Genomic DNA, 113,647 nt, shown 5'->3' on the forward strand with positions numbered 1-113,647 from the left:
TACAAAAAATGTTGGGATGAGTTCAACCGTCGTTTTATTAAAATGGTCGATATATGTGTTATTTCCTCTGACGTTTTGCAACAAACGTTGGGAATATGGATTGATAAGTTCAAACATACCAAAATTACGTGCTAAATATTCCGACGTTTTAATAAAAGACCACTTTATTGAAATAAAGCACATATATGTTTAATTTGAATAACTCATGTAATATTCTGCTCCATCTCAACATATATATGTTTGCTCTCGCTGTCGTTCTCATCCTCATTTTCATTCTCGCTAACGTTCTCTGGCACGTTCTCGCTCACGTTCTCGTTCTCGCTCACCTTCCCAATTAATGCATGCACGCTCGCTGTGTCTGTTTGCCTTTCCATGAATGATTTTATGCTATATGTCACTGTTTGCCTTCCTCATACATCCAATAAATGTATTAGTTAATGTTCACCTAACAACAATCAATTAATCTAATTTTCATATCCATATATTTCCCAATCCTATATTACGTACACAACTATCAACTCTCTTCTATTCTCCACTCATTTGATTCTTCCGCACATTACACCATCAATGTCTTACGAGGTTACTTCTAAAAATAGAATGTCGGAATCACAAGGGAAAAACCCATATGAAGATCCAACGAGGGCTGAGTTGGAAGATGAGACGAAACAACATTGCAAGAACAGTCACTTGTTGTACTCAACGCAACATCACTTGCAAGTGAAAGATAGTCGAATTAAGTATTTGGAAAATCTTGTAAAGGAAATCAAGGAACGAGCATACCGATGCAAGGAGGAGAAACGGGAACTACAAGATATAGTTGTAGTATTAGAATCACGTTTGAGGAAAATGGGGGCATTGTCACCGTGTCGTAGATTTAATTAACTTTATATATATTTCTTATGCAATAAAGTACAACTTATTTCTTTCTTTCACACATGTTGACAAATGACTAATGGATTTCAAACCGAAAAATCATTATGCGTTTACTGAACATTCAAACACGATTGTATAAATATAATGAAACGAATCGTCTTTAAAAAACCAAAAGAAATAACTACAATGAGAGTCATGCCTTGTCTCTCGATCTACGTCGCCATCGCTCCAGTTCTAACTATAGTTCTCGCTCTTGCTCTCTAATCTCTCATTCTCGCTCTCACTCTTTGTTCTCTCGCTCTTGCTCTCTAATCTCTCGCTCTCGCGCTTATCCTCATCCACATGTCCACGATTACTTCAATGCAAAACGAAATAAATGCACTTCGAAAACATCGTTAGCAATTACACTGATTTAATGTTCACTAACCGACTTCACTGGATATTAAGTACCACTTCGTCTTATATATATCACAGATTTTATTATTTGTAATATATATCTTCTTTCATCTTTTTCTACTATTTGCTATAAGAGTACCAACCAATGGAGTGAGAGTACACATCGAGTGTTTGGAAGAGGGAAGTCCACATCGAGATCAAACGTGGGTTGAGTTACAGGAGAAGAGAAGCCATCGAAAGACAAGGAGTATGTACATCGAACTAGAACATACATGTCACACATTCGAAAGGATAGCGAGCAAAGCACATGCACGAACAGATAGGTTGGAGGAAGAGAACAAACAATTCCAAGATAGAGTGGTAATATTGGAAACTCGTTTGCGTGCTCAGGAGGAATTGTAGCCATAGCTATATGTTTACTTTTCCAACCACAATATTGTTATATTTGATATATTTGATATATTTTGTCCGCACTCTCTTTCCACATTCATATTGTTGTCCTAGGCCATCAAATTACATTTACATTCCATTTTAACTCTTTCTTGAGTCCAGTTGAATAGCTTTCATTACTTCTCTTTTCTAATTTATAATAAGGCTAAAAACAATAAAGAATAAATGGAAAGGGAATTTAAAAACAATAAAGAACAAATGGAAAGGGAATTAGTGTAGAGTAAAGATGTACCGCATTTTTCCACTAAAAATAAAAATATAAAAACGTACACATGTTCTCGCTCTCGTTCTCATTCTGGCTCCAACTCTAACTCTAACTCTCGCTCTCTCCGTCGCTCCATCTCTAACTCTACCACTCTTCCTCGCTCTAGCTCCCCCGCTCCCGCTCTCGCTCTCGCTCTCGCAGTCGCACTTGCTTACTATCTCCTCTCCGTCAAGCTTCCTCTCTGACTACGTGTCTGCTCATGCCGAAACCTAAGACCTCATTGTCGTCCTACACGGTAGATTGCTCAAGATACAAGGAAGAGGAAGTATTTGAATAGCAGTAAAGAACTTAACATGAAACCATACTCATAACATAATTTATTAACATATAACACATGAGAAGTCTAGAAATGATTATTGTAATTAAAGTAAACAAAAGTATTTATTACAGATACCGACAATTGAACACTTGTGAACCAGGCTAATACCATGAAAAACAAAAAGGGACGACGAATCAAATGTACATCTCGAAACCCAACAAGGGAGAAGATGATGGTACACCGACAAGATGGGGGGATATGAGACAGAGAGGCCGAAGACGATGTAAGAGAGAGAATATGAAAAACGAAATTTCAAATGAAAAAACGAGGGAAAAATAATTTGAATATTTTGTATAGTGGGTAGTAGTGGAGGGGCAGGGGAGTAATTTGACATTGAAGGTGATGTCAGCAAATGTTTAGAAAACACAAGTTTTGGGAGTGATGACATATTTCATAGTGGACCGTTCAAAAGGACTACTCAGCCCAAAAACGCATACCAGCCTTTGAGTCTTAGGAGAAAGCAACACAATGAAGGGTTTATATCTCACCATTGAAGCAAAAACTTATAACCTCTTTGTTGGAAACATATGTCAATTATCGCTGAATTGTGCTTCTTTTGACCTGATGGATGGCCTTTATATAGGCTTCCTATATAACTATGTTGCTATAATATTTTAGGCACTAACCAACTTGGAGATAGGATTTGGATCCGAGATACAACGTCAGAAGCTCTGACAAATGCTCACATTCAAGAGATCTACATACAAGTATGGTGCTAAGTCCAATACACTTTGATGCTTAAGTCAGGCAATGCGTTACATTGAGCGTAACAAAGAATAATGTTGTGCAAAACCTACCTCACACCCCAAGAGTCTCTTCGAGTTGGCTTGAGTGGACTAGCTCGATTAGGTCGAATTGAGTCGGGTGGTCTAACTTGATCAGCTTGACCCAGGCAATTCGACTCACGTCGCTTCTTTAGCATCACTTCTAGTGAACTTAGTACATTTTACCCATGACGATGACTCCACTCTTGGAGTGGTAGGTGGTAAAACAAGCAACTTACTCCCCGTGAACTTAGTACATTTTACCCATGACGATGACTCCACTCTTGGAGTGGTAGGTAGTAAAACAAGCAACTTACTCCCGAAGAGTAATTGTTTTGTTGAGTTGGAAAATACTCCAAACTCATATTTTCCAACTCATAGGAGTTCTTTTTTTTTAGGGTCAACGCCTCGAGCAAAAGGATGCACTTGCCTGGGACCCTTGCCCATGATTGTCTTTGATTGTCTTCTCCTTTCTAGGCTGCATTTTCGACTCGAAAATTTGCCTATAAGGCATTTCCTGCCTTCTTTCAACTCCCAATGGGTGTTGCACACTGCTCGATTGTTATATGTTGTGACACGAGTTTATGGGTTAGGATGAGATCACGACTCGGGAATTCATGTCTCTCCACATTTGAAGCACAATTTCGAAGGAGAATTCTTCCATTATCTTAGCTCGAGAAAAAAACTACTTATAAAATGGGTTTTGTCGGTCAAAGAGTGGAAAGACCATTGGTTCTTTGTCAATGGTCATTGGCTAACTAAAGACGCTAATGGCAAAGTGTTCCCGATTCCAACCAAGTTTAGGGAACTAGGTGGTTATTCTTTCCCTTAATCTATCGAAACCACTTCCTCTCTTATTTACCATTTTTTTCTTCTTTTTTGTCTCAGCGGAGCCAAATCCCAAGCATTCTTCAGCGCCCATAATGTTCTATAACTCAATTTGCATTCTCCCAACCAAAGACCAATTCGAGCTGACCATCGTGACTGAAAACAACCTACTCGTGCATGGACATCTAAACAACCCCACATGTTTGCCCTTGATCGAGAGCAGCTTTGGGTTATCAAAACGAATCCCACTACAATCGAGAACCTATCTGTGTTGTCCCTACTCGATGAGTCAACTAGTTGTTTGACATTAACACGTTCATTTTAATACTCTTATAGCTCTCCAATAGCTTACTTGCGAAAGCACTAATGCCTCTGTAACCAAACACCTCCAAGTGTCACTCTTCATGGGTTGAGTCAAGGTAGAGGCAAAAGCATGCCCGCAAATACGCTAATGGGCATCTATAGGAGGAGTATTCGAAAGAAGACTTTGACATCAAGTGGCCAGTTTCCCACCATCATCGCGAGCACAACACATACAGATTCCTGGATTCGTTCTGGTAGCCTAAAGCCGCTCACGATCAAGGGCAAACATGTAAGGTCAAGAAGACATATATGGACAAAGAATAAAAAGCAACATGCGAGTAAGATCTCAAATCTAGCAGGAGACCACCCGAGCCTGCGACGCCAGGGCGACCGAGCCAAGCAAAGCCCTCAGGCTGGAGCAACTGAGCCAACCACTCACGCCTGAGGGCTAAGGCGACCAAGCCAATCTCTCAAGCCCGCAAGCTGACCCCCCAAGCCCATAGGTCAAGACATCTAAACCAGACCCTCATATTTAGGTGACACGATAGAACGAAAATCTCATATTGAGTTGCATAGGTCCGCAGCCAACCTCTATGGCCTACCCACACGGTGGCCTACCCACACGGTGCTGTGGCATCGTGTATCAACCAATTTAAATGAAAACATTATTTTATCATTTTTTTATTATAAGTGAGAATGATAAAAATAATGCTTTTATTTAATATTTCTTTAAGAAACTAGAACAAAAAAAAAATACTAGATTTTGTTGTTACCCAAAATTTATACAGAGTTTTGAGAATTTTTCTTAAAAATGAACAACGAGAAAGGAACATTTACTAAATGATTAAATTCCTCAAAAATTGGAACAAAGTGAGGCACGATCTTTCCTAATTGAGTAACTATGGTTAGTAGTTCATTTGTATCGATTACAACGAATAAAAGTGGCATACCAAAATATGGGGATGGACATATCACATATCAGTCATCTTTCAATCTCCTCAACATCTTGGAAGCCCATCGTTTGACTTGTCGCTTCAATGAGTAACCAACAACCACCCCAGCAACAAAGCAGAAAGCACAGAGCTTTGAGCAAGTCCACATTGATACTACTTGCCTGCTCTCATACCAATCACACACATCATATAAGAAGGCTGCAACTTTTACACTTGCAATTCAATGCAGAGAAAAAGAATGAATTGCACAAGTTCCTAAATAAATTGAAGTTCGATCCTTTTTTTTTCTTTTTTGACAAAAACCATGTTTCATAAGCAAAAGAGAGGACACACACCAAAAAAGGAAGGGAAAAAAATACTTGCAGGCACCCATTACAATCGTTAAAGAATTGAAAATAAAGGATGAGTTTTAAAAAAATGATAGGCAAAGATGCAAAATGAAGCATATTTTTCATTATCATGGGCAATGTTTAGGCAGCCTCAAAGCTTTTTCTCTAGAAGAAGCAAGGCATAAGCCTCAATTTAAATAAATAAAAATTATGCAAATCATAAAAATGTACAATCAAGTATAAATAAACTGTAAACATCAAAAGAAAAAAATAATAAAGTCATGCCCATAGTTGTCACCTTTTTTAAATGAAGATTTTAGAATGTCATTCTTAACACAATCATCATAACTCAAAGACACAGAAGGAGAATATCTAGAACAAATCCTATTCAAGGTTGTTGTTCTTAACATAATTATTATTATCACTAATAGGATAGGATTTTTTTTTATATCCAAAAGTGTTTGGGGCAGCTTACGCGCACCTCAACTAATCTCATAGGATACCTCGACTAATATCACTAATAGGATAGGATTTGACTTATTCTTTAAAGTTTTTCTAAGCCAAGGTGATAAAAGTAGTAATAGGTAAAATTACTATAACATATAATGTATTGACATTACATAGATAAGGAAATTTTTATATTCTAGAAGGGAGAGAGCAAATTGATATTATCCTTCTAATCGTTACATGGACATAAAGACTTTGAGCCATAGTGCATTCTCAGTGTAAAAGTTTCTTCTCTAAGAGGCTTCTTATGGTCCAAAGAAGGCATAAGAATCGAGGCTAAAGGTTTAAATCTCACCTCGAGGCTGCCTCTCATGGTCAAAAGAAGGCATAAGTATCAAGGCCAAAAGTTTGAATCTCACAAAAAGCCTTTCAAAACATTGAGTCACAGAAAATTTGCTCGGCCCTACAACATTTGGTGGTCACCATGAGGTTAAACTTTTTCATTTGTGTAAACGACTACTAGATCAACTCTGCTAGTTTTCTAAAATGAAGCATTTGAGCCACACTCCAAACTTACTACTCAGATATGACCCGTGTACGTCCTCGAAGATTGTCAAATTCCCATCTAACTACATATTCTAAATAATTTCAAAGAACCCAACGGCAAGCATCACGTAATACTGAAGCATTATTTGTAAATATGAAATAAAAACTTTGAATTAGAAAAATCAATGCAGAGTGAAATGAACAGAAAGAAGTTGCATTTTCGAGGCCGTTATAGAATCGAAAACTATAAAACTGTAAAGGTTTGGTAGCAACAAAGTGAATCCAGTCGGCGATTCCGGCGGCGGCGAGGCGAGAGAGAAAGGAGAAAGTACCTGGGTGGTGTAGTAAGCAAGAGAGGAGACCGATGGGAAGAAGATAGGGCCGAGGCGACTCCTTCTCCTCCATTGCTCAAAGTCGAAGCTTCCACTGAAGAAGGAGAAGCACCTGATTTCATTTGCTCACTGCCGGCTTTGATTTAGGGTTCTACGCTTACGCTTCAACTTCAACTTCAGCCTCAGCCCCTCCCCTCCCCACAGATAAAAAAATTATTTTATCATTATTTTAATATCAATTTACAAACTTACCCCTCAGTTAAACTACCCTTCAAGACGGGGATTTCCTCTTCAACCTTTTTTTTTTTGTTGCGCGCGTTTGTGTTTTTTAATTTATCGTTTCTCGTTTCTTATTTCTAATTTAGTTTTTAAAGTTTTTGTTTTTTATTTCCAAGATAAATCCACGTTGAAATTACTACTTTAGATGATAGGGAGAAATAAATATTATCTGAAGAACAGCAATGAATCAAATAATTCAAATGATAAATAAGAGCTAGAAGGCAATCTAGTTAAAGGAGTAGTTCGGATTGCAATTAAAATATCAAAACTAATTAAGCCAATGAACAGGATCAAATTAGATCAACTAGGCAACATCAACAACTCAACACTCAATCAATTATAAAACTCATCTGCTAATGCTTGTTCATTTTTGTCATTGACTTGATGATGGAATGCATGGTTACTCAGCTCATGTATCCAATTATGTAATATCAATTGATTTAAGTAAATCAAACATCGTTAAATCAAACACAGCTCAATGGTAATTGACATACATCTCTGACCAAAAAGTCATGAATTTGAAACCCCACCACCACATATTGTACCAAAAAAAAGAGTAAGATCAAACGTCTAAATTATTTCCATTTGCTATTTGCTATTAAGTTAAGAAAAAGATGATAAATTGGTCTTGAAAAATGGCCATATATGATGGCCGAATTAGTATTTCCGAAAATTATGGGAATGGTAGAATTATATATTACCCCACCCACATTTGATGTCTAGATTTATATGGTATGACATCGCCTCCTTTCTCTATTTTACCTATCCAGATTTTCAACAGAAATCACGTGATCCCTAAAATCTCTACATAGTCAAACCGCTAAAATCTCTACCTATTTTGAACTCCCTTGTAACTATTTTGAAATCATCATTTTGGTTTCATTGTTTGAGAATTTAAATCAAACAACGCAAGAATAGTATACAATCACTCGTAACCACGATTTTACATGATGGAAACTGGGAGGAGCATGACAATTATCAAAGGTTCAGGATTTGACACATTTCAATTCGATTTGATTTTGTCCTACAACAACTCATTGCATGCATCTCTAGAGATCTTCATTTTCCAAAATGAAAGAAAATTATGCGCCTTTCCTTGTTCAAAAATGGTGCGAGCAAGTCAATCATTATGAGGCTATCAGTAGACAGGGACGTCGCGTGAGTCATATCACTTTTGTTTGATGTCATAGGTAGCGACTGCTGCTAGTTGTTGATACTGACCCTGTATATAACACCATCTATGGGGGCAGCGGAAGTACGAAGGTCACTCATAACGTAGTTTACCTCAGGGGAAGAAATTCATAGACTCTATTAATTTTGACTGTGCTCCATCTAATTTCCCGTTGGAAGAATTATGTTTTTCAAAATAAGGAAAAATTGAAGAAGACTCTTTATGCGATTGCATTAAAAGAGATTTTCAGTTTAAAACCGTCAAACTCAACCAGAAACAGCTGATTGTAATATACATCGAAGAAACATGCAAGTGGTATATACACTCCTCTCAATATAGGGACAGTAGATTATGGATTGTTTATCAAAACACACTTGTTCGATTGATGTCATTCGTAATGACCATAGGCAAGCGACAATAACAATGATAGGTGAATGTGCGAAGATACTGTTTAAGCATGAACAACGGGAGACATTGTAGTCCACGTGACATAATTGATTACGTTCGGAAGAAGCATGACATAAATATTAGTTATGACAAGGTTCGGAGAGGAATGGAGAAGCCTTTAAAAGGGGGTCACCTAAACATTCATACACTTTCATCCCATCTTTTGCAACCAGATTGATCGAGAAAAATCTAAGTATTGTGTGTCTCTCTACTTATGCTGTATTTATTCTATCTATACGCGTATTTACACTATATATGTCTGCAGGGATGTACACAACGCACGAGATTGATGGCAAAGCTACAAGAAAATGAAATTGGGGAAGAAGAAGTCGATTCGTAAGCTACACCTCCATAATTTTAATTGTCACGGTATTAATTATCGTGTCTCCTAATGTAGCTACACATCCATAATTTTAAAAATAATATTTGATTTTTCAATCTTTTTTTTACTCATTTTCAACTTTTATGCATTGATTTTATGTTTTGTAAGGTCATTTTTCATATTCTTCTGCATCTTAATTCTTTTTTATTTCAAACTATTCATTTAACATATTTTATTTCTAAAATTTTGACTCACTATTTTATTTCTAAAATTAAAGTGTAGCAAAGATTTATTTCAAGAGTATTTTTACCATAAAATTTAAGGGGTAACGGTAGGATAATTTTACTTATTTTGATAGGATGATATATTTGTCCACATTAAATTCCAACATTGAACTATAACTCTGTGTTAGCCATTTATATTGGATTCTTTAAACCATTTTTCTATTTAAATAGTCACTCCTCTAATTGCCTTTCAAAATTTTCATAAATAAAAAATCAAATTGAATTTTTGGTTCTAGAAAAAAATAATCCAACCCAAACCGAAATATTTTTCAACCCTAACCCAAATCGAAATCTTTTTCAACCCAACCAAGATTGGTTGGGTTGTTTGAGTCACTGAGTTTAATACCCCTAGGATAGAAGCCTCGACAATGATCTTGACGGAGAAAAATAAAAATATATAGTAAATATATAAATTATAAAAACTAGTAAAAGTAAAAGGAAAAAAGAAAGGTTTCTTAGAAAGGACGAGGGAGGGGTAATAAAGTAATTTGGGGTAGTGGCCGAGGAAGTGAAAAGTGAAGAGCGAGGGAGAGAAGAAGCGAGCATTTGGATCTTGGGAAAGGAAAAGGAAATCAGAGATTAGAGTTTGGCGATGGCGAACAAGGCGCTGGGATCGACGGGAGAGTTCTTCAGGAGGAGAGACGAGTGGAGGAAGCATCCGATGCTGATAAAGCAGTTCCGGCACGCGACTCCTGGCCTCGGCATCGCCCTCGTCGCTTTCGGCATCTACCTCGTCGGCGAGCAAGTCTACAATCGCATCCATTCTCCCTCTTCCTCTCACCACCACCACCACGCCGACGCATCCTCCGCCTCCGCCACCCACTGACTGCACTATCATCTCTACAGGTCAACTTTGCCTTATAAATTTCCATGCGTTTGTGTGTGTGCTTTCCAATTATTCTGCAGAAATCTATGGCATTTTGTTTCCATTTAATCTTTCCATGCTATATATCCGTCTTTCGTATTTACTCCTAAATTAGATGATAAACAATCAATTTTCACTGATTAGCTTTGATGGTCATGTTGGTGTTTTCTGGGAAGGAATGAAAGCTATTCTTAATTTTTGGTGGGCTCAATCTGATATCTAATGTAAACCAACCGTGTGGCAATTGCTTCAACTCTGTCAATTTTATTATTTATGTTTTCCTCATATCTTCGTTGTTAACCAAAAATAGAGCTTGGTGCTTGTGTCTATGTAGCTGCCCATTCGGTAACGTTCCCAATCTTGTTTCTCGTTTCCAATTTCTTAAGAAATCTAAGCATTTTGCAACTAACTATGTTTCTTGTTTCTATTTTTTCGGGAACATTTTCAAAATTGTATAGAAATTTTGGAAACAACCAAAACAAGATTCTCTTATCTTATCTTGCTTCCATTTCTAATTTGTTACAAAACATAAATAAAAAGAATGTATGGATGTTGGGGTCATGCAATTCATTTTTTATTGGAAATGAAGAAACAACAACGTTAACAAAACGAGTCCTCAATTGCTATGATGTCATGAAAACTGCCATTTTACTGTTTTGGAGTTTTGTACGAAGGAATTGGTTATCTATTGTGTACATTTGTTAAACCACCTTAAAAGGATGGAACTCAGGAAGAGCTATCTAGAGTACCAATTTGAAATTTTTGTTACTTTGCAGTGCGAGAAACTCCCACTGATGATCAGGAGAATGGTCTTTTGATGCTTTACTTCTACTGAAAAATTCATCTAGTAGAATTAGAATGTAGATAATATCTTTAAATGTAGGCATTTATATTTTCTCTGCCATCGAACAACAAAGTCATAGATCGAAAAGAAGTCATATGGCCAACAATACTTGTGTCTGGAGCTGGAAGGGGGGATCACTGGCGTATCTATCAGATAACATATTGCACTTATTTTTATTGGATATTGTCAACTGGGTATAGATTTATATGACAATGTGCAACTTTACCCTGATGTTCTACTCTAAACATGCTTCCTCTTCACTCTTAATATGTTTGGAATGTTGTATTCTGTGCAACTTATGTGACTAGAAGCTAATCTTGATTATTGCAGATGCATTCCTGCTGCTGTCTAAGTTTGGAGATTTATAGCACTCATTCCCTTTTACCTTTTTATGTGCAATAAAAGGAAAACTTTCGCTGGACAAAGCGCTTGAAGCTTGTAAATGTACTTGATGAGGTTGGAACTGAAATTTCCATCAGAACTAAAATGTTGAATTTTATAATTTAGTGGTTCTAGCAATGCATTTTGCTCACAGTTAGCGATAAGATTTTATTTCATTCCATTTTATTTTAATTATCATTGCTCCTACTTCCTATAATGATCTTTTATCAGATATGTTTCTGTTAGCTAGTGTCTAGCAAAATGATGAAACATAGTTGGAAAATCTAGCTGCTTGAGGTAGTCTTGTATGCTTAACCTCCAGGAAGCTTATTGGTGCTTAGTTGAAACATTGTTGGATAATCTAGACCCCGTTTGACAACCATTTCGTTTTTGGTTTTCTGTTTTTAAAAATTAAGTAGGTGTTCCTTTGTTTTGTTATCCACTTTTTAAAAATGGTCTGATAACTTTTTAAAAATGGTTTTAAAATCTAATAGTTTTTAAAAGCTTGTTTTGGTTTTAAAATCTAATAGTTTTTAAAAGCTTGTTTTGGTTTTTGAAATTGGGCTAAGAGTTCAAATGTGGTTTTAAGGAATTTGAAAAAACGTACAAAAAAAAATAAAAAAAACAGTGAGAAATCAAGGGTAATTTTTAAAAACAGAAAACCATGAACCAAAGTGGTTATCGAATGAGGCCTAGTTATTTGAAATCAGGAAGGTTATTGGGGATAAATTATAGTGTCATTTGCTTCAGACTTTAAGGCCTATTTCCCTCTGTATTTGAACCCGTGAACTTTCTCACTCTTGAACTGGCTTTTAAATGTTCAAGAACTCCCTTAGCTTTGGGAAAAAATGCTGTTGTTCAGGAAACATAGTTATCTAGCTACCAACAAATTACCAGCTGCCTATACTTGAACCGTGGCGGTTGCGGGGGAGTTTGTAGCAAATTGTGCTTCCTTCCTTGGCCACCGTGTCTTTCACGATTTTTTTTCCCTTTTACTTGATAGGTATATAGGTATATGGACTAGATGAAATCAGCTTAGAGGGGTGAAGAAGTTGATTTTGTGTTTTTGGTTATTTCTGAGTTTCTTATAATTTGTCTTTTTTCTCCCTTTATTTATTTAAGCCTTCACTTACTCTTGACTTGTTCAAAGTTGAAATTCTGTATTTAATTCTGATTCTAGAGAAAATCTCATTGGTTTATGTTAATCATATCTTGACCAGGTTGTGGGTGTTCTCTCGTTCCTCTTTTTGTGACTTTATGCCAATTAGGAAGAGTTAATAAACTCCCTTTTGAATCATCAAAATCTTTTCCTACAAGTATCTTGAATTTGTTTCTATTGATTCATGGACACCGATAATGTCATCCTCATGTAATAGATTGTACGTTAGTTTTGTTGACATATAAAACACGAATATGATGCCCTAAAACCTTTATTAATAATTGGAAACATGAGTTGATACAAAATTATAGGTAGTTTAGTCCTAGAACTTTAACGAGTGTCTAATACTAGATTCTTGAACTTTTAATTATCTAACAAGTCTTTGCTTTTAAATCCATTAGTTTAATATTTACGTGGCGTGCTGATAGTATCATTTACGGATTATGTGTATGTGACATGTCAAATTTTACTTTTCATGTGGGATAAATTGCAATCGGGTTCAAGATTGGGGCAGGTTTAAATCTACATCATAGTTCTTTTTCGAAAGATTAAATTGCTGAGAAACAAAGGGTTCTACACTCATTTTTATTGCAAAATACCATACAACAATAATATCACAAAAGTGAACAAAGTAAAAGTTTCAAGTCCTATCAACCACACAGCACTAGACAAGCCATTAGTTCACTTTCGTTTCTGCCCCACTAATGTCCATACTTGGTTGCTTGGTGAAGTTGCTGCGAGCGGCATCTCGGGCTCGGGTGCCGCGGCTGCGGAGGTGGTGGCAGCGCCGAAAGCCTCTGGTCAGCAGCGACCCGAACACGGCTCCCCCCACAAATATAAACACTGAGTTCATTTTCTGATGTATAATTTTCTGTGAATTCTCCCAAAGACACCGATGGAAGCGGCTTCTTATACAGTAAGACAGTGGGGGCTGGCTGCTAATGAGATACCGTGGCGCCCAAGCTTTGTGGTGATAGACTTGTTTTGCTTCTTCCCCAAGTATTCAAACTCTAACTCTATGCGGGGTCTAACGACGACCTTTTTTTTTTGTCCTATTCTTCTTTTTCTAATCCATACCGACAAAAAATAAAAAAGAATTATTTACTTTTTCTTTTCCTTTTTCGAAAAATTATAAAAATCACACTCTCAAATTTTCAATTTGATTAACCACTTTCAAAGCTTAGAAAAGAGGTGTAATTAATCCCTTAAATATTGCAAAATATGTACAAACCAAATACTATTACTATTGAAATAAATAATACATACCGGTGTGGTGCTTTACTGTTAAGCATAACGAAAGTTAATTAGAACTTTTGTAGTGTACACAGTATATGAGACTTCTCCTTCTATTTATAAAGGAGTAAACCTAAAGATCTTTTAGATATCCTTCTATTCCAATTTTGAATTCCTGAGATCCAGAAGAAACAAGTTGAAGGGCACAGGCCCATTTGTGATGAGCTCACCCCAGGGACTTGGGCCATAAGACTTGACTCATGGGATTCCGCCCATGGCCTCGACCTATAGCTAGGCCCATGAGTTGACCCATGGGGCTCGACCCTTGGACCATACCTAGGCCTAAGGGCCTTGGTTTGATTTGGGCTAACCTGAAGCTAGGAGTCCAATGGTTAGCCTCTTCGAGCTAAGCCTTAATATATAGTGATCTGGAAGGGCTCGCTTCAACCTTAGCTACAGATTTCTTTATAGCTTGTTTGTCGGTAGGACTTTATCTTACCCATGTGGCCACCACTCTCAAACTAGAGTTCGTGAGCTTGACCTCTCTCTATATATACAATATATAAATTCAAAACACACGACCCCCACTTTGGAAATTCTAATTCACTGCTCTACGCTTGTCGTGAAAGTTGACTTGACTCATACATGAATTTCATTCAGTTGGGGGCTTGGCCCTTGACCCAAAAGAAGTTTAGCCATGACCCAAATAAAAGGGCTCGACCCAAGAGTTGACAGGTCAAACTGCGTGATTTGACCCGTCCAACCAGGCATATGGGCACAATTAATTTAGGGTTTTAATTTTGGGGCAACTGCAGAAATGGCCAAATTTAATAACATGTTTTAAAAAATGGCCAAGCTTTATGAGATATTGAAATAATGGCTAAATGATTTTTTCTTAAAAAATACTGAGAAAATGTTTTGAGAAATATACCCCTGTAACCAATTAGGTATATTATATACATAATTTTTGGAATTTAAGATTTTACGAATTTGAAAGTAGATTTTAAAAAAAATTTGATAAGGCTGTGTTGAGGTAGATTTTGAAATTTACCCATCTAAAATAGAAGATTTCCAAATAAGAGAGTAAATATAATTAGGGAATCAACTTACCTTTATTTGATTTTTAACAAATTAGGTTTGGTCCCAATCATCCCTTTCTTTCACGCGCTCTTCATGTTACCGCCCCCAATCATCCATTTCTTTCACGTGCCCTTCACGCTGCCGCCCCCATCCATATCCGTCGCTCTCTTTGCTTCCCACTTTGCCGTCGCGTCGCCCAACCCGCCGTCGCGTTGCCCAACCCTCCTGCCACCACACCATACCATCCCAACCTAGATCTGGTCGTTCCATCGCCGTGTCTTTCCTTCTGACACAAATCCGACCCTCTTTGCTACTGCACCATCTGTACTGGCCAAGATCCGGGCGTCCTGCTACACATTGCACTGTCCAAACCAAATTCGGTCGTCCCGCCATAGACCATAACCGGTCACCGTTGCCCACTTCGACTATTCGAGGAAGGTAAAATCTTTGTTCTGATTTTGCGTAGAAAACTTAGTTTATAAAAATATTTTTTGTCTTCCTAAATTTCAGGTGTATTTTAAAAAATATATAAATGTGAGACCTACCACATGAGCGTTTTGTTAATAACCAAATTTGAGGAGTATATCTGTTTAACTCCAACAAACTTACGATAAAACTTAGAGGAGGAATATCATGACGATTGAGTGAACGACTAAAGGCTGCTGGAATATAGGGCGTCGAAGAGAAACATGCACAATCACCCTAGACAGTGAATAAGGCTCTCACGGCTAAAGTGTTCAAGGGTCACCTAGAGATTCTAGGTCTACAAGACATGTATCATTTAGTCTAGGGCAAGTGGAAGATGTCATTGGGTATGTTGTATGTCTTAGTTTATTGTAATCCTTATGTAAACATTAGGTACAAGTAGGAGATTGTTGGGTTTAGTGTCCTGAGCTCGTGAGTTTATAATTTGTAAATATTTTATTTATTAATAATAAAAGTTATTTATTATTTCTTTGCATTATTCGTATTCCAATAAACTAAGATCCAATGTTATTTAATGTAACTAGAACAGTATATATTTGATATACGATATATATTTAATATACAGTATATATTTGATATACAATATATATACAGTATATATTCGATATATAAGTGAATAATGTTCTAGTAATAACCTAAATGGTCTATAGTACATGGATAATGTTGGGTACTTTATCTTGGTAACACCATGGATAAGGCCCGCTTTGTTAATAGTTACAAAGAACTTTATCCAAGTCGTTCATGTAGAGACATGTGAGTGGGGGTATCCTATACAATGAGTTTGTATAAGACCGGACCATGAAATAATTAATCATTGGCTCTAACACCGTTAGTCAATAGATTGTTATCTTATAAGATGACCATGTAACTCGATCTTAATCCTGAGAGAGTTATATATTCCTGCCTATAAGGGATTGTCCTTTGATTTGTATGGGTGAGAGTGACCCAGCTTGCCAACTCAATAATTCTACTATTTTGGGGACGAGACCGAGTGGGGAGCTGGAAATATAACTATGCAAGATGGAATTCACTCCTTCTCAAATTTAGGAAAGTAGATGAGTGTTCCCTTACATGTTGACTCTGGGACTTGAATAAGAGGCCTCATCCTCTCACTGGCCTGAGAGAAACTTCCGGTTATTGGTCGGACTATAACTGGGTTGTTCATTAGAGGAGCAGTGATATTTAAGGAGCAATATGTAACTCAAAGGTAAAACAGTAATTTGACCCAACTAGAGTTACAAGCACTCGTGAAGGATTGACTTGCCATTAATGGTCGTACATCCATGGACACGAAAGTATTCTGCAGTGAGAAGAGTGTAGTTACGGGTCTTTAGTAGAATGACCCGCATTAACGAATGTTGATTAATTCGGTTAATGAGTTTGACTGATTAATCTCGCATCGTCAGAGCTTCTGATCTGTAGGTCCATTAAGTCCCCTTGCTAATTCAGAACGGGTAAAACGAGGATCAAGAATTATGAAATAATTTGAAATGTTCAAATTATATAAGAGAATGTGATAAGAAAACAATAGCCAATTGGATCTAAGAACCTTTATGGTTATGCAAACCCCTAGATCACAAATGCTAAAACCCCCAAATCGAGATGATGTCAACCCAAGGAAGAAGTTGGAACAAATTTACCTTGATGATCAATATCAAGAGTAAAAAAACTTGTTTCTAAACTCAAGATTCGAACCACTCCACAAGATAGCTTGATTAAGGCTTCTTGAATGATTCTAGCATGCAAATCTAACACTCAAGAATTGCAAAGAAAAACAAGTTCTAGGCTTTTGAAGCTAAATAACAACTTTCATTCAACATCAAAAATCTCTCTCAAAGGAAACAAACTAGGCTATTTATAGACTCCGAAACAACTCTAAAAGTAACCTAAAGGCATTTGAAAGGTTGTAACTCCAAATTACATGATGGCCATAACATCCACTAGCTAAAATGTAACTTAAAACACATAAATGAAATGTTTAAAACTGAAAATATAATAAAAAGAGGTTTAAATCCGAGAATTGAAGTCTTGGTCACCCTTCAAAGTCTTTCTAACCTCCCAATTCTAAATGAAGCTTCACTTGAAGTAGTTTGAAGTGTAGTTTCATTAATTGATGGATGACTTGCAATAAATGAAGCTTGAGATGCACTTAAGTTCATTTAATGCAACTTAAGTTTATTTAATGCAACTTAAGTTCATTTAATGCAACTTGAGTTCCTTGAATTGAACTTGGCTTTATTGAATGCAACTTGAGTTAAACTCCACTTCAACTTCAGCTCCTTTAAATGAACTTAGAGTTCATTTAATGCAACGCCTCCCTTAAGCTCTACTTGGAAGATATTGACTTGAAAAGTTCCATCTCTCTCTTGATCATCCCTAGCCGAGCTCACCAAGTATTGAACATGAGAAAGTAAAGCTTGTTGTAGCTTCTTGGCTCTTGATCTCGTTATGGGTCCTTGAGGCATAACAATGGTGCTTCCTTGGTTCACATCAGAATGTATATAATGTATATTGATACAATATATAAATATATGTTAATTTTGGATAAAGATTCAAAATTAATACTATGTATTATGAGAGAAAAATCCCTATTTTAGAAGTCCTAACATTTTATTGATGCTTATTGCCTTTTATTTTTAGAGTGGGGGCTAATATTATCGATGGGAAAATCCATATTTTCTACATAGGAATTAAAAAAAAGAAGATATCTTGATGGTCTTGGGATTTCCCCTAGATTTAGGAGAAGATATCTTATATTAGCTATCTCGACCATAAAACACTTTCAAAACCTACTTGCATAAATATAATTAGGGTTTGTTTCTTTTTATCCTTCTATGACTTTATTGCAATTTTGCCCACTAAAGAGAATCCCATTTAGGGTTTGTTCTAATATGGGAGATCTTTTCCAATTATATGCTCTATTTTCTGAATTTTTTTCTTATTTTTTTGGTGCTAAGCTATGAATTTTAGAAGTTCTATTTTGCATTTATTTTTACAACTAATATTTATATTTTCTTCTATATGCAGAGATGGCAAATTTTGTAGTTGAAGTGCATCACATTGGTTATTTTATGCATGAGCTGTATATTAAGTACATAAGTGATAAGGTGGATCACTATACAAATTTTAATCCAAATTACTTGTCTTTCTTTGAGGTAATTGGTGTTGTTGAAAAGGTTGGGTACTATATTTATCTAAAATTGTGTGGTAGGGATTCAACAAAAGAAGTGGGTGGTTATTGACTAATAGAATCTGATAAAGATGTCATAGAATTAGCTAGCCTTTTAAGTGATGGAATGACATTTGAGATATATGTAGAACATGAATGTGAGGATGAAGCAATACTCTTAGACAATGATAGTGATGCATTACCTTATATAACTGGTTGTGAATCTGCATTTGAAGATGATGACAATTTGTTTTCTAATATATATATTGATAAGGATTTTTTTTTAGTACAAAATGTGGGGGTGCGGGATCGAACTCACAACCTCATGGTTGGAGATATATGTCAATTACCGCTAAGCTATGCTCGCTTTGGCTTTATATATATTGATAAAGATGTGGGAGGTACTACTTCAAAACCATCAGGAATCATAGGAACAGGTGATAATGTTGAGAATAATGATGCGGAAGTGAAACTGACTCTAGTGAGCTACTCTCATTAAAAGATTCGTCTGATTCTGAAGTTGATGTGAGAACAAAATATCATGTTTATAGAGAAAGAACAGGTGAATTAGGCATGTCATTTAACTCATTGAAAGAGTTCAAGAATGTTATGGATGATTATGCTATTAAAGGAGGATGGCAAATACGATTTGTGAAAAATGATAAGACTAGAGTTAGAGCCAAATGTGTGGATGGTTGTAAATGGTTGGCTTATGTTGCCAAGGTACAAGGAGAAATGACTTGTCAGTTGAATACCTTTTGTTGGTGAACACTCGTATGTAGTAGGTCCTTCAACCATCCACGCTTAACATCTAGCTGGATAAGTAGGCAAATTGTAAATGATGTGAAGGATTAACCAGATATGAGATTGAGAGCCATCCAAGAGAGGGTACAACGTAAGTACATTTCACAAATTAATAAAGTGAAAGTTTTTTGAGCAAAAAAATTGGCTTTAGATATAGTGCATGGATCACACAAAGAGCAAAATAGTTGATTATGAGAGTATTATGAAGAGATACATAGATCCAATCCTGGTAGCAATGCTCTTTTGAACTTGGATGTGCTATAGGAACAAGAAAAGGTTGATGATCAACCAATTGGTAGAATTATAACAATCAATACTTTTCAATGGTTATATATTTGTCTTTATAGATGTCGACGAGGTTTCATTGCTAGTTGTAGGTCATTTATTGGTTTAGATGGTTGTGATTTAAAAGGCCTTCTTAGAGGACAATTACTTGCAGCAATTGAAAGAGATCCTAATGACCAATACTTTTTCTTAGCCTTTGTAGTAGTTGAGGCAGAGACCAAAGACTCGTGGACATGGTTTTTGACTAAATTACTTGTCGATATTGGAAGTCAAGAAGTTACCTTTATATCTTATCAACAAAAGGTAATCTCATTAATTTTTTAAATTACAATTATTTTTAGTTTCTTTACATATTCATGACATGTTTATTTTAATTATATTTCCAGGATTTAGTGCCAACCTTCAATGAATTAATTCCAGAATCATAACATCGCTTTTGTGTGAGACACATCTATAGCAACATGAGAAAGAGGTTTCCTGGAATGCAGTTGAGAAAGCTTTTTTGGCGAGCAGCCAACGCAACTTATAATCAGCAATGGGATGCAAGAAATGAAGAAGGTAGATGAAGGTGCATACAAGTGGGTGTTAGCCTTACCTCGTGAGAAATGGAGTAAGCATGCCTTTAGTTGTGGGTCTAAGTGTGATTATGTGGCTAATAATCTATGCGAGCTATTTAATGCTACTATACTTGAAGCTAGAAACCAATCAATTATATCTTTATGTGAATGGATTATAACTTATCTAATAAGAAGATTTAAAAAAAATAGAAATATGATTGAAAAGTTTGAAGGTGAGGTATGTCCCAAAATTAAAAAGAAGATTGAGGAGGAGAAACTACGTAGTAGGAATTGGTTACCTGTGTGGGCCGGTGACTTGAAATTTCAGGCTAGAAATGGTTGTGACAAGTTCGTTGTAGACCTTGATTCAAGAACTTGTAGTGGTAGGAAATGAGACTTCACTGGGTCGCGTCTCTTATTTACCCAACCAACGGTTCAAACTTGTGGCCAAGTACAAATTTCAATGTTATCAGTCCACCAGATCTTAGAAGAGCTCTCGGTAGGCCAAAGAAATTAAGAAGTAGAGAGCTCGATGAACTAAGAAAATGTAGCATAGTTGGTAGGAGACACTTATCTATGAAATGTAGTAAATGTAAACAATATAGCCACAACAAAAGAAGTTGCAAAGGGCCAATCGATAAAGAAAAACATCCATAGGTTAGTACTACAAATAACTATATATTTGAGTTGTGTTTTTATCCCATAACTGTTATGAACAATATATTTGTTGTAAGTTTATTAATTTTTTTAAAACTTTTTAAATACATTGCAGGAAAGTTCATCTTCTCAAGCAGTTGAAGTGAATAGGCGGTCCAAGTTGCCTATCAAAGTTAGAAGGGCATAAACTTGTAAATGAGATTATGTGGTTGTAAAAGCTATTTATAGATTTCTACCATGATAGTTGTGAAAGTATGAGAAAAAATGTATATATATATATATTTTTTTTGTGATGATACTAAGATTTTGTAAATGAGTACTTTTGTAATGGCAGGTTTGTAATGAAGGTGTGGAAATTTTTTTTGTAATGACAGATGTGAATTTCTTTGTAATGACTTGACTGGATATTTTTATGTGTCTCATTATTTGAACCTTTTAAGTTTTATAAAAGTTTTGGCTCATGCAAAATAAGCTAGTTTTGTAATATCATTCACACCACATTTCAGTTTTAAAAGTCTTGTCGCACAAAAAATAATTTTCATTATTCACTCTCAAAGATTACAAAAACCCTTAAAAGGAAAGTTTGAAATACAATTAAAATGCATACAACAATTTATCCTTCAATTTGACAGCTTTTCAAGTCAACACACAACACTTGAATAATCCATGAGGAATGGAGCTTTCAGTTTCATTGTGGAATCCGACGCAAACAATTTCATATTGCTCACCGTCTATATTTTTACATTTAATTCATAGGAATATACAAAAAAAAATTGAGATTTGGGGGGGGGGGGGGTGTTGTGGAATGCAAGTGGTTAACTTCTGTTTAACCAAACCAATTTGCACAGTTTGATTATTCTGAAGAAGCCCATCTGTGAACAAGCATTCACAAAGAACATAGTGAAGTTATTTCATCAGCAACCTATTGCTTCACATAATCCAGTTTGATATGAGAATCCTGTATTTTGTAGTTCCAGCACCAACTTCCAGTATCCTGCTTATCAATAGCTCAATGAGATCTAACTGAGCTTTAAAACTTGAATAGTTGAAAAATCAAGAATGAGTATGATATTGCGTACTCAATTTCTGAAAAAAGGTGAAATCTAATGCGAAAATTATACCAATTTGTAGTCATCTGGAACTTCAAATACATGATTACCCTGGAGAACACGAGCATGAAAATTCAAAATGTGCTTTGACTTTGAAGAGTATTTCTTTTTGTAACATTTTTTCTAAAAACACCTCTGAAGTAAGCCACAAATTACTTGAAGTACTTTAACTGTCTCGAAAATTTCAAAAATATTTTTATTTGTATAACCAAATAACATGAAAATGTTTTAATTAGTTCAAAACATTATTCACTAATCCAAAAATTATACCAAACACAATCTCAATAAACTAAAAAATTTATAATGTCAACTTCAACCACTATGGTTTATTTTAAATGATCTGATATTCATGTTTGACACTCACTAAGCAGATAGATGGATTATTCAATCTATAGAAATTTCTCTATAAATCTTGTATGAGTTTGAAATCAGGTTATAGTAAACGCCCAGTACCTCCAATAAGTAGTTTTGTCAATCCTACAGTTTATGACAATTGAATATTGTATTCATATAGAACTTAACTCTCAAATAGAGAGTGTTTAACACACTATTCACGGCATTTATGGTGTGAAAATGCGAGGATATCTAGAAATAAATCTAAAAAAAGGGAGAATACATCGAGCGGGACCTAAACTCTTGAAATTTCTAAATCGCTTTGATTTTCATGATTAAATGCTTAATAGTTGTTAGTTTTTGCGGAGCAGATGAATTCAAATTAGGGGGAGAGGTGTGCTGCCAAGTTTCGCGAAGAATATGTTAAGTATGGAAAAGAAGCGCTGGCCAGTAGCCCGTAGCTCGTCTGGATGCTCCAGAGTGCGTAACAGTGTAGTAATTCTTTGAGCTGAAAATGTTACCACGTTCGTACAGCCTCCAAGAGGTGCCTTAATTTTAAAGGACTCGGTATTTAAGGAAAAGGGGGACCAACCACCAGGGATATTCAAACCCCCTTGGAAGTTACCATCTTTTTTTGGGAGAAAAAGAAGACATTCTCTCATTAACAGAGGGGATTTTTATCGAAGAAGGAGCTGAAAGATTCGAGTCATGCCCTTGAGTTACACTGTACACTTAAGGAAGCTTCTTAGTCTCTGCCCTCTCCGTTGATAATGATTTCACCCTTGTTTTTTGTTATTTTCTTTTGCCATTTTAGTATGAACTAACCTTCACCTTTGGGGAGGGGATAGTCCCAGCGCTTGCTGTTTATTCGTTGTTTATCTTGTACAACTTCAATGACTGTTTAATGGAAGTGTGCTTAATTTTTTGTCTCACTACGCTTGTGTGGCCTACTTGTTTAGTGTGTTTTCTTGCTTGAGGTTCGGAAAAGCCCTTGTTGAGTAGCTTAGCTTTCGTTAATTGTATTAGTCCTGTTTAAGACAGGAGGGTGGATACCTAGGGATGGGATTCACCATACAGTGCCTATAAATCGTTTGCCATGTGTATCTTAGTTACGGTGGGAAGCAGACTAAAATATATCTAAGGTATCTTGGGAAAGAGCCATGAGGGTTTGGGTAGTAAGAGTTGAGGTGTTGAGCGGTGGTGTCCTTTCGAACAAAAGAGCAGCGGTAGGGAAATCCACCTCCCCGATTTACTTACCACTCGTTTCTCCAACGTATTTCTCATCTTCTTTGCCGATTGTTTTTGGGAGTGCTGAGAATTCGCAGCAACTGGTTTCTCACTGCTTGTTTAATTTCGATAGCTTTAGAAACTGACTTAATAGACCATTGATTATCTTTCTTTTGGTTTTTTTTTTGGTGATCGAAATTCCCAAATCTGTTTTTTTATTTTGTAATCCATGTGAAGACGACCTTGCTTTTATTCTACAACAAATTATTTAGTGTATACTTGCACTAACTTTCCTTTAGTTGTGAGGAACCGAACAAGAACCAAACCTATAAAACAACACTCATGCCCTCAAATTCAAACTTGTGTAGGGATAATCTATAGAACCAAAACTACACTCTGAACTACAGAAGAGGGCAAAGTAAAAGTACACTATATCATTATAGGGACAGAGTAGGCTGGATACACTCATAGACAGTCATATTGATAATAATCTGATATTGGAAACATAACTTCTATCTAGTAACCTGCCAAAGTAGGCCAAGTGCAGGATGTAGAAGGATGAGATATGGTGCTCTAGAATCAACATATTTGTCCTTACCTTCAACCTGCAATAAGAAAATTAGTTAAACAAGAACAGAAATAGGAGAATATTCAAAATCTAAAGAATAAAAAAAAATAACTCCAGTTCATATAAAAATAGTCAATGACGATTTCAGAGGAGCACCATTACACAAAAATAGAAAATAAAAATTGAGATGAGATGAACCTTAAAAATGAGCGAAGGCATTGATAGAACTGAAAAGATGGAATCGTGTGTGAGAGAGGTAGGAGTCATGGGTGATGATTCAAAGGGATCGAATCCCCAACTGAAGTGGTTGATCGCTTGTGATTCGATTCGATTAGAATTATATGTTACCGGTTTTTAAAATAGAACTGTTTCTATTTAAAACTAGAGGTTAAGTCTCTTGGGGAAGAAAATGACTTACATTTGAAGATCGTTGGCAAAACTTCTTTCCCGAGCATAGATCTTGTGACAGCACGAAGAAATGTTCCCAAACGCACGATTGAACACCACCACTTAGTAACCTTGCTATCCTCTAGCAATAAGAACTTGGATGTGGGATCCTCCTTCTTGGAAAGGAAAATGTACATGAAAAACTTGAGATAGTAAGAGCGAGAGATTTGTCGTACAGGAAAGATCAACAACCAACCTAACACAGAGAAAGCCCCTTTGTTTTAAAGGAATGAAGGAAGAGAGAGTGGGAGTACCTTACCACCTCCCAGTAAAAAATACTGGGAGGTGGTGAATTTGTTAATTTTGTTAATTAACAATTAACATAATTAACAAATATTTATTTATTTATTTATATTTAATTTATTAAATAATTAATTAAATTAAAACTATATTATTTAATTAATAATTTATAAAATCTTAATTAATTAATTAAACATAATTTAATTAAATCACATCTAATTAAATTAATTAATATTTGAATCATATTCAAATATACATATCCCTCATAACCTATAGTATTTAATATGAATCCAATTCACATTAACCTATAGTTTTAATATGAATTCAATTCATATTATTCTCTCATAATATATAGTTTATAATGTATCATCATACATTATATTAACTTGTGTCATACACAATTAACTCAAATTCTCTTTAATTAAATTTGAATAATTCAAATTCCTTCCAAGACTTAATGTTCTTAATTACTCTTTACAAGCTAACAAGGGGACCTAATGGACCTATAGATCAGAAGCTCCAACGTTACGAGATTAATTGGTTAAACTCATTAACCTCGTTAATCAACATAGTTTAATTACGGGTTACTCCTCTAAAAACCCGTAATTGCACCCTTCTCATTATAGAATATTTCTATGTCCACGGATATCGACCATTAACGACAAGTCAATCTTACACGAGTGTTTGTAACCACAGATGGGTCAAATTATCGTTTTACCCCTGTGTTACATTTTGTACCTTAAGTACCGCTGATCCTCTAATGAACAACCCGATTATGGTCCGACCAATAATGGAAAGTCCCTCTCGGGCCAATGAGAGGATGTGGCCCATTGTTTAAGTCCCAAAGTCAGCACTAAAGGGAACACTCATCTATTCCCCTAAAGTCGGGGATGAGTGAATTTCATCTTGTAAAGTTATATTCTCAGCTCCCCACTTGATCTCATCCCCAAAATGGTAGGAATGTTGAGTCGGCAACTCGGGTCACTCTCACCCATACATATTAAAGAACGAGTCCTCACGGGTAGGAGTTCATAACTCACTTAGGATTAAGAATGAGTTGTCTGGTCATCCTATGAAATACAAACTCATTGTATAAGATACCTCATCTCGCATGTCTCCACACGAACGACCTGGATCAGGTCGTCTGTAACATTTACAAAGTGGGTCGTATCCATAGTATTGTCAGGATAAGGTATCCAACTTTATCCATATACTATATAGACCGTTTAAGTTATTTCTAGGACATTATTCACTTGTATATTTAGGGTATATCAAATATATACCCAGTTTATATACTGTCTCGGTTACATGAAAATAACCTTGGATGTTTTTATTGGATTTGGACAATGCAATGCTATAAATTCAACAACAAATTGATTGAATATCAAACCATAACTTTATTGAATAAAAATTTGTTTTTACATAATTACAAACTATGAGTTTACGGCAACACACCCAACAGAACCAACTTGCCAATGGATTTTAATTTGTACCGTTAGTCCTAAAAGGCAGCCACGTCAGCATTCCGTTAAATCTTAACCTAATTTTTAACGGCAATGACTAAATCGTAAACAATTTTAAAGTACATGGACTAAATCGTTACTTTTGGAAGTTCAGGGACCAAATCGTAACTTTAATGAAAGTACAGGGACCAAATGTGTTTTTAACCTAAAAATTTTAACTATTTAATTAATTTTTATATTTTAAAACATTGAAATAAAATGTATGAAATTTTATGTACATCGTACGTGTTTCTTACTAGTCTAAACTATATATAAATGGGGCTATAGAGGAGAATTTTTACCTATGGGTGTGATCAATAATATTGATAACTATTTATATAAAACCATAAAACATATTATTTGTTTAGATAGAGAAGTTAACCTCGAGATGTGACTGTTCGATAAAACAATATGTCTATTATGGTGTGATTACAGAACACTTATAAAATGAAAGAAAACGAAGTTTTGGTCATACAGTGTATTTTTTTCTTTCTCTAAAATGTCTATGAATGTTTTTCTTTTATTAGAGAATTCAAACAGTTTCTCCCTCATTTATTCTTTTTTCTCTTGAAAGAGGATAAGCATTATCCCTTGAGTAAAAGGTGTTTACTACAGTGATGGGCGGTAGTGGCTTCTTCCTCTCGAGAGTTTCGTTGTTCTTTAAACTTTTTTAGTCGATGAAGAGGTAGAGTATAAAATTATATTTTATGTTCGTATATATTTTAATATCTCTCTCTATTTGATCATAGGGATGGCAACAGGCCGAGCCGGGGCCGGGGGCCCATCCCCATCCCTACCCCGTTGGGGATTTCTTCCCCCATCGCCGCCCTCGTCCCTGAAATGTTGGGGACGGGGATGGGGCGGGGATTCCATTAATTTAAATCTAAAATTTATTATAAAAATTACATTTAAAAATTTTAAATCCACATGCAAGATATGTGAATCTCGGGTTTTTGGGCTGAGTAGCCCTTTCCATAGGCCCACTATGAAATATGTCCCCACCCCCAAAACCTATGTTTTCTAAACATTTGCTAACATCATTTTCAATGCAAAATTACTCCCCTGCCCCTCCACTAATTTGGGTATTACAAATAGTTTCACTAGTTTCCCTCATTTTTTTCCTCTATCTCTCCTTTACGCTTGAATTCTCAAACGTCTGTGGTGCTTGTCCTTCGATTAACCCATTCTATCGAAGTTCTTATTGGGCAGTAATTTGTCACAATCGTATATCTCCGGAAAGAAATCAGATTTCATTTCGTGTTTTCTTGCCTCTCCAGGACTTCTTCTCCGACTACCATTCCGTCATTTGATACAGTCTCCAACGACATTTCCTGTCAACACTAGGTGCGTTTTATCAATTCATTTGATGTTTACGATTATTTATAACATTTCGAACTTGTTTTTTGTTTGTGTTTGGTGATTTGTTGGATGTTTGTGATGGATTCTTCCCAAACATGTATGTTCGATGTTTATGTATGTCGATTTTCGGGTTTCCCTGATTTCATCTAGTTAGGGTTTGCGAAAATTGATTACGTATAGTTAATACTGATCAATAAGCATGATTTTCATATGTATATACATGTGTTAGTTCGGATTCGTTAGACTTCATTGTTACACGATGGTTCGAGTGCTTGTTCGTTTTCCACAAAAGTGAAAGCGAATGCATAAGAGAAAGAGAGTGTGAGCGTGGGCGTGGGTGTGAGCGTGAGAGCGTGAGCAAGATATTGAGAGAGAATGAGAGCCTGAGCGAGAACGAGACATTGGGCAAAACCTTGAGCGAGGCCGTGAGCGTGAGCAAATCCTTAAGCGAGAGAATTTACAAAATGTGATTGTCCAGAATTGATGGCTTCCGTCGACCCTTTTATTTTTCTTTCTTCCTTCAACGAACTCTACTGTGATTTGTTGTTTGGTTTTGACACTGAAAGGCTAGTTCCATATTTATTTTTGTTGTAGGACTAAGATAGCTCGTATATTTAAGATTAGCGAGGATGATAGATTTCCGGCCTAAGTTACTAGCTTGTAACACCTCAGCAATGAGAACAAGTATATCAAGCAGAAGTTTACTCCCGAATAGTTGGATATGTTTAGGAAAGGAATGATATTTGCATGATTTGTGAACCTGCACATGATGTTCTGTAGTGCCTCTCGGTCCATTACATTTTGATTATGGAGGTTGCCGACGACCCGACAAATTCAATAAGCTTCAACATTGGGGGTACTGTTGTTACATTCTCGAAGGGGGGTTTCTGGTAATGATTGGATTGTGGCAGCCATCTGGTAGGGTCGTCTAGAAGAAGGTCTAGAAGAAAAGGCTTCGACATCGATACTTCAATGACAAGGTTGACCTAACTCTTGAAGAGTTTGAAAGAATATACAAGGCGACTGTCTTGGACAACGACGAGGGCACTGTGAAGGTCACGTTGGTATACTACACCGAATTTGTGATGATGGACAAGAGTAAGGCAAAGTCCAACATTAATGACGACCTGTTTGAGGACGTTGACGATCTTGACCTCTTCAACCACATGGATTGGGCGACAACTATATGAAACAGGACACTGAATGACCTTCATAGTGCGATTAAAGACAAGGTCACACACTACAAGTTGAAAGCGATGGATAATAGCAAGTTCCAAGTGAAGTACAGTCTAGCGAGTTTTCCTCCCGTATTCCAGGTAAAATACTTGTCATTACTACAACTGTACATTTTACATTAGAAGTCCATATTGTGCGTGAAACTAATATGAGACTGCTTCTTTCCAGGCTTAGGCTTACGAGGTTGGTTGTTATCAACCTGCTTATAGAGTCAAATGCAGAACGGTTGTACCGGAAGGCAAACCATAGCAGACAGAGTTGGTAGGCATGCAAACGCCAGAGGTTGTACATCATCGACTTGTAACGATGGGGCCGGAGGTGGTACCTCATCGACTCACAAGGATGGCGTCGGAGCTAGTACTGCATCGACTCGCAACAATGGCGTCAGACCTACTGGATTGCACGACACGTTAGGTTTTGTCAACAATGTCGAGTTTGATGAGTTGCTACAGTCCTACATGCCAATTGGAGAGGAATGAGCTGTTATTGGGGACAACCAATCAGACGTACCCACTTCAACGATGGTAGAAAACGCTGGACCGACCGTTGAACCCACCATATCAAGCACAGATTGCGCACAGTCCATGCCCGACCGACCTGTCAATAGCCGATCAACCATACACACCAAGATGTCAAAAGCACCTACTTTGTTGAAAACTGATGGCACACATGTTGACGTACATCATTCGATCATCTCGAAAGCTATTCGAGGCGTCTGGACCTTTGTGCTCACAAGTTCGCCGTGTTGGACTTGAACCAGATGGTACGTTTGCATTGCCCCCCTCTCCCACACATTGACCGCACACCTCATTTATGCTATTCTGTATGTAATCTATCCGTGTTCCGCATATCCTAAGTTGGCGGGAAGGAGTATACAAAGAAATTAAGGGTAAGATGCTCTTGATTAAGCTATTGACATGGAACCAAAAGCGGGAACTTATCAACCTTGTGCTCGACCTGAGTGAAACCTTCGTACCTGACATGAGGTTGATTTCGTGTACGGTATACACCACATTGTTGACCGTTGGATTCTCCTGGCGTACGATTTGCACTTGGAGAAATACCGGTGTATGACTCCATCCCGCATCACTTACCGGCAGCGAGCTTTTTTAACATCTTTATCCACTACGTCAAACCATACCGTCGCTTGCGCACTTATGTGGGTTGTTCCAATGTCGGCCAAATCTTCGGATGATCGAGTGGCCTGTACACCACATCACCCAACAGAAGAGGCAAGTGGGCAAGTGGACGGGACGCACTTGAAGGGGAAGTTCAAAAAGGCTTGCTCTTGATTGGGATAGCCATGGACGGCAACTACCAGATTTGTCCAGTAACCTTTGCGATTGTAGACAAGGAGTACGACGCTTCGTGGAAATGGTTCATGGCGAATCTAAAGAACGTGATTGGGGAATCATATGACTTAGTTATAATCTCTTACTATAAAATTAGTATAGTAAATGCGGTTCGCGCGATATTCCCCAAAACGTTTTATGGGATGTGCACGTACCATCTATCGATGAACCTAAGGTCTCGGTTCAAGAATGATACCGTTACGAAGTTGTTTTCGAAGTCAAGTACGTATTCCACAACTCACAGTTCAGGTACTAGTGGGACCAACTTGTTCGGTAAGCAAGTGCTCCTATGGCCAAATACTTACAGGAGATTGGGCTGAACGGTGGGCCCATTGCTACCAGGTTAAATGAAGATACATCAACATGACAACCAACAACGTGGAGACTATGAATTCTATATTGAGAGAAGCCAGGGAATTGCCCGTCACTTTGGTACTTGGGTATATACGGGATATGCTCTAGCGCTGGTTCCACGAAAGGTGAAACTATCCTGAATACGTTGAGATCTTCTTGCACAGTTGTTTTAGAAGTCGCATACATATAAAGTTGAACAAATGGCTGGTGTAGGTTCCATGTTGAAGATGGGCTTTTGAATGGCATAGTAAATTTGAATGCACGTCCCATGCAAGGAATTTAACCCTCTATAAATCTCATGCTCACACGCTATAGCAGCAGCAAGAACGAAGAACATTAATACCCCTAATTGATGCTGGTGGATTCCCTTATTACCTCATACACTGAGCCAATCATGCCCGTCGGCCACATGTACGAATGGAAGCACCCTGATGATTTCGAATCCAGGACCATCCATCCATCGGGTTACGTTCCACGAGTAGGTTGTCGGCGTACCAAAAGAATCTCATTTGTGTTGTGTGTGTTGCCCTACACTCGTAGTTTATAATTATGTAAAAACAAATCTATATTCAATCAACTCATATTCAATCAATTTGTTGTTGAATTTATAACATTGCATTGTCCAAATTTAGTAAATTAAACATCCAAGGTTATTATCATGAAACCGAGACAATATATATTTGATATGCCCTCGATAAAAAACTGAATAATATCTTGAGAATAACCTAAAGGGTTTATAGTTTATGGATAAGGCTGAGTACCTTATCTTGGCAACACTATAGATACGAATACCTTTGTAAATGTTACAAATGACCCAATCCAGGTTGTTCGTATGAAGACATGCGAGTGGGGGTATCCTATACAATGAGTTTGTATAAGACCGAACCGTGAAATAGCTTTTCTTTAGATGTTAGGCTGTTGACTAACAGATTGCTATTTCATAGGATGACCAAGCAACTCATTCTCAATCTTGAGTGAGTTATGGACTCTTGCCCGTGAGGGCTCGTCCTTTGATCTGTATGGGTGAGAGTAGCTTAAGTCGACAACTCAACATTCCTAACATTTTGGGAACGAGACAGAGTGGGAAACTGGAAACATAACTCCGGGACTTGAAGAAGGCGCCCCACCCTCTTATTGGCCCGAGAGGGACTTTCGGTTATTAGTCGGACCATAATCGGATTGTTCATTTGAGGATCAGTGGTATTTAAGGAGTAAGATGTAACTTAGGGGTAAAACGGTAATTTGTCACAGCTTGAGTTACGAGCACTTGTGAAGCATTGACTGGTCATTAATGGTTGTATATTCGTGGACACGAAAATATTATGTAGTGAGAAGAGTGCAACTATGGATCTTTAGTGGAGTGATCCGTAGCTAACAAATGTTGATTAACTCGATTAATGAGTTTGACCAATTAATCTCGTAACGTTGGAGCTTTTGATCTGTAGGTCCATAAGGTTCCCTTACTAGCTCACAACGGGTAAAACAAGAATAAAGAATTATGAAATAATTTGAAATGTTCAAATTATATAAGGGAATATATATATTGTATATTGATACATTATATATAATATATATTAATTTTGGATAAAGATTCAAAATTAATACTATATATTATGAGAGAAATGTTTGAATAGAATTCAAATAATTAATATAAATTAGATTCATATGAAAACTATAGGATAAAAATAATATGCATAAGATTTACATTACAACAATACATTATACGAGAGAAATGTTTTAGAATATGATTCTGTTTTGGTAATAAATAATTAAGTGTTAATTATTTATTTAGTTCGTGTATATATATATATATAGATATATTTATTATTATTATTATTATATTAATTTATTTAATTAAAAACACTCCCATGCAGGGGAGTGGGAACTTGGTTATGACGTAGGGAGTTACCCCACGTCATCCAGGTTTTCTGTTTTGCAATTGTTCTGCAAAAACAGAGACATTTTAACTTCCCCAAGCGTTGCACTTTTCCTTCATCTCTCTCAAAACAAGTTCGAAAGAATTCCCTATGATTTCATATACCGGTGCTTCCACAAGCAGTCCTCCGTACCCAGAGAATAGTCTAGAAGATTTGGTGGTGGTGTTCGTTTGTGATTTCTTGAAGAAAAGTTCTTCAAAAGTGAGTTGTTCTTTTCGCTGTTTTTTTTTTCATTTTTGCATTTGTGGTTTTTGTTCGTAAAAAATTCAAGAATAAGGTCTCCAATTCCACTGCGGTATTAACGTCCCATCAATCAGCTGGCTAGCGAATTTGTATAAACAAGTGCAGTCGGTGTGGGAACACGGGTCACAACAGAATAACATATTCCAACCCAATAACAACCCAGACATGTGATGAAAAGCCAGGGGATAATACCGTAACTGGCGTAAGTTCCACTCAAGAAGACCAAAATCTGGGCTATGGAAACCCAACTGTATAAGTCATTGATGTCTCCATGTGCATTTATTATTTCCATGCAATTCTGATGTAATACAGGAATACATTTATATATGGTACTGCAATATCTCTTGCTCTCGTTCTCGTTCACGGTCAAGTTGTCAGTTGCATTCTCACTTACTCGCACTCACCTTATCATTCTCAGTCTCACTCTAGGTATCGCTCTCGTTCTCATCCAATTGACGAGACAAGTGACTTGATAGTTTCGATCGTTTAATTGCGCCATTTAATTGGGTTTATTGAAGTAGTTTTGAGTCTCATCGTCCCATTAAGCCATACCTACCTATCCATGTACGTAATAAATGGGACCTCCTTTATGTATATATACACCAATACAGTATGCAAGGCTGAACACACGAAATTTATTGGAATAATAGAATGGCGAACAAATTTTACGCCCCAACGACCAATGCATGCAGTTTCAAAGAGGAAATTCTAACTGAGTTGTCGTCCATCAAATCAAGACTTTCTTGAATGCTTGGTGAACTCAATGAATACATCGACCGAAGTATCAGGTTGGACTGCACTAATACCTACTTACAGATTATGTCGGATGAGCTCAAGGTCCATCTCGACGATCTGCAGGAACGACATATGAAGCTACTAGATCGCTGCATGTTGTTGGAAATCCAATTCGCTGTTAGAGGCAAATAGTTGGAAGCGACTAATTCATCATGTCTCCAACCATATATTTTTGGAAAATTTGTAATATGTAATCATCTTCATATATTTTTGTCATCATATCAGCGCTGGCATGCAATGAACTATTACTTCCGTAAAAGTCGTATCTTGCAATATAGATACTTAACTATAGACATAAACTAGTTAAACACCTAAGTAATAAAATGAGCCAAAAAAAAAGCAATGAAAAAAATAAATAATGATAATAATCGTCCTCCCTTTCGCTCTCGATCTCGGTCTCTAATGCGGTCGTCATTACTCATCCATGTCGTATTTCCAACAAAATCACGACTTCTCAGATTCCCAATGCACGTGCAGAACCCAACCGTCACACCCATCTACGCCACTTCCTTTATAATGTTCTGGCATCACAATATAAACAACAACCCATTTAATAATAATCGTCCAGCATCATACAATATGTCGGGAAGGTCGTCTAACGAGGCAACAAGTGCCAAGAATAACCATACATCTTCTTCGGTTGGAGAAAATCAACTTCTTGACTCTACACAAGTTGCACTTCAACGGGCACGTCAGGAAATATAAGAGCTGAAGGGAGAGCTTCGTGTAATGTAGCACGATCTCAAAAACATGAAAAACATATTAAAGGGGATGGAGAGGACGAGAGATTTACTGGAAAGGTTGCTTAACGAAGAGCGCGGCGTCAGACTACGTCTGGAAGAGAGAGTAACGGAGTTGCAGTCACGCGTGTTCGTGTTGGATCACTCTAAATGAATTAATGTACTACACAGGCTTTATTGAAATGAAGAAAGTTTATTTTGAATAATTCATTATATTCTGCTCCATTTCAACACATAGGTTTTCTCGTTGTTGTTCTCATTCTCATTCATGTTTTCGCTCACGTTCTCGCTCATATTTTCGCTCTCGCTCGTCTATCTTCCTCGATGCACTCGCTTTATGTGTCTGTTTGCCTTCCCAATGAATGTATGCATGCTCTATGTGTCTGTTTGCCTTCCTCATGCATTCAATAAATGTAACAGTTAATGTTCATCTAACAACAATCAAGGAATCTAATTTTCATGTCTTTTTCAACCCTATATTACTTATACGCCTATCAACTCTCTTCTATACTCCACTCATTGGATTCTTCTGCGCATTACACTATCAATGTCTTACGAGGTTACTTATGCAAATAGAATGTCAAAATCACAAGGGGAAAGCTCATACAAAGATACAACTAGGGCTAAGTTGGAAGATGATAGAAAACAACATCGCAAGAACAGGCAATTGTTATACTCAGCACAGTCTCACTTGCGAATGAAAGATGGTCGGATTAAGTATTTGGAAAATCTTGTAGAGGAAATTAGGGAACGAGCAGACGGTGCGAGGAAGAGAAGCGGGAACTACAGGATAGAGTTAAAGCATTTCAGTCACGTTTGAGGGAAATGGGGGCACTGTCACCTAGATTTCATTAACTTTATATGTATTTTTCTTGTGTAGTAAAGTACAACTTTCTTTCATACATGTTGACTTTTGGATTTCAAATCCAAAAATCATTATTGCGTTCACTGAACATTCAAACACACTCGTAGAAATATAATGAAACAAATCATTCTTTAACAAACCAAAAGAAATAACAACAATGGGAGGCATGCCTTGGCTCTCGATCTATCTCGCCCTCGTTGTAGCTCACGCTCACGCTCTCGCTCTTGCCTTCTCGCTCTTCCCCATCCACGACCCCACGATTACTTTAGCACATAACCAAATAAATACACTTCGAAAACGTCCCACATAATCACGCCGAATTAATGCTCACCAACCAACTTCAACGAATATTGAGTGACGCTTCGTCTTATATATATCACCGATTTTATCATTTGTAATATATATCTTCCTTCATATTCTACTGTTTGTCGAAAGTACATGTACAAAATATCTTAGGATACGAGTGGAGTGAGAATACCCAGAGGAGGATTTATTAAGGGCCCGGGGGTGAAGTTCATATAATATATCATTAATATATACAGATCAACTAATAAATATCAAAAAATTTATTGTCATAGTGGTCTCTGTGATCCCAAGCCCCTCTAATGGCTCTAATGTGTCTAGTGTTCAAATCGAGCTTCATCCTTTTTCTTTTCTTTTTTTTTATATATTTGTTACCAGATTTTGGCGAAAATTATGTATTTATTACCAAATTTATCTGCAAATCAGATTAAAAAACTAAAAGAATTGGAAAACACACATGATTTTCCAAACAAATATGACAAATTTTAAAAAACGCAAAAATATCTATAAATTAGTAGAATATTTAAACCAATATATATATATATATATATATATATATATATATATATATATATATTACTAGAATAGTTAAACCCTAATTTTAGATGGTGTATTCATCATCTATTCTTTTGAACCTACAAGACATTCTTTTAATTGATACATCATTGTCGTCTTTTTAAACCAATTGTTGTTGGCAATTTCAAGGTCAACCTTTCTTCTTTCAATTTATACGTTGTAGTTACACATATGTAATATGTTTTCTATTTATTATTGTATTGATCCATCTTATTTCTTCTTCAAATCATCAGTTTCGAGATTCTATTGTTTTTATTGATATTATTTTTTAATTTTTATTTTGCAGTCGCCAAACTTAAAGGAAGCTAACTATTTGGAAATTAATTGTCTAAGGTACATTTTCTTAACTTTACATCATATATGATATGGATTTGAGGTTATTTTAAATTTAATAGTTGGTAAAAATTGGGGTTAGAATATAAGATTATCATGTTTCAACTTTTAACTGCCTTTAAACATATAATTATTATCATTATTATTTTATGTTTTTGCTTTTTATTTTATTTTTATTAATGTTCTTGTATATTTAATTAGAAATCTAAATTTAGATATACATAAAAGAAAATCTACTGGGTCATCATCTCCATTGAAGAAAAGTATTAGTAGTTATGATAGAAATTTTACAGAAGTAAATTTAGAAGAATTATCGGTAGATCCTGGTTTAAGAACTAGAATACTTGATTACAATTGTAATATTCAGGACCAAGTTCGTAGAGCATATTTGACAAAAAAAAAAACCTTGCCAGCCTCAAAATCACACTTTTCCATTGAATAAATTTGGGTCACAATCAAAACGGTTTAATCCAGTCTGGTTTACTGAATATTCTAACTGGTTGGAATATAGTATTTCGAAAGATGCTGTCTTTTGTTTATGTTGCTATTTATTCAAGCCACTATTTATTCAAGCCAGAAGTTGGAGAACAATCAGGAGGTGACCATTTTGTTGGGGAAGGATTTTCAAATTGGAAGAAAAAAGAGAAATTACAAACTCATGTTGAAGGACCAAATAGTGCGCATAACCAAGCCTGGTGTAAATGTGAAGCTCTTTTGAAGCAAAAACAACACATCGAAACATTTTTTTAGTAAGATGTCTGACCGAGCAAGAATTGATTATCGAACTCGATTAGGTGCATCAATTGATTGTGCTCACTTTATGTTACAACAAGGGCTTCCATTTCGTGGGCATGATGAAAATTAAGATTCAAAAAATCAAAGGAATTTTCTTGAACTCCTACGGTGGCTATGCAACCACAATAAAGATATTGAAGATGTTGCTTTGAGAAATGCTCCTGCAAATTTGAAACTAATTGCTCCAGAAATACAAAAAGATGTTGGGAATTGTATTGCAGTAGAAATTGTTGATGCAACCATAAGAGATATTACTGATAAGTTCTTTTCAATTTTGATTGATGAGTCAAAGAATATATCTTCGAAAGAGCAAATGTCAATTGCTTGAGATATGTAGACAAAGGACATGTGATTGAACGGTTTGCTGGTATTGTACATGTTACTACTACAAATTCTATGTCGTTTAAGGAAGCTATTGAAGGATTCTTTTCTAAACATGGGTTAAGCATTGCTAGTTTGTGAGGACAAAGATATAATGGAGCAAGCAATCTGCAAGGTGAATTTAATGGATTGAAAGCATTAATTTTGAGAAAAAAATTAATGTGCATTTTGTTGGGTGTGTTGCCCTAAGCTCGTAGTTTGTATTTATGTAGAAACAAATATATATTCAATAAAGTTTTATTCAATAAATTTGTTGTTGAATTCATAGCATTGCATTGTCCAAAATTCAATAAACTAAACATCCAAGGTTATTTTTATGTAACCGGGACAGTATATATACTGGGTATATATTTGATATACTAGGTATATATTTGATATACCCCTGATATACGAGTGGATAATATCCCGTGAATAACCTAAACGTTCTATAGTATATGGATAAGGCTGAGTACCTTATTCTGACAACACTATTGATACGGCACACTCTGTAAATGTTACAGACGACTCGATGCAGGTCGTTCGTGTGGAAATATGCGAGTGGGGGTATCCTATACAATGAGTTTGTATAAGACCGGACTGCGAAAATGTAACGCCATTGACTAACAGATTGCTATTTCATAAGATGACCAGACAACTCATTCTCAATCCTAAGTGAGTTATGGACTTCTGCCCGTGAGAGCTCGTCCTTTGATCTGTATGGGTAAGAGTGGCCCTAGTTACCGACTCAATATTCCTACCATTTTGGGGACGAGACCAAGTGGAGAGCTGGGAACATAACTTCACAAGATGGAATTCACTTCTCCCCGACTTTAGGGGAGTAGATGAGTGTTCTTTTAAATGCTGACTCCGGGACTTGAACAAGGGGCTCCACCCTCTTATTGGGCCGAGAGGGACTTCCGGTTATTGGTCGTACCATAATCGAGTTGTTCATTAGAGGAGCAGTGGTATTTAAGGAGCAAGATGTAACATAGGGTAAAACGGTAATTTGACCAAACTGTGGTTTCGAACACTCGTGAAGGATTGACTTGTCATTAATGGTCGTATATCCGTGGACACGAAAACATTCTGCAGTGAGTAGAGTGCAGCTGCGGGTCTTTAGTGGAATGACCCATAGTTAACGAATGTTAATTAACTCGGTCAATGAGTTTGACCGATTAATCTCGTATCGTTGGAGCTTCTGATCTGTAGGTCCATTAGGTCCACTTGCTAGCTCATAACGGGTAAAACGAGGATCAAGTTTTTGGAAAATTTTGAACTGTTCAAAATTACTCAAAGGATTATATGTATATTGATACATTATAATATATAGTTAATTCTAATTGAAACTATATATTATGAGAGAAATTATTTGAATGAGATTCAAATAAAGTTAATATGAATATGATTCATATTAAAACTATAAGTTAAAAATAATATATATAAGATATACATTACAACTATAGTTTATATGAGAGAAATGCTTTAGAATATGATTCTATTTTGATAATAAATAATTAAGTGTTAATTATTTATATAGTTTATATATATATATTGATTATTATTAATTAATAATATTATTATATTAATAATAAAACACTCCCCTACAAAAATACAAGGGAAGTTACTTATGACGTGGAGAGTTACCCCATATCATATTCTTTTCTCGCTCTTTGCAGTTGGTTCTGCAACACAGAAAAGGTATTCCCAGCATCTCACTCAAGCTCTCACTTTGATCACTCCATCTCATTCCAAACGAATTGTTCCCACAAGCTCGATCTCGGTACCTAGAGGATAGCACGGAAGACCATTTGGTGTTGTTCGGGAGATTAAATCATTGAAGAAGAGTTTTTCAAAGGTAAAAGAAAAGTTATTTCCCCTGTATTTTCGTTATTAGATGTTTGATTTTGTTTTCTAAAAAATTGATGAACAAAGATCCGCTTCCGCTCCGGGGTTCACATCCCATCACATTTTACATTCATTGTTTTTCTCATCAACTCCAATTAGCTTTGGTAGATGTTGGAAAAAATCATGTAGAGATCAGTGGTCTTCTTTTGTTAGTTGCAAATATGGTAAATGTTATTGGGGCATGCATCAGCAAAACGTCGAGATATTTTAAGAGAAAATATAATGTTATAACTCTTGAAGCTTTAGATAATGGTGAGATAAAAGTGAGCGAGGACTAAATCAAGAAACAATGATTAAACAACCAGGAGATACACGATGGGGCTAACATTACAATACTCTAGTAAGCTTTATTGCAATGTTTTCATCAATTGGTGAAATACTCGAGACAATTGTAAAGGATGAGCCAACTTCTGAACAAAAATATGAAGCAAAGGTTCTAATAAATTTGATTTAACACATTTGATTTCATTTTTCATGTGCATCTTATGAAAGGTATATCGGGAATCACAAATAAATTGTCTTAAGCATTGCAGAGAAAATATCAAAATATCGTGAATTCAATGAATTTGGTCAGGATTTGTAAAGAAATATTACAAACAATGAGAGAATCATGTTGCGATTCAATGCTAGATCAAGTTTCTAATTTTTGGGATAAGCATGATATTGAAATGCTTGAGATGGATGTTATGTTTTCGATTCGAGTGAGGAAAAGAAGAAAATCTCAACGAATTACAAATATGCACCATTACATTTTCGAGGCTTTTTACACGGTCATTGATATGCAACTTCAAGAGCTGAACAATCATTTTACCGAAACAAGACAGATCTACTTCTTTGTGTAACATGCATGAATCCGAGAAACTCATTTGCTGCTTTTGAAAGACAAAAACTTATTCATCTCGCCCATTTTTATCCTAGAGATTTTTCAACTACTGATCTTGTTATTCTTGAGGACCAGCTTCAAAATTACATCATTGATATGCGTTCAGATACTATTTTTGTTGATCTAACAAATATTAATGATCTTGCACTAAACATGGTGATGACAGCTAAAGATAAAGTCTATCCATTAGTTTATCAGTTGCTCACATTGGTATTAGTCTTACCAGTTGCAACAGCTATCATGGAAAGAACATTTTCTGCTATGATTATTGAAAAGACTCAGTTGCTTAATCAGATGAAAGATCAGTGGATGAATGATAATCTTATCACATACATTGAGAAAGATTTATTTGATAAGATAGATAATGAAGTTATTATGCAACGATTTCATAATATGAAAACTCGTAGAGGACACTTGTGATGTATTAAATTATAGTTCATTTCATTTATGATTTTTTGAATTACTTTTTTTTTTACTTCAAAGAATTACTTGTTAAATTAATATAAAGCCCCCCGAACAAAATTTCTAGATCCGCCACTGAGAGTACCCATAGCGTATCCAGAAGGGGGAAGTCCACATTGAGATCAAACGTGGGTTGAGTTGCAGGAGGAGAAGAGAAGTCATTGAAAGACAAGGAATATGTACATCGACCTAGAACATACATCATACATTTGAAAGGATGGCGAGCAAGTCACGTGCATGGGCAGACAGGTTGAAGGAAGAGAACAAACAACACCAAGATAGAGCAGCAGCATTGGAGGCTCGTTTGCACGCTTTGGGGGAATTGTCGCCATAGCAATATGTTTCTTTTTCCAACCACAATATTGTTATATTTTATGTATTTTGTCAAATCTACTATCTCCACATTCATATTGTTGCCCTAGCCATCAAATTACATTTCCATTCCTTTCTAACTTTTTAATTAATTCAATCGGAGTCCTGTGTTGACTCCAGTTGAATCTACTTTCATTACTTCTCTTTTCTAATTTATAATAAGGCTAAAAACAATAAAGAACGAAGGGAAAGGGGATTAGTGTGGAGTGTATATGTACAACATTTTCTCACTAAAAATATAGATGTAAAAAAGTACACCTCTAATTCTCAATCTCGTTCTCTCTAGCTCTCGCTCTCGCACTGGCTCTCTCCCTCGCTCTAGTTGCCCTCGCTCTATCTGCCTTCGCTTCTTCCGGCTCTCGTACTCGTACTCGCTTATCGTCTCTTCTCTGTAAGCTTTCTCTCTAAGTACGTGTCTGCTCACGCTGAACCCTAAGACCTCATCATCTTCCTTCGCGATAAAATGCTCAAAATACAAGTGAGTGGAAGTATTGAACAGCAGTGAAGAACTTAATCTCAAACCGGACCCATAACATAATTTATTGAGATATAACACACGAGAACTCCAAAAATGATTATTGAAAGTAAAGTAAACAAGAGTATTTATTACAAATACCGACAATCGAACACTTGTAAATCGGGCTAATACCATGAAAATTAAAAAAGGGACGACGAATCAAACGTACATCTAGAAACCCAGCAAGGGAGAAGATGATGGTACTTCGATAAAATGGGGGGATATGAGACACACAGAGAGAGAAGATGATGGAAGAGAGAGAATAGGAAAAAGATTTTCAAATGAAAAAACGCGACGGAAAAATATTTGAATATTTTGTATAGTGGGTAGTATTGGAGGGGCAAATGAGTAATTTGGCATTGAGGGTGATGTCAGAAAATGTTTAGAAACCATAAGTTTTGAGGGTGAGGACATATTTTATAGTGGGCCTATGGAAAAGGCTACTAGCCCAAAAACCTGTGAATGTAACTAGTCTATATCTATACTATATCTAAAAGGGGCTATGGAGGAGAATCTTTACCTCCCCATTTTGCCCCTAACTTTTTAAGATATACCCAATTTAGCCTTCATCAGGATGTTATTATTTGAATGAGGTGTCTGTTTAGAGAAGCAGTGTGTTAGAGAAGCAGTTTGGTGTGATTGATCAAAATGTATGATTGTTCTTCTTTTACAAACCATTTATAAAAGGAAAGAGTGGAAATTAAAGAACTCATATCTTATTTCTCTCAAAATGTCTACGAAAATCTCTTCTTTTATCAAAGAACTCATACCTTCCAAAAAGAGGAGAATTTTTAGCTTCCCATTTTGCCCCCAACTTTTTAAGATATACCCAATTTACCCTTCATCTACATTATATACTCTTCTACGTACCTCTTCTACGGGATACTATTATTTGAATGAGGTGTTTGTTTAGAGAAGCAGTTCGGTGTGATTGATCAAAAAGTATGACTGTTATTCTTTTACAAACCATTTATAAAAGGAAATGGTGGAAGTTAAAGAACTCATATCTTCGCTCTCCCAAAATGTCTACGAAAATTTTTTCTTTTATATATATGTATAAAAAAACTCATACCTTTCCAAAAATAGTGGAAATTAAAAGTTTTGGTTCTTCGTAAGGGAAACATTGAAGCATGTCAAAACCAAAATTTGCGAATACAAAAATTAATTTTAGTCGATGAAGAAGTAAAGTATAAAAATTGATGTGAATTCTGAGGGTTATGTTTTATAAATTTCTGTGAATTATTGTACTGTTATCATATTATGAGTATTCTTTTTTATAAACTGACATTGAATGATTGTTGTTTTCTCTTAATTATTCCTATAAAATTGTATTTAATATTTGTATTTATCCCACTTGATTGTTGTTTTCATGATCTTTTGGATTTCTTATTTTATGTTTATATATTTTTTTGTCAATTAAAAACAAGTCCTATTGATTTAAATGGAAATATATTCCAACCAATTCTGAAAACATTCAACCCAAAAGATGGTCATTCAGTTTTCATCACTACTTCAACTAAAACAGAAAAATTAAATATTAAAATCTTCAGTCTCTTGAGATGAACAGAAGACCTATTCAAAATTGTAAGAGAAACAATTCTTCAAATCACAAAAAAAAAAAATTATTTATTAATCTTATTGTTCTTTTCATTATCTTAACTAATTTTAGATTTCTAAATTGATGTTAGTTTTGTATATAATCATTTGAGTATCTATTTCCTAAATTGATATAGAGTGGTTACGATTTGCTTTATCTTACTACTTTTAGATTCTTTATTGTATGTTTATATTTTTTTTATTTTGTACGTAGTTTGATCATATTTTGAGTATCTGTTTCCTAAATTGATATGGGGTGGTTGCTATTTGCTTGATCTTAACTACTTTTAGATGCTTTATTGTATGTTTATATTTGTTTATTAATTAACTTGAATTTCTAAACTGATGTGGTTAGTTTTGACAAATAAATTGTACTATGATCAAGTGATTGTTCTTTTACTTTGTATTAAATGTTTATATTTTAATTGGTTTAAAACTAAAAGGCTTGAGTGTTGGCACATTAGTAAGTGGTTTGAGTGTCTATGTTCATGTCACATGTTCAAGTCTTAATTTGCTTTAAAATAATATTTACTTTTTATTTATTTATTATTTTTTTTGCCAAATAATTATTTCAAAAACTTCAATGACGAGAATTGGAACCTTCATGCTATTTGTTTACATCCATTAGTTTGTAAGGGATTCAATGCAGACTTTGATGGGGATCAAATGACTGTTCATGTACCTTTATCTTTGGAGGCTCAAAAGGAGGATCCGGAAAAAATCGATGAAACGGAAGCTGTCTTTTTTGCAGCTTTTGTTGTTGCTGGAACTATGTGGTATGGTTCAGCAACTACCCCAAAATAGGAAACGGTCTCTCCAATGCATAAATGGTTGGGAATTCACGTTTCGATGGATTCAATAAGTTCTTGCCAATAACCACGCCCGCTGAATAGAACGATTTCAAAGTGGACTCCCATTCATTAGATAGAGAAGATCGCCAAGATTTCGTGATCCGCTGCCGAACTTATTCCTTCCAATTCAACAGTATTCTCGAGGTGTCAAAATTTTTCTAATGGTCTTCGTGCCACTCATACCTATTAATTCATATCAATCAAAACACAAAAATATTTTTTTCTTAGACCAAATAAAATAATAAGATAATTTATGATAAAATGTGATATCGTTTTCAAACGGATGTCGTAGGGTGCTAACACCTTCCCTATGCTGAGTCGACTCTCAAACCAAAAATTTTGTTTTCGTAGACCAAGTTTTTTTGAATAGGTGACCAATCACACCTTGTAGATGATTGGTGGCGACTCCAAACCCTTATCTCAAAAGAGACCTTTCAGGGGATGATTTCAGTCGCTCCGCATCACGATGACGTTGCGACAGCTAATTAATATATGAGGAATGATTTGGCAACTAATGAAGGATCGAAATCAGAAGAGTTAATTTATGAAAAATCAATAATTTGGCCATCCAATTTTAAAGTAGACATGTATGAAGGTAAGTTTTATAAATACAAAATATAACTAACATAAAAAGAAATTATTAAATTAAAAATTTATCTATTCTGTTTTAGGAGAAATAAGTCTGGAAATGGAATACTTCCACACAAAACTTACTTTGTTCTATTATGTTATTGAAAAATTTAGACCCATCAAATGGATTGTGCAATGAAACAAGAATGATATGTCTATCATTTGGAAGAAATATTATACGTGCCGAAGTAGCAATTGGAAAACATGTAGGGAAACAAGTCTTCATCCCATGAATTTCATTAAGTCCACGTAATGATGTGAAGGGTATCTATTCAAATTCAAAAGGAATCAATTTCCTATACGATTATGTTTTGCCATGACGATAAACAAAGCACAAGGACAGACAATTCTGAATGTTGGAATATATCTTCCTCAACATGTAATTTCACATGGACAACTTTATGTTGCATTATCAAGAGGAGTATTAATGTCAACAACAAAAGTTCTTATTAAATCACATGAAGATCAAAGTCGTCCCTCTAGACATAAAAAAAAGTTGTTTAGAAAGAGATTCTTCTTTAATTAAGGTTCAATTTATTATATACTGTTTTTTAAAAAACAAATTTAACTTATTGAATTATTATTAAATACATTTCTTCCATTTTATATGGAAATCAAATTATTCACAAAAGATCGACACAATTATCTATCAGGCAACAATCGAAATAATTAAAAAGGATTAGTACATAGATGGTCTATTTAGGAGTCATAATTGCATAAAAGTATTGAAAGGTCTTGAATTTACACTTTTGTCTAAAATAATTCCCAAAATAGATGGTAGCCATAATAAAAATTACTAATATATCCATCTTAATATTAAATTATTAATAAAATATGAAATTGGTAAGTAATTATTAAAATATATCAAATCCCTAAAATTAGGCTAATTCAAATATCCAAAACTGAAATTTCTAAAACCCCACAATTTCGTAACCTCCTTCATCTCCGTCGATATCCTTTCACCGTTGCGACCGTACAGGTTCTTTCTCTCTTGAAGCTTCTCGTCGATGTCAGAAGCTTATCTCCGACGGTTGCTTCTCCTTTCTTTGCAGAAGATTTCACCGGCGGCCTCCATCACATTTCATAGGGCAACATCATCGCTCTTCCTTCGTCTCCGGCGGCTCCGTCGACTCCATTATACGGTAAGTTCAAATTTCATCTCCGGCCTCCATCGCATGAGCAATCCAGTTCATCAGTTTCCCTTATTTTGTATTTTATGCTATATTTAGGTTTCAATTTTGCACAGAATCGAGGTATATAGTTCTTATTGTTTATGCTCAATTTAGGTTTCAATTTTGGACAGAATCTCTTACTCTTTGGTTCTCATTATCTCTTGCTATATGGTTCTATCATTTATAATAGTGTATATTTGAGTATATATAATATATTGATATTGATTAGGAAATATAATATATCTCTAGTTTAAAGTATCTCGATATATACCAGTGAAACAATTCAAAAAATTAGAACCCAAGCATACAGACCACTTTCCATGGAAAAGGTATTAGGATATACAATATATCTCTAGTTTACAGAGGACTTTCAGTATTACATTGGTATATACGAATATATTTTTCTTTATCCGTTTGTTCTGAACAACGTATATGTGAGGATATATATTGTTTAGATAAGGGTATATATTATATCTCAAGTTTTATGTATCTCGATATATATTGATGGCGATTTAAAGTTAAAAATCTATTGGATATATATCTTACTAATTTACATCAATACATACGGATAAATTTTATATCTCAGAAAGTTTAGTCTATGTTATATCGGATATATCGTATCTTCAATATGTTATACTTTATATCACGTCTTATAGAACTTCATATTGGCTTTCAGCTAGGATTGTTTGCCCTAGAATGAGCCTTTACTATTTTACATGTTTTAGGTAAATATATATTAGTTGAATTACGTTAATATGGTCAAGTGCAAAGGGCTACCAAAACAGAAGGAAAGAATAAGAAGTAATAGGTTACTTAACCAATCTTCCAACAAGTCGAAGAAAGACCATTTATATATTAATCTTAGCTTAGAGGTAAGCAATAATTTCATTATATTATTTTCAAGATCTATATAGGTTATAAATACATTGTATGTTTTAAATTGGGTTGCTCTTAGGATAGCACTGAGGAAGACACACAAAAAAAGGATGCTCAGCCATTGAAGCCTACCTTCTACAAAGATTTGTTCGGTAATATGCCACGTTATAAGAAGTACTCGCCAATAATCATTTTACCATAACTAAATGAAAAAGTTAAGACGGAAGTTACTATATGTGATCCTATAGTTGAGTTTCCAAATGAATATGAAGTTGTTGGAACTCAAATTGTTTCTTTTGCGGTAATACATATAGATACTCTTTATATTTAGCACATTTAATAACGATTATATGGATATTAATATGTTATATTCAGGTACGTGCCGATCAACCTCTTATTGAGGAAATAACAGAAGAAGTAATGGTGGATAATGTGGAGGATCAAAGAGAGAAAAGGAAAGAGATAGAGGAATATCATGTATATATTCTTTATATTTAGCAGAATTAATCGCCATTATATGCATATTAATATGTTATCTTCAGGTGCCTGCCGATCAACCTCATATTGAGAAAATAACAGAAGAAGAATTAATACTCAATAATGTGAATCGAAGAGGGAAAAGGAAAGAGAGAGAGGAATCTGAGGTATTAAAACCTTATTATTAGTATAATTTCTTTAACTAGTAGTATAATTTGAATTTGGAATAATGCAGGATGATGATATCTCAATAATTGAAAGGTTGAAAGAATTAAAGAATGGTGTGCCAGGATTTAAGGGGAAGAAGAAACAAGATGATATGACAACCAAAAATGTGATGATGGTAATTTTTTTCTTCTTTTGGTAGAAGTACATTTTTAAGTTAAATTGATTATCTTAATCTTTATTGAATTAGAATGTTAAAAAATCAAGACGTAAAGATAAGAGGAGAAAAGGGAAATATGATAAAGGCAGTTTTATTGGTCAAAACCGGGCAGATGTGTATGGGGTATGTATTATATATCCATGTACTGTATTGTTATTTTTCAATATATCATGTGCATAATTACATTTAGGCTTATATCATGTTCAGGAGGCTCTATTGTTACTTCCGAGGGATAAGTGGTTAAATAGAACCAAACTTCAAATATACTCAAAATTAGAAGTGTTGGAGAATATTAAGGACGTACTTTCAAAAAAACATCTAAGAAAATCTAGAAATACGTGTTTTGGAAGCCTTTTAGATGTAAAGATCAAAAAATATCCACTACAACTAGTTAGCCACATAATTAGGAGAAAATACAGCCCTTGCCTAGGAGATGGAATTAATTTCAACTTTGAGAGCAAAGTGGTTCGTTTTGGATTACAAGAATTTAAGGCTATTACTGGACTTATGTGAGGAACTACTTTCTGTAGACTTCAAAAAACTGAGTGGGAGATTCTTGACTAAATATTTCAACAATTCCTGTGAAGAGGGCAACAATAAGTACCTTGTTTAATTCAATGGATGTGGTGAAGAAGGACAGGGTTAAGATGACACAATTATTTTTGTTGTCAAATTTCTTGTTGGGAAATCAACAAGCAGTCTGAATTGAGGTGGAATATATCAAGCTTCTTGATGACACCGAACAATTTGAGAACTACCCGTGGGGGCGTGTTTGCTATAACTCAACAATTGACTCTATAAAGAAAGCGATTGAAAACCCTGATGCATCGGGTATGTGACTCTCTAGAATACCATGAGCATTGGTTATTTAGGCATACGAATGCATACCATTGCTTTCTTCAGTGGAAACAAAATATGTCAAGCACATATCTACTAAAATACCACTAATGGTAAACTGGGAGGCTACATCACAACCAGAATGGCGGGATATAGCGATTAGAGTTTTCGAGAATGGGGAGGTATTATTTATTTCTTTATTTTCAATAGCGATTAGTTTTATTTTCAATATATATATATATATATATATATATATATATATATGGATTTTTATCGTTTTATTTATATTTTTGTGAAAAAGATTTTTGGTCCCTAAATTTTTAAAATTATTACTTGAAATATTTCATTATTTCAAATAAAATATCTATAATTATTTTCAAGGACAGTAGGTTACTCTATCTGATAGATGTGGTAATTCCCTAATCTTTCGATTTTGATTTTATCAAAAAGAATACCAACCCGAATTTTCCCTGACATCAGTCTTTTTTTATCCAATACTGCACGAAAAAACAAGAGATTTTTTTTTATCTATCTATTTGTTTCAAATCACTGATGGGTTAATCCGAATATGCATTAATTTATGATAATAAAATATAATAAATTCTTTTTTATTACAAAAGTTTATTCAAATAATATTCAGGTAGGAAATTTTCAATCAATTAAATCTTTTAATGATTTCTTATAAGTCCTTGGTACTCGCAGAAGTGTGAAACTGGTGAATCCATTCTATGAAGAAATTTAAAATTGCAGGTTCTTCATTATTCGTAATTAATTATTTCTTAATTTCTATAAACAAAAAATCTCTCTCTATATATATATAGAAAATATCTATATATAGCGAAATCCATATTGCACTCATACAAAAAAATTGTTATTGATCCAATATATACAATAAAATATGGGTTTAAATAAATTGAATTGTTCCTGAGACTTTTCAAAAACTACCCATGTCATAAGAGTATAGATTACTATGGACTAATTAAACCAATGACTATACATGATTCAATAAATGAATCAATTACATACCAGTTCCAAGAAATTAGAGGTTATGGTAAAACTTCGTTTAAAACGATGTGGTAGAAAGCAACGTGCGACTTGAAGGACATGATCTACTGTGGATTCTTACACCCACCATTTTTTATTATATAAGAACGAAGATGCTCTTGACTCGACATCGTTTGTTATGTTCCATTCGAGCTCTCATTTTTTGAGGGTTTTGATGTAAATAGTACATGATGGAGCTCGGGTAGAAAGTATTGATTCATTTATCAAGGGCAGAGATCTAGGGTTAGTGCCAATTAATAAGTTGAAACAACATCGTAAGTATATGTTCGATATAGAAATCGAAAGGATCCAATTCGAGCAAGTTTCAAATTCAAACGTCAAATTTGATCAAAAGTGTATCATGCGAGAATCCATTATTTATATGATTCTTTGATAAAAAGAAATCATAAAAAATGGTATGTTGCTGCCATTTTGAAACGATTAAATATCACCGAAGTAATGTCTAAACCCAATATTCAAGGCAAGGATAAAGGATTCTGGAACAAGAAAAAACCTGGATGACTATATTACTGATATGTTAATTTTAATGCAGTTCGAGTTTGAAAATATGTTCGAAGAAGATGAGAATGCACCGATTACATGTAAAAAAAGAGTTTTGGAGGAAGGTGAACCATCGAATAGGAATTCATTGAGTTTTCGATCGAATGAAAGCTATATAACTCCACTTTTTGAAGAGTTTAAAGAAATGGTGTTAAGTAGCCTCGATAACATGAATTGCAAAATCAATACACTCTTTTCTGAGATTGAGAGTGTTAAACGACTGTTTAACGATAGATTAAATGTTATCAGAAAAAAGGATGGGGATGGTGATGGGAGTGCGGGTGGAAGGGATTGTAACAATGATGGTAATGAGGGCAATGATAAACATGGAGAAAATTTGGAAGAATATCAACCAAAGGATGATTTATCAAAGGAAAGTGCAGTTACAACAAAGAGTGATAATGATGGAGATCATAATAATGTGAGTATCTAAAATTAATGCATCGTATATGTGTAAATTATGCTTAATTTTCATAATTTGTGCAAGACATGTGTAATGCTATTTACTACGTTTTACATTTTGCAAGGAACTCGGAGTTAAAGAAACCGAAGAAGATTTAATACAAGATGAGTTCGTATGCACAACATTTTTAAATGAGGTTGATAGGATAGAAGAGGCTTGCCAAAAAAAGGTTTGCTTGTATTGTTTTGATAGTACTAATCTTGATTAGTGGCTCATTCAACGATACTCTATGTTGCTTTGTTATAATTTGATTCGTGCAGGACAAGGAGAACATCGACCAAAATGATATTAATTCGAAAGGAGACATGTACATCCATGCTGTAAGTATTAGATTTATTATTTCAGGATAACTAATATAATGTTTTGTCCAGCCTGACCCATATATATGGATATAGTTATATCATATTGAGAATTATATGCTGGTATATACCTTTATTCTTTGTCAGTGACTGTTGGGTTGTGGCGTCATTTAACCCAGGTCATGTTAGTATACAAATTCTTTAACTTCTCGTGCTTGTTTGTCATCTGATTCCACTAACTTTGATAAGCCTTATTGCTTGAGCTTTGTTTGTTCTATAGTTTATTCAGCCAAATTTTGCTTTGTCTGTGAGATGTGACATACGATTTTTGATAGTTACATCTAATATATAATTATTGAAGTCTAGGATCAAACTGCTAATGAATTCTCAACAATGTCAACTGTTTCTTTGATACACAAAATGCTTATTAAAATTGAAGTTTGATAAAGCTAAATTCTTAAGCAAGATTGTTGCCGATGTCTGTGGGGAGTGAGCAACTGAAATAATGTATAATCAACATATTAATATAGTTGTACCAAGTAACATCTTAACACTGGTTCTATTGCTGCCACCCAAGGATATTTGACATATGTGAGACTATATTTTGTATGAAACATAAAGTTATATTAATGTGTAGTTGAGAGGAACAAGAAAGAGGGTAATTGAGATATGAATACATTAAAGAAAGATCTTGAAGTTGAACCATTGAGACGAACAAAACGTAGAGTGGTGATGCCTTCTAACTTGTTATCACAACTTTAAGTATCGACTTTATGTAATGGAATTCATTACTCAAATTTTTGTGATAGTTATTATGTACTTTTTGGTTGGATGTATTCAATATGACTCAGAGATTTGATATACTGAAGCTTCTTTTGTGGAGAATACTAAGTTAGTAATCATTTGATAAAATTTAGACACGCTTGAGTGATATATCAATATATACAATGGTTGTACAGGAATATTTCTTATAGTGTTTATATAGGGATATATCTATATGTAGTTGTAAACTTATGAAATTATGAAATTACTTGACTATCAATATCTCCAAGGGTTGTACAGGGATATATCTTATTCTGTTCATATAGGGATATATCAACATGTAGTTGTCAACTTATGAAATTATGAAATTACTTAACTATCAATATCTCCAATGGTTGTACCGGGATATATCTTATAGTGTTCATATAGGGATATATCAACATCTAGTTATCAACTTATGAAATTATGAAATTACTTAACTATTAATGTCTCCAATGGTTGTACCGGGATATATCTTATAGTGTTCATACAGGAATATATCAATATGTATTTGTCAACTTATGAAATTATGAAATTACTTGACTATCAATTTATCCAATGGTTGTACAGGTATATATCTTATAGTGTTTATAAAGGGAAATATCAACATGTAGTTGTTAACTTATGAAATTATGAAATTACTTGACTATCAATATCTCCAATGGTTGTCCAGAGATATATCTTATAGTGTTTATACAGGAATATATCAACATGTAGTTGTCAACTTAAGTACCAGTATATTAAAATGTAATAATATATAAATTGTAGTTTGACATGGAATAGAAATAGCATAGAACTGAATTTAAAAACAGTAATATGAAATTGTTTAAAGTCCAAAAAATACAATAAGCAAGAAAAAACATATAAATCAATGTCTAACTATTGCATAAGGGAAAATTTGCACGACTTCCTGTTGTGACCATATCTTCCACAACGACTGCATTTAACACATTTTTTAAATTTCAATGCTGATGGAATCCTCAACTTCTTTGATCTACCAGCAAGACGTTTCACATTGGGCGGCAATATCTTTATAATCTCCACATTTTCTGGGATATTCCAACTTGACTAATGACCTAATGGGTGTGTACTTCCACTATACGTGGAACGTAAATAGTTGTTCGAATAGTAGGAGCAGACATAACCTTTGTAGGTAAATGCTTGTGAGTCATTACAGCGCATGCATGTGAACAAGATATTTTAACAATATCCTAGTTACGACAAGAACAGCTTCTTTTCTGAAGTATTACCTTAAACTGTCTATGATTAGCAATTACCTGATAAATATCGTTATTGACAGCATAAACCTAAAAGAAATTTGAAAGATAACAAACATCAGTTATTTATTATTTAAGAGTCCAAACATATACATCTACTAAATTAATTAAACAGAAAACATGTACTAATAAATCATGGGTATTAATAAATTTAATGTAATGATGCTTATGAAAACTTACTTGCATTGTACGACCAGTTGAAACTTGTTCTCTTAACTTACTTTCAACACTTTTCGTGAATTTAGTAATTTGAAAATCAGCATCGTTTTTACGCTCATAGAACCACCTATACAACATCATCCGCACGACTTCTAACATGGAAGTAATTGGTAATTCCATTGCATCTTTCATGGCAGTATTTAGACTTTCTGAAATGTTGGTTGTCATAAAATTGTATCTTGACAAAGGAGAATAAGCACATGACCATTTAGAGAAATATATGCCCAACAACTCCTCACGTATGCCTCGTACAATAGAATCTAAAAGGTGCATGTTATGTTCAAAATCCTCAACATTATATATGCTTTGGCACATGAAAAGAATAATTTATCAGAAACTTTCTCCTTGTACTTCAACTTTAAATTCTTGAAGAGATGGTACGCGCATATGCAGTGGCAAGCAGTAGTGAAAACCTTCTCAGCTGATTTTACTATACTCTTGTGCCGATCGGAGACAATTACAAGGTCTTGATGAGCACTTATACATGGTTTTAGCTATTCAAAAAACCAAACCCATGAAGCGTCATTCTCAGAATCAACAACACAAAATGCCAAAGGGAATATCTGATCATTTGCGTCTAAAGTGCAAGCTGATAACAAAGTGTCATCGTACTTATTCTTCATTGAAGTTTCATCAACTAAAATAACATGCCAACAATATTCCCAGCCATCGATCGAAGACGACAAAGCCATAAAAAGGTACTGAAATCTTCCATGATTTTTTACTTTAAAATCGCAAACTAAACCTACAACATTATTGATGGGATGTGAATCTTGGAGCGGAAGCGGAACTTTGTTCGTCAATTTTGAGAAACAAAATCAAAGGTGTGCAAAAATGAAAACACAGGGGAAAAGTTGTTTTACCTTTAGAGAACGTTTCTTCAATGGATTAACCAACGAACACCACCAAAAGACCTTTCGTGCTATCCTCTAGGTACCTGGAATACGCTTGTGCGAGCAATTCGTTTGGAACGTGAGAGAGAAATTGAAGAGAGAGTTTTTTCGTATCAAGAGAAATTATGGGAGCTACTTTTGTTATCCACTGCTCTGTTTTGCAAAACTGCAAAACCCAATAACAAAACCAGTGACGTGGGGAGACCACACGTCGCTTAACTGACCATTCCTCTGAAATTTTGCAGGGGAGTTAAATATTAATTTATATATTAATATTATTAATTAATAATAATAATTAATATATATATATATATATATATATATTTAATTAATCATATTAATTAATAAATAATTATTAATTATTAATCTAATTAATAATTAATTAATATATATAATCAAATAAATAATTAACACTTAATTATTTATTACAATAGATAGAATCATATTCTATAGCATTTCTCTCGTATAACCTATAATCGTAATGTACATCTTATGCACATTATTTTTTAACCTATAGTTTTAATATGAATCATATTTATATTAATTTTATTTGAATCTCATTCAAATAATTTCTCTCATAATATATAGTTTCAATTAGAATTAACTATATATTATAATGTATCATTATACATATAATCCCTTGAGCAATTTGAACATTTCAAATTTTCCAAAAACTTGATCCTTGTTTTACCCGTTATGAGCTAGTAAGGGGACCTAATTGACCTACAGATTAGAAGCTCAAACGATACGAAATTAATCGGTTAAACTCATTTACCGAGTTAATCAACATTCATTAACTACGGGTCACTCCACTAAAGACTCGCAGCTGTACTCTTCTCACTACAGAATATTTTCATGTCCACGGGTATACAACCATTAATGACAAGTCAATCCTTCACGAGTGTTCGTAACTCAAGCTGGGTCAAATTACCGTTTTACCCTGAGTTACATCTTACTCCTTAAATACCACTTCTCCTCTGATAAACAACCATGTTATGGTTCGACCAATAACCGGAAGTCCCTCTCGGGCCAGTGAGAGGGTGGAGCCCCTAAAGTCGGGAGGAGTGAATTCCATCTTGTGAAGTTATGTTCCCAGCTCCCCATTCGGTCTCGTCCCCAAAATGGTAGGAATATTGAGTCGGTAACTCGGGCCACTCTTACCCATACAGATCAAAGGACGAGCTGTCACGGGCAGAAGTTCATAACTCACTTAGGATTGAGAATGAGTTGTCTGGTCATCTTATGAAATAGCAATCTGTTACTCAACGGCGTTACATCTAAAGATTGGCTATTTCGCAGTCCGATTTTATACAAACTCATTGTATAGGATACCCCCACTCATATATTTCCACACGAACGACCAGCATCGAGTCGTCTGGAACATTTACAGAGTGTGCCGTATCCATAGTGTTGCCAGGATAAGGTACTCAGCCTTATCCATATACTATAGAACGTTTGGGTTATTCACGAGACATTATCCACTTGTATATCAGGGGTATATCAAATATATACCTCGTATATTAGGGGTATATCAATTAGATACCAAATATATCAAATATATACTTAATATATATACTGTCCTGGTTACATGATAATAACCTTAGATGTCTAGTTTATTGGATTTTGGACAATGTAATGCTATGAATTCAACAACAAATTTATTGAATAAAACTTTATTGAATATACATTTGTTTTTACATAAATACAAACTAATGAGTAAGACTCTTCAGGAGATCCCCTAATTTCTTTAATTTCAGATTCTCTTGCATGCCATGCTTTTTTATAATTGATACTAATACTGAGTTCTCTACGCACATGGGATATAACATCTTTAACACTAAACAAATCTCTGTCGGACATGTTAATCCTATCCTTAATAAACTCCTTGATAATAGAAAAAATTGCTTGCCTATGATCGTTAAGAACTATCTCAAGAGAACATGTATGTTCTTGTACAAATTTCTTTACTATCCAAATCTCACTTCCTTGGTCCCCAAACTTGAAAGTATGAAAATACCACTGGCAATTGTCCATAAAGCAACGGACAATGAGTACATCACGATTTGATTTGATAATCCTAAATTGAAAGTTATCTTTTATAGCCATAGACCGCAAAGCATCCTGTAAATTTTTCTTTCCACAAAACTTGTCATTCACTTCAATGTGGAAATTCCCCGAAATATTGGCAACATCAATCGAGTGATGAAATTGACCAATTGATGGAACACCATTGTCTATCGAACTTGAAGTATTAATAGGCATGCGATCTAATACATTAGAAAGACAATTTCTATAATCAACGACTAAACTTCAACATTGAACGGCACCATTAAAAATGATGTTGTATAACCAATACACATCCTTCTCATATGATATTTTTATGTCCTTCTTAATAAACTGAGTGGTTCCAATGCAAGAAAAGACATCAGGATAACTTGAACTACCTACTCATCCCAATTGTTCCATTATATCTTTCATCAAATTGGCATATGACATTTATTGATGTATAATTAGTTTTGACACTTTGTAATCCACGTAATTATCTCTGTCGTTCAAAACTCACTATGAAACATGCTCACGGTAATAGAAGTTCAACCTACATGATATTTATAAAAGTACTTTTACTTACGTGGATATAAATTATATACTACTTAACAGACATTTATACATAATGTTAATAGTAGATTTCAAAAGTACAAGTATATTATATACTCATATATGTACTAATCCCTATCTTATAATAACGAAACAACATGAACATAATCTATACCCATATATATGAATAGCTAAACTGTAATTGAAAACAAGATAATAATAGGAAGTGCAGCAATAGGAAGTGTAGTAATAATGTTAAAACTATGATATTAACCTGTAATCATAAGAAATAATAAAACCATGTAATTGCTTATGGCGTGAATGACAGTGGAAAAAACTGAATTCAGGTTTTTGCTTGGCAGTAGCGTGCAAACAGCATACTGTGTTTTTTTTTTGTTTTTAACAAGTGCGAATGTGAGAGGAGTGCAGAAAATTTAGATTACCATTTTGAATCATTGTAGCACCGTGTACCATAGCAGAAATCGAAGAGAAAGTGTTCGTTGCACCGTAGCAGTGAAGGAAGAAGAAAATCGGAAACAATGGGGATGATGAGATTTGAATATTTTTTTAATTAATAATATTCGTAAATAAAGCAAGTAAATCTTTTTTAAGGGATTTGGAGGAGAGAGTTAAGGAATTTGAATTGACAATTAATATGAGGCCCACATTTATTAAGAAATTGTGATATTAATTTATGGAAATAACTATTTTATATTTCAAAAAATCAAAATCCCTTAATAAATGAAAATGCAATAAGTAGGGGTAAATTCGAAATTAAATTAAAATCCTACCTGCAAAAATCTAAAAGTGTAACTTTATAAAAATTTAGACATTTATGTAAATAAATTTCTAAAATAGCCCTCCGAAGATATTTCTCTAATTAAAATATGATATAAATTATAACTTGATGGTACTTTATAATTATTTGGATTTTAATTATATTATTCTTGTAAAATTTCAAACTTTCTACTATTAAAATATATATTCATTTGATATTTTTTTTGCGAATGCATTTTTTATTTACTAAAAAACGATAAATTTCACGTGCATCGCACGTGTTACTCACTAGTAATATAAAATTACTCTATTTTCTTAGGATAATTTTTAAATGAAAATTACATATTTTTTTAGTAAGTATTAAATAAAAAATAAATTAAGTAATAAAAATTCTATATTTTTATAAATATTTTTTTTAGATAAATGAATTTCTTTTAAGTATATATAATATTTTGGTAAATTAATCATTAATACAAAGATTTCTTCTTTTTTTTTTTTTGGTATATCTTATCTTTATCACATACATTAAAATTGATCTAGGTTTTTACACTATATTATTTATTCAAAATTTTTTTTATGGTTTTTTAGTTCAAATATTTGTATGACATCCAACCGTAGCATAGTTCAATTGTTTAAGGTATTTATCCCTAATCAAAAGGTCGTGGCTTCAAATTGCCAGTTTTATAGGTTGTTGTACTAAAAAGAAATATTTTTAATGACATAAAGTTTGTGTTAAAATTACAAAAATATATTTTTGTAAAATATTATTTATGGCACCCTATATAAATTTTCGCAATAAACTTTCAAATTTATCACATTAGAACTTATGTTTATATAAGTCTTGCAATTTCCACCCTCTGCTAACTTCGTACAAATTCACTCACTAATTTAACAACTAGCAACGTAGAAATTTAAAGGTGCGTTTGGTTTGCGATGGATTCAATAGGGGTGAGCATCAGTCGGTCGGGGTTGGTTTGTCGAAAACCGACCTTGGCTGATAGTTTTTTTGACAATCTTTTTGCCGGCCGACTGACTATCGGTGTTCACGGCTTGGGTTATAGAGATTTTTTGAACCAACCCAAATCACGAGTGAAGTTCGTAACCCAACCCAACCCTCATATTTTCGGATTCGTCCGGGTTGGGTTATCGGGTTGGAATTTCGAAGGGAGGGAGATGAGGGACAGGGAGAGACGAGAGACAAGGGAGTTGGACGACAAAGGGGAGGGAAAGAGAGAGGCGGCAGTGTGGAGGCAGAAGAGAAGTTGTGGAGAGGAGTGATTACAGAAATAAACAACAAAACAGAGAAAATAAATCGGACCGAAGGAGAGGGAGACGAAGAATTGGAAAGGTGATTGATAAGAGGGGGAAAAAGGGAGATTAAGGGTTGGGAAAGTGACGAGGGAGAAGAAGTGGGTGGGATGGAGGGATGGTGGGACAGAGGGAAAGGAGACGAGGGGTGGGAGGCCAGATGGGAGGGTGGGACATGGGAGGGAGACGAAGGGGATGGGAGGTGGAGAGGGGATGAAGGGGTGGGGAGGTGGGTGAGGCGGCGGAAAACTCTAAACTATATATATATATATATATATATATATATATATATATATATATAAGTAATTTTTTTAGTTAATGGTGGTTCGGTTCGATTCGGGTTGAACCGATTAAAAAACTCTTCAACCCGATAACCGAACCAAATTTTTGGTTTTACAAAAAAAAAACAACCCAGCCCAACGGTACCGTTGGGTTGGGTTGTTTGGGTTGCTCTAGTCACTGGATTCTTTGAACACCCATACGACCGACCATCGGTTTGGTCGAAAAACTGACAAACACTTAAAAAAAAACCGAAGGTGGGGGAGCCATGGGTTGCGTCTACAAAACGAAGAAGGAAGCAACAGTCGTTGAGTGAGAACACGAATAGATGATAGTCGTTGAGTAGGCTGCACTGCTGGGAAGTGGGAAGAAGAAAAGAAAAGAATGGAGGGGAGAGATGGGAGTGAGAAGAAACAAAAAGAAAAAAGTAGAGAAGAAAGATGAAGAGAATAAACGAATTGAGGGGAGAGAAGAGAGAGAAAATGAGAGTAAGTGGAATAAGAAAGATAAATTATAATATAAAACTAAACAAAAAAAATATAATTAAAAAAAAAGTGTACCTCAAAACAAGCGGTCATTGTTTCAAAGCTGGTGCAGTCCTTGACTGTAGCAGCAGAGCAGACTACATCTTTTTTTTTAGTACGAAAAAGAATAGGTCGGTCGGTCAGCAATCACTTTTCCGACCAAATCGACAATCCATAACTTGGTTTTTCTTTATGTAAAACCGATTCCAACCGAAGTTTTTATCAAACCGACCGACCGATGTCGGTATGGTTGGTTTTGGTTTGTCGGATTGATTTTTCGATCTTCTATGCTCACCCTTAGGATTCAATAAAAAACTGAGTTGTATTTCATGTTTTTTGAATTTTCAAATATGTGTTTGATTGAGGATTTGAAAATTTAATATCAACTTTGAAAATCGGTTAAAATTTGTTTAGTAATAAATTTTTAAACTAGTAGTAGTTACCAATTAAATATTTGATTTGATTTAAAATATTAGGGTAAAGTACTATTGTAGTCCATGAGTTTGAGGATAAATGTTTATTTGGTCCCCGAGTTTCAAAAAGTGATTATTTGGTCCCCAAATTTTAGAAAATGGTTTTAAATGGTCCCTTAGCTTATTCGACTGTTAGTTGACTAACAGAAAAATTATGTGGCGTGATTGAGTTGTCAAATTTTGGATGACGTGGCAATATCAAATAATTTTATGTTATTTGTAACAACCCGTATTTTCTAATACGGTCATTCTGACAAAATGTGGAAGCATAAATAAATAAACACTATATTAAAGGAAAAACTTATTTATTTAATTTGATACTATAACAAAAGATAAAGACAAATCCAACTTTGAAACAAAAACCTATACTATAATAAAACCAAAGAATAACCACCAGAACTAACTAAGTTCTCATAAGCTAAAAAAAACAATGGAAAATACTAAAGATTCCAACTTCTCATGCAGAATGCTATTTCTCAATCACTATCGGAGCAGTCACTTGAACCTTCATCTAAAAACATTTAGAAAACGAAAAAAAATGAGTACAAAAATACTCAGTAAGCAGTTACCATATCAAACATTGAAATTCATTTTTCCTTTCAAAACATTTGTAACAGACATACAATCAAATCCAAACTTTTAAAAATCCTTCTAAAAGATTTAGTACAACTTTCAAACTTTCGAATAAACTAAATCATTCAAACATTCAAAACAATATTTACATTCATTCATACTTTCAAAATTAGAGTAGGAGGTTGCATTATTTTGGTAGCCTACAGAACATATGTGGTTACCCGTCGGTAACACCAATCAATCAGAAGCTTCTATCAGAGTTATTGAATTAATATCGACCAGAATAGAGTTACCGAAATAATATCGACCAGAACAAACAGAACGTTTACTTAAGTGTGAGGCCATGTGAGTGAATAACATACACATGAATCTTCATTCCTAAGGAATGCCAAACCACAAAAGTGTATTCCCACAAATAAGCCAGAATAGAAATCCATCAATTCCAAATTAGGCTACTACCCCAAATAAGCAAAACTTTTCTAAAACAAAAATATGACATATCCAAATAGCCCTATCAAATCAATCAAAATATCTTTCAAATAAATATGTAAAACAAATACATACTTTCAATATGAAATTAGTTCAAAACATTTAAATAATTTCAAACAAACTTTATCATACCAAACATAATTTCAAATATTTTACAAATAACCATGATATCATTTACCAAAATATTTATCAAATCCATAATAAAACTTCAATGTCATAAGCAAGACATCAATTTCAAATCTTCATATCAAATCCAAAATAAATTTTAGTTTTGGAAGGGATATGGGAAGTTACTTACAATACTTTTCAAAGGGATATGGTAAATCACTTACCTCTCTCGAAAATCCTACAAATCTAACTTAACTTCTTTCTTGGGTAGTTGTCAATTTAGATGCATAGAAACAACCAATATCTAAAATCAATCCTTAAATCCTAAAATTCAACCAATTACTAAGGGCCCGTTTGATAACAATTTCGTTTTTGGTTTCTGGTCTTTTAAAAACAGTGTTGTTTGATAACCAATTCAATTTTCTGTTTTTTGTTTTTCAAAAACTATTTTGAAATTCTATGTAAATTTAAAAAAAAAAAAAAGTAGTTTTTAAAAACAAGTTTTTGTTTTTCAAAAACTGATTTTTTCCTTCTAATACTCAACTTTTTTTTTCTTTCTCATATTTATCTCTCTAAAAAAATTATTTCTCACTCTAAAATTTGTTTATTTCTAAGGGTTCGTTTGATAACCATTTCGTTTTTCGTTTTTCGTTTTTCGTTTTTAGTTTTTCAAAAACAGGATCGTTTGATAACCCATTCAATTTTCTGTTTTTTGTTTTTCAAAAGCAATTTTGAAATTGTATGTAAATTTCAAAAACAAAAAAAAATAGTTTTCAAAAACAGGTTTTTGTTTTTCAAAATCTCATTCCTTCTTCTAATACTTAACTTTTTTTTTCTCATATTTATCCATAAAAAAAATATTTTTCACTCTAATTTTTTTTTTATTTCTAAATTTCTCTCTACAAATTGTATTTTTTCTCTTTAAAATTTTCATATTTTAAATATTTATTGTTATTTGTCTCTCTCCAACATTTTCTGTATATTTGTTTTTTTTCTAACGGACCAGTTTCATTTCTCTCTCTAAAAAATTAATATTTTTCATAACTTTTTTATCTCTAAAATTTCATGTTTTATAAATTTTATGTCTCTCGGTAATCTATTTTTTCTTCTAAAAATTATATTTTATTTTCTCGTTCAATTTTCTTTCACTGTAACTTTTATTTATCTTTGTTTTTATTTATTTTATATAAAAATTATATTTTGAATCTTGTTTTTATTTCTAAATTTGTTTCCACTATAATTTTTCTCTTTCTTTATAATTTCTTTTTTTCTCTAACATATCTTTTCCTCTCGACTTTATTTTTTCTCCAAAATTTTTCTCTTTTTGTCTTTAACTTTTCTCAACCTATTTTTTTCAAAATATTTTTATTTATCTCTCTAAAATTTATCTTCCAAAAGATTATTTACATATATATTTTCCTGTTTCCACATGAGAAGACAAAGATTTTACATATATATTTTTCTAAATTTGTTTCAAAATATGCATGTCCCGACCCTGTCCCCGTCCCCAATTCCATTTTTTAAATAATTAATATATATTTATTACACTTTTTTATATTTAAATTCTAAAAATAATTAAAAACAATTATAAAACTGATAATTTTTCTCGAGAACATCTCTCGGATCCAAGAATGAGGTGGAGACGGAGAATAAAAATTTTCACGAGTCCGATAATGGGGGAGAGCATATTCACTCGCAACCACACCATCTCTACTCTACATAAAATTGTCTCTCTCTAATATGTATTTTCAATTTTTTAACTTTTTAAAAATAAAAAATGGTTACCAAACATGTTTGGTTTTTTGTTTTTTAAAAACAATAAACAAAAAATGGTAATCAAACATATATGGTTTTTGTTTTTTAAAAACAGAAAACCAAAAACAAAAAACTAAAATGGTTATCAAACGCCCCTAAATTTCTCTCTACAAACTTTATTTTTCTCTCTAACATTTTCATATTTTGAATATTTATTATTTTTTTGTCTCCCTCCAAAATTTTCAGTATTTTTATTTTTTTATTTTTTTTCTAATAGACCAATTTCGTTTCTCTCTCTGAAAATTTAATATTTTCCCTAACTCTTTTCTCTCTAAAACTTTGTCTTTTATAACTTTTATTTCTCTTCGTAATCTATTTTTTCCTCTGAAAATTATATTTTATTTTCTCATTCAATTTTCTTTCACTGTAACTTTTATTTATCTCTGTATTTATTTATTTTCTCTAAAAATTATATTCAAAATCTTGTTTTTATCTCTAAATTTGTTTCCATTATAATTTTTCTCTTCCTTTATAATTTTTTTTAACATATCTTTTTCTCTCAACTTTACTTTTTTCTCTAAAATTTTTCTTTTTTTGTCTTTAACTTTTCTTTAACTATTTTTTTCTAAATCTTTTTATGTATCTATCTAAAATTTATCTTCCAAAAGTTTATTTACATCTCTCAAAACGTGTATTTTCATGTCTCTACATTTGGGGATGACAAAAATTTCCGCAGGGTCGGGTCCAAAAAATAGGAAATGCATGTCCCGACCCCGTCCCCGTCCCCGTCCCCGATTTCATTTTTTAAATAATTAATATATATTTATTACACTTTTTTTATACTTAAATTCTACAAATAATTAAAAACAATTATAAAACCGATAATTTTTCTCGAGAACATCTCTCGGACCCAAGAACGAGGTGCAGACGGAGACTAAATATTTTCACGACCACGAGAATGGGGGAGAGCATTCGCATCCACATCATTGTCATATTTACTCTACATAAATTGTTTTCTCTCTAGTATGTATTTTCAATTTTCTAACTTTTTAAAAACAAAAAACTTAAAGTGGTTACTAAACATGTAACAACCCGTATTTTCTAATAGGGTCATTCTGACAAAATGCGGAAGCGTAAACAAATAAACACTATATTAACAGAAAAACTTCTTTATTTAATTTGATACTGTGACAAAAGATAAGGACAAGTCCAACTTTGAAACAAAACCTACACTGTAATAAAGCCAAAGAATAACTACAATGACTATCTAAGTTCTCATAAGCTAAAAAACATTGGAAAATACTAAAGATTTCAACTCCTCATGCCAGAACGCTATTCCTAATTCACTATCTGAGCAGTCACTTGAACCTTCATCTGAAAACATTTAATAAACAGAAAAATGAGTACAAAAATACTCAATAAGCAATTTCCATATTAAACATTGAAATTCATTTTTTTCCTTCAAAACATTTGTAACAAAAATACCAATCGATCAAAACTTTCAAAATTCCTTCCAAAACATTTGGTACAACTTTCAAACTTTCAAATAACTAAATCATTCAAACATTCAAAACAATGTTACATTCATTCATACTTTCAAAATCAGAGTGGGAGGTTGCATTATTTGGGTAGCCTACAGAACATATGTGGTTACCCGTCGGTAACACCAATCAATCAAAAGCTTCTATCAGAGTTGTCGAATTAATATCGACCAGAACAGGGATGTCGAAATAATATTGACCAGAACAAACAGAACGATTACTTAAATGTGAGGCCATGTGAGTGAATAACACACACATGAATCTACATTCTCAAGGAATGTCAAACCACAAAAGTGTCTTCCCACAAATAAGTCAGAACAGAAATCCATCAATTCCAAATTAGGCTACTACCCCAAATAAGCAAAACGTTTCTCAAAACAAAAATATGGCATATTTGGATAGCCTTATCAAATTAATCAAAATATCTTTCAAATAAAATGTAAAACAAATACTTACTTTCAATATTAAATTAATTCAAAACATTGAACTTATTTAAAACAAACTTTATCAATCCTCAAAACATGATTTCAAATATTTCACAAATAAATAAAATATCAATTTGAAACCTTTAAATAAATCTAAACAAAACTTTATCAAATCATATAAGAATACTTCAAATACTTTGCAAATAAACATAATATCAATTGCCAAATTAGTTTTCAAATCCATAATAAAACTTTAATTTCATGAATAACCCACCAGTGGTGACATTCTCTACCGGTGGTGGCACACGACTCTAAATCAGAGTGTACTAGGTGATTACAGTACTTGCCGTACTGAGCAACCGTGGAAGAACGGGTAGAAGCAGCAAACGGTGGAGATTAGGAGCTTCTAAAGGATTGGATTGATTGCTCCGCCTTCGACGAGTGCTTGTTTCTGATAAGGATTGGATACGAGGGCGACGCTGATTGAAGAAGGAAGGAACGAGAGCCAACAATGGCGGGTTCAAGACTGAAGAATAGGTGCTGATTTTTTTTAGTGATTTTTTGATTGGGGGAAATTTAATTGCAGTAATTAAGAAGGAAAAAAGAAAGAAACAAGAGGAACGAACAAGTGCATTTTTGAAGGTTTGAATTTGAGGAGGGAAATCAAACAAAATCTTGCTTTGAGTTGTGTGGATTTAAAAGCATGCAATTCCATTTTATATTCACTATCTTTCTTTCACATTTTTTTATTCAAAACAGTAATAGAAGAAAGAGAAGAAGAGAACGTAATTTCTGTCCGGATTTTGGGAAATTGACTAATTTGACATGAAAAAGTTTAGGTTTTGCAGAAATCACCAACTATAAAAAAAAACTCACTCTTTTAACATAAATTCAGTTTTTACTTATTTGCAAACAACGTGGAATTACAATGAAGCCCCTCCGGACCATTACACTCCTCTTTTCTTTTTCCTTTTCTTTTCTTTTTTAGCCTTTCTCTTTTGCCTCAAAATTACGAATATTCTAAGATTACAATCAATTTTCGCGATTTTCCTCAAGACTACCGATTTTCTAAGAGATTTTTGTTGCCATATTTTGTCTACAGTTTTGAATTTTCGAGATAATTTGATTTAATTGATTCACAGATTAATTAAATTATCTTGATCCTGACACTTTTATAAGTAAAGCGATTTATTTTCTTCGATTGATAGTTTCTGTTGAGCGATTTTCCTGCGACTAAAGCGAGCGATTTTTCGGTGGCTGAAGGGATTGCGTGGTCGTCGATTCAGTTTTCTAAGGAGCTCGGGGGAAATGTTTGATTTGAGGATTTTATATGAAACCAGCTCGAGTTCTGTTCAATCCTGTCGAGCTCTGTTCAATTCACGCCCGAGTATGCCCAAGTTCGTTCAATAATTCACGCTCGAGTATGCCCAAGTTCGTTCAATTAACTCCTAAGTAGCCAGAGATCATTTAATTCGCGCCCAAGTTCCGTTCAGTTTATGCCCAAGTTCGTTCAACCGTGGGAGAGCTCGTAGCACCACTACGAGTCTCTGTTGCGAGGGAGTTCGCACGGGGGCTGCAGGTCATCTATCGTTGTCGAATCTCGATCTCATTGCCACTAGGTTGCGTCATTGCCATTGGGTACTAGATTGCCAGAGACACTACGAGATTGCGAGAGGAGAGTGAGATGGAGAGAAAGGGAGGCGGCTGGTATGTTGTTAAGAGAGAGATGAAAACGAAGAGGAACAATTTGAGAAATCCCTTCGAATTTCGCGTACAAATAGGAAATAAGAGGAAAAGAAAGCCCTAAATAGTTACATTTAAAATCAGGGGTATGTTAGGAAATTTATATTCTTTTATTTTTCTTAATTGCACGTGGGAGCAAAACCTAAATTTTTTAAAGGTCAAATGGGTCAATTTCCTATAGATTTTGGAGCAGAGGAGGGGAAAAAGCGGGGGTTAGAAGGAGAAGAAGGAATAGATAAAAAGAAAAGCCTAATTCAAGTGGGTAGGGGTTGACCCGAAATCCGACCCGACTTACCCCCTAAATTAGATAGTAATTTTATATAATTATTATTTTGTAAATTTAAGAAACATGAAATGAGTTTGTAAGCCAAATTTAAGTTTAACCCGTAGAGTGGTGGGAGGCAGTGTTGTTTCATGCGTGGTCCTCGGCAGGAGAGGAGCATAGTGCTGCATTCAAGCTCTCTAGGTCCGACGCCATGGCGGAGACGATTGAATCTAACGCTGAAGTTCCAGTTTCAGACGAAGGGAATACGATTAATGGAGATGAACTGATGCCTGACCTTCCTCACAACCCTACTTCCACTTCCTCTGACTCTGATTCTGATTCTGAGGACGACGAATCCGACCAAAAGCTCCAGCTCCAGCTCCACACTCTTCAATCCGAGCTCTCCACCAACCCCTCCAACTACGACGCTCATGTCCAAGTAATTTTCCTCTTCTTTCTTTAAATGCTTTTTTCTCTCATCAATCATCGTTTCTTCTCCCCATTTCTTCCTTCAGTGTATAAAGCTTTTGAGGAAAATGGGTGACCTTGACAACCTGAGGAAAGCAAGGGAAGCAATGAGTGAGATATTCCCATTGACCCCTCCCATGTGGCAGGAATGGGCCAAGGACGAAGCATCTATCAGTACTACTGGGTAATCTCGTCGGTTAATACCTTTTTAGAATTTGATGTGCCGTTATTTCTCTTTCAGGTGGCGTTTAATTTTCTGCTAATGTTACCCTACTGCTCCCTAATTTTAGTTCATTTTTCAATGCTGTTTTCTTGAGTTGATTTTTTTTCCCCTGTCAATTTCAAACTACTAAACAGGTTCCTGAAACTTTCAACCGGTTTTTTTTGTGAAAATTTTAAGGAAAAACAGAAGGGTTTAAGATTTATGTTAATCCCTTCTTTAACATTGATTCGTTTTGCTCTCTTTTGGCATGTTGCCTTTGCAGGCCAGAGGCTCTTGCTGCAATCGAGAAGCTATACGAGCGAGGGGTGTCTGATTATCTGGTTTGTATTGCCGTGTCATATGGAGATTAACTCTTGGTTTTATGAGGCATGTTTCATGTTAGGCTAAAGAATGTTAGCATACTATTACTGCTAGTCTTAAATCTCTCTCCTTAAATGTATCTGGATGTTGGACAAATAAGTTTAAATTGTACCTTTTGATGATTAGATTGTTGCTTTGGAAATAAAATGATTGGCTTTGAAACATGACCTTTTGCGCGGTTTTATACTCTATTGATCCTGTACAAGTTCAAGGAAAATGGGTTTCTTTGTAATTATCTTCGTTTTATTTTGGATGCAATATTTTGAAGTTGTAGAAGGTGTCATGGTGTTTTCAGATTTTCTTTTGTAGCTCGTGGTCATGTGAGATAGTTTAACTTTTCAATATGTTATGCAGTCGGTTTCTCTTTGGTGTGACTACTTAAATTTTGTTCAAGAATACAATCCATTGGTGCGAGATTGTGCAACTTCTGGAATTAAAAAGGCTAGAGATTTATTTGAACGTGCTCTTACAGCTGCTGGTTTGCATTTTACCGATGCTGAAGAATTATGGGAAGCATATAGAAAATTTGAGAAAGCCGTATATCAATCCATTGATGAAACTGATATTCAGGTCAGAACATCTTTCCTGATTTCTTATGTTTATGGGCATCTTCTATGAGGTCTTATTCATGATGTAACTTTCAGAGCTATACATACATGTCATATGCTACATTTTGTGGAATATACAATGTTAAGATTTGAATTCTCACAATGTAATTTTGGTACTGACTACTGTAAATGTAATTACATAATAGTTGAAATGCATTGAATCATTGATGCTTAAAAATAAGACTTGGAACATCAAAAATTCAATAGACTCGTCAACAACTAGATGAAACTTTTCATTTTTTTTGGATATCTGTGCCAGAGTCTTTGATGCAAGCCCTCCATATTCCATAGGCTTGAGAACTTTGTCCCAACTCACCAAGCTTTGACCCGCCTTGTGGTACCTTTTCAGAGGAAATTTTGCAAGATTCTTTCTAAATCTTTAGCCACCTTGGATGGAATGGAAAGGGTCGACAAGAAGTATATAGAGACGTTTGATAAGGTAGCTTGTATGAGAGTAAGTCTTCCACAAAAGGAATTCTCCCAAGTGCTAAGTTTTTCCTCACCTTTTCCAAAATCGAATCCCAAAGAGAGCAAGTAGATTGCTTCGAGGTAAGTATTGGCCAAGAACCTTTTTTTAAAATTGAACCTTGCTGCCAATAGATCATTTTCAGAATCCTTCATATTCATGCCCATCCATCATGTCTTTTGTAGGTGATGTAAAATCAAAGGCTTCGAGGAAGCTCTTATATCAAATGATGTACTCAACCTTACTACTAGTGGCTTAGGCAACCCTTGTAATAAAAAACACCTCCTAAAAACACACGACAACACTACATACCCAAGGAATCACTTAAGGGGAAGAAGAATGGACTTACCTTGAAGGTCGAAGCTTTGGATAGAGAGAACTTATTCTAGGTTCAAAGTGAAACACTCCACAAGTTTGGAGACCAACCTAAACTTGCATGTTTTAAAGAGATTTGTGCAACTAGCTTAAGATGAGCCAACGCTCACGGTTTTGGGGAGCAAAGAAGATAAGCTCAAATGTTATTTTCATTAATCGATTTTCCAATGCCTTAAATGTTCATGAAGAGGCCTACGCCTATATATAGGCATCTTGTTTTTTCCTAAAATAAAAAGAAAAAGAAACTTGAATAACTAAACGTACACTAAACTAGTTACAAATGGACATAGCTAAGGTACATAACCCTACAATTGGGTCTAAGAGCTATTACATAAATTACCCATGAAGTCCAAAAGAAGGTTGCACTAAGAATTACATGAAAATATTTTTCTAAGACTCAAACCATAAATGCTTCATAAATTGGAGCTCTTCTTCATGTTCCCTTGAAGCTCCTTTCTCCGCTTGTCTCCATCATCATAAAGCTTGAATCTTGATTGTCCACGTGTTGAACTGGAGATTTCCTTCTTCATTGGTTGGTCCTCGTGCCATGATGTCTGTTGCTTGAAGCATATATATATATATATTTTTTTGGATAAGAAACTTTGTATTAGCAAAAGCATAGAAACACAACAAACAGCCTAAGGGCAGGGGGAAGAGGGACCCCCCCCCCCCCCTAAGAACTACAAAAGAAGAGCTCTCCAGTCTTGCATAATTGAAGAGAGGCTATAATTACAAAAGAATTTTTTGCTTGAAATATTAATAATACGCCTGACTTCTTTTGTTAAACTAGTTTTTTTATGTCATAATTTTTTCATTTATCTTAATGAAAGCTCGGTTTTTATAATAAAACAAAAAATTTTGGTATGCACACTCCAACTGGAAAGAGTGAAAACAACCAAGTCAAGGCAAAGGGGCACATCCCTTTTGTTGGTCCTTGTTCTTTAAATACATTAAAACTTTCTTCATATCATCTGTTTCTCATAAAAAAAAAAGAGAAAAAAAAAGAAAAGGCTTTCCTTATATCTTGCCTATCTTTTTCTTTTCTTCCTGCCTATGTCAAGTGAATTGGAGTCTATCACATATTTTCAGCATCATTACTCATGTTTCTTACAATTGAAAATGGTTAAAAGGATGTACGGAGAGAAGCTTATGTATGGTAAGTTTTTGATTTTTTTCATAAATATTTCTCTGTCTTGTGGATGATCAATATAAATAAATTTAACTTGGATAGAAGTTATACACATGTTCAGAGCTGCATATTATTATTCAGGCGAAGGAAAAACAAGTTCAGCTGATTCGAAGCAATTTCCACCGTCAGTTGTCCCTTCCTCTAGCTAATATGAATTCAACACTTGAGGCCTACAAGGCATGGGAGATGGAAGGGGAACATGGATGTGTTCTTGAAGTGAAATCTAATGACTCAGACAGGGTTCCTTCTCAAGTTGCCTCGGCTTACCAAAGAGCACTGGATATGTATAATGCCCGCGTTCAATTGGAAAAACAAATTTCAAGACAGGATACGACAGATACTGAAAGACTGAACCAATATATCGTATGTAGCATTTACATTTTTGACCTACCTGACCCCTTTGGAGTTTAAATCATCATAAAAGCTTCTCCTCGTTGGTTTTAGATAAAAAATTTTTATTTCTATTTTTCTTGCAGATTTACCTGAAATTTGAACAATCTGCTGGAGATCCAGCAAGGGTCCAAGTTCTGTTTGAGCGTGCAGTTGCTGATTTTCCAGTATCAGTTGATCTCTGGCTTGATTACACCCGATACATGGACAAAACTTTGAAGGTTTCTCCTTCTTGTTTCTTATGAATTATGGACATAGTTTTAAGATATAATTATACATGAAGTTGGGTTTTCAGGTGGGCAGTATTGTAAGGAACGTTTACTCCAGGGCTACTAGGAATTGTCCATGGGTAGGTGACCTTTGGGTTAGATATTTGCTTGCTTTGGAACGTGCTCGTGCTTCTGAGGGCGAGATAGCTTCTGTAAGCATCAAGAACTACACCCTTTCTCTGAGCAGTCTTTTTATGTAGAGTTTGTTTTGATTTCATAATTCATTAGACAAGATGACTATTTTACATTTTGTCACAAGCGAATCTGCCCTAATTGTTCTTGGCAAAAATTGCTTTACTTAATGCTGGTGACATAGTTTCTCTGGAGCTCCAAAAGTTTGCCTAGATTTTATTAGAAAAGTAATTGAGAGCAAGGAAACAAATTTGAAATAGAAGTAATCTGAAAGAAATTACTTCCACTAGAAAAGTAACTTAGTCTATTTGCTTTTTGCTTTTTGTTTTGGGCTGAAAAAATTACTTTGTTTTTGTATTTGTCTATTTTCTGTTTGTGTACTGCATAAAAAGTTTTACTTCTTTAAGATTTGAAATCAGAATATTTTTTCTTGATGCATACTCTATACAGGTCTTTGAAAAATCCTTGCAGTGCTCATTCTCAACCTTGGATGAGGTATGTATTATCATTTATCTGGATATATACCTAATTATTCTGGCTGTCCTTATGCAATCTATACTGGTTACTATATAGAAAGTATGCAGTAGCTTAAGACAAAGAGCTTGTAGTTGTAAGAGGATGAAATTATTTCATAATTGTTTGATTTGGATAAGAAAAAAATTGATTGGATAAATAAAATTCAGTACAAAAGCATGCCAACTTATATCATTATTGTTAATTAGTATTCTCAAAAGAGTTATGCACGAGATGAAATTAACAAATGAGAAATAAGATTTTAAATTTTCATTTGAGTTTGATGACATTGCATATTTGACCTTGTTGTAGTACTTGGATTTGTTTCTTACACGAGTTGATGGCTTGAGGCGGAGAATCTCATTTGCGTCTGAGATAGAGGACGTATTGGAATATTCGTTGATTAAAGAGACCTTTCAGGTTTTCTATATGTTTTTTCATATTCTTGGATCTCATCTGCAGTATATACTATTCATTACCGATCTACTTTTATTGAATGTTTCCATCACTCATATCAAGTGTGCTGTTAATATCTTATTATTATTTTATTATTTCTAATAACTGCTGTTAGTATCTTTTCTTTAAAGACTGTCAACATAAAAGGGTAGACGAAATTCTAAGTGGAGCCTTGCTCCAAACGCAATAGGGAATCTCCATTTTAGAATTGGATCTGTTAGAATCCATATAAATGAATTAAATTTACCCAACCCATCAGCTTAAGCTTTTGGGTTGAGTGGTGGTTTGTTCATTCTTAAGTTGGTATCAGAGCTAAAATAAACCCTAATATCCTAAGGGCTTGTAGAAACCCTAGCCGCTGCCATTACTGTTGCTGGAACCCTAGCCACTGTTATTCTCGAACGGTGCATCCTACTTCCGGCATGGTAGGTTACTATTCCGACACTCTAGTTCGCCGTCGCCACCTTCACCATCGGAACCCTAGCCGTCATCTTCAAACGACGCATCCTACTTCCGGTCGGTCCCTTCGTGCGCGGTGTTTCTCATTCGACAGAGCCATAGTTTTTTTTTTTTCGCGATTGTAGTTGGTGCCGAGTCGGAGCTATTGATTCGGAGGTTGCTGCTCGGAACCCATTCAGATCCGCCGCCGTACGAGCCTCCAGCCTTCGGTTTTTGCCGCCGTTTGCCGTTGCGCTCACCGCCGCTATCCTCTGTTCGTCGTGGATTTGCCGTGATAGAAACGCCCCCCCCCTTCGCAGATCTAGTAGTAGAAGCAAATCGGCTTCTGTGTTCGTGGGCCGTTCTTGTTCTATAAACCCTAGACCGGTTCGATTCAGGTGGTTCGTCCGGCTGGGTTTGGTTCGCAGATCTGGTTTGGTTTTGTACCGGTTCGGTTTTTTTCTGGTCCGATTTTGTCCACCCGGTTCGGTTCGGGTTTTTCTGGTTATCCGTCTATATCCTCTCTAATATCATATTGTGGTTTGATTTGATTCAGTTAACTTGTTTTTGCCACCATGGTTGAAGAAATCGTTGAAGTAACTCAAAGTTCCAACCAAAGTCTAGCGGAATATGAGAGTGACCGGGAGAAAGTTCACACTTATAGTGTTGACTCAAATCCATCTATTAAAGAACATCTATCACAACAGCTAGAGACCAATTCATCATCTGGTAATCTTTGTATTTCCTTGGCACAAACAGGTAATTATCCTAGAGCATTTTCTTGTTTTGACTCATCTCCGTGGATCATTGATTCCGGAGCTTCTGACCACATGACTAGTTCTTCTAAAATATTTGAGTCATACTCACCTACATATTGCAATGAAAAAATTAAGGTTGCCGATGGCAGTTTCTCTTATATTGCAGGAAAGGGAACCATTAAATTAACCGAAAATATCACTTTTCAATCGGTTCTTCATGTTCCTAAATTAGCCTGCAATCTTCTATCAGTTAGTAAACTCTTTAAAGATTCTAACTGTCTTGTTACTTTCTATGCATCTCACTGTGTTTTTCAGGATCGGTCCTCGGGGAAGACGTTTGGATGTGCTAGGATGCTGGATGGCCTCTACTACTTTGATGAGCTTTCTGGTAGTAATAAAATAACTCAGTGCTTTAGTAGTAACAGTTTTCTCTCTGTTAAAGAAAAAATTATGCTATGACATTTTAGGTTAGGACATCCTAGTTTCTTCTATCTCAAATATCTATTCCCAGATTTGTTTAAAGGAGTTAATTGTTCTCAATTTCATTGTGAAAACTACATCTTTGCAAAACATCATCGATCCACATATTTGCCAAAACCTTACAAGTCCTCCAAACCGTTTTACTTAATTCATAGCGATGTTTGAGGTCCTTCTAAAGTTCTAACTCATAGTGGTAGACGGTGGTTTGTAACTTTTATTGATGATCATACTCGCTTGTCTTGGGCCTATTTATTGACAAACAAATCTGATGTGAAAGATATTTTCAAATGTTTTTACAATATGATTGAAACCCAATTTCAAACCAAAATTAGTATCTTGCATTCTGACAATGGAACTGAATATTTCAATGAACATTTGAGTGAGTTTTTGAGAAATAAAAGTATTGTTCATCACTCCACTTGTCGAGATACTCCTCAACAAAATGGTATTGCTGAACGAAAAAATAGGCATTTATTGGAGGTTTCTCGGGCTATAATGTTTTCTATGAATGCCCCTAAGTACTTATGGGGGGAAGCTGTTCTTACGGCTACCTACCTAATAAATCGAATGCCTACTAAAGTTTTGAAGTTTAAAACTCCTCTTGATGCTTTGAAAGAATATTTTCCAACAACTCTTTTGAACTCTGATTTACCTCTCAAAGTTTTTGGGTGTACCACTTATGTGCATATTCCTAGTCCTTTTCGGTCAAAATTAGATCATAAAGCTATTAAATGCATTTTCTTGGGCTATGATTCTACGAAAAAAGGGTGTAAATGTTTTGATCCTCAAACAAAAAAACTACATGTGAGTATGGATGTATCATTTTTGGAAAATCAACCGTTTTTTACCCAAAATTATCTTCAGGGGGAGAAACTAAATTTAGAGGATGATAATTTTTGGGATATACCTGTTCCTCTTCCTAATGTTTTAAGTCCCAACTTTACTAGTCATAGTCCTGTCTTTACGAGTCCTTCAATGCCAAGTGTAGAAAATTCTGATTCAGGGGGAGAATTACTACGAAATGATCAAATTGGTCCAAATCTTGAGTTTAAGTTTTATACTAGAAGAAGACTCAATCAAACGAATGAGGACCAGATAGCTGACTCATCACAGACCCAATCTGAAACTCCGAGGGATAATTCTGAAACTCCAGGTAATCAATCTTCCATTCTTGTCACTCCAAATATTGAAAATGTCACACCGGTTGTTTATGATCTTGATGTTCCTATGGCCTTAAGAAAAGGAACTCGAACTTGCACCAAATATCCCATTGAAAACTATATCTCCTATGAAAAACTATCAAGTAGTCATAAAGCCTTTACGTCTAGGATAACTAACTTGTTTATTCCAAGAAACATACAAGAAGCCCTAAATGATCCAAATTGGAAAGTAGCTGTTATTGAGGAGATGAATGCTCTAAGACATAATTGTACATGGGAGATCGTAGATTTGCCAAGAGATAAGAAAACTGTGGGGTGTAAATAGGTTTTTACAATCAAGTGTAATGCTGATGGTAGTGTTGAAAGGTATAAAGCTAGACTAGTTGCTAAGGGATTTACTCAAACCTATGGGATTGACTATCAGTAAACTTTTGCTCCTGTTGCTAAAATCAACTCCATTAGGATACTTTTATCTCTAGCTGCAAATTTAGATTGGTCTCTTCACCAACTCGATGTAAAAAATGCTTTTCTGAATGGAGATCTTGAAGAAGAAGTGTTTATGAGTTTACCACCAGGTTTTGAAGCTAATCTTGGAAAGGATAAAGTATGTCGGTTAAAGAAATCTCTGTATGGACTCAAACAATCTCCAAGAGCATGGTTTGAACGATTTGGTAAAGTAGTCATGAGCTATGGATTCCTTCAGAGTCAAGCTGATCATACGATCTTTTACAAACGTTCTGAAAGCAATAAAACTGCAATTTTGATTGTCTATGTAGATGACATTGTGCTTACAGGTGATGATGAAGTAGAACTGGCTACTTTAAAGAAAAGACTCGCAAGTGAATTTCAAATCAAGGACCTAGGAACGTTAAAGTACTTCCTAGGAATGGAGTTTGCAAGATCTAAGAAAGGTATCTTTGTTAACCAAAGAAAATATATTCTTGATTTACTTGGAGAAACAGGTTTGCTTGGATGCAAGGTAGCTGAGACCCCTATTGAACCTAATTTGAAACTGGAAGCTACAAGAGAAGAAGTAAAGGATAAGGAACGATATCAAGTCTTGTGGGAAGACTCATCTACTTGTCTCACACACGTCCAGATATTACCTTTGCAGTAAGCATGGTAAGTCAATTTATGCACTCACCAGGATCAGTTCACTTTAAAGCTGCCTATAGAATTTTAAGATATCTGAAAGGAACTCCAAGAAAAGGTATATTGTTCAAAAAACACAACCATTTGCAGGTTGAAGTTTATACCGATGCTGATTGGGCAGGAAGTATGACAGATAGAAGATCTACTTCTGGTTATTGTTCATTTGTTGGAGGTAACTTAGTAACTTGGCGAAGTAAGAAACAAAATGTAGTGGTCAGAAGCAGTGCTGAAGCAGAATTTAGGGCCCTAGCCCATGGTATTTGTGAAGGGATATGGATAAAAAGGTTACTTGAAGAATTGAGAGTATTTCAGAAAGCACCCATAAAAGTTCATTGCGACAACAAGGCTGCCATCTCCATAGCCCACGATCCAGTTCAACATGATAGGACTAAGCATATTGAAATTGACAAACATTTCATAAAAGAAAAAGTTGATACCGGCGTGATATGTATCCCTTACCTCCCAACAATGGAGCAGACTGTCGATGTGTTGACAAAAGGACTACCGAAAGTACAATTTGACAAGATGGTTGACAAGCTGGCAATGGAAGATATCTTTCAACCAGCTTGTGGGGGAGTGTTGGTTTATTATTTGTAAATATTAGTTGTAAATTAGTTGCCAATATTAATTATTATTATATCTTTATTTCCATTTATGTTTGAGCCTATCTTCTATATAAGAAGGCCATGTATTTCTTATTATCAAAAAAAAAAAAATTGGAATACAAATATTTTTTATTCCATCAAAATCAAGTTGGTATCAGAGCGGGAGGTCCTATGTTCGAACCTCTGCATTGGCATTTCCTCCCCATTTATTATGATTTCCACTTGTTGGGTCTTGATGTTGTTTTCCAAGCCCACAAGTGAGAGGGAGTGTTAGAATCCATATAAATGAATTCAATTTACCCAACCCATCAGCTTAAGCTTTTGGGTTGAGTGGCGGTTTGTTCATTCTTAAGAGGATTAGAGTAGGGGATGAAGGAAAAATTTCTCCCAGTGTTTCTAGGGGACGGTTTCCCCACCCCATTCCCAACCGTCCTCAATTTTGAGTTTTTAAATATTTAAAAATATATATTTATGGACATTTTCTATTAAATTATTAATAAAAATATAAAATATTTGGGACCGATGTAAATAGCAAAGGGCTTAGAGGGAATGAGTTCAAACCATGGTGGCCATCTACCTAGGATTTAATATCCTACGAGTTACCTTGTCAACCTAACGTAGTAGGGTCAGGCGGTTGACCCGTGATTAGTCGAGGTGCGCGCAAGCTGGCCCGGACACACGGATTTTAGAAAAAAAAATTAGGGTTTCTTTCCCCCTATTGTAATTTTTCATATCATCAATGAAATATTTGTTTCTCATTAAAAAAAAATTAAATTATTTTTTTTTGTATGAAAAGTTGTTTTTTGTTCAAAAGAAATTATTTTTTTTACAAGATATGAACTTCTCTCAGTTAAAAAAGAAACAATCTCTCAAAGGGAGAGAATAAGAAAACAGAGTAAAGAAAAAATAATCTAGCTAAACAAGAACGATAATAGGCATAAAATCATCGTCAAGGAGAAATATCAGCCAAGGACGGCCACGATAGAAACCAAAAAGCTTTAAAAAAAAAGCTTCAAAAACAAATCCTGGAGCACCATAGGACTTCAAAACCTACATGGGCGAAGAAGAAACCGAAGAAGGAAAAAACAAACCTCAAAAGCATCCTTCAATTCCTTCAAGTAATCTTTAAGAATCTGAATCCTCTTCTCCACATAAGAGAGAATCTTTTCTTCACGAATGATGGCTAAGTATTCATTTAGAAAGGCGATATAATAGTCATCCAAATGGGATGGATTTCAAATTTAATTATTTAAATTAGTAAATTATATATATACCCTTATTTCATATAAAAATGTATAATTTTAATGCATTTATTGATATTTAATACTTTTTTTTTTTGAACAAAGATACGACTTCTCATTGAAATAATGAAAAGATAATACAAGTGTTCAAGGATACAAACTCCCAAAAGAGTGAAAAAAGAAAAATGTAAATATCAAAATTACAACGAATTAATAAAACCTCCCCAATTAGCATAAATCATAGAAGGAGAGTGATGCATATAAGAGTCGACAAGAGAACACCAAAGTGAAGGTAAACTTAGATGAATAGAAACTTTCGTCGTAAAGTCTTCGTTTCTCTTCAAATAATCTTGAATTCCTCTCGAACAATTCCGAATAATAAGGCTTTGACGACATTTAATCATAAAAACCAAACTGAAGAGGAAAGATGAGGAGGCCCATGTAAAAGCTGAAAAACAGATATTTAATACTTTTTAATACTAAAATAATTAAAATTAAAAGATTCCAAATCGAGGCATTGGGGTGGAGATGGAGAGGGCGTCGAGGGAATGGGGTGAAAATTGGATAGATTCATGCTGTCTAGTGGCTGATGTACGTTTAGAAATGCAAGATAGTTTTTGGCGTTTGGGATGACTTCCAATCATTGGTGAGCTTGTCTAGATTCAGGGCTAGCAAGGGGGTTCATGCCCATTTAGGTTTGAGAATATGGGGCTACCCCATTCGGACTTTAATTCCTCATTTATGTCTGGGTGGAATGTTGCTATGGAAGGGAAGTGGGAAGACTTTCGGTTTGTGAGGAAATTAGCTTCCCTCAAAGGGATGCTGAAGGAGTGGAATCATAGTGTGTTTGGGATCCGAGGATCAAAAAACTGAAGTGTTCAACAATATTCAAGCCCTAGATAATTTAGATGAGCAAGGGTAGTTGACGAGAGAGCTAAGGGAGGAGAGAGCTAGATTGAAGGGGGATTTTGAGGAGATCATCGGCAGATAGGATAGAGTTGGAGGCTGAGAGCTAGGGTGTAGTGGGTTAAATAGGGTAAGAATTTCCTTGTCTCTCGGGAACGGTGGAAGGCGAGCTTATTGAGGGGGATCAGGCTTTTGAGGGAGAGGTCCTTTCCTTTTTTTTCTTTGTTGTATGGACCTCCCTTGACTTCTCAATGGAGGGTCTAGATTGGTATCCTACTTTCGAGTTTGAAAGGTAAAGCTTGGAAGCCCCTTTTTCTTTGTGAGAGATTAGGAAGGTGGTTTTCGATTTTGAAGGAGACAAGTTGCAAGGCCCAAATGGTTTATCGATGGCCTTATTTTAGGAGAATCGAGAGCATATTAAAGGCTATCTTTGGAGTGTTTTCTGAGTTCCAGAAAAGAGGTATTATTGATGCTTCTATGAATGAAACCCTTGTGTGCTGTCCAGAAAAGGAGAAGGTTAGGAAAATGAGACTTTAGACTCATCAGTTTTGTCACAAGCCTTTATAAGATCATAGCTAAGGTGCTGGCTAAAAAGTTAAAAGGAAAGTCTTACCTAGCACAATTTATGTGCCGGGGTGCATTTTTAGAAGGGAAACAAAATTTGGACCAAGTTCTTATTGCCAATGAGGCTATCGAAGATTATTGGGCATGCAATCAAGGTCTTCCTTCAAGATCGACTTTGAGGCAGCCTATGACCATGTGGTTTGACTGTTTGAGATTTCCTAGATAAGGTCCGAATGGAGGGGATGGATGTGGGAATGTGAGGTTTTCTGTTTTGATAAGCGGGAGGCCGCTCGGTAAGATTCTTGCTTCGAGAGACCTAAGGGAAGGGGATGCCTTGTCTCCTTTTCTTTTCACTCAGCAGACTAGTCTCAAAGGGTGTGGAGAGGGGTGATTGAAGGGTTCAGAGTTGGGTCAAATAGAGTCCATTTATCAATTATCGCCAAATTGCCAATAATGTTCTGTTTTTCTATTCTAGCCTGGAAGAGTCCTTTTTAAGCTTAATTGCTTTTTGTCATTTTTTTAGGCAATATTGGGTCTTGAAATTAACCAAAGCAAAAGTTCAGTCATTTATTTGAATGGTGATCTGTTTTTATATTCTAGGTGGGATTTTTTGGTAGGTTGTAGCGTTGGGGATCTATCCTCCTCCCATCTAGGACTTCCTTTTGGGTCATAATCTTTAAAGTCTTTCATTTTAGAATCCTATTGGGTCATAATCCTTAAAGTGTTCTTCTCCCAGCGTTGTTGAGGTGCAGCCAGGTGCCCGCCCATGGCGTGAGCAAGGTGAGACAAGGCCTTCTTGCTATGCAAGTACCTACGGCAAGCCCTTCAATAAGGTGCTCCCCACTTGCGCCTTTTAGTCTCCATGAACGCGTGTTCAAGGCGACGTAGGCACTTGCCTTCTCCCATCCTAAAGATTATGGTTCAAAGAATTGAAGACAAAGTAGCTTCATGAAGGCGAGTGCTTGTGTCACCTTGAACACGCGTTCATGTCGACTGAAAGGCGCAAATGGCGAGCACCTTGAAGGTGCTTGCCATAGGTACTTGAATGGCGAGAAGGCCTTGCCTCACCTTGCCTCTCGCCATAGGTGAGCGCTTGGCTGCACCTCAACAACACTGATTATGACTGTTAGAGTATATATTAGTATATTTTATATTCTTGTATTAATATTAATTTGTCCTTTACCTTCTCTTTGTAGGATTAGGTCAACCTTGTATATTTGTCTATACATATAGACTTTAATAATGAGAATACATGAACGTTGGATTCTCTCCAACCTTAGTCTCTACATGGTATCAGAGCTCTAGGTTTTTAGGTTTCTTGCCCATTAGGGTTTTGATGCCCATTAGGGTTTTGCGCCCATTAGGGTTTTGTGCCCATTAGGGTTTTGTGCCTTAGGGTTTTGTGCCCATTAGGGTTTTGTTCAAGTGCTCCATCAAAAATTTCAAGTATATACTTTTCCAAGTTGGTTTTCTTTTTCTTCTTTCCCTCTCTCGAGATACAGGTTTTCTTTGGTAGGGGTAGTTAGTCACGAACAATTCATTTTTGGTGTGAAAGATGTTCAAATGATGCACATGAAGGTGGATACAATGTCGGTGGTTTAGGATCTTTGAATATGACCCACACCATGTTGGATTGGAGTAATGATGATACTGTAATAGGTCGGTTTTTAGGGGTGTGCTTGTCATTACCTTATAATTTTGTTAGAGAGAAGTGGTTATAAATAGAGTAAGTTGAGGTAGATGGAGGTGAGTAATTGTTTGGCTGTTTGGCTTGAGTTTTCCTCTCAAGGGACGCATCCAAGTTTAATTGTATGTGCAACTTGTAAGTGTCACAAGCTTGATTTGGAGAATGCGGGAAAACCAAGGAATTCAAGCAACATGAGCAAAATATACGAGTACAACAAAGGAAATTTTCTGGGATTGGGCAAATACAAAATTATTCTCTGCACTCCCCTCTTTCTCTGCAGTCACGATGACTTCTTTGTATGACCCCTTTTTATGGAGATTCCTAGGATCTATTTAGACTAAGGATTATGTTAACCAGGCTCTCTAATTAGCTTATTCAAATTCAAACCCTTCCAATTAAAAATTCTCACATCCCTAATTCAAGTATCCCCTAAATCATAGAGAGTTATTTTGCTTAAACAGAGGCAATGGTTATTTATTGGGTGTTAATTGTGAGGATGGTAAGCTTAGGGAGTGGGCGACCCTTGTGGGGTGTGAAGTTGGTAAGTTTCCGTCCTCTTATCTCGATCTTCCTTTAGGTCATAATCCTAAGTCTACTATCTTTTGGACGCCGGTGCTGGAAAAATTTCAGAAACACCTCTCCTCTTGGAAGAAGGCCTTCTTTTCGAAAGGAGAGACTCACTTTAATTCAATCTGTCTTGAGGGGTATACCGAACTACTTTCTATCCCTTCTCAAGATCCCAGTGATTGTGAGTGAAGGGTTAGAGAAGATAATGAGGGAATTTCTCTGGGAAGGTGTGGAGGAAGGGGGTGGGGCTCATCTCGTGAACCGGAAAGAGGTGTCCAAGCCTCTGGAAGCGGAGGTCTGGGCATTGGGAATTTGAGACTTAGGAACAAGGCTTTCCTGGCTAAATGGTTATGGCATTTCTACCACGAATCTAACGCCTTGTGGCGAAAGATTATCATGAGTAAGTATGGGTTACATACGTTTAACTGGGTTCCGACCGGTGGGTCTAAGGTGAGCAATTACAATCCCTGGAAGGCTATTGCTTTGTGTTATCCCGTCTTTTCTCAATCTTTACGTGACTCAGTGGGGGAGGGTCTTAATACTTACTTTTGGGAGGATACTTGGGTAGGAGACAAACCTCTGTGTCTTGTGTTCCCTCGGTTATACTTTCTGTCTGAAAAGAAGCTCCTTTTTGTAGCCAAGATTTTGAATCTTGGGGAAGAAGGTTTGTCCATTTCTTTAGGGCTCCTGTTCCTTGACTGATCGGGAATCATTAGAGGTTTCCGCGTTACTTGATCCGCTATCTACAGTTCTCTTCTGGAAGGGAAGATGTGAGGGTTTGGACCCCCAATTCTTCGAAAGGTTTTTCTTATAGCTCCTTTTTCTAGGTCCTGAACTCCCCGTCTTCTTCTTTTTCTTCTTCTTTTTCCTGGGTGACCCCTAGGTTTACCTCTCTTTGGAAGATTAAAATTCCAAAGAAGATTAAGTTCTTTGGGTGGCAAGTCTTACTTGGAAAAGTCAATACCATGGATCATATTCAGAGGATGTCTTCCTTTTGCCTGAGCCCGTAGTGGTGTGTTCTCTGTAAGAGTGCCTCGGAAGATCTTGAGCATTTGATGTGGACCTGTCAGTTCGCGCAGGATTTATGGCTTTGTTTCTTTAGATGTTTTGGGCTTGCTTGGGTCCATTCCAGAGATTGTAAGGCGATGATGGAGGAAGTGTTGTTATTCTCCCCTTTTCGTGGTAGAGGTCGTTTTCTTTTGCAAGCGTGTTTCTTGGCTATGTTATGGGATATCTGGTTGGAGAGGAACAATAGGCTGTTTAGGGGGTGGAGAAAACTGTGGATTATGTTTGGGACCTCATTAGGTTTAATACTTCCTTATGGGGTTTCGTCACTAAGACCTTATGTAATTATCAGCTAGGTCTCATTCTTTTGGATTGGAGCCCGTTTCTTTAGGGGCTCCCTTTTGCAAGGCTGTTTTTTGTATGCCCTCCTTGTTTTTGTATCTATTTTTCATTTCTCTCAGTGAAAGTGCAGTTTCTTATAAAAAAAATAGAGAGTTATTTTGCTTGCATATAGAATTCCAATAGATTTCTCCTCTCTCTCTCTCACCACCCTTCCCGATCATACAATGTCTCATGCAACTGAAGTAGTAGACAACCATGGTAGCATCTCTTGAAGCTATCAGGTGTGCTGTTGAGCACAAAATCTTTGTGCTTGATTACAATTGGAAAAGTGTAAGCAGATTTTTTTGGCTGGAGAGAGGGGTTTCAACCAGATATGCCATTGTAGTGGAAAATCTGTTATTAATGATGCTCGAAGCATTCACAGACCTCATCCTTAGCCCTGAAAATCAAAAGTTCTTTAAAATTTGGAGATCAAGCGACTCGTCATTATGGGTACGAAAGATCACAAACAAAAGGGGAATCTTTGTAGATTATGCAGCAGGAAGGAAATGGCACAAAATAGAACATTATTCTTATCCTAGTTTAATTCTTCTAAGGTTGTTAACTCTCGCCACATAGTTGAATTTTACTTTCTGCTTATTTGAATTAATCTATTTAGTTAGACTTCCTCTGGAATACTAACTCTTAATTACTTTATAGCGTGCATCAGATTACTTGTCACCACACCTAAAGAATTCAGAAGGTTTGTTGCATTTGTATGCTTACTGGGCCCGTTTAGAGCTCAACTTGGGGAAAGATCTAGTTGCCGCCCGTGGAGTTTGGGAAAGTCTGCTTAAGATCTGGTTTTCCTCGTTGCCTTTTTATGAAACACACTTTCTTGCTTCCTTGCCACCCCATTATGAAACATTTTTCTTCTTTGTCTGCATTTTTTGGAAGTCATTTCTTTTTCCCTTGCTGTAATGTTTGCAGTGGCTCGTTATTGGCAGCATGGGAGGGATATATAGCAATGGAAATTGAGTTGAAACATATAAATGATGCCAGATCTATATATAAGAGATGTTACAGCAAAAGATTCCCAGGGAGTGGTTCGGAGGTAAAATTACTTCTATTGGTGACAATCTCCGTAGAGATTCTTTTTTCTTCTTTGTTTCTTTCATTGCAGGTTTCGTATCTTCCTTTGAATGAATAGATACTAATACTTTTTGGGATAGATCTCTAAAAACGAAGGCACATTTAGTATTTTTTAACATGCCTATATTTCTCATCTTTAATATTTTTATTATGTAAATGTCAATACACTTCTATTAAAGATCAAAAACACAATTTTATCATTCGAATATTAATAAACCTTTTTTGTAAATGTAGAAAGGTTTCAGAATCGTTTCTTTATGCATTATTCAATATATTTTGGATTAGATAATACATTATATTCCTGAAAAAAGGAAAATTGTTCAGGATATTTGCTATTCTTGGTTACGCTTTGAGAGGGAATTGGGCAGTCTCGAAGATTTTGATCATGCTGCTAGGAAGGTACATTTCTTTTACAATTTTCCAGTTATCTTGATTTTTGATCCATGAAGACGAACTGCATATGACAGTTGGATCCTCTTCTGGTTCTTTTTACAATCATAATTGTAAGTTTCAATTTCTTATCAGGAAAAAAAACACATGTTATCTTGGGTTTTGTTTCACCATGTTTTTGGGATAGAACTAATAAATATTGTTGATAATGGAAAGAAAGTTCATAAGCTGAGTGTCACGGTCGTACATTTTTCAACCGTGTGGCGCCATGATCTAAGCTCGACCATGGCCAGCCTGACGAGGAACTCTAGCTCCAATCCACTTTTCGCGCCCCTTTGTGGCTTCGTCGGACCTTAGGCGAGATTCTTTCTTCCTCGACCGAGCTTCACTTGCAGCGGAATTCTCACTTGACTCGGCAATGCACGTCGCCCGTACGTGCATTTAAACTCTAACGCGACTCTAGCCGGCTTGCCTCTACACTAGGCCAAGTCCCACGGCTCTACCTTGCCTCTATTCTAGGCCAAGGTCTTCTGAACGCGACGTCGCAACTTGTTCTCAACCATCTTGGTTCTCGGTCACTCGACCGTCCCGCTCCTACGATGAGCCAGGATCTTACCGGGATGAGTTCTGACCAATAACGGGGTCAGAACGAGCTTAAAACGCCAACCGGGTACAACCGGGACATTCCTGCCGCTTAACTATGTCAGAACTAGCTTATCGGACCCATCGGACGTCTCTAGGACCATTCCTGCCGAGAAACTAGTCAATAACGGGCTAAACGGCCTTACCGGGTACTGCCGGGATGATTCCTGCCGACTTCCGGACAATGAATGACTAAACTTGGCAATCGGGATGAGTCTTGCCGCTTACCGGGCCAAGACTAGCTTTTTCTCACTTACCGGGTGCCCACCGGTACTTTAGGATGTCACCCCGAGCGTCGGGATGTCATCGGGCTTCACTGCTCACTTGGGCACGCATACCGAGAACCGACCCATGTGCTTGTCTTAATGATCGGGACCTTCCGGACATCCAGCCATCCGGACACTATCGTGGCACGACGACTCTTGCGCTCGTGTCGTGTCGTTTGAGCATACCGTACCGCATAGGGACCCCCGTGGTGCAACCTCCGACACATGGACCGAGGCGCAATGCCGGCACACCCGTGCCGCCCGACATTGTCCTCGAGTTTTCTATCCTCGACGGAAGTCGCCCAAGACACTCGTCTTGTAGACGCTCGCCCTCGCCATGACACACGCATGTGCCATGGGGTGGCTCACTTAGGCCCTGACATGGCGCAGGGGTGGTGGAGAGCCAACACCATGCCTCCCCCTAAGGTACATTCTAAGGCAAACTTGACTTGGCAGGCATGAACGTCGAAAGTGGCGAGGAGTCACTCGCCAACGTAGAGTGCACGTTTGAACTCCGATTGACACGAAACTTGGCGTGCTTACATATCTCACTAATATGCATCTAACTTTAAAGCCGCTCGTCCAAACTCTCGACGGAACCCCAACTTCTAGGGTCGTGGCTCGGGGCCCCAACTGGCCCCCGTTGAGCTTGTCACCGACACCACTGACGTCGCCTTCGCTTTGCATTCTGCATATGCCTTCTCTAGGCATTCTTGAGCACATCCATATGGTGTGATAGGTGATGCACCATCCTCCTTGGTCGCATCACGGCACTTCACTCTCGGCCCTTGACATGGCCCGATGGGCGACATATGCTTGTCGCTAACACTTGCACACTACGTGCGCGTCACAACCTACTCTCTACTAGTATGGTTGTGACACTGAGCACACAAGAAGTGCAATGCCTAGTACCACAACATTTGGACAACATTATCTAGAGGATTAGAAGTATTTCCACTAGTGCTCTCATTATTGTAAGTTTTCTACAGAATACAGATGGAATGTATTCCTTTTTTATTTTGAGAAACTACACTGGAAATTTATTGAACCTTCCATTAAGATTAGAAAGACTTCAATATTATAGGGAGGATAGGACAAAAAGAAGTGGTATGGCTATTCCCACGAACCATAAAGAAAATGCAAGGCATGGAATAGCTATATTATTCTTGGTCATATCAGAATATCAGGTATCTATACTATAGAATGGACATTAAAGTTTATTTCTTTATTTCCATTTGTTGTCATTATTTTTTAATTAGGATATGCAAATATTTAATTTTAGGAATTTAAAGTAAATAATTTGGTGCTTCTATAAACAAACTATAGATATGTGTCTTATTAATTACTGTGTGTATGTGGGGTTCTCATCCTTTCTTAAGGATGCTGGGTCTGTTATTTTTCTGCGGTACAGTTATTCCTGCTTGTGGAGTTTGGATGCCTTTTGGGCTCCTATTCTTCTGTGACTCTTCAACATTTTTTGGTTCCATCAAGCCTTTGCACTTCACTTTCACCAATTAGGAGGACTTGAAAAGAACATTCACCTAAGAATTTTTTGTCCAGTTGGCTTATAAGGGGATTTATTTTCAAGTACCGAGTTTTTGAAAAAAGAGATGCTTTCTTTCTCGGTCTCAAATGGTATTGTATAGGCGTGTTCACGGGTTGGGTCGGGTCGGGTTCGGAAAATGTTTTGAACCAACCGACCAACCCAAGGTTGGTCCACATCAGGAAACTGATGGAATCGAACACAATAGCCAACCCAACCTAACACAACTCAACCCAACCCAACCCAAAATTTTCGGGTTGGGTCGGGTGGGGTCATCAGGTTGAGAAAGGTAAGAGAAATAGATGAAGAAAGATTGCGGCGACATATAGATGAGAATTGTGAGAGGCGATGGTGTGAGATTGATGAGTGAGGTGATGAAATCAAGAGAGGAGAGGAGGACAAGAGGCAAGAATCTAAATTGGAGCACAGAAGAAAACTAGAGAAAAGGCGTACAGTTTCTTTTGATTTGACCAAAAAATTTCATCTCCTCTCTTTAAATTTCAACTCTCAATTCCATTTTTCACATTAACCAATTTCCCCAAATCTCTCTATTTTTCTGTTTTTGCTTCAAAAATGGAGGTTCAGCCATTGGAAATTAGAATCATCAAAGCCCATGGCCTCATAGAGGTCAATCTCTTTTCCAAATTGGACGTATACACCTTCGTTTCCATCTCTGGCGACCAATTGAACAACCCCAAGTTGAATAAGATGGCGACACCAATATTGGAGCAGTATTGAATGGGCGAAGAAGTCGGTGTTCATGGACGACAGAGAACACTTCTTGATGGTGGATCTAAGGTTGCGACGATTTGAGGGTTATAGGTGTAGAAAGTAGAGAGGGTGTAGGGGAGACTAGGGGGAGATGGAGGGGGAGGGGAGACAAAGGGGGAGACGGAAGGGGGAAGGGGGGGGGGGGTGGAGAAAGAGGAGATGCAGGGGGAGGGAAGGGAGGCAAGAAAGTAAAACCATAACTTACAAATATATATATTATATATATACATTTTAATTTAACAGGTTGGGTTTGGTTCGAGTTGAACCGACCAAAATGTTATTAAACCCCCTAACCGAACCAAATTTTCGGTTCTTAAAAAATTCAACCTAACCCAACTTGAAAAAATTTCTAACACAACTCAACTTTTACAGTTTGGGTTGAGTTTTCCGGGTTGCTCAAGTCACCAGGTTTTTTGAACACCCTTGGTATTTTACATGTAAAGTCAACAAAGGTGTCAATGTAGGAGTGGCATCATTCATTCATTTATTATTATTTTTTTTTTATAAAAAATAAAAGCTGCACTTGCCCCAAGGCCCAAACTGGACCAAAGATTGGATTCAAACATACAATCTTTGGGTAGGTGACGGGACCATCCCTTGGGGGCGAGTGGGATGATTCATTATGCATTCTTTAATGCTTTATTCTCAATTTTATTTTGGTAATGGATGCAAACTTCTTCATTCATATGATGTGTGCCTCATCTTTAATTGTTGTTGTGGAGATTCCTGGGGGAGATGCTTGTTTCTTCTCCCTTTCATGGTAGTGCTGAAAGAGTAGGTGTTTTACCATATCTGATATATGTTATGTCACAAAATTTGTAACATAGTAAAGCTCTTTTAGGATTTTATACCATAGTATTGACGTTTTTAATTATTATTTTTTGTTTTAAAATTTTAAACTCCTTTTCCCTGTACTGTCAAATTGAAATTTAATTTTTAATTCAAGCTGCACCCATGGCTTCAGTATCCTGCTTCTGCTTGCCTTTGGTTCCAATCACATATTTAGCATATCTTTCATTAAGATGTAAAAGGATCATTCAATTTTTATTAGTGTTTTCAAGGTGCAAAGGATCATTCAATTTTTATCAGTGTTTTCAAGGTGCACCTAGGCGCTCGCCACAAAAGGCGAGGCGTTTTGGCTCGAGTGTGCCGCACCTTGAATAGCATCGAGGCGAGTGCCTTCAATCAGCAGCTCGCTTTTGTGCACTTTGCCTTGCCTTGGTGCGCCATCGCCATAAGGCAAGGCAACCCTCTTTTATTTTTTATTTGTTACAATGTTAAAAATCAACGAAAGAAACCCTAAAAAAATGAAAACGCACACCCAAAAATCGAAATACCCACACCTGAAAGCCTTCCTCCTTTGCTGCTACTTCGTCCTTTGCATGGAATTGAGTCTTTTCCTATTCTCTTTTACATTGGCTCGAGTCTTTTCCTATTCTATTTTACATTTTCAAGCCACGTTAACTGCACACAATTGCCTTGCCATCTGGTAGCAAAGGCCGGATGGCAGTGAATTTTTTATTTAAGTTGATAGTTTAAATTTTATTTAATTTTAGTATTCTATTTAACCACTAATTTTACTTCATTTTTTTAAAATTTATATTTATATTTAAATTTTTTCTTAATTATTTGAGTTAAATTTTGTTGGCACATTAAATAGTTTTATAAATATTTTCATCTAGAGTATTTTTTTAATATGTAAAATTGCTATAGATGATATTTATTTATTATTTAAGTACTCCTCCCTTCACTTGGTGACGCCTTTTTGTCGCCTCTCGCCTTAAGGTGATGATAAGACTTGTCGCCTCAAGGTGTGCCTTGAACTTTGAAAATACTGATTTTTATTAGTATATTTAATCTAATTGGGTTATTTAAAATATTTTAATTTTAGAATATTTTAAATGTTTTTCAAGCTATTGGTTTTTTCATTTCAAGTTCAAAGAGATTTTTCATTGGCACCACCAATATTTACGACAGTAGTGCTTATTGCAGAGTTAGGTGTTAGAAGAGGTTACTTTAAGTAAAAGTAAAACTGATATTCTAAAAACTGTAGGTTATTTTGATTTATGATAGCTCTATCATGTTCCATGTTTGTCATGGTGCTAATTCTGTTGATCTCGGTATTATTTCATTTCACTAGATGGGGTAAGTGTTAGTGGTGATGACTATTGTAACTCTGATGTGGATTGGCAAGAATCTAGGGAAGAGTGAAGTTGGAACTTTCAGGGACGAGCTTTCTTCTCTGTTTCATCCCAGCAATGGGGAAATTAAAGAAATTTGGATTCTGGAGGATGGGATCGATTCTTCTCCTCAAATTTAGAAAACTCCGATGAGGTTAAGTATGTAAAAGAGAAATTAGGAGATGAGGGTGCTGGTTTTTTGAAAAAATCCAGAATAATTTTGGTTCCTATTTCAAATGGCGAGGAAAAAGTAAAAAAGAAGAGTTTGCTGAAGCCTAAAGTCGGTAAGAAGAAGCAGGAGCAGTGATGTTTTGGTCTTGCTTTTGAGCTTGGCTTCCTTAATTCATTGTTTTTGTTCTCTTTGGCGGTCCTGTCGTCGCTGCACTTGAATCAATTTTTGGTTCATGGTTTTCCATTTGGGGAGTGGATCTTTTGTAAGCTTTTTGTTTAGCTTCTTCATTAGGTGGCTCAGCTTCTGTTTTGCCAAGTTCCTTGGGCTGCTTTCTTAGGATTTTTGTTTGGTTGTTTCTGTGTTTAGGTTGGTCCTAAGCATAAGGGTTTTTGGTTTGTATTGGTTCTCTTTGGTATTTTGGCTTGGCTTAGAGTGTGTATGTATTTTTTGGTTCTTGGTTGGGTTGTTTATGCTCTACTTTTGGAAGTTAATGTAACTTGCTCAGTGTTTTTTTTTTTCCTTTTCAATGAAAAATTCTTTTTGTTGTCAAAAAAAGAAAAGAAAAGATGGGGTAGCTTCACGCAACTTTATGATATTCCTAAGCTTCTCTACGATCTCATTGGACACCTGGCACAAGTTCTTTTTGTTAACACAGTTGCTCCTTAATACATTAATGTATGTGTGTGTATCATGTTTCTGTGGTATTCAGTATTCTAGAATTTGCACCCTTAGTATACTGCAGTGGCCAATGAGTTTATTCGTATTCTCTCTTCTATCTTATTTCTATGTCCATAATAATTGTTATGATTCTAGCAACACTGTTTTCATTGGTTCCATTCCCTCTTTAGACCATCCTTATTAATGAGCTGCCTTCCATGAAAATGTTTTGGTCAGAACTGCTTCCACTATAGGCAGCTGACATACGTTGCTGGTGTTCATTGACTTTATTTTATCCTTTGGAGGAGAGATAGAATTTATACCATTGTAAGGACATCAATGCTGGTACTGATTGAATTTATACTTCTACTCCTTGTAATACCACCACCTTATTATAACTTGCAGAATTTTCAAGACATCCTTAGCATCATCGTTACTTTACAGTCCATGACATAAAAAACAAGTTTGAAATCAACTTTATTTTCTTCATCTTATGAAAAATATAAGTCAATTCTTCTAGGCATTTGAATGCAGTCCCTGTGACTTGGGTAATTGGGCATGAAAATACCATTTCTTGCTTAGCTATGAGCAATAATTTTTTATATGCAAAGGTAAAAGATCAAAAGATTCAGTTTGTATAAATTTCTGCAGATATCACTCTAAGCTTTAGCTGCAAAAGATCCGAAAGTCAAAACTTGTATAGTCTATATTTATCGTTATTTTAATTTTTATGAAACAATCAATTAAGTGGTTGTTTGTTTCTTCAATGAACTACTAACACATCTTAGTGGATATTATCTTAGGTTAATCCTCGTCTCGAAGAGTTAAAGTCATATAAGTTACAGATGGACGAGTCAGAAAATCTTGTTAAGCAGAGTGATCATGGTAAGCGAAAATTGGGTGGAGAGGCATCCAATGTAGAGTCTCCTGCCAAACGACGAAAAGATGTTGTACATGAGACAAAGAAGGTTGACGGAAAGGGTAAAGGTCAATCACAAAACTTAGATGATCAAACAGGAGATAGCAAAGCAAGAGTTAAAAAATCTAATGATGCAAGTGACCAACAAATGAAAGATTCCGTCCAGGAAAAAGGGAAAGTATATAGTGACCAATGCACTGCATTCATCTCCAACCTCAACCTCAAGGCAAGTTATTCCCAAAGCGCCTATCTAATTTTAGTTCATTCTCTGCATCTTCATGGATGAGCACATGGTTAATGTTGCTTCACTGCAACTCTGACAGGCAACTTATGAGCACTTGCGGGACTTCTTTGAAGATGTTGGTGGAGTTGTCGCAGTTCGAATATTGCACGATAAGTTTACTGGAAAATCACGGGTCTTCTCTTCCTCTCCCTCCAAGATTTCTATTCATCTGTTATCTTGTTATATAACTTGATGACAAGTTCTTATTAATTGCGAACTGTTATTTTTTTTTTGGGAAATTTAGAATGCTTGCTTCTAATTGTGATAGAAGATTTTCGACAATTTGGTTGTTGATATTATTTATATGTTTGGAACTTGGAAGGACATATAGATGTCTTTCATGGAATACCGAAAATGCTAATACTTAGCAATGTTGGAAGTTAGATAGGTGGGTTTGATGGGGTTTTTGATCTCTTAGTTTCCTCTTAGCCTTCTTTTGAGTCATAAGGTCTATTCTCTTTCTAATTTAACTTTTATGAACTGAAAAAAAAAAAAAAAGAAAGAATCCTACCACTAATGTCTGTTTTGTTTACTTCTTTATCTATATGATAGTATTCATTTAGTCTTTTTGAACCAGAAACAAATTTTTCATTGATAGATGAAAAAGAAGAAAATGTTCCAGGATACAAACTCCAAAAGAGAGCAAAAAAGGACTAAACACACAACAAATCTCAAAAAATTACAATGAGAATAAAACATTAGAGAAGAAAACACGTAATACCTTAACAAAACGACGTGCTGAAACAACCAAAACCACTTCCTTCAATCTGCAAAAACTGCACCAATATATTGAATAAGAGAAAAGCACATCCAAAAATTTTCAATGGACAAGTTTTGCAAGGAGAACCAACGGTGTCCATAATCCAGTACCCAATTCTACTCACAGACCCTTACAAGTTGCCACAATAGAAAAAAGATATATATTGACAAAAAAGAGGCAAAGAAACAGCGTACCCTCCACCCAAAGAAAACAAGTGGTTATAAGAGCCTTCCAATCATACATAATCATGAGGAGGCTATAAGTACGAAAGAATTTCTTGTGGTTAGAGTACCGTCATAATGTTGTACACTACAAAAAATAATTTCCGTAATTGACTCAATTCCAAGGGATCTGAGCCTTGTTTTTAAAACTCATGCCCGCAAGACATTCTAACATCCAATCACATACCAGATTAGGGGAGACAAACCAATAAACCAAACTCTTTCAGCAGAAAAATCAGCCCTAAGAGCAAAAGGACAATGATAGAAGATAGGGTCAATTCAGTGAAAGCCTTAATTTACATATTGTGGTCCGAAAGGAACCAAAGGATCTTCGAAGACAAGCAGAGGGATTGGTTTGATTGTTTAGATATGGCCAAGTTTAAAGTTTCTCAGTTACCACGATTTGTTCTTCTTGGGAGGCCTTCTTAGGGCTTTAGTTGTTTGCCTTTATTTTATGTATTTATTTTTCTGCTTTACACTTTTCACCCCCTTGGGAATTTGTATTTTTGAACGTCTCAATTTTGTTTCATATATATTAATGAAAAGTTTGGTTCTTATTAGGAAAAAAAAAAGATATGGTCTTAGGATTCATCATTCTTGGTACGAGGACAACAAACTGTGGGAGAAAGCACCCAATTTGGGAATTATTTATGGATCTTCTCAGCTATTTCGAGACTTCTATAAGACAGACAGAAGAAATATTTTTACTTTTTTGGGAACCTTTAATTCCAAAAAAATACTCACCTAGGGAGCTCTCAGCTTGTTGTTAGATTTGGTAAGATGGAGGAAAGCTGATTTGGTGAATTTACCAGTAGATTATAGTGACCACAACACCTTTTCTTTTAGCCTCTCCTCATTGGATCATGGGAAGCTTCTTTGTGGGCACAACTCTGTTTGCAATTTTTGTGTCGAAAATCCTTCTGCTCACTCCTCAAGTCCCATACTTGGTTATCAACATTCCAGCTCAAATTTTAGAATATGAATAAATAATAAAATTTACTATAACCCATCCGTTTAAGTTTTTGGCTTTAGTGGTCATTTAACATGCTATCTTGTGTTTGAACCCTTGAAATGTCATTTCCTTTTCATTTAATATTGATATTCCCTCTTGGTCACTACTCACGGACAACTGGAGTCATTTTTGTTGTTCTTGTGGCTCCTCTATTTTGGATCTGCCTACATTTTTGTCAGCCCATTTTTCTCTATATTTTCATTCTAAATAAAAGTGATTTTCTAAAAGGCTGAAGAAAAGCCTCTAACTTGTTCCGTGTGAAAACTATTGGAGGTCACAAGCCACAGAGAGGGTTGCGAGTTTTAATTGGAAATTGAGGAGATATGTAAGTGTACAAGCTACAAAGGTTCTTTGCTATTGTCGATTAGAATCTTATTCCTTGCATTTCTATTAGCTAATTTTTGACTTATAGACTTATAGGCCAGTTTTATTTTTGACAGAGAAATGGCTTACTTGCAAGTTGATTCTTAAATTTGGTGGCATGTTTGATGAGCCAAGGAGGTGGATTTGTTCGTTATTTTCATGAATAAACCTTTTCCTGTCTAAATGAAATTTATCTTCCTCTCTTATTTAGGAAGTGTTACTCACAGTAAATCTCCAGAATGAATTATTATTAAATTCAAGGCCTCTCTTTGGAGTTCTTTATCTCCTCTATTTAAACCTTACTCCCCCAGTTTGATAAATTTAAATTGGGGTGTTTTTATTACATCTTCCTGAATCTTTGGCTTTATTTGCAATTTTACTTGTACTTCCACTCTTTCGAGAGTTTGTATCTTTGAACAATTTTGTTCCTTTTCATTAATTCAATGAAGAGTTAGTATCTTGTTAAAAAAAAGAGTGAATTATTATTGTGTTTTTTTCATAAGAATCGATGCACTTTTCTTTAAGAGAATTGAAAACTGCAAGAAAGACCAAGGAATATTAACATATACTATTTGGTTATTCTTATTTCCCTTCATAACCTGCTATTATATTTCTTATTTTTGGATTTAGTGTATTTCTGTTTGATTGGTGAGTGCATTAACATATTCATGTGCATTTCTAAGATTATTTGATCGAGCTCTAGCACCGTTACAAGGTTGTAAATTGATGACATGGTTTTTTGTAGTACTGATGTATATCTACCTTATTGATGGGTTCAATTGTTTATTTGTAGGGACTAGCATATGTAGATTTCTCTGATGATGCACATCTTGATGCTGCAGTTGCAAAAAACAAGCAGTTGCTGCTTGGGAAAAGGATAAGCATTGCACGGTCTGATCCTAAGAAAGGTATAGCTTAAAAAAAGATGAAAATTAGATAACATCCAATCAAAATTAGTATGCACTGTCATCAAATAAGAAAGTTAAATAAGACATACTTTTCGTTGATCATATCATATGTTGCCAACTTTTTAATTTGGAAAGTATACTTATTTTTTGTTCATATTTACTCAGATGAAAAGTTACGGATGTATTATGCTATGAATGAGGAGTCACTACATTAAATGCATACACCTACCAGCCTCACTTGCATGTCAGCCAGGGTTCTATTGCCATATTTGGGATATTGTGATAGGAAATCTATAGCTGCCTACTGTTAGTGGGAGTAGTAGGAAATGCCATGTAGATGTATTCAGTATATGGTTTTAGAATCTTAAATCACTACTAAATTCAAAAGCTTGAGTCAATAAATTATAGTTATTTATACATCTCTCTGAATGGGACAAAAACCAAGAACTCTGTCTCTGATTATATCCTTTTGTAGGAGGCCATGCTACAGATCGAGCTGGTGGAGGCAAGAGACCCGAGTCCAGAGGTTTCGGGAAGGAGCCTAGGAAGGCCAAGGAACAGCCAGCGGAAAGGAAGCACGGAGGGGACGGTGTCGAGCTCAAGGGAAAGAACACGTTTGCAGTGCCCAGGAATGTTAGAGCGCTTGGTTGGACAGCAGATAAACCAAAAAATGGGGAACAAGATGATGAGACGCCAAAAACCAATGATGAATTCAGGAAACTGTATTTTAAAGGCTGATTTAGCTTTTTTTGTTGTTGTGACGTAGGTTAGAGTTTCTCCCCTAATATCACAATATCACAAGGGGATTTTTGTTTTTACTTTAGAAAGTACTATTTCTGTGTAGTAAAATTCTGTTTAGGTATACTATGGTATCCTTTTGTTTGGATGCCTGTATTGGGTCTGTTGTATATAGTCCACTTGAGATGTGCACCATTTAAGTTTATTTTCAGGTTTTTTTTTTTTTTTTTTATTTGATAAAAACGACAGTTCACTAGATGATGGTGTTTGATTATTCATACTTTAAGACAATGCTTACGAATGTGAACCTATTTTTCAATCACCTAAATTATTTTTATTTTATTCTAATATTGAACCTTAACCAACTGCAAATATAACCCTTTGCTTTCGCTTCTTAATTCACATTCACAACTCAATCTCAAAATCTCAATACTTCCCTATTATCCATTGCATATCTTTCTCAATTTAAATTCATTTTTTTCTATAATTATTTTATCTTATATATATAGATACTTTATATCTTGTTGAATTATGTTATGTAAATAAAAACAGTAGTTGATATCATTTTAGATAATGATGCCATAAATGATTAATAAAACATAATTAAGCTGCCATTAAACTTTAATTTATTCTTTCAAATAGTTTACATCAATTTTCATGATCTTGTTTTGACATTCGTTGATATTTCTATAAGTATATTACTTATATTTTTGGTTAGGATGATTAAAGTCATCAATTATAGCTTAATTAAGCTATAATTAAAATCTTATTTACTAATTCAAACAATTTTCATTATTTATTCTAAAAATTTCTATCAACGTCCCTTGCTCAAGCATCTGCCCTTTTCCTCAAGTTGATGATCTCCTTCTCCTCTATTTTATTTTGGGAAATCCTGAGTAGTGGCTACATACAAGACACAAATTTGGATTTCCGAAAATTACGGAAGGTGTAATTTTTTATTTTTACCCCACCTACATCCACTTGCATCATTTGACAATTATACCCCACCCAGTTTCAGGAGCCACATTTTTTGTTTCAAACTCAAAACTAAATCCCTAAAATCTCTACCTTACATAAATGGAAAATAAAATTTAAACTAATTTAGATCTTATTTCAAAATTAAATCAATCTCTCCTTGCACAATTAGGATTTAATTCATTTGTCGATCAACCTTAATTGTTGTCATCCTGTCTCACTAATCTTCTATTCCATTGCAGGTCCTCTCGCTAATCTTCATCGTGCATCAATCTTGTTTTCCATGGAAATTCCTCTAAAATGAGTTAAACCCTAATCGACGTTGACTAAGGCCGTTTACGAAGTGTCACATGAGTGAATCTGATGGCGGTGAGTGGGAATGAGTAGAGGAAGGATAACGTCGGGCGTGGTCAGTCCTTCCGACCACGACGTAACGCTGATAAATAATAACATTGGCCACCATGTACAAGACAAAGAGTGTACCAATGATCTCCAATTTCTAGGCTATGCGCAATCCACTCTTTTTCAAAAGCAAATATACTTTTGATCTTCCTCCTACTGCTATGACTATTTTTGGTCGTGAAAATGTAAATTTTAAAGAATATTTTAGCAACCGGATGGTGTTGGCCCTACTTTTGTCGAATTACATGTCACTCAAGTCATGTAGACGCACATTCGCAAACTCTATAGAGACTCTTTAATGGGGAGCAGACACCCATTTTAGATGCACCATGTGTTCTTCAAAAAATAGAAAAAACATAAGAGAATGACAGTACTTGTAAACTCAACAAAGATACTGTAATTGGAAGCACATTCGATTGACGTTGTTCGTAATGACCATAGGCAAGTGACATCAAACAATGATAAGTGAATGTGCGTAGACAATGTTAAGCATGAACAATGGGAGACATTGTAGTCTACATAAATTATTAAGTGAGTCACTTGAACAATCGTATGCTCTCATCTCGTCTTTTGCAGCCAGACTGATCGATAAAAATCCCAGTATCGTGTGTCTCTACTTACTCTGTTTTTATTCTATCTATACATGTATTTACCCTATATATGTCTTAGCTACATCTCCATAGTTTTAAAAACAATATTTGATTTTTCAATCCTATTTTTGTACTTATTTTTCACTTTTCTAGATTGATTTTACGTTTTGTTAGGCACTTTTTCATATTCTTCTACATCTTAATCTTTTTTTATTTCAAAGTATTCATTTAAAAGATTTTATTTTGAAATTTTGAAATTTATAAATCTAGATTTTATTTTTGAAATTTTGATCTTTAAAAGTTTGATTCACTTTATTTCTTAAGATCAAGCTGTAGCAAAGAGTTATTTCAATGGTATTTTTGCCACAAAATTTTAGAGTAATGGTAGGATAGTTTTAGCTATTTTGGTGGGAGGATATATTTTTCCACATTAAATTCTAGCGTTGAGTTATAATTGTCTGGTAGCCATTTTTATGATATTGGATATTTTTTGCCATTTTTCAACTCACACTCTTTAATATAATATAAGCATTCCTCTAGTTGTCGATTAAAATTAAGGAGAGATATAAATACTCTAAAGCAAGGGCTACCTCATTATCATCATTCCTATGGAGAAAGTTAAAAACACGAAAAAAGAAAAGAAAAGGAGGAATACTATTACCCAAAAAGAGAGAGAGCTGACCTAAGGAAGACAATAACAATGGTGGTTGGAGTAGTTACCTAATGGATAAATCCCTATTCCTTATTCTATTCTTCTTCTTTCTAGCCCGAAACGAAATGGGTTGCATCTTTTCTTCTTTTTTTTCGTTGTTCTATGTCAAGAACGGGTTACATTCATCACGTGGGTTATGGATTTTTGCTTGTAAACTTTGATTCGCTGGTATTTGAATTCGTTTTTGTTTGATTAAAGCTCGTGCTTCATTTTAATGTTTGAAATGACTGATCATCATGCTTGGACTGATAGTTCTATTAGTTTTCGGAAGAATTTGGTAGGACATAAAAAGTTTTAATATGTACTAGATCCATCTCCAACATATAGCGTGGGTGCTTAGAGATCAGACTCACCTAATATAACTTTAAACCGTGATTACAGTTCGTCAATTCAAATGAGAGTTTGGTTAATGTAAAATCTAGGTAATCTATGAAGATATCAAGTCTGTTTGGCTAGACGCTCCAACAACTTCATTGCTAGAGCATTGGTTAGTAGCAATATTGCAAAAGAACATAACTCCTATTATTTCTTCTTGTTTGATACTCATTTTATTTCGTTCTGTGCTATGTTCTGTTTAATTGTTAATTTAGTTTCTTGATAAAATATAATTATTTGGTTACCCACTTTTTGAGCGAAGCTTACAACATTTTTGTTAGATAATCCCTATGTAGACGAACTTTTTATCACTTGCCGCAACTTCACAATGTAGGGTGTTGAACCAAAACACTTGTGCTTCCGCCACCATTCGCCACCGCAGTCACCAACGTCCTCCACAACCATCACCATTCAATGACCGTCAGCTACCGCCGTCTTGCGAAGCGATTGCCATATTTCTTAGCTTGCACCGCAATCGCTAACACCACTGATTGTTGTTTGCCACAGTCTGCTAACGTCCTCCACACGCCACCACAACTGACATACGCCATGCACCCAATTATAGTGACTAGGATTTTCTATTACAATGTGTTTGCTTGCAGGGTTAGGTTTCAAATTTTGTGAGTGATTAAGAATGGAAATTTATTGTTTTACAAAGTGTGTTTTGGGGACAGGGTAATGATCAGGGTCATTAGTGATATTAATAGAATAGTAAATGTGTGTTAGTAATTAGATAAGAAATCGGTTAGAAGGAATTTGTTATAAATAAAGTGAGAGGCAACCGATGGAGGGAGGCGTTAGTGTAGTTTAGGCTCAAGTGTTCTCAAGAGGAGAGGATCCAAGAGTGCTCGATCAGTGAGCTATTACGCACTCTTTCAAGGGTGGCTGCTTCTAGGCAAACCTCCTAACTGTCACTGCACCCCTACCTCCTTTATCACTGAGTGGTCATTTAGGGGCCTTAGCAGGTGATCCAGTGTAATGTTTAAAGCTATGCTCAAGAATACCAAATGTGCAATGAAGTAAAAATATAAAGATTCGCTGCTAAAACTGTGAAACTATATATTATAAACGAAAACTATAAATGATTCCAAGAAATTAACACAACCTACAGATGTAGGGCAAGGAAAATACAGAAAATGGGTTAATAAATATGGAAAAGACGGGGGAGACTCCTTAGCTCTCACTCAATCCCAACCCACACTCTAGCATGAAATTGATTGTTATTACTCAACTCAACACGGTTCCCTTCTAAGATACCTAAACAGAAGCTAGCAAACTGAACAAAGTGGCCAACAATGCTTAGTAAGATGAAAAAAATTAGAACAACTCTATTTAATAGCAAAATGAAATTAGTTAGAGTATCGATTGTTCAGAAGTTATAGTATGGAAATCTCTTCCAAAATAGGGTTTAGTTCATGAGAAAGAGGCAAAACGAAATGAGTAAGCAAAAGATACAACCCATTTCAAAGAAGAAGAAAAAAATGCATAATGAAAAGACACCAGCACGCGAGGACCAGTAGCAGCTTCTCTCTGTCGTCAGCTCTCATTCGGAAAATAGTATGGTTCTGTTCCTTGTCTTTTCCAACATGAAAGGAATGTTCTCCTCTTGGGATCTGTGTCGGCTAGGTCATTCTTTCCCTTTTATATCGGGCCTAATTTTAGGGCATCCAGTTGGAAAACGTACGGGCACGGTAAAAATCCTCGCATGGGACGATTACTGTACTGTGAACGCATGCTCCAGCTTCGCAGACTTCCTGCTTAAGAATGCTTCATCATTTGTTTTCTGGGCTTTGTGCTTTTCTCATGTCTTAGTCGTCATATTTCAATTTTGAGCAAAAGAACGAATAATAGAATAAATCAACAAAAACATAAGCCAAAGTATCCAATACAAGCACTACAAGAATTCAGGGTTTCGGCGACGACAAATTTAGTCGCTAAAAGGTCAAAATTCGTCCCCGAAAATGTTTGGTGACGAAATTAAGTCGTCGCCAGAATCATCGCCGTTACCCGATCACGAGAGGGTTTCGGCGAAGACTTCTATTTTTCGCCGCTGAAGGCCACCTTCGACGACGACATGTATTTGGTCGCTGAAGATATTTTCGGCGATGACATGGATTTGGTTGCCGAAGGTACCTTTGGTGACCAAATCCATGTCGTCGCCGAATCTAGCCTTCGGCGACCAAATTTAGATTTCGTCGCAGATGCTTTTTTTTTTTTTTGCGTTTCTGATATATTACTTCAATAATAAAAACCTAAATGCCATAAATTTCAAATTTCATATAAAATTTTATAATATTAAACAGAAATTGGTTTTACAAAAAGTATAAGAAGTCCATACAAACTAAAATTGAACCTATTCTAAGAAGTCTCAAAATAAAAAACCTAAACATATGAAAATGTCTCATATCATCAAATTCTTAACGAGAGATATTATCAACTTTTCAGAAGCTTTTGATACAGAAATCGAACGAACCTGAAAAAAAAATAACAAATAAACTTATGTTAACAAAAACACTTCCACAAGTTAACTCACCACTTCCATTCAAACAAACTTTCAATTCTAACTCATTCCACATGTCAAACTAAACATATTCAAGCTTTCCACATGCCATGAACTAAAAATGTTATTCTCACTTCATATGCATGAACTCAAAGTAAGCATATTAAAAGTTAACAAAAACTCATTAAAACAACTTTTAAATTCACAAAACTTACTGTCACTAAGTCTTAAAGACATGCACATAAACTTTATCACCAATTCACTTAAAATACAACAAACGTTATCCAAAAACACTTAATAACCACCCTCCCCCCCCCCCCCCCTAAACACTTTTATATATTCAAGGGCAATAAAAACTCTCCCAAACAAACTTAAAATACACAAATCTTAGTCTCACTATCAAAACACACACAGCTCTCTCATATCCAAATTACACAAACTAAAGAAAAGGTACATAAGACCCCACCAAAGTTAAGAAAAACTAATCATTCAAACTTCAAATTCTCAAAACTTGCTTTTATTATGTAAAACATCCACAATCACCAATTCATTTCACAGATTCAACAAAATCATCCATAAACACATTATACATAAACGTAGCTAAACTATATGTGACATATGTTCTAAATGACTACCATAACTACAGGATAGCCAAATTTACAGTTATTGAATCCTAACAACACTATACATGACGTACCTATTTTGACAAAACTAATAAAACAAACTTCAAATTCCCAAAACTTGCTATTAATATCTAAAACATGCACCCACCAATTCGCTTCACAGATTCACCAAAATCATCCAAAAATACTTCAAACATAAACATAGTTAAATCATTCATGATACATGTTCTAAATGGCTACCATAACTGCAGGATAGCCACATTTATGGTTATTGAATTCTAACAATACTCTATGTGGATGTACCTATTTTGACGAGCTGGCTCCACTAGACTGACTCATAAGTTGTAGCACCATTGATCTCAAATCTGACATTTCATCGCGTAGACCCGTAATCTCAGATTCTTTGGCTGCGGGACACTCATCTAACTCCTTGTCTTTCTGAGAGAGACGATCCTCAAGCTCTTTGTCTTTCTGCGTGAGACTGTCCTGAAATTCTTCTCTTAGAGTATGTATTTCTTGAGACAGCTTTTCTTCCCGCTGTGAAGATGCTACACTTGAAGCAGAACCTCTACGAGACTCTGGTTTTGGGCCCCAACCAGCACCCTTAACGTAGCCTGATCAATAACCAAGAATTGTTTCCAATACTTCTGGATCTGGCATCGGTCCTCCTCCATCTTGCATAGATTCTTCCCTAACACGCATCATGTCTAGGTGCATACATATTTAAAAAAGAACAAAATGTTTACACATAAAATTCAATGCATAATTTGAAGTTAATTGTTATAATATTTGTAAACTTATGTAAGTTGTCTCCGCTACTTCGATCCAACCTTTAGTGTCAGAGTATCTCGTCTCCCTGAACAAGTCGATTTCAAAAAAGTTGTCACCTCCCTCTTATTCTTTCTGCAATTGATAACACATAATTGTTGATAATCGATCTTAAGTAATATAAGTATATGGCTAAAAAAATATTATTGCATTGTACATTCTCCTTTGCAATAATAGCAAATGCCTTCGGCCCCGCACGATGGTTGAATAACATCTTCGCCCTGTTGCGTTTGTTGGTCTCAGATTTTTGCTAACAAAAGAAAACTTAAATGAGAATATATATTGAATATAAATTCTCAAAAAAAGTATAAGTTATATTAGTAAATTACCTTACACTCATCTATCTCCATCTATAGCACAGCATGTTCCAATCGTCTAGTTTTGCCAACAACCGCTCTGGAGGATTGTTGCATGCAATATCAAGTGTGGGCAAGTAGTGTTGGCGTAATTTTGCCCTATACGCCTTATGTGTCGATCTCATCTCATGCTCGATGAATTTCATCATAACTCGATCTGATTCGTTAAAATCGAAATGACCCTACAACAAAAAAACATCAAACATATATTTAAGTGTCATTACTGTTGTATCATAAAAAATGATAAAACATATTAAGTAATTAATCTCAAACCTTGAGTTGAGTTATAATTGCCCTCTTCTAAATTTCTTCAACCTCACTCCACTTGTTAACCTTTAGGTCCACTTGTTCGTGTATGTACCCCGATCGCGATAGAGAATGTGGTGGCCATGGGACATATTGGTTTATTAACTGTATGGTCACATTCGATATGTACCTTTGCGTTCGTTGCATGAACTTGATTTTCTAGCTCTATCAATCGGGTATATCCGTGCACGCCTAATCTATCTGTATGTTGCCAAATAGTAAACCAATTAGTTAAATCATACTTATTTATTTTACATATATTTAAATTAACATACCTGGAGGAAAAGCCGGAACAGGCGAATCTGCTGGTGGATGCTCACGACCCTGTACGTGTGCTTGTAACTGACCTGCTCGGTCGTGGTCTCATTTTTCTGCGAACTTAGGCAACCAACAAAAAGTATTATATATTGACAAAACAAATACTCAACATAAATCAATTTGATACATAAATTTTATCCAACGTATATTTAAATCGACATACTTGGAGGAATACTTATTCGCTATAGTACTCATCTTCAACGTCATCTATACTATTATCAGTTGTGTCGTCCCCATCGTCTGATTCGTCATTTATAAAATCATCCACATTGCTTCTATTAGACTGTTCTCGACCCTCAACGATAATAGGATCAACATCATCTCGACGCAATGAACTATCTTGAGTGGATTCATCTATTTCGATCCTAGGTCCTACTTCTAACAACCTAATTTGATCATTTTCAACGTCTTCTTGTTATAAAATATCTCATACACGTTTATTTAGAATATGTTGCACAACTTTTCAATTATTACTAAGTTTTGGGTCATCCAAATAAAACACTTGTTGAGCTTGACCAGCGAGAATTAATGGATCGTCGACATACCAATACCGAGACGTATTAATCGACTTAAAACCTAAGTCAACTCGAATTCTGTTCTTCTTAGAGTCCGTGTCAAACCATTTGCACTTAAAAAGTATGACTCGTCTCCCCTTAGCATAATATAACTCCCAAACATTACTCAAGACACCATAAAAATTCATGTCATCCCTTATCCTCCACACACCATGACCCCATTATTTTGTGTCGTTCGACGACTATCGTGTTCTATATTATGAAAGTGTAGTTCGTTTACAATACAACCACTATATGAACGTGCAGTTAGTGAGGGTCTTAACGCAAGTGAATAAAGATCATCATCTAATTCACCTTATTCCCGTAATGTCAAAACTTGTAATAGATCATAACAAAATACTTAACAATTTCGTTTTGTGTTCATCTACATTAAAACCCTAAAAATCAATATTACATTTTTTTAATCAATCAGGAAATTGTGTACTGTGTCGTTCATATAAGGCAAAAACATTGTCTCCAAGAATTTGAATTGAGCTCAAATGTTGACTACAATTCCAAAAAAAGAGAAAAACAACATTAGTGTTCTATGTACTAAGTGTGAAATTAAAGTGAACGTAGCATAAGCCGAACTTACTCGCGATACGACTCTATCTCTGCATAGTTGTACAGTACATACCAATGTGCAACTTTTCTTTCAATGACAGATAATGTTTTCGAAGTTGATGCCCCTAAAGAACGTGCACTTAGCCTGAAAACGTTAAAATGTCTATAATTTTAATAACTGACAATAGTATCATCGTTGCGTTCATCTCTATTGAATCTCGTTTCAATTCCACTCAGATACAATGAGCAGAAAGTCAATGATTCATTCATGACGAATGATTCGACTATCGAACCCTCAGGACAAGCTCTGTTGTTCTTTTGTGCATATTGTTTTAAGGTTCGGAGATTTCGCTCGATAGGGTACATCCAACTGTAACTAACTGGCCCCACAATTTTTGCTTCTTATGGTAAGTGAACTGCAAGATGTACCATAACATCAAAAAATGTTGGTGGGAATATTTTCTCCAACTTACATAGTATGATTATAATGTCAGATTGCAATCGATCCAAATCACTGATGCGTACTGTCTTTGCACATATATCACAAAAGAAGTTACATAGCTCAACGATAGTCGTACCCACAAACTTTGGTACGTATGCTCGAATGGCAATCGGTAAGAGTCGTTGTAGCAAAACATGACAGTCATGAATTTTCAACCCCCATAGTCTCTCATCCTCTGCGCTCACACATCTCAATATATTTGACACAAATCCATCTGGAAACTTGGCTGATTTCAAGAATTTGCAAAACTTCACCCTCTCAGCAGCAGTCAATGTATACGTAGCATGTGGTTTTACAAGTTTATTCCCCTCTTTTTGTAAGTGTAAATCTTTATGAATTTTTAAATCTTCCAAATCCAAACGCGCACTGATCGTGTCTTTTGTTTTCTCATCAATATTTAACAAAGTTCCTACTAGATTGTCGCATATGTTCTTCTCGATATGCATCACATCTAACTTATGTCTTAACATAAGTTTCGACCAATAAGGAAGTTCGAATAATATACTTTTTTTCGTCCAATTTAAATCTCGCTTTCTTTTACTCTTTTGTTTGGTTGGATTCTTACCAAAATCTGGAAAAATCTGTGTATTTACTTGTTGAAGAATCGCATTTCCATCCATTGACACTGGTGGGGGGCGTTGTTCTAACTTTCCATCATGCAGTCTACTCCCACGCCAACTATGATTTTGAGGAAGATAACGTCAATGTCCCATGAAACAAATTTTGTTTCTTATTTGAAAAGATGAATTATCCTCTTTACAGATGAAACATTCTTGGTATTTCTTCGTACTCCATCTGGACACAAGTTGTCATATTCTGTAAAGTCATTAATAGTCCATAAAAGAGCTGGGTGTAGTTGAAAGTACTCACCACTTGCACAATCGTAAGTACGAACCCCAGTATCCCATAACTCTTTCAACTCTTCAATTAATGGTTGTAAGTAAATGTCGATATCTTTTCCAAGTGACTTCGGCCCAGCAATAAGCAATGACATTAATCAATTACTTTCCTTCATGAATTTCCAAGGAGGCAAATTGTATGGAATAAGTACCACTGACCACATGCTATGCGAATTGTTCATATACCCAAATGGATTAAACTCATATAAAGCTAGTCCCAAATGAACATTTCGTGGGTCTGAAGCAAATCGAGGAAATGTACTATCTAGATGCTTCCACCCCAGCTGGATGTTGTAAGACACCCTCTGTCTCAACTCATTTTTCTTTATGCCACCTCATTTCAGAAGCGAAATGTTTTGAAGAAAAGAACTGTTTCAATCTTGGAATCAACGGAAAATGTCGTAACACTTTTTAGGAGACTTGTGAAGCTTTCCCATCACAGTTTTTATAACGAGATTCACCACATACTGGACAACTTTGACATTCAGAATATTCTTTCCTAAATAATATATAGTCATACTTGCAGGCATGTATGGACTCATATGAAAGTCCTAAATCACGCAGTCTTCTTTTAGCTTCATATGATGTACTAGGTATAGATGCAGCTATCGTAAATGCTTCGTTTAACAATTCAAGTAACATATCAAACGATTTATTACTCCAATTGTTAATGACCTTGATATGCATCAGCTTTACTAAAAAATTCAATGATGAAAATTTTGTACAACCTAGGTACAATTGACTACGCGCTCTATTGAACAGCTCGAAATTGTTAGACGTGTCTCTTCCATGTTCGTTTGGGGGCGTCTCAAAACAAAATTGTTCACCTTCTACATTTTCTTCTATCATGGGGCACTGTAAATCATTAAGAAGTATAAACATATCACCATCCTCATTATTCATAACATTGTGTTCTCTACTTAATTCATTGTGCGAAGGAGTTTCACATCTTGTGTAACAACTTGAAGGGATTGGTTCTTCTCCATGGTATATCCATTAAGTATATGAATGTGATATTCCATTTATAAACAACTGTCTTTCTACTCCATCAATTGAAAGCCACTTTACATTCATACAATATCTATATGGACATCTTGTTTTTCCCGTATTGTTGACGTGAAGTTTTGCCAATTCTATTAAATGTTTTACTCCTTGAACATACTCGGGCGAGAATCTATCCCTAACCTTAATCAAATCCTTATTCATTCTCGATGATAATACTCTTTAAAAAACCTACAATTCAGTATAAATGGTCAATGTTGAATCCTAAAAGAATCAGACAAAAGATTAGGTTCATTTTGTCATCAACCTAACGATATTTTGAAAATAGAAAAATCTAAAATTTGTTTTCAAAGTGAGATGAGGATGACAAGGGTGTGTTCATTATTGTTGATTATGAGTGTTGTAGTTAAAAGTATGAGAGTTTGAAAGTATTATTAAGGGCTTAGATATATTCCTAAGATATAGCCACTAAAAAAAGAACTAAAATATACTTAGAGAGGTTGACTAATAATCTAGACCAACATCGCTCACAACCAAAATAACGAATTCATAATTCATTATAAATTCAAAACTAACAACAATAAAATCACAAAGAACACATATAAATAAAACCATCATGCGCCCAAACGTCGACTAATTTAAGTACTTAGCTTCGACTAATTTAAGTATAAATAAAACAATCATACTTACAAAACCAATAAATTAAATGAAACAAACAAAATTTCAACATCTCACAACCAAAAAAACTATGTCAAAATCAAACAATTAACAACTTTCATATTTTCTCAAATAACTCATTTCACAATTTCTCCAATAACTCATATAAAACATCAACTACTATACAAAACATAACTCAAGCATGTGTTCAAGATTACAGAACATGAACTTCACAATTTCTCCAATAACTCATATAAAACATCACAATTTCTAAAATAACATTCACAATTTCTCAAATGGCATTCACAATTTCCCAAATCGAATTCACATTTCTCAAATAACTCAAGCTTATGTTCAAGATTAAAAAAAATATATACATAAATATAATATTTTAAAAATAATCATAATAACCTAAATAAATATAATCTAATATTATACAAAAAAAACATAAATAAAGTAAATATACAAAAAATAATAATAAACCTTAAACTGTCGACAGGTTTTTGAGGGCGTCGGCGCGGCGGGTGGGCAACGGCTGTTGACGCAACAGTAAAGGGCGACTAGCGGCGGCGCAGCAGTTGCAGGCGATGGAACCGGCGATGAAAGGGGGGAGGCCGACTTGGAGAGGAAGAACGAGGGAGGGCGATGGCGGACGGTGCGGGGTCGAGCAGCGGCAGCGACGGACGGCCGGTGGTGCAGCGGCGACGGAGGATAGTGCAGTCGGGTCGGAGTTCTGAAAATTGGAGGGGGGGGTGAGAGAGATGAGAGGAAGAGAAATGGAGAAATGAGGAAGGAAATTCGATTTTTAGGGCAACCTTAGGCGACGACTTTAGTTGATCCTTTGTTGATTTCATCGTCGAAAATGCCCGCCATTTTTCTGACGATGGAAATAAACTGCCTTTCGACGACGAAATGATGACTTCGTCGCCGAAAGGAGGGGTTTCGGTGACAAAATGACAATTTTGTTGCCGAAAAGATGGGTTTCGGTGATGAAACTCAATTTCATCACCGAAACCCCTCATTTCGGCGACGAAGTTCCTTTCACCGCTGAAACTCCTCCTTTTGGCGACGAAAGGAAGGCTTTGTCGCCGAAAGGAGGGGTTTCGACAACGAAATAACAATTTCGTCACCGAATCCTTCAATTTTCGACGACGAAATGATGATTTCATCACCAAAAGTCAGTTTATTTCCATCGGCAGAAAAATGGCAGGCATTTTCGAAGACAAAACCGTGATTTCGTCGCCAAAGGGTCAATTTTCAACGACAAAATAACTATTTCGTCTTCGAAAGGAAGTTTAGGGCGACGAAATGTACTTTCGTCTCCAAAACCCTCACTATTGGCGACGAAAAACTAATTGGTCGCCAAAGATGTCTCTTTGACGACGAAATTATCCTTGGTCGCCAAAGATTTCGTCGCCAGAAGTCAAAATTCTTGTAATGAAGGGAACTAAGCTCATTTCACCGAATCTATTTCCAATTATGATTTTCAAGAGCTAGAATAGACACACAACGACATTAATTAGCACAAAACTACCCAAATAATAGCTAGAACAACTCTCTTTTGGAGAGTTATCACACATTGTTTGACCAGAACAAGAAATGCAGTGTTTTAGCTTAGTTTGGTCAAGCATTTCGATAATTCTTCATGCCCAAGTCACCCCTCCATGGAGTGCGCAAGTGGAAGTCAAATTAACTTGTTCTAAGTCAACTACCAAATTCCCAAGGATTTCTCCAACAAGTTGCAACCGCCAAGGCTTATACATTTAACTTCCAATAGATTTCAAAGAATTGTGGAAGCTTTCCAAAATTTCCTCTTTCAATTTTTGTTTCAGTTTAGTTTATTTCAAGCAACATTTAATTTCGAATTTTGACTATTTTTCTTAGTTGTTCTTTGAATTTTCATGTTCTATTTCTGTTTTGCAAGTTCTATATTTAATTTCTACTTATTTTACTTTATCCCTTTTTTTGTATTCAATTCATAGTTCAATGAAAATGTCTTCTTTTCAATCATTTCTTTACGTTTTCTTTTCTTCCAATTCTATGATGAGCTAAATTATATCTTCCCAACCCTCCTACGAATGCCTTAGTTTAATTTTCATTAAAATTGTAACTATCAAGAAAGCACGACAATTAACGCCGTCATTGCTTATCTTGATTAAGTTTTATAGTTTATTTACTTGTTGGCCAGTTGTTTAATCACATAAATTTGAGTCTAATTCTAAAAATATTAGATTAAAATAGAGTTCATCAAGATAAAACGGGAAGTAGCTTTAGAAGTAGAATACTAAAATAAGAATCTAGACATATGATTTATTACCTGTTAAATGAGAGTTTACATTTAAAATATTTAGGTTTTTAGTATTGCACAGACATATGAAAAAACTAACCTAAGCAACTAAATAAACTAAATCGATACGAAATTGAATAGAACTCAATTTGCATGACGAGGTGTACGATGTGCCAGATACATTGATTAGTTGCAATAACTTTTCAAGACTAAGGATGTAGTAGGGGTAGTTTTTTCCATAATTTGTTTTCTCTTGTTTTAAATATTATTCTCAACTATTTTTTCCTAAACCGATCGCTCACTCAAACGATTTCATAATTTATTTAGAAACGAAACTAGTCTCTATGGAGACGAACGTGGAATACTTCCAAATTATTACTTGTGATAATGTGCGCATGCACTTGACCCTTTAGCTACTAAGCAAAGACAGAACATGAATCAAAACCTTGATAAAATGAAAGACGTTGAATTCTTGGTCGCCACCCTCTACCTTCCATACGTAAGGTGTTCTTTGAGGTTTGTCTAGAGGAAAGTCGACCAAAATTATGCAAAGCAGCATGCCATCCCTCACAACGACGGCGATGTGGTAGGATTGATGATCCATAGTCATGATCAATGCAAGGACAAGAACAAAAAATCGTGATGTGACCACTGCAAGAAATTTTGGCACACTCGTGGCACATGTTGTAAGATTTACAACAAACCTCTAGGATAGAAACCAAAGGCTAAACAAGCTCTTCATACCGTGGTGGAAACTTTTTAAGGGCGACATGTCAAATGTGTTATAGCTTAATTCACTCTAAAATAAATGAAACAAATCATGAAGCTAATCATCCCACCATCCAACCAATCAATCACATCTTGTTCATTTGTCCAAACAAGTAAAAGAATATATGTGTCTTCCTTTTCTTCCCTCAATTGTACTCAACAAAAAGAAAATACCTGGATAATAGATTTAAAAGCTTCTGACCATATGACTTGTTATCCTAGTCTATTATATTCTTATAAACATCTCTTCTGTCTTTTCGCTCTTTTTGGACAGTATATTCCTCTTTGGGAGAGTCGATGTCGCAGCTGGGACATCTCAGATTTTTATACCGCTCCTTGATTTTAGGGCAACCCGCAGTAATTATACAGACAGTGGGTGATTTTCGCGTGAACTTGGAAAGCTACTACATTGCCCAAATGTGTTTGCAACAAATGATGCTTCAACATAGGACGCTCTAGTAATTGAAAGCTCTAGCAATTTCTTCTGCATCTACAGCCCTGCTTCTATTACTTCTAGATTATGCAACCCAAAAATAACATAGATAAGGTAAGATTTCTTCAAAACAAAGAGAGCATGAAGTTCATATATGACTATTCTATCATTCACTTAATTCCTAAATTTAGTGAACTTTTGTAGCTAAGACTCTCTCATTTACGCTAAATTTAGCCCAAAATAATGTCACAATACCTCTCTTTTGGAAAGTTATCAAGAGGATACAAAAGCAATGGATGAAGAACAAACAAAATGTTCTAGAATAAAATTGGAAGGCAAAAAAAAAAAAAAAGGAGATAGGGATAGAAAAACTTTTTACAACTTCTAGTAGGTCAAGAAATCCTTAATCTATATCTTCCAATATCTGAAATTAGCCGTATCAAACTTCATGATTGCTTCAAAACCTGACTTCTTTGCTGATCCCATGACCCTCTGAACCAAACACTTTAATACCAATTGTTGGAGAAAAAATATAGATCAACTGATCCTTTTGCAAGTTCTTCAAATATGAGCTATTTTATTTTCCCCTTCCACAGGTTAAAAGTAAATAAGTAAATAACAATAATAAAGGTAGGAGACAGGGATGGAAAAGCTTAACACCACAGGGATTATACTGGTTCACCTCAATCTTGGAACTACGTTAGTCTTCTACAAAAAGCATGTTCTACTATAGTTCGAAATATTACAATGGAGATCTCACTCAAGATATTACTATATAATGACTATCTTGCTTCTAAGTATCCTAATAATGGCTACCTAGGATTATACAATTGAAAATACACTAACTAAACTCACGGAATACAAACTTCTTTCCACATACTGCCCACAATCACTCAAGTCTCTTCTTTTTGGATTTTGTACAAATAAAACCTTAACAAAAGGATTATATTTATAAAAAGTCAAATTTCCTAATCTTTCTAAGAAAATAATATTCTAATTCTTATAAGAAAGCAATATATCTTACTCGTAGAAATTCATAGTAGTGTTGGAAATCATTTTCTTTGTAGGACATGCGCGTCTCCTATTTTGGCTCCATTATCCCAACACATAACCTCCTAAATGTGTTTAGCTCAAATTCGACATAAAACAATAAAATGAAGAGAAAGATATACTACCCAATTCGAATCAAACAAGAGAGAAGAAGAATATAATAGGTGTTGAATGAGAAATTTCAGCTAATTACTAAATGTCACGTCACAAAATTAAAATTACATTTAAAACCAATGATAAAAGTACACGTGTCCTAAATTAATTTTAAAATCGACGAATCTAATTATGCCATGTGTCTCTCTTATGGTCGTCCGATGAAATCAACTAATTTGATCAAAACCCATGAAGAGACTAGGCCCAAACCCATGACCCATTAAACCCATGGACCATATAAGACCCACCAAAACACTATAAATAGAAGGGGTCATCTTTCATTTGAAGGAGGAAGGATTCGAGAAGAGATCCAGAAGAATTGGAGATTCAGAGCACTTAGAATCGTCTACAATCATTCAAAGTCAAGCGAAACATCCAAAGCCAACAAGACTTGAAGAATTCGAGACTTGAAGAGTACGAGACTTCAAGAATATTGAGTCTTCTCTCCCCAAGCAACAATACTTGAAGACTCCATCAAACTGCAAAGTCTTCATCAAATTGGCCATAAAACTTCAACAAGCTAAAGCTACAAGCTAAAGAACTTCACAAACTGCAAAGTCGAAGAACTTCAACACGCTCAGCAAAATCGAAGAACTTCACAAGCTA

General features: G+C 35.4%; 3 protein-coding genes and 3 pseudogenes across 5 annotated transcripts; 3 read left to right on the forward strand and 3 right to left on the reverse strand.

The window, feature by feature from the left end:
- Window positions 1-4,936: 4,936 nt before the first annotated feature.
- Window positions 4,937-7,010, reverse strand: LOC148208962 (uncharacterized). The gene is made up of 2 exons (XM_088118156.1): window positions 6,806-7,010; window positions 4,937-5,312 (listed from the first exon to the last, which is right to left on the reverse strand). Exons 1-2 carry the CDS (start codon window positions 6,925-6,927, stop codon window positions 5,177-5,179), a joined length of 258 nt encoding a protein of 85 aa, XP_087974282.1. The 5' UTR covers window positions 6,928-7,010; the 3' UTR covers window positions 4,937-5,176.
- Window positions 7,011-9,820: 2,810 nt separating this feature from the next.
- Window positions 9,821-11,574, forward strand: LOC111016989 (NADH dehydrogenase [ubiquinone] 1 beta subcomplex subunit 3-A). 2 transcript variants are annotated; one of them, XM_088128345.1, is made up of 2 exons: window positions 9,821-10,154; window positions 10,950-11,399. In XM_088128345.1, exon 1 carries the CDS (start codon window positions 9,901-9,903, stop codon window positions 10,132-10,134), a length of 234 nt encoding a protein of 77 aa, XP_087984471.1. In that variant the 5' UTR covers window positions 9,821-9,900; the 3' UTR covers window positions 10,135-10,154; window positions 10,950-11,399. The 2 variants fall into 2 exon arrangements, with proteins under 2 accessions (XP_087984471.1, XP_022148302.1); XM_022292610.1 differs by having other exon boundaries at window positions 9,827-10,154; window positions 11,348-11,574.
- A 23,243-nt stretch (window positions 11,575-34,817) lies between these two features.
- On the forward strand, window positions 34,818-40,607 carry LOC148208963 (uncharacterized; annotated as a pseudogene).
- Window positions 40,608-45,799: 5,192 nt separating this feature from the next.
- LOC148208964 (uncharacterized) lies at window positions 45,800-56,284 on the reverse strand (annotated as a pseudogene).
- Window positions 56,285-66,979: 10,695 nt separating this feature from the next.
- On the forward strand, window positions 66,980-96,398 carry EMB140 (EMBRYO DEFECTIVE 140). Of its 2 annotated transcripts, XM_088117967.1 has the most exons (16): window positions 66,982-67,316; window positions 67,393-67,529; window positions 67,831-67,888; window positions 68,283-68,498; window positions 70,648-70,929; window positions 71,043-71,177; window positions 71,252-71,377; window positions 71,808-71,852; window positions 72,183-72,290; window positions 83,931-84,073; window positions 84,201-84,324; window positions 84,687-84,761; window positions 91,787-92,128; window positions 92,226-92,318; window positions 95,335-95,449; window positions 95,925-96,398. In XM_088117967.1, the coding sequence occupies exons 1-16, from the start codon at window positions 67,089-67,091 to the stop codon at window positions 96,185-96,187; spliced, it is 2,490 nt and encodes an 829-aa protein (XP_087974093.1). In that variant the 5' UTR covers window positions 66,982-67,088; the 3' UTR covers window positions 96,188-96,398. The 2 variants fall into 2 exon arrangements, with proteins under 2 accessions (XP_087974094.1, XP_087974093.1); XM_088117968.1 differs by lacking the exons at window positions 91,787-92,128; window positions 92,226-92,318 and having other exon boundaries at window positions 66,980-67,316.
- A 6,269-nt stretch (window positions 96,399-102,667) lies between these two features.
- Window positions 102,668-107,897, reverse strand: LOC148208965 (uncharacterized; annotated as a pseudogene).
- Between the last annotated feature and the right edge of the window lie 5,750 nt (window positions 107,898-113,647).

Source organism: Momordica charantia, assembly GCF_013281855.1.
Source record: "Momordica charantia cultivar OHB3-1 chromosome 9 unlocalized genomic scaffold, Mcharantia_2.0 BLBB01000009.1, whole genome shotgun sequence".
Lineage (NCBI taxonomy): Eukaryota > Viridiplantae > Streptophyta > Magnoliopsida > Cucurbitales > Cucurbitaceae > Momordica > Momordica charantia.

Excerpts from the sequence above, each read along its gene's own strand:
- LOC148208962 (XM_088118156.1), bottom strand. The coding sequence starts at position 6,927 with ATGAAATCAGGTGCTTCTCCTTCTTCAGTGGAAGCTTCGACTTTGAGC. Across the intron at positions 5,313-6,805 it reads TTGCTTACTACACCACCCAG|GCAAGTAGTATCAATGTGGA; the intron begins GTACTTTCTCCT and ends GTATGAGAGCAG.
- LOC111016989 (XM_088128345.1), top strand. The coding sequence starts at position 9,901 with ATGGCGAACAAGGCGCTGGGATCGACGGGAGAGTTCTTCAGGAGGAGA.
- EMB140 (XM_088117967.1), top strand. The coding sequence starts at position 67,089 with ATGGCGGAGACGATTGAATCTAACGCTGAAGTTCCAGTTTCAGACGAA. Across the intron at positions 70,930-71,042 it reads AAAGACTGAACCAATATATC|ATTTACCTGAAATTTGAACA; the intron begins GTATGTAGCATT and ends TTTTTCTTGCAG. Across the intron at positions 84,074-84,200 it reads GAAAGTCTGCTTAAGATCTG|TGGCTCGTTATTGGCAGCAT; the intron begins GTTTTCCTCGTT and ends TAATGTTTGCAG.